This window comes from Salvelinus namaycush, chromosome 20 (assembly GCF_016432855.1).
Source record: "Salvelinus namaycush isolate Seneca chromosome 20, SaNama_1.0, whole genome shotgun sequence".
Classification (NCBI taxonomy): Eukaryota; Metazoa; Chordata; class Actinopteri; order Salmoniformes; family Salmonidae; genus Salvelinus; species Salvelinus namaycush.
Window position 1 is genome coordinate 129,863 of NC_052326.1, and position 140,138 is coordinate 270,000.

At 43.4% G+C, this 140,138-nt stretch overlaps 6 protein-coding genes and 1 pseudogene across 9 annotated transcripts in view; all 7 read right to left on the reverse strand.

The window, feature by feature from the left end:
* Positions 1–67,069: 67,069 nt before the first annotated feature.
* Positions 67,070–71,363, reverse strand: LOC120065624 (hyaluronidase-2-like). Its single transcript, XM_039016680.1, has 3 exons — positions 70,387–71,363; positions 69,225–69,314; positions 67,070–68,180 (listed from the first exon to the last, which is right to left on the reverse strand). The coding sequence occupies exons 1-3, from the start codon at positions 71,320–71,322 to the stop codon at positions 67,788–67,790; spliced, it is 1,419 nt and encodes a 472-aa protein (XP_038872608.1). The 5' UTR covers positions 71,323–71,363; the 3' UTR covers positions 67,070–67,787.
* A 4,465-nt stretch (positions 71,364–75,828) lies between these two features.
* LOC120064932 (tumor suppressor candidate 2-like) lies at positions 75,829–77,683 on the reverse strand. Of its 2 annotated transcripts, none has more exons than XM_039015525.1 (4): positions 77,518–77,683; positions 76,856–77,097; positions 76,456–76,576; positions 75,829–76,342 (listed from the first exon to the last, which is right to left on the reverse strand). In XM_039015525.1, exons 2-4 carry the CDS (start codon positions 77,002–77,004, stop codon positions 76,277–76,279), a joined length of 336 nt encoding a protein of 111 aa, XP_038871453.1. In that variant the 5' UTR covers positions 77,005–77,097; positions 77,518–77,683; the 3' UTR covers positions 75,829–76,276. The 2 variants fall into 2 exon arrangements, with proteins under 2 accessions (XP_038871453.1, XP_038871452.1); XM_039015524.1 differs by having other exon boundaries at positions 77,496–77,682.
* A 140-nt stretch (positions 77,684–77,823) lies between these two features.
* LOC120064931 (ras association domain-containing protein 1-like) lies at positions 77,824–95,531 on the reverse strand. Of its 2 annotated transcripts, XM_039015522.1 has the most exons (6): positions 95,216–95,531; positions 89,688–89,812; positions 80,295–80,402; positions 79,816–80,107; positions 79,552–79,667; positions 77,824–79,451 (listed from the first exon to the last, which is right to left on the reverse strand). In XM_039015522.1, exons 1-6 carry the CDS (start codon positions 95,529–95,531, stop codon positions 79,287–79,289), a joined length of 1,122 nt encoding a protein of 373 aa, XP_038871450.1. In that variant the 3' UTR covers positions 77,824–79,286. The 2 variants fall into 2 exon arrangements, with proteins under 2 accessions (XP_038871450.1, XP_038871451.1); XM_039015523.1 differs by lacking the exons at positions 89,688–89,812; positions 95,216–95,531 and adding an exon at positions 87,173–87,852.
* A 1,757-nt stretch (positions 95,532–97,288) lies between these two features.
* On the reverse strand, positions 97,289–105,010 carry zmynd10 (zinc finger, MYND-type containing 10). Its single transcript, XM_039016681.1, has 12 exons — positions 104,919–105,010; positions 104,632–104,740; positions 104,368–104,484; positions 102,963–103,016; positions 102,689–102,841; positions 102,456–102,544; positions 102,244–102,338; positions 99,835–100,007; positions 98,440–98,565; positions 98,209–98,330; positions 97,932–98,057; positions 97,289–97,703 (listed from the first exon to the last, which is right to left on the reverse strand). Exons 1-12 carry the CDS (start codon positions 105,005–105,007, stop codon positions 97,568–97,570), a joined length of 1,389 nt encoding a protein of 462 aa, XP_038872609.1. The 5' UTR covers positions 105,008–105,010; the 3' UTR covers positions 97,289–97,567.
* A 290-nt stretch (positions 105,011–105,300) lies between these two features.
* LOC120065626 lies at positions 105,301–109,344 on the reverse strand (annotated as a pseudogene).
* Positions 109,345–129,416: 20,072 nt separating this feature from the next.
* On the reverse strand, positions 129,417–133,683 carry LOC120064933 (cytokine-inducible SH2-containing protein-like). 2 transcript variants are annotated; one of them, XM_039015526.1, is made up of 3 exons: positions 133,111–133,683; positions 130,573–130,733; positions 129,417–130,385 (listed from the first exon to the last, which is right to left on the reverse strand). In XM_039015526.1, exons 1-3 carry the CDS (start codon positions 133,128–133,130, stop codon positions 129,889–129,891), a joined length of 678 nt encoding a protein of 225 aa, XP_038871454.1. In that variant the 5' UTR covers positions 133,131–133,683; the 3' UTR covers positions 129,417–129,888. The 2 variants fall into 2 exon arrangements, with proteins under 2 accessions (XP_038871454.1, XP_038871455.1); XM_039015527.1 differs by lacking the exon at positions 133,111–133,683 and adding an exon at positions 131,852–132,147.
* A 3,588-nt stretch (positions 133,684–137,271) lies between these two features.
* Positions 137,272–140,138, reverse strand: part of LOC120064935 (twinfilin-2-like) — a 15,384-nt gene continuing 12,517 nt past the window's right edge. The window contains exons 8-9 of the mRNA XM_039015528.1: positions 137,621–137,742; positions 137,272–137,504 (exon numbers count right to left, since the gene is read on the reverse strand). Coding sequence (XP_038871456.1) covers positions 137,331–137,504; positions 137,621–137,742 — 296 coding nt within the window. The 3' untranslated portion in view covers positions 137,272–137,330. The remainder of the gene's footprint in view (positions 137,505–137,620; positions 137,743–140,138) is intronic.

Here is a 140,138-nt window from a genome sequence, read left to right on the forward strand (position 1 = left end):
GTGGTCCTGTCTGTGCCTCCTTTTTCGACGCTATCCGTACGCAGAGTGAAAAGCGTGTCAGGCTCAGAGGCTCTTACCCGCCCTTCCATCACATTAAAGAGCATCTTAATTAGCATTAAAAACCAGTGATAAGGGCTTAATGAAGGAATTAATAGATAAGACAAAGTCTGGAGCTTATTATTCAACACAGTCAGATTCAGACAGACACGCAAACACGCACAGACATGCACACACTGACATCATAGTACATTCAGAAGTCATGTGGGAAAAGCCTGATTAGAGGCAAATGTACAGATATACAAAAATGACTTGGAATGAGCTCATGCTGAATAAAAGGCAGATATAAACTGGAGGTTGGTACCCTTCTTTAGACGCTCTGCTCATAGCTTTAAACTCTCCAATCATTGTCGAATGATTTGCTGGTGGACATGGTAGCTATGTGTTTTATCCCACAGAAAAGTGATGTGCCTACAGGCTTTCGTGAGAGTCTCTCTCTGACACTGTGACAATGACACCCGGCATGCATCTTTCTCTTTCGCTCTGCAACCTAATCTCATAGTTTCAGTTCGGGATTTGACGTAATTGGATGAACAACGATTTTTGACCCGTTAATCAGGTGTGGTTACATGGTTCATTCCGTGTGGTTACAGGGTTGGAACGGGAACAACTCAAAGGGTTAAGTTTAGGTATTCATTCCGAGTGGTTAAGGTTAGGGCTATGGTTTGAAAAAGCATAAAACAAAATAATAGAAAAAGTATCTCCCTACTTGCTCTGCTAAAAAAATAAAAAAATAAAAAATAAAAAACACATCGAAATCGATGTGTGTTTCTCGTGACCAGCCTGCCCTCTCTCTCACACACACCTGTCTCTCGTTGAAATTAAAATGAGGGGTCTGTTTCAGACTGGCTGTATGCTCTCACTGAGTTGATCTCGCTCTCTCTCATCACCGGTTTGAGCTTTTTTCAAAGGAATGTGTAGGACAGACAGAGGAGGGCAGATGTTTTCCTGACCTCCCAGAGGAGCCTGTCACACACGGGGAGAGTGACTGTGCTGGTCACATTAAACACACCATGTGCATTGTGTGAGCGCGTGTGCGCAGTGATTTACAAATGTTTCTTTTTCTTCGTATACAAATCGACAACAAAATTGTATTTTATTAAAGTGTAGGAGCCTACATTTCGATAAAGAATCCCCCATTTTGCCAGGAGGTGCGCATTCATCATTTGGTCTTTACTGTGTGTCAGTCTGGACGTTTCAGCTCTCTGACTATGATACCATAGTTCCAGTTGTAATAACAATAGATCTTTCTGTTGATGGTGATTAATTATCTGTCAAACAGCCAGCAGTATGACAGGGTCTGCTGGACAAATGGAGCCATAAAATATAACGAAACCCAAGTGGAGATTGTGTGAGGCCACAATGCCCACCCCTTGACATATTGCACATTTTGTTGTGTTACAGCCTGAACTCAAAATTGATTAAAAAAAAGATTTGTTTTCTAACCCAAGACCCCATAAGTGAAAACATGTTGACAGTTTTTCGTGCAAATTTATTGAAAATTAAATACAGAAATATCTCATTTACATAAGTATTCACAACCCTGAATACATGTTAGAAGCACCTTTGGCGGCGATTACAGCTGTGAGTATTTCTGGGTAAGTCTCTAAGAGCTTTGCACACCTGGATTGTGCAACATTTGCCCATTATTCTTCACTGTCTTCTTAGTAAGCAACTCCAGTGTAGATTTGGCTTTGAGTTTTAGGTTATTGTCCTGCTGGAAGGGGAATTCATCTCCCAGTGTCTGGTGAAAAGCAGACTGAACCAGGTTTTCCTCAAAGGATTTTGCCTGTGCTTAGCTCTATTCCGTTTCTTTTGTATCCTGAAAAACTCCCCAGTCCTTAACGATTACATCAGTGGAGGCTGCTGAGGGGTGGATGGCTCATAATAATGGTCGGAATGGAGTGAATGGAATGGTATCAAACGGCCATTATTATGAGCCTTCCTCCCCTCAGCAGCCTCCACTGGATTATAAGCATACCCATAACATGATGCGGCCACTACTATGCTTGAAAATATGGAGAGGGGTACTCAGTGATGTGTTGTATTGGATTTGCCCCAAACATAACACTTTGTACTCAGGACAAAAAGTGAATTGCTTTGCCACATTCTTTGCAGCATTACTTTAGTTCCTTGCTGCAAACAGGATGTATGTTTTGAAATATTTTTATTCTGTACAGGCTTCCTTCTTTTCTCTCTGTCATTTAGGTTAGTATTGTGGAGTAACTACAATGTTGTTGTTGTTTAAATCTACCAATAGGTACCCGTCTTTTCCGAAACATTGGAAAACTTCTCTGGTCTTTGTGGTTGAATCTGTGTTTGAAATTCACTGCTCGACTATGGGACCTTACTGATAATTGTATGTGTGGGGTAAAAGAGATGAGGTAGTCATTCAAAAATCTCGTTAAACACTATTATTGCACACAGAGTCCATGCCAATTTCTACTCCTGAACTTATTTAGGCTTGCTATAACAAAGGGGTTGAATTGACTCAAGACATTTCAGCTCTTCATTTTTAATTAATTTGTCAAAAATTTGACAACATCATTTCACTTTGCCATTATGGGGTATTGTGAGTAGGCCAGTGACAAACAAAATCTACATTTAATCCATTTTAAATTCAGGCTGTAACACATCAAAATGTGGAAAAAGTCAAGGGGTGTGAATACCTTCTGAAGGCACTGTATATCGCCTGTGGTCCGTCTGATGTTTTCACAGGCCTGGTTGTCTCTCACTCTCCATAGACAGCTATGTGTGGACTGCAGGGCTGAGATAGTCAGTATGTATCAGTTTACAGTGCTTATCTCAATTAAGCTAATGGGCCTATAATGAAGGCATCTGCACCAGCACACATGTACTGGTCCCTGTTCATCTACTGAAAACATCAGGCCTTTTCATTTTTGGAAAAACATCCAATTCTGATTGCCCCCACCATTACACAGCCCACTATCTCAGAGATATCAAGCCTCAGTCAACCAAATGTCTTGTTCATCTTAACTGACCAATCATAGACTGCTGTACTGTATATTACTTAACTGGTTGGGAGGCGGGACTTCATTGCATAGATGCAGACTGGAGATTAAGACCTGAATCAAAAGCAGAATAAATTGTGTGTGTGTGTGTGTGTCTGGGGGGGGGGGGGGGGGGGGGGGGGGTATTTGTGTGTGTGTATACTACTATGTGATGTCAGACATTATGCATTATGTATGCACACTAGTAACCATATACTGCTGTAAAATCATCCAATCTAAAATCCACTCTCCTCCAGTGTTGTACACATAAACGCATACACACATAAACACATGTTTACCCACTTAATAAGACATGTTTTCATCAAGAAATTAAACGTTCACACACACACACACACCGGGGAGAAGAAATCCCACGCAAATAAGGCTTACATGTTTATTATGCCTGCTATAGCTCATAGTCTAACAGCCCCTCTGAAGTGACATTCAAGCATCTCGGTGAAGATGAATCAGCAGGTTCTGACAGACTGTGGTGTCAGAGGTGATCGTTTCAAGACAGACTTCCCACAACAATGAGAAGAAGGTGATTGTTGGGTAGCATCAGTCAGTCAGTGTGTTATCCCTGAGCAAGCCTCCTCCTGAGAGTGTGAATCCTTCTCACTTAGTTGAATTAGTGTGCCGACTCCGTATCCAAGACCAGCACTCCTAATCATCTCCCGCTGATCAGCACAGAGATATCGTCAGGGAAACCTCCCCCGCAACAACCAGAAACTATCCTGCCACCGAGATGGAGCAATAGAGCATAAACAAAGAATCCCACCCAAGATGCCTTGGATAATATTCACCTCAACTCCATTCACTTGTGGGTGAATTGTGATTGGAAGCGGAGAGCTTATCACAAAGCCCCCTGTCTGAACCTAAATCTGTGCCCAGGGCAACAATGAACTGACTCCCACAGGTTATATTGTATTGGGAGAACAGGAGCAAACTCAAAAGGAACCAGAGTCATGAGAGAATTTATTAAATTCAAATAAACATCCTGCAATTAAAAAATATTGTTGTACCTTGGGGAGAGCACACAGGCAAAAATGTAATCCGAATGTTACTGAAAGTGTTTAGACTAACATTGGGTAGATCATCATAGCAGAGTCGTTTATCATATGCCTCTTAGTTTTTCCTTTCTGGCACCTCTCTGGACATCCCACTAGTCCAACCAGCAGAACCCGCCAGTCTTTTAGTCTGTGCCCACTCACAGCAGCTGAAAGTGTTTTTCTTGTGGTACCTGCTGCTGTGTTTGGGTTGTTGCTAAGCTCCCTTTATCGCATGCACTGACCGTAGATCATTCTAGATAATAGCAAGAACAGTCCTAATGTCAAAGTGGCTGATGAATGGGCAGGATGTGGCTGCTGGGTGCAGATGTAGCTAAGATCGTATTGCTCAGGAGTGAGGGCCCCATCTTAGGCAGCATGGGAGAAAGGAAAGCATGAAATCATGATGAGAACTAAACCATGCTGAGTTAAAAATGGCTTGTCTTGTTCAGTGGGGTTGGGCATAGATTTTTTTCATATTAAGTATTCTGCTACAACAATAAAATGGGTCCATGAATGATAGAATGAATTAGAATGATATCTGTGTGTTGTATCTTCCTGCCTGTTAATGTTGTAAATATTCTGTTTCAGTACAATGTGGTGAGATTGCGGAGCACTATCACAAACCCGGGCATTCACACAAACACACTGACACCCTCCCATGTATAAAACAAGAGGAAAATGAAGACACATACAGACATTATCCCGCTGTTTTGTCCTTGACTTATCCTGGGGGGGAGGGGAGATTTCGCCCTTGTTTGTTACCCTATGGACGATGCACAACGACTAGCTGTGGCAACAGCAGAATGTAAATCAGTAAATAAGGAGGTAATGGGCTTTGAGCCCACTGTCATCTCCAGTGTAGTGTTCGCTATCACCCAGGATATTAGCAGATACATCTGAATGGCTTCCATCTGAAGGCAGCGCCACAATAGCTATTGATCACATACCCCTGGCCAGTGGGGGGAGAGGCGCAGAGTTTATTAATTAGGGATTGACAGCCAATTCCCTCCTCTTATTCAGAGACGGACAGCGACCTGAATCCTGATGAGGTATACCCTCTATGGTCTACTCGCCTGCCAACACTATCCAGGCCTGCAACAATACACCCACAGCCACAATGCAACCAAACACATTGAGTATTCAGCCCATGATGAGTCCTCTGTTCATAAACCTGCAGCGAAATCTGTCACTATAAAGTGTAAGTCGGCTAACTAAGCCCAACTTTTGTTGTTCACTCTTTTGCACTCTGATCATGATGTCTGATGTCTGGCCTATGTCCTTTATCTAGCTATTTATCTATGACTCGGGGACTTTTCTGAAGAGATGTGACTCCCTACAACGACACCTTTACCTCACTCTTTTCTCTCCATCTTTCTCTTCCTCCCCAGCAGCCTCCCTCTCCCTCTCCCTGTCCCCACACATCCCCTGTCCGCTCTAATGAGCATATGAATGACTTTATTGCCTTTCTCCAACAGCACTGCTCCTTCTCCCCAAACTTGACTCTATTAGGATACAGGGCCCTTCCATTGATTGGGTTACTAGAGAATAAAATTGGCTCTTAACTGTACCTCAGTGCTGAGCGAAGCCTAATCCAGCCACTCTGGGCTGCCAGGCTCTCCCCCACTCTCCCACACGCTCCGATACGGATCTGATCCCCAACGCAATTTCATGCCTGCTTTGCCCCTCTTCTCCTGCAGCAAAGCATCAATTACCCTAATAAAACAAATTCTGCCCCCTTCAAACTCCTTCCTCCAAACTCCAAGCTCCCCCCCACTCACACATCTCCACACAACTTTTCAACATCCAACACATTCTAAACTGAACTGTCGGCACAACTCCATGTCTTACACATGCACCGAGTGTACAAAACATCAGGAACACCTTCTCTTTCCATGACATACACTGACCAGGTGAATCCAGGTGAAAGCTATTGATGTCACCTGTTAAATCCACCTCAATCCGTGTAGATGAAGGGGAGGAGACAGATTAAAGGAGGATTTTTAAGCCTTGAGACAATTGAGACATGGATTGTGTTTGTGTGCCGTTCTTAGGGTGAATGTGCGAGACAAAAGATGTAAGTGCCTTTGAACGGGATATGGTAGTAGGTGCCGGGCGCACTGGTTTGAGTGTAAAAAGAACTACAATGCTGCTGTGTTTTTCATGCTCAACAGTTTCCCGTGTGAATCAAGAATGGTCCACCACCCAAAAGACATCCAGCCAACTTGACACAACTGTGGGAAGCATTGGAGTAAACATGGGCCAGCATCCCTGAATGCTTTCGACTACTTGTAGAGTCCATGCCCGACAAATTGAGACTGTTCTGAGGGCAAAAGGGGATCCAATTCAATATTAGGAAGAGGTTCCTAATGTTTCGTATTACTCCTATTTGCATATTAGCCTTTATAACATAATGTGCCTTTCCTAAAATGTCAACAAAATCCCTTCTAATCTCATGTGTCATATCAAATCTGAGCAATATCACAACCCTCACCTTCCCTCATCTTTACAGATATCTTTCTAAAAGCCTTTCTTGGCAAATACTCACAATAAGATACAGTATCAATCCAATCACACACATATTGAATCCTCACACACTCTCTCTCTCTCTGTCTCTCGCTCTCACACACGCTCACACACACACACACACACACACACACACACACACACACACACACACACACACACACACACACACACACACACACACACACACACACACACACACACACACACACACACACACACACACACACACACACACACAAAGGCCTTTTAGCCATTTCATAAAGATTACAGGGAACCATTAAGTTTCAATTTCAGGATTGCTAATACCATCTTCTTCTGGCTGGGTGGCTCTCCATCCCTCTGACCTCTGACCCCTAGCTCTGCCAGGCTAATCCCAGGTTAATGACTGGGCCAGATCACACCTCAAGATTACAGAACACTCCTCTGAAACACAAACGCACGCCAGACACATGCACACACACACACTCCACCTTGGTCTCAGATTGTACTTCTCTCTGCTCCTTCTTCTCCATTCCACACAAAGTTCCTTCCCTGGATTTGAGGAACCATGCTTGTTTAAAAAAAAAATCGAATTACATTAACAGCTTTTCTAAGTAATGAGTCTAAGGGGAGAGATGGAGCATATGGATAATACACAGCGTTCTTATCACGGCACTACAAAAAGGAGCAACGCTGCCAGACAGAGGACCTTTCCTGTGACCTACAGAGCCTCAGCAAGGAGGAAGAGAGTTGGGGCACTGAGGAAGAGAGGTGGGACACTGAGGAAGAGAGGTGGGACACTGAGGGAGGGACTGACCCGCTATAATTAACAATTTTGACTCAATAATAAATATAACCTTTGAGAATGGTAATTATGGGGACCAGTGGTTAGTGAGGGGTTCATGGATGCAAGTAATGGAGAGTAAGGTCTTTTTAAGAAAATTCCCGTAGAGTTATTAATTTAGCCTCATGCTGACGTATTTTAAAGAATGTATGTATGGCCATTTTTTTCTCCTTAATTGGATGGTAATGAATCTTTGAGAGGCTAGTTGAGTGGTTGATATGTCCTGATTTAGCCAAAGGCAGAAGTCATTTTCTATGTTAGCAATGTACTGTGTGTATCACGTTTAAGGTAAGACCCAGATTCAGACAACGTCAACGGAACAGCAGTTTAGTAAGCGAACAGGGGCAGGTAATTGTACCTTTATTTAACTAGGCAAGTCAGTTAAGAACAAATTCTTATTTTCAATGACAGTCTAGGAACAGTGGATTGTTCAGGGGCAGAACAACAGATTTTTTCCTTGTCAGCTCAGGGATTTGATCTTGCAACCTTTCAGTTACTAGTCCAACCGCTCTAACCACTAGGCTACCTGCCGCCCCAGTAATCCAGATAGGTGGGGCAAAAGTACAGGACGGCAAGTAGGCTCAGGGTCAGGGCAGGCAGAATTGTCAACACCGGGAAAACTAGGAAACAGGAAAAATCGAGAGACAAGAGCAGAGGGAAAAACGCTGGTATGCTTGACGAAACAAAACTAACTGGCAACAGACAAACAGAGAACACAGGTATAAATACACATGGGGTAATGAGGGAGATGGGCGACACCTGGAGGGGGGTTGAGACAATCACAAAGACAGGTGAAACAGATCAGGGTTTGAGAGTAAGTGTGTGTGTGTGTGTGTGTGTGTGTGTGTGTGTGTGTGTGTGTGTGTGTGTGTGTGTGTGTGTGTGTGTGTGTGTGTGTGTGTGTGTGTGTGTGTGTGTGTGTGTGTGTGTGTGTGTGTGTGTGTGTGTGTGTGTGTGTGTGTGTGTGTGTTTGCTCTCTTCTATCTTGTGATATGCTTAATCTGTTCACTCTCTCTTGAGAATTAATTACTGAGATATAACAAGTTAAATAATCAATTCCTTACGTATTTAGATTGGGATTCAATCAAAAGAGATAGCGCTTAGAAATGAACAAGAATGTATTTTCAAAAGAGTCATTTAGTTGACATTCACTTTCATAATGACTTATTGAATGCCTTCTCTCATCAGTTAATTAGAATTTGAATAGCAAAAGTCCCAACCTGTTTAGTAATGACCTAGTAATTGACAGGTCTTCAAGAAACAGTCATGTCCTTTTTGTTGAAGTCTGCAAGGATGCTCGGTATCCTTACTATGATTGTGTGATGTTGAAATAGTTAGGATGTGCGCTGTGTGTTAGAGTGTGAATTGTTAAACCTGAGTGTATTTATACTATGTGTGTGTGTGTGTGTGTGTGTGTGTGTGTGTGTGTGTGTGTGTGTGTGTGTGTGTGTGTGTGTGTGTGTGTGTGTGTGTGTGTGTGTGTGTGTGTGTGTGCGTGGCGTTTACCTTTGTGCGGTGTTGGCTTTATTTCCTCCCAGTCAAGCAGGCAGATGTCTAGAGGCAGGTGGACAGCATCTCTTGTGTACAGTCAGCCTCTGATTCAAAGGAAACAATAGAACGCAAGGCATTTCAATCAATATCCACACACACACATTCCCTCTCAGTGACAACCCCCCCCCCCCCCCCCCCCCAACCCACACACAAACACACACACGCACGCACATTCTGCCAGTGTTGGTAAAGCTATTCTGAAAATATAGTTTACCAAGCTACCAATTACTTCACGCTGGAAGGAGTTGAACTACGCTAAATATACCCTTAAGAAATATACAATTTACTGAACCAAAGTTACTTTGTAAAAGTAGTTCACCACATCCAAACATCTTCGTGATAAATGATCATCTCCCTGTAATGCGAAACCCCTGAAGTCAAACAAGACTATTTCAACACACAGATCGCATGTATAGCAGTGAGGTCTAAGGAGGGCCAACAGATCATGCACCTTCCATGATTGAAGACAAGTTGTTCCCTATAGGAAGAGATAAACAGGAAGCGTTTCCATAGTAGTTAAGCACCATGGTCTTATCAGCATGCACTCTGCATTATCTGCCCCAAATCCCAAGAACACTTGCTGGAAACGCCTCGAGATTTCAAAAGTTAATTACAGCTTCAAATTAAGTGCATGACAAGTGCCAACACGAGACCAGGGAAACGGTCTTTAATCCGTCCCTGCCCCCTGCTCCCCTCCTCTCAGCACCTCAAATGGCTGCACCACAGCCACTGTTTACCAAATAAAAAAATCCCAACTGTAGCAGGCAATCAACAAGCACATGGATTTACACAATTTCCTCCCCCTTGCTCGTTTGTTTGTGTATTGAAAGGGGGGGGCTCATGATTGAATTGAACAGAGGCCCTTTTGCAGTCAGTTTAAGGGAGAAATGTGATTGCCGTTTTAATTAACAAACATAGCGTGCTCTTTCATTGGCACTAAGGATTACAATTATGAATACAATGCAGCAGCATCCATGTGGTGATTTGGTAATTTGTGCTTGAGTGGAAGCTGTTCAGCTGGGCCTTTAAAAATGCTATTCGGGAGCAGTGTAAAGACGGCTGAGGTATGAATGAGGTGCTATCTGGACTGTGTGAAGAGATGGCTGTTGTGTATCTATAGGCTTTAAAGGTTGCTGGGATGTTCATGGGGATGGTTTGCAAAGCTGTATCATGTTTTTATTTGTTGTGGTTAAACCATGACATCAAATTGGGTCGTCCACCATTCTCTTTCACACCCACACCCAACATTCCAAGTTTGATTTTAAAATGAACTTCTTTTAAAATGAACTTTTTCCTGTTTGGATATTTCACCATCTAACATTGTTGACCTCTGACCTCTGATCAGTCATATAATTCATTTTAATTCTTCAAATTATTAGCCCACTGGATTATTTTAGAAAAAGAAGGAGCAGGATTGTAACAAACAGGTCTCAGAATATCTTTGTTTATCATCGTGAATATCTTTGTTTATCTTTGTCGTCAATGGTGAGAGGCCATCATAGGAAGGGACATGACAGGAATGGCCCTGTACAAAATCATAATGACGTCCTAAACCATCACCGCCTTCCTGTCCTGTTTAGCTGTGCCAGAAGTCTGCCTTTCATCAGTACACAGTCTGCTGGCTTGTTTGGCCATGTTTCTATCTGTCTCTGAGTCAGGCGAGAAAGGCTTGAATATCAACACAGGTGAACCAAATTAGCTCAGTCACACCACAGTCTCCTTCCTGAGCTATAGCCTTTGGAGGGGTTGGTTGGGCAGTTGAGCACTCACATCGCAGATGAAACCCACAGCAAGGATTCATGTTAACAAGCTTTCTCAACCTTTATCTTATCAGGCCCAAAGCTGACAATGAGCTCCCACCATAATTGAAAAGGCCAGCCATCCGTACTCACTCTCTTTCTAACCCCTGCACCCCCCCCCCCCCCCACTCTCTCTCTCTCTCTCTCTCTCTCTCTCTCTCACACTCTCTCTCGCTCTTCTCCTGCTTATCTTCAACGAAGAGAGGGAGTATGCTGTGATGACTTAAGAATAGAACTGGGTGGATAGTGGCCACTTACTTCTTAACAAGGTTCTTTATCTCATTATAATTCTATTGACTTGCTAGGATACGTTGAGAGTGCAATTACTCAAGTAAACACAACATAGCCAGATTGTGTTAGATACTGCAGTAGTGCTTCAGCTCAAATGGCCATTGTCAATATTCAGATAATACTGCTACAGCAGATGTACGGTACTGAACACTACGGTATAAAACGTTCACTTTAGTCACATTCACCCTCATTTCCTTGTGTACTAAACAGATACCTCGGTTATTTTTAGCTCTAGCCAGGGCAGTTAAACACGATTTTAAGAATCTCTTTGGTTGAGCAAAATAGCATCGCATAAATATATACAGTGCTCTCGGAAAGTATTCAGACCCCTTGACTTTTTCCCACATTTTGTTACGTTACGGCCTTATTCTGTTTTTATTTTTTTTAAATGTCCTCATCCATCTATACACAATACCTCAAAATGACAGAGCAGATAAACACGATTTTAAGAATCTCTTTGGTGGAACAAAATGGCGTAGCATAAATATCATTCATTACTGTTCGTTTTAGATGACTTATCACCACCATTCAACAGATGAGTCAGGAGTCCAATATAATATGAATTGTTATAAGCATATCATAATTGTTTTCGAGGAAGTTGCGCTTGAGCACACACACACACACACACACACACACACACACACAGAGGAAGGAGACTTAGAAGCTCACGCACACAAACACACAAACAACACACAAACAACACACAGACGTAGAGGACAAATGGTTTGTGTCAGCACACTGAGAGAACATCACCATGCTGCTTATTTTGGACCGGCACAGCACTGTGAGGAGTAAGCTAATGCATGCCACCCACCGAACACACGCAGGCACGCACTCACTCACACACACACACAGACACACACACACACACACAGGCACGCACACGCACACACACCAACACACACACACACACACACACACACACACACACACACACACACACACCATATACAATTAAACGTAACACTTCAGAGACAGAGGTTGATAGATAGAGGCAGCCAGAGGGTCAACAGAATTTAGCTACAGATAATGATAAGATTCAAGTCAGGTTGGAATTGCCACCAGAAGACAGTTCTCATCTCAAACAAACACACTGCCCGACACATAGTAAACAAGTACACACACAAATATGCACACAATAATGTCGTCTCCCGCACAGTCCCACAGCCAGTTGCACACTCCCTCTCCAGTTCTCTCTCTGTCTCTCTCCAACACACACTCATACAGCACAAGGCCCTGGTGACCATGTGGGTTTAATGGCATTACTGATGAGGTCAAAGAGAGGGGGGAGCCCGGGTTAATTGGGAGCTGCTGAGCAAATCTCAGGTTGAATTATGATTACAAATTCTCCGAATGTTAACAGGGAAAATATGATAAATATAGCTTCCAGCTGGGCTGAATGTGGAGCTGTGCAGGAGGAATCTTTTCCCCAGGAGAAAATAATGTGGTTATGATACCAGATAGAGGACAGGACAATTATCACATCTCCAAATCCAACAGGAGTTATAGGCACAGATAAGAGCCACTACAGCTTTGGCTTGAGTAAGCTGCTATGGCTTCCTCAGTTCTGACTCAGAGAATGTGTCCTGCTTATGCAACATGGTATCATAGGAAAACATCATCCTGTCATGTTTTAGCATATTAATGCTTATGTCAATTGGCCAAGCTCCCAGCAGGCTTAGCGGTTCCAATGAGAAAAGATTGACGCTTATGTGAATACATCACAGCCAATGGGAAAAGATGAGTGTCACAGACAGACAGACAGACAGACAGACAGACAGGCAGACAGGCAGACAGGCAGACAGGCAGACGGGCAGGCAGGCAGGCAGGCAGGCAGGCAGGCAGGCAGGCAGGCAGGCAGGCAGGCAGGACATCTCTCTCACTCTCTCTCTCTCATCTCCGCTTTCCACCTCTCTCTCTTATCTCTGTCCCTCCCTCCGTCTCTCTCCTTTCTCTTTGCCTCGCTCTGTCTCTCTCTACCTCCTCTACATCCCCCTTGGTCACACTTTATTTGGAGACCCCGGATGGTCCATCTGTAGATGTTCTACAGATGGTCATACTATCAACAAACGACCTGTTGATAAGCAACAGATGGTCATACTATCAACAAACGACCTGTTGATAAGCAACAGATGGTCATACTATCAACAAACGACCTGTTGATAAGCAACAGATGGTCATACTATCAACAAACGACCTGTTGATAAGCAACAGATGGTCATACTATCAACAAACGACCTGTTGATAAGCAACAGATGGTCATACTATCAACAAACGACCTGTTGATAAGCAACTGCTTGCTAAGGTTACGGTTAGGGTTAGGTTTAGAATAATGGTGAGAGTAAGGGCTAAGTTTAGGGTAAGGGTTAAGGTTAGGGCTAGGGTAAGGGTTAGGTTTAGGGATAGAATAAGGGTTAAGGGTTATGGTTAGGGCTAGGGTTAGTAAATAGTTAGTTGAAATGTTACTGATAGTCTGTAGATCGGGGATGGGTAACTCTTTTAAAGGCCTTCGGATCAATTATTTATTTTTATTTTTTTAGGAACTCAGTTGGGATCTCAACTTACTGTTGCAAGTTAGAATAGTAGAATACACAAGGTGCAATATCAACATTTGGTCGTGCATTAGCAGTTTTTCTCTTGTTATGTCAGTCACTGATAGTCAGTCAATTAGCCCATGCCAGCTAAAAGTTAGTTTAGCGGCCAGCTATCTAAACTTGTTATCACGGTCGAATTACCCGGCCGGGGGGCCCTCATTGACTTTGTTAGTCAGTCTCACTAAGATATCAGTGAGACTTGCAGACGTGTTGCTGTGCGTTTTGTTGCTAACCTTACTTTGCTACCTGACAACTTTACGGTTTTTACTTTTTAATTACCATTTATATTTTTAGTTTTTCCCTCACAATTTTTTTTTGCATTCAACTTTTTCACTCCGGACGCTTTATCTGGACACGGTTCGTCAGGACCTCCAACAGCCGAAGCTAAGTAGTAACATTAACATGATGCCTTCTAATTGCAGTCGCTGTACTCATAATATACAGGAGAACGATCGCCTTACGGCGAGGATAGCTGTGCTGCAAGCCCAGCTTCAGACGCAATCGTTAGGCAAGGGTAATTACAGTGTAGGAAAGGATAAAACAGCGTCTGTGCCACCAGTAAGTACAGATGGTAGTATAAATCCCCTCGCACAGTCCCCGCAGCCGGACAACTTTCTCATGGCTTCTGGTGGGAAATGCTGTAGGAATGCTCAACCGGTGTCGCTCATTCAGCCGACAGAAACTTTCAACCGGTTTTCCCCATTAAGCAGCGAGTTGGAGTCTGAGGCTGAGTCTTCTCTTGTCTCTACTCCTCCCGTTACGGGGTCTGAGACGCCGAAGCTTCCCACCATTAGCTCTGACAAATTGAAAACCCTAGTCATTGGCGACTCCATTACCCACAGTATTAGACATAAAACGAGTCATCCAGCGATCATACACTGTTTACCAGGGGGCAGGGCTACCGACGTTAAGGCTAATCTGAAGATGGTGCTGGCTAAAGCTAAAACTGGCGAGTGTAGAGAGTATAGAGATATTGTTATCCACGTCGGTACCAACGATGTTAGGATGAAACAGTCAGAGGTCACCAAGCGCAACATAGCTTCAGCATGTAAATCAGCTAGAAAGATGTGTCGGGCATCGAGTAATTGTCTCTGGCCCCCTCCCAGTTAGGGGGAGTGATGAGCTCTACAGCAGAGTCTCACAACTCAATCGCTGGTTGAAAACTGTTTTCTGCCCCTCCCAAAAGATAGAATTTGTAGATAATTGGCCCTCTTTCTGGGACTCACCCACAAACAGGACCAAGCCTGGCCTGCTGAGGAGTGACGGACTCCATCCTAGCTGGAGGGGTGCTCTCATCTTATCTACCAACATAGACAGGGCTCTAACTCCTCTAGCTCCACAATGAAATTGGGTGCAGGCCAGGCAGCAGGTTGTTAGCCAGCCTGCCAGCTTAGTGGAGTCTGCCACTAGCACAGTCAGTGTAGTCAGCTCAGCTATCCCCATTGAGACCGTGTCTGTGCCTCGACCTAGGTTGGGCAAAACTAAACATGGCGGTGTTCGCCTTAGCAATCTCACGAGGATAAAGACATCCTCCATTCCTGCCATTATTGAAAGAGATCGTGATACCTCACATCTCAAAATAGGGCTACTTAATGTTAGATCCCTCACTTCAAAGGCAGTTATAGTCAATGAACTAATCACTGATCATAATCTTGATGTGATTGGCCTGACTGAAACATGGCTTAAGCCTGATGAATTTACTGTGTTAAATGAGGCCTCACCTCCTGGTTACACTAGTGACCATATCCCCCGTGCATCCCGCAAAGGCGGAGGTGTTGCTAACATTTACGATAGCAAATTTCAATTTACAAAAAAAAAAAGCTTTTGAGCTTCTAGTCATGAAATCTATGCAGCCTATTCAATCACTTTTTATAGCTACTGTTTACAGGCCTCCTGGGCCATATACAGCGTTCCTCACTGAGTTCCATGAATTCCTATCGGACCTTGTAGTCATAGCAGATAATATTCACATATTTGGTGATTTTAATATTCACATGGAAAAGTCCACAGACCCACTCCAAAAGGCTTTCGGAGCCATCATCGACTCAGTGGGTTTTGTCCAACATGTCTCTGGACCTACTCACTGCCACAGTCATACTCTGGATCTCGTTTTGTCCCATGGAATAAATGTTGTAGATCTTAATGTTTTTCCTCATAATCCTGGACTATCGGACCACCATTTTATTACGTTTGCAATCGCAACAAATAATCTGCTCAGACCCCAACCAAGGAGCATCAAAAGTCGTGCTATAAATTCTCAGACAACACAAAGATTCCTTGATGCCCTTCCAGACTCCCTCTGCCTACCCAAGGACGTCAGAGGACAAAAATCAGTTAACCACCTAACTGAGGAACTCAATTTAACCTTGCGCAATACCCTAGATGCAGTTGCACCCCTAAAAACTAAAAACATTTGTCATAAGAAACTAGCTCCCTGGTATACAGAAAATACCCGAGCTCTGAAGCAAGCTTCCAGAAAATTGGAACGGAAATGGCGCCACACCAAACTGTAAGTCTTCCGACTAGCTTGGAAAGACAGTAGCGTGCAGTATCGAAGACCCCTCACTGCTGCTCGATCATCCTATTTTTCCAACTTAATTGAGGAAAATAAGAACAATCAGAAATTTATTTTTGATACTGTCACAAAGCTAACTAAAAAGCAGCATTCCCCAAGTGAGGATGGCTTTCACTTCAGTAGTAATAAATTCATGAACTTCTTCATGAACTTCTTTGCTTTCTAAGATCATGATCATTAGAAAGCAAATTACGGACTCCTCTTTAAATCTGCATATTCCTCCAAAGCTCAGCTGTCCTGAGTCTGCACAACTCTGCCAGGACCTAGGATCAAGAGAGACACTCAAGTGTTTTACTACTATATCTCTTGACACAATGATGAAAATAATCATGGCCTCTAAACCTTCAAGCTGCATACTGGACCCTATTCCAACTAAACCACTGAAAGAGCTGCTTCCTGTGCTTAGCCCTCCTATGTTGAACATAATAAACGGCTCTCTATCCACCGGATGTGTACCAAACTCACTAAAAGTGGCAGTAATAAAGCCTCTCTTGAAAAAGCCAAACCTTGACCCAGAAAATTAAAAAACTATCGGCCTATATCGAATCTTCCATTCCTCTCAAAAAAAAATGAAAATGCTGTATGTATACGAAATGCTTCAGTCTGGTTTTAGACACCATCATAGCACTGAGACTGCACTTGTGAAGTTGGTAAATGACCTTTTAATGGCGTCAGACCGAGGCTTTGCATCTGTCCTCGTGCTCCTAGACCTTAGTGCTGCCTTTGATACCATCGATCACCACATTCTTTTGGAGAGATTGGAAACCCAAATTGGTCTACACGGACAAGTTCTGGCCTGGTTTAGATCTTATCTGTCGGAAAGATATCAGTTTGTCTCTGTGAATGGTATGTCCTCTGACAAATCAACTGTACATTTCGGTGTTCCTCAAGGTTCCGTTTTAGGACCACTATTGTTTTCACTATATATTTTAACTCTTGGGGATGTCATTCGAAAACATAATGTTAACTTTCATTGCTATGTGGATGACACACAGCTGTACATTTCAATGAAACATGGTGAAGCCCCAAAATTGCCCTCGCTAGAAGCCTTTGTTTCAGACATAAGGAAGTGGATTGCTGAAAACTTTCTACTTTTAAACTCGGACAAAACAGAGATGCTTGTTCTAGGTCCCAAGAAACAAAGAGATCTTCTGTTGAATCTGACAATTAATCTTGATGGTTGTAAAGTCGTCTCAAATAAAACTGTGAAGGACCTCGGCGTTACTCTGGACTCTGATCTCTCTTTTGACGAACATATCAAGACTGTTTCAAGGACAGCTTTTTTCCATCTACGTAACATTGCAAAAATCAGAAACTTTCTGTCCAAAAATGATGCAGAAAAATGTATCCATGCTTTTGTTACTTCTAGGTTAGACTACTGCAATGCTCTAATTTCCGGCTACCCAGATAAAGCACTAAATAAACTTCAGTTAGTGCTAAATACGGCTGCTAGAATCCTGACTAGAACCAAACAATTTGATCATATTACTCCAGTGCTAGCCTCCCTACACTGGCTTCCTGTTAAGGCAAGGGCTGATTTCAAGGTTTTACTGCTAACCTACAAAGCATTACATGGGCTTGCTCCTACCTATCTTTCCGATTTGGTCCTGCCGTACATACCTACACGTACGCTACGGTCACAAGATGCAGGCCTCCTAATTGTCCCTAGAATTTCTAAGCAAACAGCTGGAGGCAGGGCTTTCTCCTATAAATCTAAATTTTTATGGAATGGTCTGCCTACCCATGTGAGAGACGCAGACTCGGTCTCAACTTTTAAGTCTTTACTGAAGACTCATCTCTTCAGTGGGTCATATGATTGAGTGTAGTCTGGCCCAGGAGTGTGAAGGTGAACGGAAAGGCTCTGGAGCAACGAACCGCCCTTGCTGTTTCTGCCTGGCTGGTTCCCCTCTCTCCACTGGGATTCACTGCCTCTAACCCTATTACAGGAGCTGAGTCACTGGCTTACTGGTGCTCTTTCATGCCGTCCCTAGGAGGGGTGCGTCACTTGTGTGGGTTGAGTCACTGACGTGATCTTCCTGTCTGGGTTGGCGCCCCCCCATTGGGTTGTGCCGTGGCGGAGATCTTTGTGGGCTATACTCGGCCTTGTCTCAGGATGGTAAGTTGGTGGTTGAAGATATCCCTCTAGTGGTGTGGGGGCTGTGCTTTGGCAAAGTGGGTGGGGTTATATCCTTCCTGTTTGGCCCTGTCCGGGGGTATCATCAGATGGGGCCACAGTGTCTCCTGACCCCTCCTGTCTCAGCCTCCAGTATTTATGCTGCAGTAGTTTGTGTCGGGAGGCTAGGGTCAGTTTGTTATATCTGGAGTACTTCTCCTGTCTTATCCGGTGTCCTGAGTGAATTTAAGTATGCTCTCTCTAATTCTCTCTTTCTCTCTTTCTTTCTCTCTCTCGGAGGACCTGAGCCCTAGGACCATGCCTCAGGACTACCTGGCATGATGACTCCTTGCTGTCACCAGTCCACCTGGCCGTGCTGCTGCTCCAGTTTCAACTGTTCTGCCTGCGGCTATGGAACCCTGACTTGTTCACCGGACGTGCTACCTGTCCCAGACCTGCTACCTGTCCCAGACCTGCTGTTTTCAACTCTCTAGAGACAGCAGGAGCGGTAGAGATACTCTTAATGATCGGCTATGAAAAGCCAACTGACATTTACTCCTGAGGTGCTGACTTGCTGCACCCTCGACAACTACTGTGATTAGTATTATTTGACCATGCTGGTCATTTATGAACATTTGAACATCTTGGCCATGTTCTGTTATAATCTCCACCCGGCACAGCCAGAAGAGGACTGGCCACCCCTCATAGCCTGGTTCCTCTCTAGGTTTCTTCCTAGGTTTTGGCCTTTCTAGGGAGTTTTTCCTAGCCACCGTGCTTCTACACTTGCATTGCTTGCTTATTGGGGTTTTAGGCTGGGTTTCTGTACAGCACTTTGAGATATCAGCTGATGTAAGAAGGGCTATATAAATACATTTGATTTGATTTGATATCATGTAAAAAACTGCAAACATTTCTCTCCACCCTATGGCAAATGTGTAGAATTGCAAGAAATGAAATCAAAAACCTCAGAAATTGTATCCCCTCATGATGAGTTTAGATTTTTTTGTGGCCCCCACCCCCATCAAAGTTGCCCATCCCTGCACTAGATGGTTGAAAGTAATTTTGTTGGATGAAAGCAATAAGTAAATTCACACTGTGATAAGTATAATCTTTTACTCTTTTTAATCTAGTTCAGGGGGATAAACTGATGGCTTTACCTGGGTCACAGATATGAGGACAGCTGGACAACAATACAGAGGATACCTGGGAGAGAGAGATAGACAGAGAGAGAGAACCATGATCATTAGAGGAATCATTATTTTATTTTGCAACAACAGAATATTCCAGTTCCCAGAGTGAAGTCCAGCCATGATGTAGAAGACTTACTTTCCCTCAGCCCTCTGGCAGTAATCTCTCATGGACAGACTATGAGAGTCTGACAAAATTCTCGCTCTAGATAAACCGAGATTACTCTGCCAGTAAACATAGGATGAACCTGTAGATAGTCTGTAGAGCATTTACAGATGGACTACCCAAATCAAGTGTTACCCTCTTTTTTCTCGCTCCCCTCCCTCCTCACTCTCCCCCTCCCTCCTTTAACCCCCCTCTCCTCTTATCAATTCAATTCAAGAAGCTTTACTGGCATGGGGAACATATGTTAACATTGCCAAAGCAAGTGAAGTAGATAATAAACAAAAGTGAAATAAACAATAAAAATGGATAGTAAACATTACACTCACAGAAGTTCCCCCCCAAAAAAGACATTTCAAATGTCATATTATGCATATTTACAGTGTTGTAAAGATGTGCAAATGGTTAAAGTACTAAACATAAAAAATAAATATACATAAATATGAGTTGTATTTATAATGGCGTTTGTTCTTCACTATTTGCCCTTTTCTTGTGGCAACAGGTCACAAATCTTGCTGCTGTGATGCACACTGTGGTATTTCACCCAGTAGATATGGGAGTTTATCAAAATTGGGTTTGTTTTCAAATTATTTGTGGATCTGTGTAATCTGAGGGAAATATGTGTCTCTAATATGGTCATACATTTGGCAGGTTAGGAAGTGCAGCTCAGTTTCCACCTCATTTTGTGGGCAGTGTGCACATAGCCTGTCTTCTCTTGAGAGCCAGGTCTGCCTACGGCGGCCTTTCTCAATAGCAAGTCTACGCTCACTGAGTCTGTACATAGTCAAAGCTTTCCTTAAGTTTGGGTCAGTCACAGTGGTCAAGTATTCCGCCACTGTGTACTCTCTGTTTAGGGCCAAAAAGCATTCTTGTTTGCTCTGTTATTTAGTGAATTCTTTCCAATGTGTCAAGTAATTATCTTTTTGTTTTCTCATGATTTGGTTGGGTCTAATTGTGTTGCTGTCCTGGGGCTCTGTGGGATCTGTTTGTGAACAGAGCCCCAGGACCAGCTTGCTTAGGGGACTCTTCTCCAGGTTAATCTCTCTGTAGGGGATGGCTTTGTTATGGAAGGTTTGGGAATCGCTTCCTTTTAGGTGGTTGTAGAATTTAATGGGTCTTTTCCGGATGTTGATCAGTAGCGGGTATTAGCCTTTCTCTCGCCCCTCTCTCCCTCTTCTCTTTCTCTCCCTCTTCTCTCCCTCCCCCCCCCTCCATTCTCTCTCCTTCCGTCCCCCCCTCCCCGTCTCACTCTCCCGCCTCTTTCTCTCTCCTCTCTCCCACCTCCACAGACAGGATATTGACGCATAAGTCAATACATTACATTCAATGTAAAAAAGTTGGTGATACAGCTGCAATGGCTAAATTGGTGAACACCTCAGACAGACAGACACTAGACAGGCAGGCATGCAGGCAGGCAAAAAGACAGGCAAACAGACACACAGACAGAAAGAAAGACACACAGACAGACAGAAAGACAGACAGACAGACAGACAGGCAGGCAGAGACAGGTTTAATTTTAAAGTCAATAAAAAATTACCAATATCTCTTCAGAATTCATTCTAATTAGGCTCTTAGCTTCTAGGACTGCAATACCATTGTGTCCAATTGAGGTGAAAAATGCTTTAGGATCAATTGACTTCAAAGTTTCAACCTTTTTAACCCTTTGAAACTGCCCATAAGACCCCAAATTAAGTAACTTCCTGTAATTGCAGGAAGCTGAAATTCTCTGTACAGTCTCCTGGGGACACTGCCCTGAGTTTCAAGTCTTTACGTTAAGAATTGAGCTTTCTACAGAGGATGAAAGACAGTGTTTTTGTGTAGCTGCAGGGAGAGAATGAAGCACCATGTTGAGGATGAATTAAGCCATTTCCCGTTGCCACAGTAAGCTGAACCTCAACATAGGGCATCCCTATAAGGTCACGATGGGTTGTGTCGAAGGATGGTTAGCTAGCTCAATTGCAGTCCACGGGTGCGTCTTGATTATGTGAGGGCTGTAGGTAATGGTTTTTGAACGAGCCCATGCCTGAATTTTGTTTCTAGCCTCAACTGTTCAAAAGCACATTAACTCTAGGTCAGGCTTCATGTGTGACCTACCTTTCTGCAATGTAGTGTTGGATGGGGCGAATTATACAGAAAAAATATATAAATGCAACATGCAACATTTTCAAAGATTTTACTGAGTTACAGTTCATATGAAATCAGTCAATTGAAATAAATGCATTAGTCCCTAATAATATGGATTTCACACTACTGGGAATACAGATATGCATCTGTTGGTCACAGATACATTTTTCAAAAATGGGCCTCACAATGGGCATCAGGATCTCGTCACAGTATTTCTGTGCCTTCAAATTGCCATCGATAAAAATGCAATTGTGTTCGTTGCCTGTAGCTTTATCCCTGCCTGCCCATAACCCCAGAGCCACCATGAGGCACTCTGTTCACAACGTTGACGTCAGCAAACCGCTCGCCTTCACGACGCCATAAACATGGTCTGCAGTTGTGAGGCCGGTTGGATGTACTGCCAAATTCTCTAAAATGATGTTGGAGGTGGCTTATGGTAGAGAAATGAACATGGGCCGTTCTTAGGGTATTCTCCCTGTACACCAACTCTTAAAATATTCAATGATGTCATTTCTCTAAAACAGGCTATAGGCTACATGTGCACCATGTCAGAACAGTACGCTAATTTATGAAAAGAATAGGGAACAAATTATTAGGCAGAAGGGCTACTAACAGCTTACTACACAACAAACACGTATTATTACCTTCTTAGCTATGGTATACATGTCTTCTGGCAAATTACATAATTTATGCAGCAGCATACAAGACATTTTTGGACTTGCCTTTTTGTGCTGTGCTCACTTGAACAGGATGGTGGCGCAGGGGTCCTTCGTGGGCAAATTTTGTCATCAAACTTTGTCTTCAAAGTCTGCCATTCTCTGGATTTATGGTTCGTTCAAGACAACTGGGAAAAAAACAAGGTCGAATCATGACGTCAGTGATCTTTAGGTCGCAGCTCTAGAAAGAGGCCCAAGTCCCCCACTTGGAATTCTGAGTTGGATTCAAAATGTACTTTCCCAGTCAAAGCTCGTTTTTTTTTTTGCAGAGTTCCCAGTTGTCTTGAACTCACTGAAGTCTGAGATTTTCCAGTTGTTTTGAAGATGGCAGAAGTCATGCTGGATTGACAGCATGGCCAATGTTGAATGTTGATCCTTTTAAGTTTGGGAAAGAGACACTTAAACCCAGACTTGGACCACACACCCACTGAATAGCAGGCTAGTGATTGCTTTGCAATGCTTGCAGTTAGCCACTGATTCCTTCCAAACCACTCATTGTTGAATTAGAGATTTACAACTTGTTGTGTAATGTTTAAATCCAATGGCACCGATACGTTTTTATCTGTAATTTCTCTTCATAATTTCTCTACATATGACAAGGATTGAAAAGGATTTACCAGTAGATTTTCAACTTGATTCATGGTGATGACTGCTAGCTTGCTAGCTAAGATTTTGAAAGTATGATGTTGACAGTCCAATCAATGCAGTGCATGCGTAAAGTATTCAGACCCCTTTCCTTTCTCCACATTTTGTCACGTTGCAGCCTTATTCTAAAATTGATTAATAACCTCTTGACGCTAGGGCTCAGATATTTTTTATTTTTTTTAAATAACGTTCCCAAGGTAAACGGACTATTTCTCAGGTCCAGATCGTAGAATATGCATATAATTTACAGATTAGGATAGAAAACACTCAAAAGTTTCCAAAACTGTCAAAATATTGTCTGTGAGTATAACAAAACTGATTCTGCAGGCGAAAACCTGAGAAAATCTAACCCGGAAGTGATTTTTCTTTTTTTTAATCTGTTTAATCTTTTTCTCTCTTATTGAATAGGTTACGGTCCGGTTGAAATATTATCGATTATGTTTGTTAAAAACAACCTGAGGATTGATTATAAAAAACATTTGACATGTTTCTACGACCATTACGGATACTTTTTGGAATTTTCGTCGAACGGAACGAGGCTTTGGTTTTCTGAACATAACGCGCAACCCAAATGGCGTTTTTTTGTTAAAAAAGTAATATTTATCAAACAAAAAGAACATTTGTTGTGTAACTGGGAGTCTCGTGAGTGCAAACATCCGAAGATTATCAAAGGTAAGCGATTAATTTTATTGCTTTTCTGACTTTCGTGACCAAGCTAACCAAGCTAATATAAGGCTAACTGTTCTAGCATTGATTGATACACTCACAAAAGCTTAGATTGCTTTCGTTGCAAAGCATATTTTCAAAATCTGACACGATAGGTGGATTAACAACAAGCTAAGCTGTGTTTTGGTATATTTCACTTGTGATTGCATGATTATAAATATTTTTAGTAATATTTTGCGCCCTGCAATTCAGCGGTTGTTTAGGAAAATGATCCCGTAAAAGGGATCCGTAGCGCAGAGAAGTTAAGTTAAGTCATCAATCTTCACACAACACCCCACAATGACAAAGCGAAAACAGGTTTGTAGAAATCTTAGTAAATGTATAAAAAATAAATAACAGAAATACCTTATTTACATAAATATTCAGACTATTTGCTATGAGACTTAAAATTGAGCTCAGGTGCTTCCTGTTTCCATTGATCATCCTTGAGATGTTTCTATAACTTGATTGGAGTCCACCTGTGGTCAATTCAATTGATGGACATGATTTGGAAAGACACACACCTGTCTATAAAAGGTCCCACAGTTGACAGTGCATGTCAGAGCAAAAACAAAGCATGAGATTGAAGAAATTGTCCGTAGAGCTCCGAGCCAGGATTGTGTCGAGGCACAGATGTGAGGAAGGGTACCAAAACATTTCTGCAGCATTGAAGGTCCCCAGGAACGCATTGGCCTCCATCATTCTAAAAATGGAAGAAGTTTGGAACCACCATGACTCTTCCTGGAGCAATCGGAGGAGAAGGGCCTTGGTCAGGGAGGAGACCAAGAACCATATGGTCATTCTGACAAAGCTCCAGAATTCCTCTATGGAGATGGGAGAACCTTTCAGAAGGACAACCATCTCTGCAGCACTCCACCAATCAGCCCATTATGGTAGAGTGGCCAGACGGAAGCCACTACTCAGTAAAAGGCACATGACAGCCCGCATGGAGTTTGCCAAAAGTCACCTAAAGGTCACCTAATGACACCAAGATTGAACTCTATGGCTTGAATGCCAAGAGTCATGTCTGGAGGAAACCTGTTACCATCCCTATGGTGAATCATGGGAGAGGCAGCATCATGCCGTGGGGATGTTTTTCAGCGGCAGGGACAGGGAGACAAGCCCAAATCGAGGGACAGATGAACGAATCAAAGTACAGAGAGATCTTTGATGAAAACCTGCTCCAGAGCGCTCAGGACCTCAGACTGGGGTGAAGGTTCACCTTCCAACAGGACAACGACCCTAAGCCCACAGCCAAGACAACGCAGGAGTGGCTTTGGGACAAGTCTCTGAATGTCCTTGAGTGGCCCAGCCAGAGCCCGGACTTAAACCCGATTGAACATCTCTGGAGAGACCTGAAAATAGCTTTGCAGCGACGCTCCCCATTCAACATGACAGAGCTTTATGGGACACCTATCCCATAGAGGATGAAACAAAAACAATGTTAAACACTATTCATGCACACAGAGTGTGTCCATGCAACTTATTATGCGACTTGTTAAGCAAATATTTACTCCTGAACTTATTTAGGCTTGACTGAAGACATTTCAACTTTTCATTTTTTATTAATTTCTTAAAATTCTATAAACATAATTTCACTGACACTATGGGGTATTGTGTATAACCAGTGTGTATATGACAGGTATTGTGTATAAACCATTTTTAATTCAGGCTGTAACACAACAGAATGTGGAATAAGTCCAGGGGGTTGTTAAATATTTATTTGTGGTACTACTTTGAAAAATTATTTTCTCAATTAAACTAATTTTTTTGTGGATTTCCTGGTGATTTTACAGTATTTTATGACCAAAAACTACAACAAAAAATACCTGTTGCCTCCCCCTGATGTAAACTAACCTAGGTGGCGTAAAACAAACGCCTAAGCGGGGTCCCCACATTCAGTTTTCAGGGGTGGTTGGTGAGAATTCATTGGCGAGTGAATAATCTGCCTTTACCATCCATCCTACTGGTGAACGTGCAATCACTGGAGAATAAACTGGATGAGCTCCGTCCGAGACTATCCTACCAACAGATCATTAAAAACTGCAATATATTATGTTTCACTGAGTCATGGCTGAACGAGGACATGGATAATATACAGTTTCGTGCATCGGCAAGACAGAACAGCAACCTCCGGTAAGACGAGGGGTGGTGGTCTGTGTCTATATGTCAACCACAGCTGGTGCGCAATCTCTAATATTAAGGAAATCTTGAGGTTTTGCTCACCTGAGGTAGAGTACCTCACGATAAGCTGTACACCACACTATTTACCTAGAGAGTTTTCATCTATATTTTTCGTAGTGGTCTATTTACCGCCACAAACTAATGCAGGCACTAAGATCGCACTCAACGAGCTGTATAAGGCCATAAAAAATCAAGAGAACGCTCACCCAGAAGCGGCACTCCTAGTGGCTGGGACTTTAATGCAGGAAAACTTAAATCAATTTTACCTCATTTCTACCCGCATGTCATGTGCAACCAGAGAAAAAAAAAACTCTAGACCACCTTTACTACACACACAGAGACATGTTCAAAGCCTCCATTTGTAAAATCTGGCCATAATTCTATCCTCCTGATTCCTGCTTACAAGCATAAACTCAAGCAGGAAGTAACAGTGACTCGCTCAATATGGAAGTGGTCTGATGAAGCGGGTTCTAAGCTACAGAACTGTTTTGCTAGCCTGGAAAATGTGTCTGTCTGTCTGCCTGCATATTTATGCGTCAGTATCATGTCTGTGGAGGTGGAAGAGAGGAGAAGAGAGAGAGGAGAGAGAGGGAGAGAGAGATGAGAACAGGGAGGGAGGGAAAGAAAGAAAGAGGGAGAGAGAGGAGGGGAAGAGTAAAGTAGGGGGAGAGAGAAAGGAAGAGAGAAAGGGAGAGTGTGAAGGAGGGAGGAGGGAGAAAGAGAGAGATGCGAGGAGAGGAGAGGAGGAGGGATGGGAGAGAGAAAGGGAGAGAATGAGGGAGAGAGAAAGGGGAGAGGGTGAAAGAAGGGGGAGGGAGAGAGAACAGAATGGGGGGATAAAGAGAAGGTAAAGAGAAAGAGACAGAGGGAGGCAAAGAGAAGGAAAGAGGAGGGAGGGAGAGAGACAGAGATGAGGAGAGGGGCGATTAGAGATGACTGTGACTGTGATGTATTGACAACAAGTGTCAATTGGTTGGCATTCAACTTTTCCCATTGAATGCAATGTATTGACATAATCTTCAACAGGTGACACTAATCTTTTCCCATTAAATGCAATGGATTGACACAAGTGTCAACCCTGTGGCAATCATCTTATCTCATTGAATGCAATGTATTGACATAATCATCAACTGGTTGACACTTATCTTTTCCCATTGATTGTGATGTATTGACATATGAATTAACCTGGTGACACTCATCTTTTACCATTGATTGCAATGTATTAGCATAAGGGTAAATTGGTTGACACTCATTTTTTCCCCCTGAATGCAATTTATTGACAAAAGGGTCATTTGTTTGACGCTTTTCTTTTCCCATTGACTGCAATGTATTGACATAAGCTTCAACCATGTGACACTCATCTTTACCCATTGACTGCAATTTATTGACGTAAGCATCAATTGGTTGACGCTCATCTTTTCTCATTGACACTGCAAAGCCTGCTGAGAGCATGACCAGTTGACATAAGCGTCAATTGGTTGAAGCTTACCCTTTTGCAAAAACATGACAATGTGACGTTTTGATGCTCATAATGTTCTGGGTTAAAAGGTTAAAAAGTGTACTAAGGAATGAGTATAGACACACACATGCAGACACACACACACACACAATACTGATGAGCGGAACAGATACAGTAGACATTTAAATGAAACATATTGAAATGAAAGACCTTCTCCTTATATCAGCTGAATCCACTGACTGCTTCTGCAATTTAGCAAAATCATCCATATGATATTTTTCAACCTCCCTCTTCTCCTCCTGTGTGGATCTCTCTCTGCTGTGGTTCCGACATCAGAGAAACATCCAGAGGAAATGTGTGCAGAGCGCCCCAGTAGAGGCCTTATCAGTGAGAGGTGTTTGTGTGACAGCACTCGCTGGCAGGCACAAGGTTCCTCCGAGTCACTCTTTCTGGGACAAACAGAGAGAAGAAGAGAGAATTTAAAAAACAGAGGACAGGAGGACAGGGAATAGAGAACTTAAATAGAGTTTTGGGTGTGATCACACAGCGAGCTACCTCTGTGATTTTACAGGGGTTTTCTTTTCTGCTACTAACTCATAGACTGACAGAGGCCTGCCACACAAACCACACAAACCAATCATACTTTCAACCAAACAACATATCCATGTACTTATGTGCTGGAAAGAACCTGTGGAATCCCCTCAGAACACTGCTCCTCTAATTTTTCTCTGCCATTGCACACACACACGCACGCACGCACGCACGCACGCACGCACGCACGCACGCACGCACGCACGCACGCACGCACACACACACACACACACACACACACACACACACACACACACACACACACAAATGTTAGAATTTGGAAAATAACCCCCCTCCTTTCCCTCCACTCTGAGATAGCAGGACATGTATAATTGCATTGTGCAACAGTGCGCACCTTAGAGGAAATAATTATCTACACAAAAAGAGCAATTACTAACCTGGCAGAGAGTTGTAGCGGATTTTAATGTGTCTGCCTGTAATATCTGCTCATACACTCCTCTTTGTTTATTTGTCTGGCTGATGGTCTCTTTTGAAGGATACATAACCATAGGAGAGAGGGGGATAAGTTGAGCCATTTTTTACATTCGCCATCACTCTGTCAAGGGAAATATAGTATTCGTTCTAACAAAGATAGTTACATATATTTCAGGATGTTGTGTATCTCTGTAAATAACCCGAATTCAGGTAAACATTACAGTTTTGAAAACACAGCTTGTCCAAAAAAAGTGATCTCCTGGCACAACCGCGGGTATGGCGTAAGTTGAGCTGCGAGACACTGAACTACTGAACTAAATATGACCTTTTTAAAACCATGTGTATCTTTATTTCCTAAACACAATACAACACAATCACAATCGCTTTTTTGCATTTGAATCATTTTACGAATCTTTTAACAGAGGCTTAACACGTAACACTTTGTACTTTTTAAAACACTTTTAACATTGGCCAGGCCCTGTTGTTACCTCAGATCCCAGCGGTAATGCTCAGCTTGCCATTGTCTCAACCATTGGCTCAACTTACCCCAAGGCAAACATTTTGACTACAGTATATCAGCACACACAGCTACAAGGATGCACTTTCATGTTAGGTTTAGGACCTCAAGCTTATAAAGACCCCAACTAATGTATAGAACAATCATAAATGACCTACTTTGGTTTAGATACAAGCATCATGGAACCTTGAAGACAATAAATTAATTTGACATGGTGAATATAATTTTGGGGGATTTAACTTGCTTACCACTTTTTCCATGTGGATTCATTCTTCACAATGATACATTTTGTGTATGGTTTCCTAGAAGCAAGGGTGGCTCAACTTACCCCACTCTCCCCTTGTCACGTTCCTGACCTGTTTTCTCTTGTTTTGTATGTGTTTATTGGTCAGGGCGTGAGTTTTGGGTGGGCAGTCTATGTTTTCTGTTTCTATGTTGGTTTTGGGTTGCCTGGTATGGCTCTCAATCAGAGGCAGGTGTTTGACGTTTCCTCTGATTGAGAGTCATATTAAGGTAGGTTGTTCTCACTGTTTGTTTGTGGGTGGTTGTCTCCTGTGTCTGTATGTATGTTCGTGCCACACGGGACTGTAGCGTTGGTTTGTAGTCTGTACCTGTTTCGTGCGTTCTTCGTTATATGTAAGTTCACATGTTTTAGGTCAGTCTACGTTCGTTTGTTGTTTTGTAATTATCAAGTGTTCTTCGTGTGTTTAGTTTCGTCTTGTAAATAAATCATTATGTCATCCTACCTCGCTGCAAATTGGTCTTCCGATCCCTCTCTCCTCTCCTCGTCCGAGGAGGAGGAGGAATTAGAGTTCCGTTACACCCCTACTTACAAATATCAACCTTTATTATGTCCATATGTAATGGGGTGGTTCAGTGAACCACATTTATGTGTTGAGTAACCTTCACTGATACCTGGGGACTAACACCGTCTTAGAACCTGGTGAACACCGTCTTTGACCCTTTGAACCTGGTAAATCAGGGTCAATTCCAATCAGTCAGTAACAAACACTTAAAGACATACGACATACTGGCATAAGTCTACAGCAACAGAGTAACTGCTGCAAACATTCATGATGAAAGGGATTGAATTAAAAACTATTGTATGAAATAGTGTTAGAGCACAATATTGGAGTGAATGTATGGTGTTCCTAACCTTACACAAAAGCTTTATTATAATTCACAAATGACAGACGTCTGCTTCCTTTCAGTAGCTAATCTGCATTTTCTAATAGGTGATGTCATTTCAGTTCATTGAAGAGCTTGTGAATAAACGCTCTCCGATGTAATTCATTTTCATCTGAAACGTCATGAAAAAAGAATCATTTGAACGATATGGACGCGAGAGTCAATGGTTTTGTCATTTGCATTACAAGCGGTGGGTTCTGTGTCACGAGAAAATGAAAAGATGCATTAAGGTTCTTCGGGGTGTAAACTGTATCCAAGTCTTTGCCGATTCCGGGACATTGCTCTGTCAGAGAATTAATCACAATCTGCTCCATCCCTCCTTTTGAGAATATAGCCATCTATCAAAGCCTTCACTCATCCTGATCTCTCTCATATCACTCACTATTCGCGCTCACCACTGTGCTACTCTCCTTTAAAACTTCAAAAATGTGAATTTGCTTGATTGTGTGGGGAAATGATTGAAGATCATACTTTTCCATATTCTTTGTGGATATTTACAGGGCACTGTCCAACCTATCCAGTCTAAGCAACAATGAGGAGGATGACAACTTCTTAGAACTGTCAATGTTGCCTGTGCCTCATATACAAGGAGTTCTATGAATTTAGTTTTTCCCCTCTCTGTATCACTCTCAGTTCCACGTAGTACATAGGCTAAAGGGGAATGGGAACAATACAGGCGGCATGGAAGAAGCCACTAAACCAGCGAGATCACACCAGATAGACTTCAGCATTCAACGTTTGTCCGGGTCCCCAGGACGTCGGGAGATGCCTTCAATACAGTCCACTAGAGGCAACTTGAGCATGTATTACCATCTAGTAGGCTCGAGGCTTGCTAGGGCATTTCGGCTCCGAGGATCGTGGGTTCAATCCCAGTGCTAGGCACTCATTAAAAATGTTTTCTGTTTTAACCTGATCCCTTACCTTAACTAGTCAGACTTAATGCCTAAACTCAACCGTCAAGCTTTTTATGCTTAACTGTCAAGTTTTGTCTGTTTTAACAACCTTACCCCTTACCTACTTTCACTTCCCCCATAGACGTTTATCCCCCTGGACAAATGTTGAATTCTGAAGTGACACTGTGAAATCCTGTTGACTAAACAGGCATCTGCCTGCAGCAACGCCAACAACTGGTGCGTGCGTGGAACTGTCCATGTGGCCTTGGTGCTGAATCGTATTCCGATCTTGCGGTGCTGTCCATGGTGCTGAATTGTTGTGTAGTGCACGCATGTGTTCCTAGTGCTGAATTGTGGTCCGACCTTCATATATATCACTGTGCATTGCTGTCAATGGTGCTGAAATGTTTATTGAATTTGGAGAACCTACAGGTTAGTGATAGCAACACATTGGCTACACGGAACAGCAGGCTAAGTCATGTTTCAAGACCTTGATGATTCATGGCCTGTGAAATGAAGATGAAATTTTTTTATGATCTCATATTAACAGACTTGGAGTACAGTCATCCAAAAAGAACACAACAGCTGACCTCCTCTCTGTATGTCAATGTCTTTAATGCTCTGGGTTAGGTAGGGTCAATTATGTAATATGTTAGCATTGGATCATGAAATAGTCATGGATACATTGCACATGTTAAGTTTACATGTAACTCTTATCATTATCATTATTATTATTTATGATGTGAACTGGTACTTCACTAAATGATGTTGAGTGCAGTGGCAGTCAGTGCCGTTTAAGATCAGGGAGGACGATCATTTTTTTATGAGCTTGGCCTTATTTCTATTACAGCATATTGGATGACTCTCATTCATATTCCATTCACTCAGCTTAATGTCACATTGATAGGTTTAGGCTACTACATGATACTCAAACTTTCCCTGTATCCACCATGAGGTTGCTACAACCTAGCCTATGAATGAAAGTTTACAACGTAGGTGCACAGGACGAGAGAAAAATATGAGTATTCAAGGTGAAAGACAGTGACATATTCAGAACTGCCTTGCACGCTCCTGCCTGCATCTAGCTGATCTAGGGTGTAATCATAAGTCCAACAGTAGCAAACGAGAGTTTCTATTGGACAAATTCAGGTATGTTCATCCCCATTTTGTTACGTTTGTTTCCGTTTAAGATTTGTTTTTCAACAGAATCAGCGGAATGAATACACCCCTGTCACACCCAACATAGTTCACTTTCACAGCAGCCACATACAAACAGCATGATCATTTTGCTCATTGTAGAATTCTTTCTCTCATCTACGCCCTCTCCTCCTCTTACCTTTTCCCTTCGCTTGTGGACTTCAGTGCACAACACATCAGCTGACTGTGACCATGCAAAAAAACCTTTCCAAGCCAAATCTTCATATCATAACCTCTAACGGCTACACACAGCCTACATTGCTGTCACCATATTAGCTAATGTCATAGTCAACATTGCTACTATGACTAACACGTTAGTAAACCCGCTACAATCGTGCAGTACAGTGTACAGTCAGCAAGCAGTTTAGTAGTTACACCGGCAGGCCCCCGATGCCAATAAACTAATAAAACATTCGCTAGCTAAGTGAAAGTGAAAGAGCAAAAAAATACAATGAAATATAGCTAGCTCTCTCTCTCTCTATCTATCTCTCTCTTGCTTCTCCGTAATTTGTACAGAAATGAATTTGCTCAAAACTGTTCAACTATTGTCTTTCTCTCTCTTTGAGTCAACTACTCACCACATGTTATGTGCTGCAGTGCTAGCTAGCTGTAGCTTAAGCTTTCAGTACTAGATTCATTCTCTGATTCTTTGATTGGGTGGACAACATGTCAGTTCATGCTGCAAGAGCTCTGATAGGTTGGAGGACGTCCTCCGGAAGTTTTGATAATTACTGTGTAAGTCTATGGAAGGGGACTGGAACCATGAGCCTCCTAGGTTTTGTATTGAAGTCCCAGAAGAGGATGGAAACTAGCTGTCCTCCGGCAACACCTTGGCGCTACCCTACAGAGTGCTGTTGAAGCTACGGTAGACCTTCATTTCAGAACAGTGTGTTTTAATCAATTATTTGGTGACGTGAATATATTTAGTAAAGTCTTACTTAAAAAGGATACATTTTTTGTCTCACTATTTTTATTTTTATGAAATTCACTGAGGAGGATGGTCCTCCCCTTCCTCGGAGGAGGAGCCTTCACTGGTTGAGTACCACGTACATCCATCGCATTAAAAGTTTGACCTTTTAACAATGAAAAGCTGACTGTTTTATAGGTAATTTTTTCCATCTGAGCTATGTTCATTTCCAGACATCATTAACCAAAATATGATTTTATCCAAAATAGATATCCCAAAATCTGATTTGTTGATTGCTGAGTACATGTATGCACTGTCTGAGTGCAAATGCTATACGCCTGAGTTATTGTGTCTGTGTGTATGCCTCCATGCCTGCTCCTTCCTAACTGGGTTTGCAGAGGTAAATTGAGTGTATGACTGCATATAATTTACTCGGAGAACAGACCCATTTCCCTCTGCCTGCCTGCTTGGTCAAACTAATTCAATGCAACAGTAGCAGCACAAAATCCATACCAGTACATTTCACCTCAAGAAGGAAACTGGTTGCCTGGTAACCCAACACAGTTGGTTACCCCAACACACCTTAACCACATAACTAACCCCAACATGACTGTGGAGTCTAAGTCAAAATAACAACCAGGCTGGATAACACATAGCCAATGTGGCTAATGCCTGGGATAGCCATCTCATTTGGCCGGTAATGGCAGGACGACACACTGGCTGTCGCTGTGATGAATTCTGCTTATTTGATGTGAATCTCCAGCAGGGTCAGAGTTCACCGTTAGATCAGCCACAGCAGTTAGACCTCAATACTCTGATATGATCCATGCACCATTTCCAAAAGTAACAACCTGGCTTTAATACATAACAATCCCTTCACACACCATTAAACGGGCCTCAGTGTTCATGTCATTATCGATTCTCAAAGGCTACATGGGCTGTGAACGTTCCAGATGCCCTTCAGAGATAACAGTCCACATCAGTCTTATTATGGGCTGTGATGCTTAGAGAAGGCTTTCCTCTGTACAATGGTAAATCAACCATAATCATATTCATCTCATCCTACGTTTAGACTAACCAAAACGGAGTTTTAGCAATGACATACTTGTCATGTGACAACCTTCACAGCTAGTTGCTTAGGTTAGGTTTCAGTTGAGTTTATTCATGCTGTACATAATGGCAGCTAAGCACCGAATTGCTGTGCACAGTACTACCGTAATGTTTTAGCTAATACAGAGATGTAATTACACTATCCTTTAGATGGGACATCAGCCAAAGATTCTGTTGAAAAAACATTGGAGATCTAAGTAGTGAGGTACTTAAAGCTTAGTGCTCCGATTCGTCCTTCCCAGATCTGGTTTGGCGTTATTTCAGTATGGCATTAAAAGAGCTGTATATTTCAGCTTGGCCTTAAGAGCAGTATCAAGGTGCACATCAGGAGAGGGGAAGTGACAGAAATGCTGTGATCCTCATTAAAATTCACTGAAGAGACTAAGGTTTAGCAAAACATTATCACTGCTGATGAACTGCGGGTCACAGCAAGGCTGGGGATTTTCCATGCGTTTTGGTCCCGTGTTTGATTTTACAAGCATGTTAACTCTAGATATGGTGTCTCGCTGAGGCAGTAATTATTGGTAATGAGTCTAATTGTGCGGAGTGAGGCTAATGGTTGTGTCTGACTCTACCATATCCTAACAACACTCCCCTGAACCAGTACCATAGTATTATGGTGGTGTAGCAGATGGCTAAGTTACCATCGTTACTGACTTCCTGAGACATGAAGTAGTGCTGCCCCTGATCGCTAACACATTGGCTTGTAAAGTATGTTCTGGCGTGGTGTGGGTTCGAATCCCAGGTCCGCGGGGGCTGGGTTGGACCGTATTATACATAAATACATAAAGCCATAAGAGTTCCCTATAGGGTTATCTGATTCAAGGCCACTATAACAGGATTGCCCTCTGATAAGAGGGCTGTTGTTTCAGACCATATCAGTATCTTTGAGACATCAACAAACATCTTGGGGTCAGAGACATATACAGTTGAAGTCAGAAGTTTACATACACCTTAGCCAAATACATTTAAACTCAGTTTTTCACAATTCCTGACATTTAATCCTAGTAAAAAATTCCCTGTCTTAGGTCAGTTAGGATCACCACTTTATTTTAAGAATGTGAAATGTCAGAATAATTGTAGAGAGAATGATTTACTTCAGCTTTTATTTCTTTCATCACATTCCCAGTGGGTTAGAAGTTTACATACACTAAATTAGTATTGGGTAGCATTGCCTTCAAATTGTTTAACTTGTGTCAAACGTTTTGGGTAGCCTTCCACAAGCTTCCCACAATAAGTTGGGTGAATTTTGGCCCATTCCTCCTGACAGAGCTGGTGTAACTGAGTTAGATTTGTAGGCCTCCTTGCTCGCATATGCTTTTTCAGTTCTGCCCACAAATGTTGTATAGGATTGAGGTCAGAGCTTCGTGATGGCCACTCCAATACCTTGACTTCGTTGTCCTTAAGCCATTTTGTCACAACTTTGGAAGTATGCTTGGGGTCATTGTCCATTTGGAAGACCCACTTGCGACCAAGCTTTAAGTTCATGACTGATGTCTTGAGATGTTGCTTCAATATGTCCACACAATTTTCCTTTCTCGTGATGCCATCTATTTTGTGAAGTGCACCAGTCCCTCCTGCAGCAAAGCACCCCCACAACATGATGCTGCCACCCCCATGCTTCACGGTTGGGATGGTGTTCTTCGGCTTGCAAGCATTCCCCTTTTCCCTCCAAACACAACAATGGCCATTATGGCCAAACAGTTCTATTTTTGTTTCATCAGACCAGAGAACATTTCTCCAGAAAGTACGATCTTTGTCCCCATGTGCAGTTGCAAACCGTAGTCTGGCTTTTTTATGGCGGTTTTGGAGCAGTGGCTTCTTCCTTGCTGAGTGGCCTTTCAGGTTATGTCGATATGGGTCTTGTTTTACTGTGGATATAGATACTTTGTATCTGTTTCCTCCAGCATCTTCACAAGGTCCTTTGCTGTTGTTCTGGGATTGATTTGCACTTTTCGCACCAAAGTACGCTCATCTCTAGGAGACAGAACGTGTCTCCTTCTTGAGTGGTATGATGGCTGCGTGGTCCCTTGGTGTTTATAGTTGTGTACAATTGTATGTACAGATGAACGTGGTACTTTCAGGCGTTTGGAAATTGCTCCCAAGGATGAACCAGACTTGTGGATGTCTAAAATTTTGGCTGATTTCTTTTGATTTTCCCAGGATGTCAAGCAAAGAGGCACTGAGTTTGAAGGTAGGCCTTGAAATACATCCACAGGTACACCTCCAATTTACTCAAATTATGTCAGTTAGCATATCAGAAACTTCTAAAGCCATGACATCATTTTCTGGAAATGTCCAAGCTGTTCAAAGGCACAGTCAACTTAGTGCATGTACTTTTGACCCACTGAAATGATGATACAGTGAATTATAAATGAAATAATCTGTCTGTAAACAATTGTTGGAAAAATTATTTGTGTCACGGACAAAGTAGATGTCCTAACCGAGTTGCAAAACTATAGTTTGTTAACAAGAAATTTTTGGAGTAGTTGAAAAACGAGTTTTAATGACTCCAACCTAAGTGTATGTAAACTTCCGACTTCAACTGTAGATATGTTATTATATGGCTCTACATGGGGTGTGTCAAGTTCAAAGCATGAAACGCTTGATAGATGTGGCTGGTTAAAGATTCCAGAATTGGGCCTGGTCGCTAATCGACCAATAAACAGCATAAAGGGAGACGCTCCAGCCTCTAACTAATGTTTTTCTCCTGTTCCACTGAACAGAGTGATGCTCTGTTTGCCCTCATCACGCCTCAGCTCAAGTCCTGCCTGCCCATCGACATTATGGACAATTTCCCTTATAGATGTCCCACATTACTCTTGTGGGCAATGAGCCAACTAATAGTCAATGAAGGCATGTCATACAGATAATGGCCTCTCAGGGTATCACCAATAGGCTATTAGATAATACTAATATTACCTAGAACTACAAGACAAATGTCTGCAGATAGCTTCCAAAAGCTGGCGTTTGAGTCACAGCTAGGGCCAAAAGGAATTGTAGTTCAGTCAGTCAATACACTTCTAAGTCGATGGTGTGTATGTGTGTGTGTGTGTGTGTGTGTGTGTGTGTGTGTGTGTGTGTGTGTGTGTGTGTGTGTGTGTGTGTGTGTGTGTGTGTGTGTGTGTGTGTGTGTGTGTGTGTGTGTGTGTGTGTGTGTGTGTGTGTGTGTGTGTGTGATGTAGCAAATTGTCCATTTGCGGTATATCCGATGGGCTCAGGGATATCATTAGTCACAGCGTGCTCCCTCTCATTAAATGGCCCAGTCGCCATGGCAGCCTCACAAAGGCCAGCCCCTCCCCCCAGCGCATGGAGAGTGACAGGCCAATTAGAGCAGGGCGCAGTGACATGCAGTCTGCCGTGATTACAGCTCTAAGGAGAGGAGAGCCACGCAGAGGAAAACCACGCACCAGCATGCCTCTCTACAGATCCCTCTGTCTCCCTCCAAACAAGCACAGTGACTGTCGGTGTGCCGGCCAGACCCTGGAGGCTGGAGGTTATGTCTGCTGAGAGAGTAAGCAGGGCACCCTCATCCTTCTATTAACACTCCCCACCTGTCTGCTGCCATCAGGAGAGTTTAGCTAGGTTTCCTGCAGAGAGAGGGAGAGCAGTAATTAACTACAGTACTCAAAACACGCTGTGAAGCAGATCCTGTAGGTAAGTGGGTAACTGTCAAATTTTGGGAGAATTGTGGCTTTTGACGATAGAGGCACCAAATTTCACACACAGATAGGGAAAGTCCTTAGAAGTGTTTTAGCTATAGAGGCATGGCAGATTGTTAATATTACCCCCCTGGTGGCCATTTTTCTTTTTCTTTTTAAGGACTTCAGGAGATGTTCCCAGTGGTTCTGTGTTTCACCTGTGAGGTGGCCATTTTGTTGTGTCCATGGAGACAGACGAGGAGAGTGAAAAGACCCCTCGAATCAGACCAATGAGGAGATGATCACAGAGAATATTTCACATAGTCATTCATACTCATGCAGATTTTTCCTCTCACACACTGGACACTATAAAAACCGAAAACAGACACACCTACGCACTGACACGCCCACACATACACAGACAGCAGAGCAGAGGGCAGCTCCTCCGGGGCTATTCTGAAGCAAGCAGCAGAGTTAAACGGCACTTTAAGTTTTTTTTGGTGGGCCACAAAAGAGAAACGAGGAGAAAAGAAAAGAACATTCTGTCTGAGTAGATGGAGCCATTGGTCTCTCTCTCTGCGTACATCTTTGTGTTTCTGGGTAAACGGATCACTGCTTTTTGATAATAAAAGACACAGAAAAATATATATCATTTTCTCCAGGCGATGCTCTGCTCACACTGACCCCAACACAAAGAAGGATGCCGGACAAAAAGCTGGGAATTCATCTTACATTTGTACTGAGTGTTCCTTAAGAATAAAGCTGCATCCATTTGCCAATTCTTCTCTGTTACTTATAAGTAAAGAGGGGTATTATTTTCCCTTTACCCTGAGGACATGGGGGAGGGAGGGGAGATATGGAATGCAGTAACTGAGTAATGAGTTAATAGCTGGTAAATTATCTGTGCGGAGGGAGAGGGAGAAAAGAAACGGAAGTAAAGCTATAAGCAGTGTATTTATTTTCTGATAGTTATCTTTAGTCACACAACATTAACCCCAAAGAATGGGGGGGGGGGCGCGTAAAAAATAATACACATAAACACTGCACACACTTGCAAATAGAAACACACTTAACCACACACACAAGCGCAAACACATCAACATAAAACAATCTGATACCAGACACAATGGCACCTGTGCTGCTTGTTGTAATTTCTGTCATGACTTGAGGAAAAACATCTTTCTCTCTTTCTCCCCCTCTGTTTGCATCTCTCTCTCTCTCTCTCTCTACCTCTGTATCTCTTTCGCTCTACCTCTGTAGCTCTCTCTCTGCATCTCTCTTCCTGTCTCTCTCTCGCTCTCTCTACCTCTGTATCTCTTTCGCTCTACCTCTGTAGCTCTCTCTCTGCATCTCTCTTCCTGTCTCTCTCTCTCTCTCTCTTTCGCCGCCTCTCTCTCTGGGCTCTATTTTAACAAAACTAACGCAATTGTAAATATTAGAGCTGGCGGTAGAGTTATAGGTTCAGGGGTGTGTCAGATTTTTTTTCCTATTTTCACAACAGAAATTGTGGGAGCAGTAGCTGGCAGTGGCGCGAAAGGGCTGGGTTTTGAAGAATAAACAAGTTGGGGGTGTGTCGACTGTTGGCCCCCCATTGGCCAATCAGAACCTGCTCCATGGTTAAATATGTGGTTGCTTCAAGTTGTGTATTTACAGTCTTTTGTGTATTGCATTGTCATCAACTCCAACTCGAATGTTAGTCCGTTATAGCCTAGTTCGTTAAATAGCCTGCCCCATATTTGCTAAATACTGTATATTGAACAGTGTTCTAATTGAAAGAGAGAGGAGAAAGAGTGGGTTGAAGGGTAAGGGGTGAAGTTATGACTGTATCAAAGCCACAAGAGCAGCAGAGAAAAGCTGTTAGCGGGAGCGCACTGTGCCTTAATCGATTGTGAACCGTGCTGCAGAGCACAACCAATCACAAGGGATCCCAGAGACTTCTCTGGGTTAAAGCACTTACACGCTGTCTGCCGCCCGATCAGGGAAAGGAGAGAAGGAGAAGAGTGAAAGAGACAGAGGCAGAAAAAACAAAGAGATGGAGAGAAAGAGGGCGAAGGAGAAGATTTAGGCTCAGCTATTCTATTTGAGTGACCTTGACTTGAGAGAGTTGGTTTGGGTTCCAAGCTCAGATTGTGTGTGTGTGTGTGTGTGTGTGTGTGTGTGTGTGTGTGTGTGTGTGTGTGTGTGTGTGTGTGTGTGTGTGTGTGTGCGTGCGTGCGTGCGTGCGTGCGTGCGTGCGTGCGTGCGTGCGTGCGTGTGCATGTGTGCGTGAGTGTGTGGGGGTTTTGTGCAGTCAGCATCAGAATAGTCCAACTCAGAGATTACCTCTGAGAAACCTCATGTCACACTGTGTCACGTTCCTGACCTGTTTTCTGTTAGTTTTGTATGTGTTAGTTGGTCAGGACGTGAGTTTGGGTGGGCAGTCTATGTTTTGTGTTTCTATGTTGGTTTAATGGGTACCTGATATGGTTCTCAATTAGAGGCAGGTGGTTTTCATCTCCTCTGATTGAGAATCATATTAAGGTAGGTGGTGTCACATTGTTTGTTTGTGGGTGGTTGTCTCCTGTGTCAGTGTCTGTATGTTACGCCACACGGGACTGTTTCGGTATCGTTCGTTCGTTCGTTTTGTATGTAGTCTGTTTCCTGTTCATGCGTTCTTCACGTTATATGTAAGTTCGTGTCCAGGTCTGTCTACATCGTTTATTTGTTTTGTAGTTTATCAAGTGTATTTCGTTTCGTCTTTGTCTTGTTTAATAAATCATTATGTCACATAACCACGCTGCATTTTGGTCGAATCACTACTCTTCATACGAAGAGGAGGAGGAATATCGTTACAGAACCACCCACCAACAAACGATCAAGCAGCGGTGTAACGGGAGAGAGAGACAGCGCAGGAAGCAGGATTTCTGGTCTTGGGAGGAAATCATGGAAGGAAAAGGACCATGGGCTAAAGTTGGAGTGAATCGCCGCCCATGGGAACAGCTGGAGGCAGCTCGGAGAGCGGAGGAAACCGGAGAGAGGAACCGGCGTTATGAGGGGACGCGTCTAGCACGGAAGCCCGAAAAGCCCGTGAGTACTACCCAAAAATTTCTTGGGGGGGGGGCTAAGAGGTAGTGGGCCAAGGGCAGGTAGGAGACCTGCGCCCACTTCCCAGGCTAACCGTGGAGAGCGGGAGTACGGGCAGACACCGTGTTACGCAGTAGAGCGCACGGTGTCTCCTGTACGTGTTCATAGCCCGGTGCGGGTTATTCCACCTCCCCGCACTGGTAGGGCTAGATTGAGCGTTGAGCCGGATGTCATGAAGCCGGCCCTACATATCTGGCCACCAGTACGTCTCCTCGGGCCGGCTTACATGGCACCAGCCTTACGCATGGTGTCCCCGGTTCGCCTACATAGCCCGGTGCGGGTTATTCCACCTCCCCGCACTGGTCGGGCGACGGGGAGCATTCAACCAGGTAAGGTTGGGCAGGCTCAATGCTCAAGGGAGCCAGTACGCCTGCACGGTCCGGTATTTCCGGCGCCACCTCCCCACCCCAGCCCAGTACCACCAGTGCCTACGCCACGCACCAGGCTTCCAGTGCGTTTCCAGAGCCCTGTTCCTCCTCCACACACTCTCCCTATGGTGCGTGTCTCCAGCCCAGTGCCTCCAGTTCCGGCACCACGCACTAAGCCACCTGTGCGTCTCCAGAGCCCTGTACGCACTGTTTCTTCTCCCCGCACTCGCCCTGAGGTGCGTGCCCTTAGCCCGGTACCACCAGTGCCGGTACCACGCACCAGGCCTATAGTGCGCTTCGAGAGGTCAGTGTGCCCTGTCCCTGCTCCCCGCACTAGCCTGAAGGTGCGTGTCCTTAGCCCGGTGCCTCCAGTTCCGGCACCACGCACCAGGCCTACAGTGCGCCTCATCCGGCCTGAGCCATCCGTCTCCCCAGTGCCATCTGAGCCATCCGTCTCCCCAGCGCCATCTGAGCCATCCGTCTCCCCAGCGCCATCTGAGCCATCCGTCTCCCCAGCGCCATCTGAGCCATCTGTCTCCCCAGCGCCATCTGAGCCATCCGTCTGCCCAGCGCCGTCTGAGCCATCCGTCTGTCCCGAGCCATTAGAGCCGCCCGTCTGTCCCGAGCCGTCAGAGCCGTTAGTCAGTCAGGAGCCGCTAGAGCCATTCGTCAGTCAGGATCTGCCAGAGCCGCCAACCAGACAGGATCTGCCAGAGCCGCCAACCAGACAGGATCTGCCAGAGCCGCCAACCAGACAGGATCTGCCAGAGCCGCCAACCAGACAGGATCTGCCAGAGCCGCCAACCAGACAGGATCTGCCAGAGCCGCCAACCAGACAGGATCTGCCAGAGCCGTCAGCGAGCCATGAGCGTCCAGAGCCGTCAGCTAGCCATGAGCGTCCAGAGCCGTCAGCGAGCCATGAGCGTCCAGAGCCGTCAGCGAGCCATGAGCGTCCAGAGCCGTCAGCCAGCCATGAGCGTCCAGAGCCGTCAGCTAGCCATGAGCGTCTAGAGCCGTCAGCGAGCCATGAGCGTCCAGAGCCGTCAGCCAGCCATGAGCGTCCAGAGCCGTCAGCCAGCCATGAGCGTCCAGAGCCGTCAGCCAGCCATGAGCGTCCAGAGCCGTCAGCCAGCCATGAGCGTCCAGAGCCGTCAGCCAGCCATGAGCTGCCCCTCAGCCCAGAGCTGCCATTAATCCTGAACTGCCCCTCAGTCCAGAGCTGTCTCTCTGTCCGGAGCTGCCCTTCAGCCCGGAGTTGCCCCTCTATCCTGAGCTACCTCTCTATCCTGACCTACCTCTCTGTCCTGAGCTACCTTATCCCGGTGCTGCCCCTTGTCCCGGTGCTGCCCCTTATTTTGATGTTATCCTGTAAATTAAGTGGGTGTAATAGGAGGGTGGTCAGTCGGAGGGGGAGACGTAAGCTGGGATTGACGATGGTGGGGTGGGGACCTCGCCCAGAGCCTGAGCCACCACCGTGGTCAGATGCCCACCCAGACCCTCCCCTAGACTTTGTGCTGGTGCGCCCGGAGTTCGCACCTTAAGGGGGGGGTTATGTCACGTTCCTGACCTGTTTTCTGTTAGTTTTGTATGTGTTAGTTGGTCAGGACGTGAGTTTGGGTGGGCAGTCTATGTTTTGTGTTTCTATGTTGGTTTAATGGGTACCTGATATGGTTCTCAATTAGAGGCAGGTGGTTTTCATCTCCTCTGATTGAGAATCATATTAAGGTAGGTGGTGTCACATTGTTTGTTTGTGGGTGGTTGTCTCCTGTGTCAGTGTCTGTATGTTACGCCACACGGGACTGTTTCGGTATCGTTCGTTCGTTCGTTTTGTATGTAGTCTGTTTCCTGTTCATGCGTTCTTCACGTTATATGTAAGTTCGTGTCCAGGTCTGTCTACATCGTTTATTTGTTTTGTAGTTTATCAAGTGTATTTCGTTTCGTCTTCGTCTTGTTTAATAAATCATTATGTCACATAACCACGCTGCATTTTGGTCGAATCACTACTCCTCCTCTTCGTATGAAGAGGAGGAGGAATATCGTTACACACTGTCTAAAACCGAACCGGCTCATGAAAGTTCATTACATTGAATTCTAAACATGAAATAAGATAAAGGAGCGATCTGAAACCTACTGAGGCTATTTCTGGGTTGACAACCAATAGGCTATTAATGACAAGCAGCCAGCCTAAGAGCCAGACAGACAGCACTCAAACACAGCTGCAGAGCAGCGCCTTCAAAAACAAGACACTATCTTCTTCTGACACATGCCATTTACATTTCTCTGTCTCTTCCTCTCTATCCTGCTCCTTTCTAGTTGTAAAACCCAACATGGAGGTGGTTCTTCCTGACGGAGTAAAGTTGTGACACTGATGGGAGAAATCCCATTAGTCTTGCTCGACTGGGTTCACCTTTTAGAACCAGCCCAGTGTTGTTATGAGCGGGAAAGAAAAGATGGGATGCCAGATTAACACATCAGGCTCTGTGTTGATATTAGGAGAGAAGGCAAAGAGAGAGAGAGAGCTCCATAGGGAGATAGAAGAGGGTTTGAATATCCCCCAATGGCAATGTGATATTCCTGTCATCTCAGAGAGGGTGTAGATTTCAACAAGTAATACCATGTATTGGTATACTGTCACGCACTTAAACAAACATGATTCCTGGTGAATGTAAAAAGCAATAGAGCCACAATAGGCATCTACCATCAATCATGGAGCACACTCAGACAAGTTGGTTGATGCCAACTTGACGATAACACAGGGATAACCCTACCTCTTTGGCGAAGTATGCAGGGTATTTTTTACATGGAATGCCATGCTACGCTGCACCTTCCACAAGGATCTGAAGTGTCATAAAAAAGGGCCTAATCACAGCTTCAAGTGTGAGTGTGGTTCTGGTCAAGGGTATGCGGTCAATAAGCAGAACTGCCCATTTAAAATGGTTGTCGGTTGTCTAGGAAACAGGTGCAGAAATCAAGGATCTGTATGGTGGCTGGGTAGAGCAGCCTGTGAGGGAGCATTTAGCAGCAGCCCTTTAGAACAACAGCAAGGAGACAGAATGTTACATAGTCAAACACAGGAGCCCCCAACATAACAGTCTCTAGCAGAACCACTGCAGCACTGGTAACAAAATCAGACCGTTATAGAGATGTTTATGCTCCACATAAGAGACAGCAGTGGGGTCAAACTGTAGAATGCAGTTCCTACATTTAAATATATATATCTTTTTTCAAACAAAACTACACTACATTTTATCTCTGGGACCCTGAAGATGACAAATCAGAGCAAGATTACTGAATGTAAGTACATTATTTACCTTCAGAGGTGAATGTATCAAACCAGTTGCCGTGATAAAAGTGTTTTGTTGTTGTGCACTATTCTTAAACAATGGCTTGGTATTTTTGTTGTTGTAATCGCTAGGGTTCGGGACACCGATCCCATAGATGTTAAAAAAAATTGATTTTAAAAGTACATTGAAAACTAGATCTCTATTGAAATTATGAGGATAACAGTTCCAGGCTAAAACCTCTTTCTACCAATTCATCTGGTATATACTTCACAACATATAGTACGAGTAACATATGGCTGATCTTTGCTTTTGGGTATTAACATCCGTTTTTGCTATGGGGCCATCAACAATTGTTTTTTAAATTGGAGTCTCAACTTACTGTTGAGAGTTAGAATAGTAGAATTCATGGGTTGCATGTTTCTTCACAATATTGTTTTTTATACGTTCGTTTTGGACTGATGCCCAATTGAGCATTCTGCTCAATGCATCGTCAATGAGCGCTGATGAAGATTTCATCAAAAGTGCATTACAGTGGCTTGGAAATACTATGACATTCAAAAGGAGGCAAATAATTAGTACGGAAACCTTTTGTCATCATTTTGATGTTGCCAGATTGACTTTAGATGCAGTATAATGTTAGCTAGCTAGCTAAGATTGAGGGGAGGCCACCGTATTTTAGCTAGCTAACGTTAGCATTGCTAGCTACTGTATTTCTGGCGAACTTTGCTAGCTAATGACAGCGTTGCCATCTGTCCAAATCTCGCTTAGGGCCCCCAAAAAGCTAGGGCTGGCCCTAACAGGATGAGCATCAATACTAATGCTCCGACATTGCTTATCCTAATATTTCTTTGTTTCTTAATTCCACTCTTTTACCTTTAGATTTGTGTGTATTGTTAGATACTACTGCACTGTTGGAGCTAGGAACACAAGCATTTCATTACACCCGCAATAACATCTGCTAAATATGTGTACGCGACCAATAACATTTGATTTGACTTGGAAGAAGAGGAAGAATACTTTATTGTACATCTTCTTAGAAGTACAAAGACGTTTTCGGAAGTGCTTTGATCGGTCGCATAAGAAGCCTTTCTGGAGGCTGTCCATTTGGACTGGCATCCATTTTGACACTTTTGACATGATGACAAAGCCAACATTTCACGGTATTTTCTGCACAATCCACAATACAAAATAGACTCAAAAACTATATCTGAGCTCTAAATATATGAACTAAATAAAATGTATAGCAATCTTGATCCATGCGATAACATGTTGATGTATTGTGGGTATTTGAAAGACGAGGCGGCTAATAAATCACACAGCCATGACTGGCAACTAAAATGGCTGGAATAAATGTAAGTATGGACCTCGCCCAGGCAGCACTACTGAGAGAGACTATCCACCTGCAGGAAACATCAGCACCCAGTTCCACCTGTTGGGTTACATTAACTACTACTGCCCTCTGGTGTGCAAATAGGAGTGGACTGAGATGTGTACCTGCTGGGATGGTGAACCTCAAGTAAGAATATGGAGAGAGAAAAAACTTTTCAAAGTCATAAGCATCATGTAAATTAAATAGAATGATAATCTCAGTCGTCACTGATAAATTGACAGCGCTCAATATTTTTTTATGTTGAAGAATTACACATAAATACTGTAGCACCAATTCTCCGTCATTAAATTGGAGCTTGAAGCTTCAACTGAATACTAATGAAAGAACAGTTACAACAGAGCAATATTTTCATCCATCAATCACAACTTTCTGGCAGGGCTTTTGAGAGATGTTTTTTGGTTTTATTCTGACACTCACTTTCCTTCTTTAGACATATTGGCTTCAATGGGGAGACACACGTTCACGATAACGTTTTAGAAACGATAACGTTTAAATCTAAAACATGAATGTTTTATGACCCCCTAACTCGTTCATGGGAAAATAGAAAATGGCTGCTCACCCAGGAGGAACTTACATGATATTTACTGTACAGCTGAACTAACAGTTCTTCTATCTGGAAAAGGCTGACATTCCCCTGAGTTTCATGTCCCTGTAGTGACAGGGAGACATGTCAGCACTTCCAGAAATTACCCTGCTGCCTACTCCATCCTCCCCATCCTCTCCCAACCCCGCTCTCACTCACACAGGTCAGCTATCATGAGGACGACAGTGAAACATCCATACTCAGGCCATTGCTAAGACTGTGGCAACGTCCCAGAACAATGTGTACATTTCCGCCGACAACCTGGTCCCTCAACCTTCAAGATGACTCTTTTAACAATCTATCACTGGGAAAGAAGTAGGCTTCTGAGAAGCCTCTAGCATTCAACCTGTCTGAGGCTACATCTACTGCTAAGACCAGGATGTGTTAGCTAGGATTTATAGTAACACTAATTGCATCCTTGTAGGCTAATGTCTCCCCCTCCTTCTCTCTCACACACACAGACGTACATGAATTGGGTCTTATATTCTCAAGGCAGCAACAGTAGATGAATTGAGTGCTGACGCTGTGCGAGAGATGCAGATGCACTGGGTCCGATCAGATCCTTGTAACTTTACAGAGTGGCGTGTGGTGTGGACGGCTTGCCGTAGCGCTGGTGTTGCTGATCTGTGAAAGGGAGATAGCCCATGGGCATGACATCGACGGGCACGTTTCAAATCCAATTGTGTCGCCATGATCCCGTCCCAGCCTGGCCTCGCTATCAGAGCAGATAACGTGCTCTAGTAAAGGTTACAATGTAACCGTGACATTTCTGTTGAGACTGAACAATAAGCATTCCTGGGATTCCTGGACTAATACTAAATGTATATAAGGATGTGTGTTCATGTGTGTATTGTGTGTGTGCAAGTGTGTGTGTTGAATTAAATTAAATAGTACATTTTGTACAATGTAAAATGTGTGTGTCAATGGTTACTGTACTCCATAAAAGTCATAATTACTATACAAGACATGTGGGGAATAGTCCATGAAAACCTAAACGGCTGTGCTCTCTGCTACTACAAAATAAAGCTTATTTGTTCTCTAAAAATTGATTTTTCTCTCAGAGTCATGTTTGGAGGGTCTTCAAGTTAATTAAAAGCACAAGGCCAGCTGAATCTCCAAGAAGGAAATCAGAAATATGATAAGACAGACAAAAGTTGACTGAATTGTGTATAGAAGAGGATAGGTATAGAATGATGCAAATATGTTTTTTCTAATCTCTCTCATCTTCTCTCTTCCTCTCTGTCCCTGGTTGGAGCTGGATCCGCTTGTGGGTTGAGATCAATGAGTTCTTTAAAAGACAGAGCATACGTATTATAGGAAGCAGTAGGGTTGCTACAGAGCTGTTTACATGTTGGAAGCACATTTGGCAGCGATTATAGCTGTGAGTCCTTCTGGGTAAGCCTCTAAGAACTTTGCACACCTGGATTGTACAATATTTTCCCATTATTTTTTTCAACATTCTTCAAGCTCTGTCAAATTGGTTGTTGAACATTGCTAGACAACCATTTTCAAGTCTTGCCATAGATTTTCAAGCTGATGTAAGCCAAAACTGTAACTCGGCCACTCAGGAACATCCACTGTTTTCTTGGTAAGCAACTCCAGGGTAGATTTGGCCTTGTATTTTTGGTTATTGTCCTGCTGAAAGATGAATTCATCTGTCTGGTGGAAAGCAGTCTGAACCAGGTTTTCCTCTCTGTGCTTAGCTCCATTCCATTTCTTTTTTATCCTGAAAAACGTCCCAGTCCTTAACAATTACAAGAATACCCATAACATGATGCAGCCACCACTATGCTTGAAAATATGGGGAGTGGTACTCAGTAATGTGTTGTATTAGATTTGCCCCAAACATAACACTTTGCATTCAAGACAAAAAGTGAATTGCTTTGCCACATTTTTTGCATTGTTACTTTAGTGCTTAATTTAGTGACTTGTTTCAAACAGGATGCATGTTTTGGAATATTTTTTATTCTGTACAGGCTTCCTTCTTTTCACTCTGTCAATTAGGTTAGTATTGTAGAGTAACTACAATGTTGTTGATCCATCCTCAGTTTTCTCCTATCACAGCCATTAAACTCTGTAACTGTTTTAAAGTCACCATTGGCCTCATGGTGAAATCCCTGAGCGGTTTCCTTCCTCTCCGGCAACTGAGTTAGGAAGGACGCCTGTATCTTTGTAGTGACTGGGTGTATTGATACACCATCCAACGTGTAATAACTTCACCATGCTCAAAGGGATTTCAGTGTCTGCCTTTTAATTTTTGTATGGTTGTGAGGTATTGTTTGTTTTTGACTGCCTACCTGTGTTTGACCTTCTCCTGCGACCACGATTCATGCCTTCTGTGAAGGCGAAATAAACATCTGCAGCGCTCTAGGTGTGAATCTACACCTTGTTCTCCCAGAAACATATTTTTTATAGTTTCTATGTGGAATTTAACACAGTTTCAAAGTATACATAGTTTGTGATTATGTTGAAATTAGATTGATGTAACAACCTGTTAGTCAGGTTACGTCATTTTATTTAAGTTTAACCTGATGACTTTTTGCTAATCTAAATGTGTTTTCCACGTAGATTCTACGTCACAATAGGTTGACAAATTATGTGGAAACAACATTTATTCAACCAGTGTGTGCCCAGTGGGGTAGATATTGCCATCTGAATGCTCCCAAAATGTGTCAGGTTGATAATAACGTTCAGAGACTGTTTTGAAAAAGAAACACAAAACACTTGGCAATGTCAGTCATCTGACAATTGTTTACATACATGGCATTTTCAGGCCTATGTGACTGGATAGTGATGGTAAGATATCCACCACTCTATGCTCTTCCAACTTTGTAGTAAATCACAAGCCATTATTATTATTCTTCACTGGCTCCCATCTAAAATCCAATCAGCATTTCCTTATGGTGAGATGACCAGCATGTCAGTCGTTTATATTGTGCCGCCTCCTCTCTTTACAAAAGCATTTCTCTTCTGAGATCCACTACATTACCCAGACTAATATGGAGAAAAATGTTTATTCAAATGAGCTTAGATCAAAATGCAGCAGAAAAATGATCTGCTTACAAAAATAAATTACATTTAAATTAATTACAAAATAAACGACTCTTTGGCTGAACGGCCAAAGGGTTAAACGAAGGCTTAAACTGGAGTTATATTTTAAAATCATTTATTTACTTATATATGTATTTATTCACGCCATCCATTACTCACCTAGTGTCATCTGTTTGTGTCCATGGAAACCGTGTAATTACATTTTATGGAGAGCAACATTATAATGAGACCTTGTGTGAGCGATTGATTGGTGGTTGCTAAGAAGAGATGGCACATTGTGATCACTTGATTGGCCACTGCTAAGAGGAAAAGCTTTCTATTAGCAATTGATTGGCTGTTGTAATTTTCCACCTGAAGGAGTACCAGCCAGACACCGTAATTGTGTGACTTTAGTTGAAGCCACCTGTGTGTGTGTGTTTCTACAGATTGACATGGACTATTGACTATGAAATAGCTGGTTCCAATCCCTATCACCTCCTCCCTCCCCGAACTAATTGATAAAGACGCTCCAGAACTAGACACAAAAGGAAATGGACACTTACCTTCAAGGCGCCGTTCGACCGTGAACCTCTGCACGGACGGACATCTGACTCCTCGCTGCTCCTCGACCGCTGTCCCTCTCTGCTGATTGCCTGTGGGAAAACTACTCTGTTACATTGCTCTCTATAGCACTACTAAAGGAGCGTGCTTATTTCTAATGTGTGAGTGTGATTCCAAGTTGTAGAGCAGTACATGCTTTAATTGTATGTTTGTTGTCCTCCGCGTCTACAGAGGACATGGCCGACGCAGCTGTGAACAGCTATCTACGCTACAACTTGGACTCCCGGCATGGAATCAAATTAAGTCAAATCAAATGTTACTTGTGCGGAATGCAACTGGTGTAGACTTAACCTTGACATGCTTGCAAGCCCTTCCCAACTATGCAGAGTTTAAAAATAAAATGGCAACACGAGAAATAAAATAAAATACACAAGAATGGAGCTACAGTATATACAGGCAGTACCAGTACCAGATCAATGTGCAGCGGTACGAGGTCATTTGAGATAGATATGTACATGAAGGCAGGGTTAAAGTGACTAGGCATCCAGATAAATAATGATAAGAGTAAAATAAAGAACAGAATAGCAGCAGCAAATGATGAGTGGAAAAGTGTGTGTAACGTGTTTGTTTTGTGTGTGTGTGCATACGTTGTGTGTATGTTTGGCGTGGGCGTGTCAATATAGTGTGTTTGAGTGTGTATATGGTGTGCATATTTAGTCTATTGAGTGTGCGTAGGGTCAGTGCAAGAGAGTCAGTGCAGATAATCGGGTACCATGCATTTACTATTTAGCAGTCTTATGGCTTGGGGTAGCTCTCGGAGCCTGTTGGTCCGAGAGCCGATACTTCGGTACCATTTGCTGGAAGGTAGCAGAGTGAACAGTTTATGGCTTGGGTGGCTGGGGTCATTGGCAATTTTTCAGGCCTGGATGGCAGGGAGCTCGGCCCCAGTGATGTACTGGGCTGTCCGCACCACCCTCTGTAGCGCTTTGCAGTCAAGTGTGGTGCATCACCAAGCGGTGATGAAGCCAGTCAAGATCCTCTTGATGGTGCAGCTGTAGAACTTTTTGAGGATCCGAGGGCCAATGCCAAATCTTTTCAGCCTCCTGAGGGGGAAGAGGCACTGCCGTGCCCTCATCACGACTCTGCGGGGGGGGGGGGGGGGGGGGGGGGCTATGTTAAGTCCTTAGTGATGTGGACACCAAGGTACTTGAAGTTCTTGACCTACGCCATCAGCCCTGTCGATGTGGATGGGGGCGTGCTCTCCCCTCTTTCTCCTATAGTCCACGATCAGCTACTTGGTCTCACTGACATTAAGGGAGAGGTTGCTGTCCTGGCACCACACTGCTAAGTCTCTGATCTCCTCTCTGTAGGCTGTCTCATCGCCGTCTGTGATCAAGCCTACTACATCATGTCGTCAACAAAACTTGATGATGGTGTTGGAATCGTGCATGGCCACATAGTCGTGGGTGAACAGGGAGTACAGGAGGGGACTAAGCACACACCCCTGAGGAGCCTCCGTGTTGACGGTCAGCGTGGCGGAGTTCTTGTTGACTACCCTCACCACCTGGGGCCGGCTTGGTGATGAGCTTGGAGGGGACTGTTATTGAACGCGGGCGGAGCTGTAGTCTGCATTCTCACATAGTTATTTCTCCTCTTGTCCAGGTGGGGAGGGCAGTGTGAAGTGCAATTGAGATTGCATTATCTGTGGATCTGTTGGGGCGGTAAGTGAATTGGAGTGGGTCCAGGGTGTCTGGGATGAAGGTGTTGATGTGAGTCATGACCAGCCTTTCAAAGCACTTCATAATTACAGATGTGTGTGCTACAGGGCGATAGTCATTTAGGCAGGTTACCTTGGAGCTCTTGGGAACAGGGACAATGGTGGTCAACTTGAAACATGTTGGGATTACAGACTGGGACAAGGAGAGATTGAAAATGTCTGTGAATACAATTCTCAGCCACATACGATGAGCGTCAGGGTCGGTGTAATACGGCCCAGTACATCACTGGGGCCAAGCTTCCTGCCATCCAGGATCTCTATACTAGGCGGTGTCAGAGGAAGGCCCAAAATATTGTCAAAGACTCCAGCCACCCACGTCATAGACTGCTTTCTCTTCTACCGCACGGCAAGCGGTACAGGAGTGCCAAGTCTAGGTCCAAAAGGCTCCTTAACAGCTTCTACCCCCAAGCCATAAGACTGCTGAACAATGAATCAAATGGCTACCCGGACAATTTTAATTAATTTGAATAGGATTCCACCTTCCTCCTAAATTGTCCTTTCGCATGTTCGATGTGTCGTCGGAGGTTGTAGCGGGCTTTTTTGTATCCGTCCATGTCTGTGTCACTTTCCTCGTAAGCGGTAGCATTAGCCCGGCGCGGATATTCATGGTTTTTGGTTTAGATATGTTCTTAGTCACTGGGGGGATAACATTTATGCACTTATTGATGAAGCCTGTGACTGTTGTGGTAAACTCCTTAGTGCTATCAAATGAATCCTGGAACATATCCCAGTCTGTACTAAGAAAACAGTCCTGTAGACTTGCGTCTGCTTCGTCCGACCACTTGCATATTGAGCGCGTCACTGGTACTTCCTGTTTGAGCTTTTGTTTCTAAACAGGAAGCAGGAGAATGGAGTCATGGTCAGGTTTGCCAAAGGGAGGATGAGGGAGGGCCTTGTATGTGTTTTTGTGGGTAGAATAAAAGTGGTTGAGAGTTTTAGTGCCCCTAGTGGCGCAGGAGACGTGTTTGTAGAAGTGAGGTAGGACTGTTTTAAGTCTCCCCGCGTTAAAGTCTTCACCCACCAGAAACGCAGATTCTGGGTGGGCAGTTTCTTGCTTGTTTATGGCGCTATACAGTTCATTGAGTGCCAAAGTGGTGTTGGCTTGTGGAAGGATGTAGACATCAGTAATAATTACGGATGAGAACTCTGTTGGTAGATAAAAGGGTCTGCAGCTTACCATGAGATATTCTATATCAGATGAGCAAAAGCTTGAGATTTTCTTCACTGCAAAGCAGCAAACCAGTTGTTATTTATAAAAAAATAACAACTTGGGTTGAGCCGAGTGGGGACAGTAGAGCCCATCCATTGACTGCCAAATTAGCCATTGAGTACCATACCAGCCAGTGACTAACGAATCCCTGCTCAGGAAGTAGAGCCATATGAACCCTGCTTGGGTAGAGCTGAACGAATGAACGAACATCAACCAACGCTCTGTGAGTGAACTAACTGTTGTGTTAGTCTTTTCCTGTGCTCATAGTATAGCTTATGGTCCTAACTCATAGTCTCCTTAAACAGTTCTAACTGGGCACTTAATAGTTTTAAAACCCTTTCCTGCAGGCGAATGACCAAAGCACCCTCTGGTGGCCTCATGGGTGGAATGTTATTCTTTATAATTTCATAATCAACTTTTTCATTTTTTACACAGAAAATCCAGTGTTTCTATGTCAAAAGGTTTTGCTATATTTCAGTCTTCTGTAATGTATATAAAGTGTAATATTGGGATGCAAAATAAAAAAAATAAAAAAGTCAACTCTATATCTGACATGGTACAGTTGTCGTCTTTTTATTAAAGCCCATAACCGTGTGTGAGGAGTGTAATTTTGTTTCAAAGTAGATTTGTTTAAGACTACCAAGAAACTCTGTGTGACGCTGATTTAGCCCACTGCAGTAAAAGGTTAGACAGAACTAATCAAACAAATGCTTTTTAAGATATTGTCACTATTGTACAATCTGAACTTGTTATAAAGAACCTTTGATTGTACTTTCTCTGTCTCTGTGGTTGTTTGCCGTGGGATCTTAAAATTCTGCTTTTGACATTTTGGCGTAGTCGGCAGGATCCCACCTGCAAACACACTGCTTGGACATTTGGAACAATCAAAAGTCAGTGACACCCCCAGGCTGTAGATAGCCATATTTATACTACACAACCATGCCATGGTTCATGGTAGCCACGTGGGTCCCCAAGTTTGGAGACGAGCAAAAATTGTGGTTTGCGGGCTCAGGTGGAGGTAATGTTGCAAACACAAAGGCTTACATTACAGCACAGCAGCAGGTAGACTTTATTTGTACTGTCACGCCCTGACCTTAGAGATCCTTTTTATGTCTCTATTTTGGTTTGGTCAGGGCGTGAGTTGGGGTGGGCATTCTATGTTTTGTGTTCTATGTTTTCTATTTCTGTGTGTTTGGCCGGGTGTGGTTCTCAATCAGAGGCAGCTGTCTATCGTTGTCTCTGATTGAGAACCATACTTAGGTAGCCTTTTCCCACCTGTGTTTTGTGGGTAGTTGTTTTCTGTTTTGTGTCTGCACCAGACAGAACTGTTTTGGTTTCGTTCGTTCTCGTTGTTGTTTTTGTTGTTCAGTGTTCAGTTTTATGAATAAATCATGAACACTTACCACGCTGCGCTTTGGTCCACTTCTTCATGCAACGATGGCCGTTACAGAACTACCCACCACCAAAGGACCAAGCAGCGTGGCCAGGAGAGGCTTCCCCAATATGTTTTTTGGGGTGGGGGCACACGGGACGGTCGCCGGAGCCAAGGATGGAACCAGAGCCAGTCGGGGTGAAATTGGAGGTGAGCGAGGGGAGCGAAGCAGAGACAGTGAAGGAGTTGATGGGGAGATTGGAGGACAGAGCTATGAGAGAGCTGCTGTGTTGGTGCATGAGGCACGACATTCGCCCTCGAGTTGATGTCACCTGAGTCAGCTCTCCATACTCGTCCTGAGGTGCGTGCTAGCCGTCTGGTGAAGACTGTGCCAGCCCCACGCACCAGGCCTCCTGTGCTCCTCCCCAGCCCTGCACGTCTTGTGTCAGCTTGGCGCTCCAGACCTCCAGTGCGCTGCCACAGCCAGGTGAGTCCTGCGCGGGCTCTAGGCACAGTTTCCCCAGTTCGCCAGGAGAACCCAGTGCGGCCTGTTCCTGCTCACCGCACGTGCCGGGCTAAGGTGGGCATGCAGCCAAGAGGAGCGGTGCAAGTGCTAAGCACCAGAGCTCCAGTGCTCCCCTACAGCCCAGTTCGACCTGTGCCTGCGCTCTGGAGGTGCCGGGCTAGAGTGGGCATTCAGCCTGGAAGAGTGGTGCCAAGGCTAAGCACCAGATCTCCAGTGCTCCCCCACAGCCCAGTGTATCCGGTGCCTCAGCCAGGGAAGAGGCCTCCTGTATGTCTCCCCAGCCTGGTGAGTCCAGCGTCGCCCTCCAGTCCGGAGCCTCCAGCGTCGCCCTCCAGTCCGGAGCCTCCAGCGTCGCCCTCCAGCCCGGAGCCTCCAGCGTCGGCCTCCAGCCCGGAGCCTCCAGAGACGGCCTCCAGCCCGGAGCCTCCAGCGACGCCCTCCAGTCCGGAGCCTCCAGAGACGGCCTCCTGTCCGGAGCTGCCAGAGTCGCCCTCCTGTCCGGAGCTGGCAGAGTCGCCCTCCTGTCCGGAGCTGGCAGAGTCGCCCTCCTGTCCGGAGCTGCCAGAGTCGCCCTCCTATCCGGAGCTGCCAGAGACACTTAAAATCGTGGTCGGGACCATATTTCAAGGGGGGGTGGGGTCACAAATGACACTGACTCTTGCTAAAGTAGACTGTCATTCTGCCTTATATTTATAGCAGGTTTATTATATTACTTATCAGCATGTATTATTTCACCATCAACCCCTAATTTACAAGTGCCTTTCACTCATGTGTGCTGTGTTATGCGATTGCCTTCACTTAACTCCTTACATTCTCACGTGTGAAATTCAATTGAATTGCATGAACTATTTGCTCATTTTGGACGGTGTGCTGTGATTCTACAGATTGCCATGGACTTTGGACCATGAGCTGTTGCCAATCCCTATTACCTCCTCCCTCCCCGAACTAATTGCTAAACACGCTCCAGAACTAGACACAAAAGGAAATGGACACTTACCTTCAAGGGCGCCGTTAGACCGGGAACCTCTGCAGAGACAGACATCTGACTCCTCGCTGCGCCTCGACCCCTGTCTCTCTCCGCTGATCGCCTGTGGGAAAAAGACTCCATTACAACGCTCTCTATAGAACTCTAAAAGGAAAGTGCTCATTTCAAACGTGTGCTTGTGACTTCCATTGTAGATCAGTACATACTGTAATTGTATGTTTGTTGTCCCCCATGGCTACAGACATGGGGGACACGCCCAACGCAGCTGCGAGAGGCTATCTCCGATACAACACAGCCGGCACGGCTTGGAGTGGGGGAGAAGAGAGCTCAGCAGCTTACCATGGACTACCAAACTAGTCATGGACTACCGTACCAGCCAGAGGTTGTTAACAAATCCCAGCTCGGGAAGAAGAGCCAAATTAACCCTCCTCGGGTAGAGCCAAATGAATGAACGAACCCTGCTGGGGTAGAGCAAAACGAACAAACATCAACCAACTCTCTGTGAGTGAAGCAGCTGCTGTGTTAGTTTTGCCCTGTGTCATAGTGTATGGTCCTAACTCCTAGTCTCCTTAAACATTTCTAACTAGGTACTTAGTAGTTTTAAACAGAACCAATCAAACAAATCATTTTAAAGATATTGTCACTATTGTAAAATCTGAACTTGTAATAAAGAGCTTTGTACTTTGCCTGTCTCTGTGGTTGCTGTGGGATCTTGGAATTCTGCTTTTGACGTGTGTGTGTGTGTGTGTGTGCGTGCGTGCGTGCGTGCGTGCGTGCGTGCGTGCGTGCGTGCGTGCGTGCGTGCATGCGTGCGTGTGTGTGTGGTTTTCACTGTGCTCTAATGGGGTCTGGCAGGGTGGAGGGGTTGAACAGAGCTGCTCATCGGAGGATAAGTCACATGTGACAGTCTGTCAGGACACCTCTCATCAGGACACATACTGCAGAGACAGCAAATCCTCAACACACACACACACACACACACACACACACACACACACACACACACACACACACACACATATATATATATATATATATATATATATACACAACTACATACACAGACAGGCACACACACAAACCCATATGCACACACCTGCACGCAAAGAGATACACAGACGCATCTCACATCAAACCCCAAAGAGGGCATTCATTTATCTTCATGAATAAAGAAAATTAATATCTTCAAACAGTCTGCATTTAGCCGTTGGGTTGATATGACATGCATAACAGCCGGATAGGATTTGTCTGCCATTCAGAGGGAGTCAGCTGTTAGAGTAACAGCTTTAGTGAAGGGAGCCCCATCTCAAAGAAATAGGACATTGTGACCTGTCCCACAACGCTCCCCCCCCCCCTTTCACTGTCTCTCTCGCTCTCTAGCTCTCTGTTCTGATGTCATTTACTTACATTTCATGGATATATGAGATTGGAGTGTCTGTCAGAGAACATGTTGTGTGACAGTCTCCACAACTACCTCAGCCTGTGTCAAGGAAACGTGTACTATATCAGTGTACATAGGAACAGGAGTGCTCATAGGTTTTGATTTTATAAAACAATCACAAATAGTGCATAAGCCTACTGTGCAAATATAGTATCATTTTGAATGACATTCGCACAGATCATTGGAGCCAGTGTGGTCACAGTTGGTATACAGTGCAACCACATCAGACAGCTTCTGATTTCCCCTGCCCGCCCATGATGAAAATCAACGATCAATGGACAAAAACATAGACTTGCTCACTTATATATGGGACAACAAATCTTTGCAGCGATATAGAGGAACACCAGATATCTATGGAGCCTGATCAGAGTCTTGATTCTTTTGAAGGACACGGACAAAGAGTGTGACAAACCGCTTATTATACCAAGAGCCCCCGAGACAATCTCTAGACCAAGCGGCAGTGGAGGGGAGAGGAGGAAAGGGGAGATGTGACCACAGAGAGGTGACAGAGCGAGACACCAAAATGAGCAAACGTGGAGATGAGAGGGTAGAGAGATGGAGAGAAAGGGCCCGGCTCACTGGAACGGGCAGACGGGTTAGTCAGTGGAAGAGAGAGGGCCACTTGTTTGGGGAGCTGTTTGCAGCAGGAACCAGATAAATGTTCACAGTGGCCAGTCATTATAGCTTATCTCCCTATGGGCTGCTCTATTCAGTCTTGGAGGAAGACATGATGAGAAAATATAACAGCCGCAAGTTGCATTGGCATTGTCATTATGACTGTTATAACATGAAGTAGTTCTCGTCTGTTTACCTATTTTTGTGTAATTACACAATATAATGTGTGTTTAAAGTCAGTGGTGTCTAAAACCACAGTCCTGACGATTCTAAAGGTTCCTAGTTCAGCACAGTATCCATATATGGGAAAGAGATTGTGTGGAATCGGCAGCCTTTGTTTATCTCTCTCCTACTTTGATAAAATACCTCATATCTGTTCCTCATTTCCCCCAATCCAGTCGGCTGTGATAAAGAGGGAAGTGGGACACAGTGGGCCTGATGGGAGTCTGTTTCTCCACTCCGCCCATCCTCCAGGGAGCAAGCCGAATTACAGCCACACCGCTTTGGAGCAGCAGCTATCCGATGAGAATGTCTTACATGTTGCGTGAAAATCAACCAAGGTCATCAGGGTCGTCACATGTTCCTAAAATGAGACTCAGACTGTGGCTGTCGGTGTCGGTGTCGGTGTCGGTTAGTTCAATACAGTGGATAAGCACAAACACGTAGCACTTTAAAACTGAGGCATGAAATTACCCATACATTGTTGTGGGCCAATTATCTTTAGTAAAGAGCCACTTAACCCACTCTGTGCTATAGTGACCAGTACTAGCTGCAGTACATGTAAAGCCTTGTAAACTCTTGTTTTAGTTGGATTATTCCATACCACCACCTTGTGGTCACAGACCTGCAATAGAATACCCAGAGAATCCTGTCAGGACTCAACCAAACACCTCCTTTGTTAACAGCTCACATGCTGTGTTAAATGAGAATACAAATAACAATGTTTTTCTAAATGAGAGTGTAGGCACAAGGTATCCAAAATAGATCCACTGTGATGAGAGATTGGGGTGTTACAAGCAGCTGTGCTGAAATGTTTTCAGGCCACATTCTATGGTGGTTTACATTTTAAAATATTGTACAGATATGCATTACCACGAGAAGATGTTTTAATTGGGGGTGCACTGGGTGTGGGAAGGGGGAGGATTGGGGTGCTGAGGAGTATTTTTCTTCGCTCATACATGAGTAATACATTTCCTAGTTTGTAAATTAAAAAATAAAACAAATTTGGTTTATTTGTTCAAATACACTGCCGGTCAAAAGTTTTAGAACACCTACTCATTCAAGGGTTTTTCTTCATTTTTACTATTTTCTACGTTGTAGAATAATAGTGAAGACATATGAAAACTATGAAATAACACATATGGAATCATGTAGTAACCAAAAAAGTGTTAAACAAATCAAAATACATTTTATATTTGAGATTCTTCAAATAATCACCCTTTGCCTTGATGACAGCTTTGCACACTCTTGGCATTCTCTCAACCAGCTTCATGAGGTAGTCACCTGGAATGCATTTCAATTAACAGGTGTGCCTTGTTAAAAGTTAATTTGTGGAATTTCTTTCCTTCTTAATGCATTTGAGCCAATCAGTTGTGTTGTTACAAGGTAGGGGGGGTATACAGAAGGCCAAGTCCATATTATGGCAAGAACAGCTCAAATAAGCAAAGAGAAACGACAGTCCATCATTACTTTAAGACATGAAGGTCAGTCAATAAGGAACATTTCAAGAACTTTGAAAGTTTATTCAAGTGCAGTGATGAAACTGGCTCTCATGAGGACCGCCACAGGAGTGGAAGACCCAGAGTTACCTCTGCTGCATAGGATAAGTTCACTTGAGTTACCAGACTCAGAAATTGCAGAGGAGACTGTGTGAATCAGGCCTTAACGATCAAATTGCTGCAAAGAAACCACTACTAAAGGACAACAATAAGAAGAAGAGACTTGCTTGGGCCAAGAAACATGGGCAATGGACATTAGACCGGTGGAAATCTGTCCTTTGGTCTGACGAGTCCAAATTGGAGATTTTTGGTTCCAACCGCTGTGTCTTTGTGAGACGCAGAGTAGGTGAACGGATGATCTCTGCATGTGTGGTTCCCACCGTGAAGCATGGAGGAGGAGGTGTGATGGTGTGGGGGAACTTTGCAGGTGACACAGTCATCCCATCTGGTTTGCGCTTAGTGGGACTATCATTTGTTTTTCAACAGGACAATGACCCAACACACCTTCCGGCTGTGTAAGGGCTCTTAGTAGTGGTTTCTTTGCACCAAGGCAATCATGAAGGCCTGATTCCCGCAGTCTCCTCTGAACGGTTGATGTTGAGATGTGTCTGTTACTTGTGTCCAAACTTTTGACTGGTACTGCATATATATTTTTTTCGATTTATCAGGAAATGCTGCAGCACCCCTACTTCCTGCGGCTCAGCAGATGTGGCAGTTCACTGAAAATATGCATACATCTTTTATTTAACATAAAAAACATCAACAATGAGGTTAAAGTATCTGGTAGACAATACATTCACCCATAGAGTATCAATCATGAGTACATTGCATCACATTTGAGTCACGTACTGTAGACACTCACAGGGCTCTGGTAAATTGCTGAGTATAATTGTGGCACTCAACAATCACTTTGCCATTAGCTAACAGCTGAAATTGGCAGTCACTTCTCCAGTTGGTGCGGCTCTCCTTAGTTCTAATAGGCTTAAAAACTTAAAGCCCCGAAATGAAGCATTATTTTAAGTTTATACACTGATTTTCTGTGAAATGTTTGAAACCAGTATGAATAATCCCAGGTCAAAAGCTGTAATTTAACGAAATGACATATCTACTTTTGTAAAATGGCTGGAAACTATTTTCTAAACAGTCGTGTTGCTTATGCTATCAGTCCCGAGACTCCAGCAACATTTTTATTTTCATTGACCTGGCTTTCATTTATCTGAATAAACAGCCCTTATATTTATCCTCACAATGAAGTGTTTTACCATTTTACTTTCAAGACAACCTGGGCTACAAGTAGAACACCAAACAATTTGACATAAACATTTGCATTCATGAGTTTTATTGACAAAAGTCTGCAGCAGCAAAAAAAAAAAAATTGATATAAATAAATGGATACGAATGCTGTAAGGATAGAAATGGTTTGCACAGGGGGAAATCAATACCCAACTAGTCAGTGTCAACTGTGTGGAATTTGCTGTGAGCTTTTTACAGTATTATAGACACTATGTCCTGGGATTTCCTATGATATTCTATGTAGAAGAACCCCTTACCTTCTATCGACTCTTGTGTAGCTTGTGAGTGTCATAGAGCAAACCATGTTACCTGTGCGTGTTCGTAATAGCTTTTAACTGTTTCAAACCATTCGGAGTCCACAGACGTTTTTGTAAAAAGACCCGGCCCGGGCACCTTTGGGAATGCGCCCTTGTCTCACAAACACTGCTCTAGCTCAGCCCCCGTTAATCACACAGACTAACGGTGCAGAAGAAATAGATTCATCCAATGGTTAAACTCAGAAGTCTGTAGCTCAAACACAGCGGACTCATTGGGTTAAATGTCAAGGTCAACTGTGAATTATGTCTGGCTTTCACAATGATATACAAATAAACTGTTCATAATATCATATAACAATATCTCATGACCATTTGTCCAAGTTATAATAGTAAGTACTATTATCCCCCCCGGAGGACACAGGTACGGAAGTATCTATATCCACAGTAAAACGAGTCCAATATCAACTTAACCTGAAGGGCCGCTCAGCAAGGAAGAAGCCACTGCTCCAAAACCGCCATAAAAAAGCCAGACTACGGTTTGCAACTGCACATGGGAACAAAGATCGTACTTTTTGGAGAAATGTCCTCTGGTCTGATGAAACAAACATAGAACTGTTTGGCTATAATGACCATCGTTATGTTAGGAGGAAAAAGGGGGAGGCTTGCAAGCCGAAGAACACCATCCCAACCATGAAGCACGGGGGTGGCAGCATCATGTTGTAGCGGTGCTTTGCTGCAGGAGGGACTGGTACACTTCACAAAATAGATGGCATCATGAGGTAGGAAAATGATGTGGATATATTGAAGCAACATCTCAAGACATCAGTCAGGAACTTAAAGCTTGGTCGCAAATGGGTCTTCCAAATGGACAATGAACACAAGCATACTTCCAAAGTTGTGGCAAAATGGCTTAAGGACAACAAAGTCAAGGCATTGGAGTGGCTCTGACCTCAATCCCATAGAACATTTGTGGGCAGAACTGAAAAAGCGTGTGCGAGCAAGGAGGCCTACAAACCTGACTCAGTTACACCAGCTCTGTCTGGAGGAATGGGCCAAAATTCACCCAACTTATTGTGGGAAGCTTGTGGAAGGCTACCCGAAACGTTTGACCCAAGTTAAACAATTTAAAGGCAATGCTACCAAATACTAATTGAGTGTATGTAAACTTCTGACCCACTGGGAATGTGATGAAAGAAATAAAAGCTGAAATAAATCATTCTCTCTACTATTATTCTGACATTTCACATTCTTAAAATAAAGTGGTGATCCTAACTGACCTAAGACAGGGAATTTTTACTAGGATTAAATGTCAGGAATTGTTAAAAACTGAGTTTAAACGCATTTGGCTAAGGTGTATGTAAACTTCCGACTTCAACTGTAGTATGTCTTACATAGCACGCTCCATCCTTACCTAACAGCAGGGTCTCTCCGCGTCAGGTGGGTTAGGGGACTCCGTGCTATGGAGGTGGGAGGGTGCACATAAATAGTCAGCAAATTATGCAAATCATCAAGATATTGGCAGTCTCTTTTTATGTATCCTGCTGGGTCTATGTGATGTCATTCTGTCAGGTGTTGCCTGTACCTGGTCATGTGGTCAGATGTCATGGAACCATAGAAGTTAGAATATCCTGGTAGAAATCTGGGTAGAGGAGACGTTCCACAGCCAGAACAGAGCATCGTTCCTCCTCAACTCTATCTGGGGACACTCCACTGTTGTGTTTTTGTAGTCGTTATCGCAGGAGGGGAAACCATAAAATAGCCGCATCCCTTTGGGCCTCTCCTGGGCCCTTGGAAGTCTCTGCCGGGCATGTAGGTCTGGAGGATCTCAGCGGCAGACCTGAAATGCTCCAGCAGGTTGGCATTCTGTGGCACCCCACCGTTAACTGCCTCTGCTTGGTTGTATCCAGTTTAGTCTTGTAGAAGATGGTGATGTTGTCCCCCATGAAGCTCTGGTTCTAATTCTTCCCTATGCTGAACACTCACAGGTCCAGGTCCACTGCCCATAGCGGGTCTTACACTGGGCTGTAGGCGCATTCCACACAGTGAGGAAGGGCACCTGGGCCAGTGTGGGGAGTGCTTCTGCTTCATGCTCCCTGCCAAGAACAATACTGGCCACAATCACGCATAGAAGAAGCGCCCCCCAGGTAAAATGCACTTTATACCTTCAGAAAAAGAGAACACAACATGTAATATAGTATTTTGGCAAATTGACATTGTCAGAACATAATATTCCTGATTCTGGATAGGTTCTTTACTACTCTACTTTTTTTTTTATTGTGAAGTCATAGGACTTTGAGTGTGCTCCTCAAAAAGAGGACGACAAATGTATCTCGGAATCACCTTTGCGAATCAAATGGCTAGTGTGAAATGTCAAGCCTAGGAAAGCAAAGTTTCCTGTAGCCTAGTTACCTAGTGTAAATGAGGGGAGGGGCTGTGTATTATATAAATTACTATTCCTATTCCTCTCAGAATGGGTCTATACTTTCTAGAATAAATTCATTAATTAGATAATTAAAATATGCAGGCTGCAGCCATGAATTTACTTTTAAGCAGACCTGGCTATCTGCAATGTGTCTGAACACATATAACACTTAGGAACTATTGCTGTAGACTTCAAAGGATCACAAATCATTTTGCCTCAAGGCAACCTATAATTATGGAAAGGAGGGCCATTAAAGTTTTATTTGACCCCAAAGCCTATAGCCCACCAATTTGGATGTAAAAACTCAAAACAGTTTTTCAAAAGATAAATACAGTGCATTCGGAAAGTATTCAAACCCCTTGACTTTTCCACATTTTGTTATGTTACAGCCTTATTCTTAAATTGATTTAAAAAAGTATAATTCTCATCAATACACACAATACCCCATTATGACAAAGCAAAAACTGTTTTTTATTTATTACAAATAAAAAACAAAAATACCTTAAATTGAATTCAGGTGCATCCTCTTTCCATTGATCATCCTTCAAATGTTTCTACAACTGGAGTCCACCTGTGGTAAATTCAATTGACTGGACATGATTTCGAAAGGCACGTACCTGTCTATATAAGTTCCCTACAGTTGACAGTACATTTCAGAGCAAAAACCAAGCCATGAGGTCGAAGGAATTGTCCGTAGAGCTCCGAGACAGGATTGTGTGGAGGCACAGATCTGGGGAAGGGTACCAAACAATTTCTGCAGCATCGAAGGTCTCTAAGAACACAGTGACCTCCATCATTCTTATAAGGAAGAAGTTTGGAACCACCAAGACTCTTCCTAGAGCTGGCCGCCCGGCCAAACTGAGCAGGGGAGATGACCAAGAACCCGATGGTCACTCTGCAGAGCTCCAGAGCTTCCTCTGTGGAGATGGGAGAGGCCTTTATGGCCAGATGGATGCCACTCCTCAGTAAAAGGCACACGACAGCCCACTTGGAGTTTTCCAAAAGTCACCTAAAGGACTCTCAGACCCTGAGAAACAAGATTCTCTGGTCTGATGAAACCAAGATTAAACTCTTTGGCCTGAATGCCAATCGTTACGTCTAGAGGAAACCTGACACCATCCCTATTGTGAAGCATGGTGGTGGCATCATCATGCTGTGGTGATGTTTTTCAGCAGCAGCAACTGGGAGACTAGTCAGGATCGGGGGAAAGATGAACGGAGCAAAGTACAGAGAGATCCATGATGAAAACCTGCTCCAGAGCGCTCAAGACCTCAGACTGGGGAGAAGGTTCACCTTCCAACAGGACAATGACTTTAAGTACACAGCCAAGACAACGCATGAGTGGCTTTGGGACAAGTCTCTGAATGTCCTAGAGTGGCCCAGCCAGAGTCCGGACTTGAACCCGATCGAACATCTCTGGGGAGACCTGAAAATAGCTGTGCAGCAACGCTCCCCATCCAACCTGACAGCGCTTGAGAGGATCTGCAGAGAAGAATGGGAGAAACTCCCCAAATACAGGTGTGCCAAACTTAGCGTCATACCCAAGAAGGCGTGAGGCTGTAATCACTGCCAAAGGTGCTTCAACAAAGTACTGAGTAAAGGGTCTGAATACTTATGTAAATGTGATATTTCATTTTTTTTTTGCTTTGTCATTATGGGGTATCGTGTGTAGATAGTTTTTTTTCTTCATCAATTTAATACATTTTAGAATAAGGCTGTAACATAACAAAATGTGGAAAAAGTCAAGGGGTCTGAATACGTTCCCGAATGCACTGTACATCTGTGGAGATTTGCCCTGAGAGAGTTCTATGAGGATGCACCGTCTTTCTACAATGTTAGGTAATGTGTCTGCTTCCTGGAAACTTGTATTGCTGAAAACTTGAAATAACCTTTGGCTGGCAGCACCCAACAATTATAGGGGGGAAGGGGTAGTCCTTAAGAAACATTTTCTACCAGACAAACCTCTTAAAAGCAGCCACTCTCAAAACTCTCGGCCCACTGCCACTATGTGTACATTGTGATTGTTGAATCGATCAGGAACCGAGAAGAGACAGATAATTGTATAATTAATACAAACACTGATACACAAGTGATCATCACACTGAGAAATCCATTTGTGGACACTGTACTGTGATAGTATTGGATGATGTTATACAACCGATGGGTCTAATCCTGGATGCTGATTGGTTAAAACCACATTCCAGCCGGTGTCTATTCGACAAGTTACCACTGGTTAAATCTATGATGTTGAAATGTCTCGTTGTTCCATCTCACTGCGCAAACCACTGTCTCGTCAACTCAGCCAGGCAATTTACATACTAGGTCTACATCTACACACTATCTCCCATTTCCTTCACACTAGCATTTGGTTTTCAACAACAGAGATTTGTAGTAAACTTGCTGTCGGTCTCCGACATTTGCAACATTATTGAAATTCGATCTCCAGCTGTCCTATGGTAATTAACGTGTCGATAGTCGGGACGAGACAGGCTGGCAGCTTTTCTCAGCCAGTCGAAATCATGAATCAGCATCATTTTTATGGATATATACAAAGAAATGTCAATAGAAAAACAGGAAATACAGCTAGTTTGCTGTCATTCCAGCTTCAGTTTATCGTGATTGTGTTAGCTGTGTAGTTGGCTATCTCTTCTGAACAGTGGCCTGGTGAGAGAGCAAATGTCCTATGCCAGGCGAAATCGCACATAATTAGTTCATTGCTATGGATGTATCCCCCCAACAATCATTAGAAAACAGCTTTAACAAACGTAAATGCAGCCACTTTGCTGATATTCTGGCTACACTGTTTGACGTGACTGTTAGCCAAAGTTGGCTAGCAAGGGATAAGAATGATGCCAGAAAGAACGAACGACCAGGCGGCTTGGGAAGCAACCATAGATTTGTGTCGGGACTATATCTCGTGGAAGGATGAAATAGTATGAATAAATTTATCTAAATAACGTTTTTAATTAAAATATGTCAATCATTATTTGAATATGTTGGTAACCCGTTGTATAAAAGTGATAATGTGCTCGAAGCTGGTGTTTGGAGGATATATTGGCACGGTTTGCAGGCCCTTGATGAAACAACACCTGTGCCAATATATCCTCCAAACACCGGCTTCTCTGGCAGTATCACTTAATTACAGCTTTGATTTATTTTGAGTGATTGAAACATTGTACACAGTAAGAGAGACGCACAATTTTGGAACGAAAATAGTAGTCTTGTTTTTGCCATAAAATAACAAAAGCTTTTTAACAAACGTGAAAATACATTAATATAAATATTGAAACCTAAAGATAAAAATGTCAGTCAGGCAATAAGAACTATTTTGTGCTATTCCAAGAATCAAGTGCATCGGCCCCATTTTGGCTCACACATAACACAAAACCGTACATACATCAGAAGCACATCTTGAAAACAACACACATTTCCACACAAAAACATAAACTTTGGGATCATGAGAAAATGACACCTTGAAAGAGGGAGGAAGGGTTGAGAGAGATAAATTGTGGGAAGGAGACTGAGAAAGAGATCAATGTAAACAAAGTTATTTCCAGCGAGCCCTCCAATGTATGGGAAACAAATCAACACACAAACAACCACATAACTCAGTTCCACATAGATCCACCAACCTTACAGCAATCTGGACCACAGTGAATACATTTGCCCCAAAGTGTATTTATATAATGTTTGCGCATGTGTGTAGATAATGTCATGTGTATACCAGTACACGTTCAATTATTTGAATGTAGCTGTATGCCTGTGTATGTACTGTTTGCACTCAGAGCAGGAGTGTGATGAGTAGCAGGAGCAAACAGTGCACCCATGATGCCATGATTGGAGCTGCGATGCCTCGTTGTTGTTGGGGGTCTCTCTGGCCACAGCCCTCTCCCTGGTAGCCACTATAGCACTGGCACTGGAACTCCCTCTGAAAGCCCAATATGTCGTCTTCCCCAAGCTGACCTTGAACCTTGAGTTTTCCATTTGCCAGGGCCTCTATTCTGTGGGTGCGGGTGCTGAGGTGCAGGTAGGCATCAGTGTCAGGGTGTTTACGCAAGCAGCGTCCAAGGGAATCGCACAGCGTCTGGCTGCATAGCTCTGCTGCCGTGGTAACGTTGAGCAGGTACCGGCCCAGCGGACCCCGCAGGTACTCATTCAGACTAGAGCAACTGGCCTGGAGGGACACACACACACACACAGAGTTTAAAGGGTGGCTGAACTTCCTGTTTTGGTCTCGTTTCAGATTTAGTTCATTAAGAAATGACTGAATTCAAACGTGAGTTGGTTTCGAGGTGTGGTTTGATGTGGGTGTCTCTTGTGTGTGTTCGCAGGTGGGAAGAGTTAGCCCAATTATTTAGCCAATTAACTTCAGCCAGCTGGTGTGCAACCGTGGCAATTATGGTTTGACTTTGGATAGCCTATCTCCGGAGCTAGCTAGGGACAATATTTGAGACAATATAAATGAGACAATATTTTCATGTTGCACACCTTTTAGTTTTCTCATGAAATGCTTTCAATATTTGAATATGAATTTCTACAATTTATAGTTGTTTTGAGGTTCTGGACCTACTGGAATTTTTACATATTGTCCCATGTAAATTGTGTAATTTACCAATGGTTCCTAACTAGCCCCATAGGGATATCCAAAGTCAACCCAAATTCACCACAGGCATTACGATCGGGTCGCATGCAGCTGCACTCCAAATTGATGATTACTTATGTACTACCAGCTGTGGGCAGGATTGAAACAAACCCAACCTTAATTTACGTTGTGATGCAGTCATGACCACAAGTCTCACAAAACTGTTTTGGACGAGACTGACTTTATGACCAAAATTTTCCTATTTACCCTTTGTAGTCAATTTTGACAGTGGAATAAATGTTTCTGACTCATATCGATGCCACATAGGCTGTTTTCTAAATGAGAAGTCGTTTTTTTGGGGCAGTTGCTCTTTAAAGGTAGATTTACATCAATGTCATTCCTGCGTCTCCTCAATTTAAATTAAGCTTAAGATCCACTACAAACACTTTCAAATCATAATAACAAATGGGATATGAAGAGGGGCTGCTACAAAAACACAACGGATAATCAAGTGAATGAATGAGTGTGACTGACTATGACTCCGTGACGTGCAGTGAGATCCTGTGAGTTGGTCATTCAGTGATCACGTGATTTGTTGTGATTTTATGAGACTTGTGTAATTGCGCGGACACTTGCCTTGCTGCTGGCATAAGCGTGGTCTCCCCAGAGGATGATGCCTGCGGCCCCAAGAGCCACACTCTCCCCGATGGTGGAGACCAGGTCCGTCTGCAGGGAGAATCATTCAAAATCTTGACCAAAGAAGACGTACAGATTCATCACAAAGCACACAGAGTGCACAGTCAGCACAAATCGGCCAATGAAAATACAACCAAAATGACACCATGTACAATTGTTCAGTGTTGTTCAATTGTTGTGTGTGAGTGGGGGGGGGGGGGGGCACTGGACTATATAGACTTTGTGTATGTGACCACCTCTTATCTGCTCACGCCCTCGTAAGGAAATGCACTATGGGGTGTTAGCGGGTAACATGACCAACACCCATCCTGCTCACACATATACACACAAAAGAGAGGGAGTATTTGGGGTATGTGCTGATTAGAGCAGGAAAGGGCTGCAGCCACAGATAAGGACAGAGGGTCATGGTCATGGGTAGAGAGATTGAGCTTGATCTGTGAATCAGGGTCTATCAACACAGCACACACAAACACACACAGACAGAAAAAAAGAGTGGTTATAAAACACACCCATTGATTAAACAGAGATTATTGCACTCTGATATAGAGCATTATTCTCCTAGAAATAATTCATAGAAATCTCAAAACATTAAGTGAATTGAAATCATCATTCACATCTTGATGAAGATTGTATTAGGGTAGGTTTATAGTCTAGATATCTTTCACATCAATTATTCTTACAACTCCCAGACGTCTTTGCACCATTTTCTTGTTTTAAAAATGGACGGATAGCCAGAGGCACACTCCAATACTCACACATTGTTTACAAAAGATGTATTTGTGTTTAGTGAGTCCGCATGACCATAGGCAGTAGGGATGACCACGTGTTCTCTTGGTAAGTGCATGAATTTCACAATTTTCCTGTACTTTGAGTTGTCAGATAAAATGTATGGAGTAAAAAGTACAATATTTTCTTCAGGAATGTAGTGAAGTAAAAGTAGAAGTTGTCAAAATGTAAATAGTAAGGTAAAGTACAGATACCTCAAAAAACGACTTAAGTAGTACTTTAAAGTATTTTCACTTTAGTACTTTACACCACTGTCAAATGGTCTATAAGTTCTCCTGGTTAGTACTATGTGACGGTAAGAGAAATGTCCCTTCACCTCTGTCAGCAGCTCCAGTACGTTGGCATAGGTGGGCCGGGCGTACACAAAGACAGGACGTGCCAGCCCGTCTCCCCCTGACGCCAGACGCATCCCCTCCTTCACCCGGTTCCGGACAAACTGGCGCCCCGAGGGCGAAGAGCGCAGCACCATGCCCATGTAGACCGAAGGGAAGAGGGCTGTGCTCTCCATCCACAGCCATTTGAGCATTTCATTCCGGGCCACCTCCACGTCAGGGCAGCGGCCCGTGTAGTTCTCCAGAGTGTTCTTGTAGTCGTGGTTGTAGCAGTCTGGGAACAAGTAGAACCCCCACAGCTGGTTGGGCCGCAGGCTCTTGGCCAGCCTCAGGGTCTCCAGCATGAACTTCCGGGCTGACATCTCAAACTCCTGCTGGGCCACCTTAGCCACACGCTCTGCGGGCCAGGCTGGGTTCTTCTGGGCCACCAGCTGCCTTGACTGGTTGCGGTACACATTCTTGACGTCCCAGTTGCGGATCCACAGTGGTCTCCACTCCTCCCAGTCAATAACTGCCAGTCCCTTGGCCCCTGCTTCGCGTATGTAATACTGAATACCCTCCGGCATCTTCTCCAGGTGCTGAGTGAGACTGGCAACCTGCGGGAGCCCACCGTTCATGACAGTACCATCATGCTCATTATAATAGGGGTACAACCCCAAGCGGTCCTTGTAAAAGATGGTGAGGTTTTGGCGGACAAAGCCCTTGCTGGGCGATGCCACAATCTGGAACTGCTCCAGCTGAAAGTGAATACCGTGCCGTGGGCTGCAGTCCTCTGTCGGAGCATTCCAGGCCATTACCAGAGGCTTTTGGAGATACAGTGGCCATCTCGTGGGCTTCAGTTCCTCAGCACAGAGGTAGTCCCATAGAAGAGTCACCAACAGCAATACTTTCCAATCAGGCAGTACAGTCCAGGACAACATGACTTTTGTGGTGAATTAATGTATTTTTACACTCTGCTCTCCTGTCCTGTAAAGAGAATTGAGCGAACATCAACATGAATATTTTGATTTCTAATCAATAGATTCAGATATGACAGTATGACAGATATGACAGTACTCTGGTACTACACCTCTATGACCAGAAAAGTTTCAATATAGGGCGGGCTCACTTTCACCAAACAGGTTCCAGACATACAATAGGTTTATGAACAGTTCAGCTGGTTTAATTCATTCTATCCAGCATGAAAGCCTCTATGAAAAATGCATTAAGATCAAGCATCCTACTCTATATGACAACCCTAGAAACAATACCACTTCTCATGAAGATGATCAACTTAATATTGAGTTCAAGTTATAGGCTACTGAAAGTAATGAGTTTAGTGGGGAAACAGTTTTAGCAGCAGTATACTTGAAGCAGTAGAAGCTTGTGTTGGCACGTTTGATGTGTGTGTGTATAACACCCACCTTTTGCCCATGAGTAAGTTTTCATTCGTGGAAAAGGAAATATAAAAACATATCTTACCTTGTACAGCAGAATGAGGAAGCATACCCAAATACTAGAAACCCCTATATTCCAATTAAGCCACGTTTGTCTTTCAAGATGGAGAAAGGTGATTGAAACAAACTTCTCCCAATAACTACCTGGTTAAGTGATCCCTGCAACAATAGGTAAAAACACTGGTACTTCATTTGTCACTGGAATGTATTATTACTGTACTTTACAACTTGAACCGACAGTGAATGTACCGTACCCCCTGTACTGGTGTCAGTTCAGTTGCACCCAACGCCTATTCCTACCCTAGTGGGTTAATTATTTAAAAAAATCCTCCCTAGTGCGAGTCGGGACTACTTCAGGATGTTCCATTCAACATAAAAAAAAGGGGGGAGTGGCGAAATAAACTGTACCTTGTAGGCGCGTCAAAGTGGTTCTCAATATTGTATTACACCTAAATTATTGTATGAATCTTCGGCTATAGACTAAATATTTAAAATGTTGTTTATTTTCTGTTTTAACTGAATATGCAGTAGTCTGTTTAATTTGTCAGTTATACACTTAGAATGAGTCCGTCCAAAAAGTTTGCTACTAGTCATTGAAAACAGATGAATGTTGCAATATCTAGATGTAGGAGCCGCTGACAGCATAGGGGCAACATACATACTGGGAAATGAAAGGGGATACCTAGTCAGTTGTGCAACTGAATGCATTCAACTGAAACGTGTCTTCCGCAATTAACCCAACCCCTCTGAATCAGAGAGGTGCGGGGGTCTGCCTATCGACATGAGCATGCCATGACATGCCCATCCTAAAAAGAAAAGAAAAAACAGTATAAATGAACGTTGTCTTGTCTTCTGTAGTTCAGATTATTACGATTTTTTTTGCAAGCAGTTAAATGACAAGCACAACATTTCAACCAATGTGTTAGGCATATAACTGTTGAATGCATATTTATAAACTATCTATAGACTAATAATGAACAGTTGAAACCCCTTTATAAATAATTTTAAGTAGGCTCCACCATAATGTCAAGTGTTAACAAATAGCCTATAGTTTAACTCCATGTAAGCATGGTATATCTAGGACCAGTAGCATTTCAACTTTGTCCAGACAAAGGCATCTGGCATGCAGACTTCACTGCTCAAGGTACATGATGGCAGCCATTGGCACTGGCACAATGACCCAAACAAGTACCACATGGTGTCATGTTGCCAACGTCATGGATAGATTCAGAGCATGCTGTAGTTGAAAGCTTTGAAATGAATAGTTGGAAGCAAAGGCCAACAAAACATAAGCCTAAAGGGTGCATGTGACGTGGAGGATCTGAGAGCACATAATACACAAAAATCCCTGGAAGTGAGGCCTCATCCTGTGAGGGTCACTCAGTTGACTCTGTTCTGCTGTTCGTTCTCCGAGCTCTACTGACTCACCTGCGTGTGTCTGAATGAGACAGAGATTGTGAATTCCAAGCCACCACCTCGCCCCTGCCAAATCACTCGGAGAGCCCTCCGTTATACATGTTGCTGACAAAATTCCGAAGGTGACTTCTAGAGTGGAGATGGGATCAATAAGCCCATCAACTTTGGGACACACTCCTGAAATGAATGATGCAATTCATGTTCCACTTTTAAAACTGCAATGTGTGAGTTATGTGATTTATAGATCTGTAATTCTCATTGAAAGCAATCTAAGAAGTGGTAGATCTGTTCAATGTGCGCAATTTCTATGCTTCCCCTTGTTACGTTTCGTTTTTGCGCCTTCCACTTTAGTTTTTTACACCAGCTTCAGACAGCTAAAAATACAATATTTTTGGTTATTGAAAATATATTTCACATCGGTTTAGATGGTACACTGATTCTCTACGACAAAATGAAATTAGGGGAACTATTAGAATTTTTGCAACCTTTAAATAATAAAACGAGCATGTAATTCAAACGAACAAATCCCACTGTCGTTTTACAATATATAAACCCCAGTAACTGTTAAACATTTAATTTGGGAGGTATTTCATGTTACATTTGTCAAGTCTCGACATCAGACATAAACAAATGCACGTGTCATATAATTAGGCATGCTCTCCATTCTTTTGTATGAAATTGTGCAAATTCCAAACATATCGCAGTGCGTGTTGGGATAGCACTTCGCTCTGACTCCTGCAGCCTTGGTCGAAGTGGCTGTGGGTCTAATTAGCTCCCTACAACGTCAATAATTTTCACTCCCTCAGTTTCGAGACACGTGCAAATCGAGGGCTGAGCGAAATTGGGTGATTCAGCCAGAGTGAGGGAAGAGATGTGTGGTTTCCCTCCATCTTGTGTGCTTCCCTTTGACCCATATATCTTGGACATTACATCATTAACCTTCAGGCACCACTAGGAAACGATAACAATGTGGGGAACTGGAAACACACACCATCACCTCAATCACAATCACTTTAGAAGAGGGACCATAGGGATGTACTGTATAATTGTATCTAACCCACACAGGCTACAATTTGAATTGCAGATCGTGAGAAATTGCTTTATAAAATGATATTTAATTTCTGAGATGTATGAAAATCTATTTTTACTCAAACAAACCCATTCATTCACATACTTCACACAAACTGCCTATAGCAGTCCAAAGTGTGCCAGATCAAGGTCTCACTTGGGAAAGCATTCTTCTGAACTCAATAGGACTTCCTGGTTAAATAAAATGTAATGATGTAACAGCGCATATTATATGTACATATTTACATCCACACCCATATGTACACCCTCACACCTTTTTCCATCACACATTGTACAATACTTACAGTTCTATATTCTGCTCTAATACTTCCCTATTTTGTTATGCACGCTTATCTCCCTCACTAGCTTTAAGCACCAGCTGTCAGAGCAGCTCAGATTACTGCACCTGTACATAGCCCATCTATAATTTAGCCCAAACAACTACCTCTTCCCCTACTGTATTTATTTATTTTGCTCCTTTGCACCCCATTATTTCTATTTCTACTTTGCACATTCTTCCACTGCAAATCTACCATTCCAGTGTTTTGCTATACTTTACCTTGCCACCATGGCCTTTTTTTGCCTTTACCTCCCTTATCTCACTTCATTTGCTCACATTGTGTATAGACTTATTTTTCTACTGTATTATTGACTGTATGTTTTGTTTATTCCATGTGTAACTCTGTGTTGTTGTATGTGTCGAATTGCTATGCTTCATCTTGGCCAGGTCGCAGTTGCAAATGAGAACTTGTTCTCAACTAGCCTACCTGGTTAAATAAAGGTAAAATTTTTAAAAAATCGGTGAAGCTTAAACACAAAAACACACCGTATGCATTTATGGTCATATACAAGCCTCACCCATTTTAGAGTAACTTATCTTCAGATGAAGTCGCTCAGCAGAACAAAGGAAGCAAGGAGGAAATACATAAAAAGTGTCTGACCTCTAGCCCAGAAACACATCAAACCACATCCCACACAATTACAGGGGCCAGACATGCCTGTTGCCTACCGTATGCTATTGGAGAGCAATAACACAACACTGAAACTGACCATATAATCATGCTCGTGGACCATTAGATACTGTCCAAATGGATTACCATTAGAACATTGTCCCTGGACCTTCAAAATATGTCTATAAATAAATGACTGGATCATAAAAAAACTAGACATGTCATAAGTCATGTCATAATGATTCAAAGTAAATTGGCAACATTGATGATTGACCCAAAAACATTAAGAGAATCAAACATATAAGACCCACATGTACAAGAGCATTGCACCCTGGTGATAAAACAGAGGTACAGCAGAAAAACACGATTCACCAAAAACAGCTTCCCAGGATTGTGATAACTACAAATGGAAAAAGGCTTTTGAATGGACCAGTAAATGATGTTAGTCTGAGTCATGAAAACCTCATTACTGTGACCACATTGTTATGGAACAACACTCTTCATCAGAATGTGAAACATATGTGGACTGGATAATAAAGGGGAATGCCTCAATACAGTCTTTCAGCCTGGTAAACCATTTATTCAAGTATTTCCAACTCAGACAGCTTTTGTATAATTATTATTATTTTTTTACATTAAAAAAGTTGACTAGTGCAGGTCTGGCCTCCAATCATAGAGGCAGACTTAGATATGATAACATTACAACATGAAAATGGTCAACATATACAGTACAGTGGGAATTCCTAAACCTTCCCCTGATCTTGCTACCTTTCTTTCACACACACACTTCTCTACATCACAGAAGGCAGAACGTTTAACTCTATCTACTCCTCCCTTCCCTTTCGTCCGCAACATAGCTCCGGTGGTCTGTCCACAGCTTCTGAGCGTAGTCAGACATCCCACCCATTTTCTCAGAGGAACACTAGCGTTCAGGATGGAGCAGTTGTAGTGATGGTCAGACTGACATGTGTCTTTTCCACGTTGGACCACCCCCCCAGTGGGATTCACACCTCAAAGAGGATGACAGGAAAATCTACATGGATCCGGGGGTGGTTTAGCTTCACAATTCCCTGCAAACAGATAACAATATCCACTCAATTATAAACAACACCCATGGGTAACTGGAAACATTTCCAACACTGTCAGTCTGAGACTTTCACAAGTGTACATCCAATCAGCTCACCTGAGGTATGAGGTTCTTCTGAATCCTCTTCAGCTTGGACCTCTTCCGGCCATTTTTTGTCACTACAGTCTCTTCATAGAACTCATGAGCCAGGTCCCCATCCTCATCATAGTAGAGAGAGCTATCAACACAAATAAAAAATGAGCGGAATGGAAAGCATTTGACTCATTTAAGGATCTACACACATATTTTACCTTTATTTAACTAGGCAAGTCAGTTAAGAACAAATTCTTATTTTCAATGACGGTCTAGGAACAGTGGGTTAACTGCCTTGTTCGGGGGCAGAACGACAGATGTTTACCTTGTCGGCTCGGGGATTCGATCTTGCAAACATTCGGTAACTAGTCCAACGCTCTAACCACTAGGCGTACATTTTATTGCATTTACCACACATTATTACCTCCTCCTTGTGAAAATAAATGGGGTTTTTCTGGTCCCTTTGAGTCGGGCAACAGAGTGATCTTCTTGCCCCTCACTGCCTGAATCCCCTCCAGCTCCCGAACCAGCAAATGGCCAAGCACCTTTCACCTTGGATCCACTGCCTCCCATCTTCAGTGGTGGGACATTATCCCTTGTCACAGAAAACTCCTAGGCAACGATTATATGAGCTGGCCAACCAGTCAGTTTTCTACTGGTTTGGATCTGAAAGCAAGAAGCCATAGGTACTGTTGCTTTAGCTAACCTAATAACGCTACCATACTGACCAAACGTTACAAACAATATCTAGTTACTAAGCAAGCTAAATAGATAGGTTACCTAGCTAGCTCCAAAAGGTAACTTAGCTAACTACGTTAGCAAACGAGGTTGCCCTAGATGGCTAACGTCAAGTAGCTTGCTAGCTAACACTGTTCACTGCAGTTAGCCAGTTTGATAAATATTGCAAATATATTTAGTAGAGCTTTCAAACTGTTAACGTTATCAACCACAGCTAGCTAGCTGTCCCTAGTCCACTGGCTGTTAGCTAAACTTCGCGCGCATAATAAACTGTTAGCTAGCAAGCTAAACTAGCTTACGTTAGCTAGCTCAATTTTCCAGCTAACCATTTATAGTGACAGCATTTACAGAAACAGATTTCTTCTTTTAGCGACGTGACTTCTATCCAGGATTCAGTGCTCACTTGGATTCCTCCCTCCTTTGCGTAACGTTACGGTAGTGTTTTATCAAATATAGCCAATATGTCTAGCTAGCTAGCCACAGACCCCAAACAACAAGTACACACTGTGACTCTGGTCCGAAAGAACGGAAACGGTTGGTCAGCTCACCTTGCACATGAGTCACAGCAATAATGTAGCTAGCAGTACAGAGAGGAATATGATGTAGCTAGTTGTTTGCTTGACCGAGCATAGGTATTTCTGTCTTTCACACAGCATCCTTTACTGCACACCACTGTGATTTTTATATATATATATATATGTATCAGTAGCACACCATCCCAAGGACATTAATAGGGACTTTCTCTGTGTTAACTCCTCCTATCCACAGTGCTTGACTTGGACTGAAATAGGTGCCTGCATCCATTTTGGGTGCCGGTACTTTTTACATTTAAGTGCAGGAGCACCACAATACTTTTGAGCTAATATTCTAAAAGAGGAACAGGAGCTCAAGTAGGAGAACATTTTAGATGCTGGTACTCAGCTCCAGTCAGCTCCTGCCCAAGTCATTCACTCCCCATCCATAACTGCCAAGTGGGGAAATAATTCCCATAAATATCATTGTTTAGCTAATGAATATCATCCCAATAGCATACCCCCACTATCAAGAGACATACTTTTGTGAAGGAACTTGTTTAATGTTGACAGTGCAAATCTATTATTATTTAAACAAATATTTGACACTGGACATATGTAACATAAAAATGTTGAAATTGAAAAGGGGATATTCAAGGACAGTCAAATTATTATTTCAAGAGATAGACATATGCTGATAATATTTAACAAATTCTCAGTTGTATTATTTTGTTGTTTTAACAGAGTTTCAGAACATCACAAAGAACATACAAATATAGACAATACAAACATTCCATAAAAAGCAACAGCTTCCTGTTCAAAGTGTTCAAAGTTTCAGGACAATTCCCCTATCAATTAAATCGACCTGGGGATTGTCCTCTCAATTGACAATCACAGTGCTCCCAACACACGGGGCACTCCCACTCAGCCTCATAAAGGGAAAGCAAAAAAGAGTAACATCCATCATAGTATGGATGTGCAGGAGGTATATGGCAGACATTGGGGTCAAATGGAAACCTGGAGTACCTGGCCCATAATGTCCATCACTTATTATTCTGACTAGCATTAAGGCCTGGAGATACTGAAGCAGACGGTATCTGAATTTGTTCAACATTTGCCTGAGCTAATAGGTTGACTTCCCTTGTATTGCTTGGCAGTAAGGGAGAGAAACAGGCCTATTGATTTGTTACCCAAAAGCTATAAATAATAGAATCTATGGACCCCGCTGCCAGAAAGAATAACAGGTGATGAACATTACGAGTCAGGTAGCTTACCCAGGATAGTCAAATGGCACCTCCATAATGAGAGGAAGTACTGGACAAAGCCAGTTTCTCATCAGCCACAGTTTCACATACTCTCTCTCAACTCTCATTCTCTCTCAGGCACAACAGACTCTCTCCAGTTGTATGGCACTTCTGATTCTCTCACACTCACACGCGCTTGCCGCTCGCTCTCATGCGCCCGCTCGCTCTCATTCGCTCTTTCATTCTCCTCCTTTGAGGGAGGTGTCGAGTTGTGTTCTCTGGGATCTTTGGATGCAGTGACTGGTCATCTTCTGATGATTGTCAGTCAGAGGTGCAGGTAGTCCCGTAGGGAAGCAGTTTCTCAGCCAGGGGTGGAACCACCAGGGGTGGGACTAGCAGCTTGGGCCTCCTGCATTCTGGTGCGGGCTAGTGCGTAGCGCTGCACTATCTGCTTGACATGCTCCTCCTCCTCACGCTGTAACATGCGAACAAAGTTCTTGAGCTCTGGCATAGAGAAGGCATCCCACTGGACAGAGAGAGGAGGGAGATGGAACATTAGTGTAAGCTGCACAATGTGAAATGACCATGTTGGTTTGAGAATGAATGCCCGATGAATGCTCACTCACGTTGACCTCTCCAGTCTCATTCTCTTTCAAGACCAAACTGAGGGCTTTGTCATTGGGTCCAGCACACAGACGCAGGTGGAGTGGACGCTCATCGTCAGGCAGCTTACGCAGGAATACTGAAATACAGGAAGAGGAAGGGAGACACTGGAATTAAAACAACAGTATGGCACCTCTTAATATTTATCAATGAGATGTCAGTGCAGAAAAAGATAACAGTCGTGCTGCTGCAAAACCACAGACAAGAGGTTACAGAGGCGGGCTTACCTTGGTCATGGCGCTTTGTGCGCTCAAACAAAGCAAACTTTCCAGGGTTGTCCACCACGGTGAACTTCTTCAACAAGGCTTCGATGACCTCACGAGCACATGTGCGGGAGCTGATATGTAGGTGTTTGGACGTATCCTTGGGCAGGTAAAAAGAGGTGCGACGCTTAACTCCCCCAGTCTTCTTGCCTGCACCATCCTGTGTTGCAGTACCCTTTCTTGGTGGGGGAACTGACACGGGTCGTAGCAGCTTGAACTGGACCTTTATGAAGCCAGTGTAGGAGCCATCTTTGTTCTGTTGAAAAGAATGAAAACATTTAGGAATTCATACTCACAAAACGTATTCACATTAACACAATTCAACATGTTGAATTGTGCAGTTATGGAGTTGAACAATAACAACATGGTAATGCAGACAGTGTTAGAGTAATTGCAATGTTACTACTTACTGCAATGGTATAAGAGCAATTGTTACTACTCACCAGGTTCATGAACAAGTTGCTGTTGATTTGAGCATTGTACTCCTTCACCTTCTGCTGGATCTCTGTGACTGACAGATCCTGCTGCTTCCCCCATTCAACCTGTTCATCCTGACCAGAGAGAAGGGAGTCAATATTTCAATTAGCCACTCATTGTTTACTCATTCGTCTTCTTAAGCTGACAGTGCAAGACAAAAAAGGGAAACATTGGTGTTCTACCACCGTGTGTCAGCAGAGAGCCAAGGTTTAACGTTTTGCATGTCAAATTATGACTGTAAGAAATGTGTGATGTGGGCCTATCTAAACAAACAATCCACAACATTTTGGGTCACGGAGGGGAAATTAGATATCAGGAGTCTTGGGGAGTCAGGTTCACAGGGGTCAGAGTTCAATAGAGCAGAGGACTAGATTGGGTTTGGTGAGAAAAGGAAGCACTAGACTGGTGTAAATCAAAATTGTCTTGAATGAGAAACAGCATTCCTACTTGTTGCTGCTTATAATAAATGTGCTAAAAATAAATTACTTATATTATTTTGCAGACTGTAGCAGCCTATGCTTCACAGTGCTAACTTCCTGTAAGCTCCACCCCTTCTTTCACAAAGTTATCGCTGGTTGCATCAGATTCCAAACTTCCTGTCAACGTAGCCATAGCCTATGATAGGGAAGCAGTGGACCACAATGATGTCAGCACTGACCAATCCCAGTTCCTCAATTCCTCCTATCTCTGTAGAGGGAGGCATCATGGGTGAACTTGCAGCTGTTTGTAATGTCTGCAAAGGCTTTGGACTGCATTCCTTAAAGCTGTGTTCATGTAAAAATAGCTGCCCCCCTCAGGCAACACCCCCCCCCCCCGAGAGTCAGACACAAAGCCTTCCCCTGTTTTACAGGCATATCCTGTGGAGTCAGCTGCCTAATCCTCACAGAATCTCAGTCATCTTTTAGCAATTCACATTTGGCCTCCAGCATCTACAAGATATTTAAATGTCTCCTATGGACACAGTAACCACCACAACTATGCGCTTCCTGTGTCTAATGGTCTGTCCTCGCTTCCTGTGTGAGAATGTCATTCAAGACATGATGCACATAACTCTTCTTGCTGTATCAATTAGAGGACCAGCTAGCCCAAAATTGTCCTGTTGAGAGTAGCTGCTTTTCAAATCAAATCCAATTTTATTGGTCACATACACATGGTTAGCAGATGTTATTGCGAATTTAGCGAAATGCTTGTCGTGGGGGGGAAGGATCCATAGATCAATACTCATAAATCCTCCTGGCAGGCATTAGCATCAGCACCAACATGATCTGTCCTCTGGGACAAAGTCTCAAACTCTCATTCTACCCACAACTACATAAATCAATGTTAAGTTGTGCAAAATCAGATCAATAACCTGGATCCCAATGCAGATAGAAAGGGTGTTAAAGAGATTCTCCTGTACTTTTGTATACTTTTTAGTCCGCAGTTCTGAAAGTAGTGCTCACAGACCAAAAGTGGTCTCCAAAAATTGCGTACTACGTCACGTGCAGATACTGTATGTGCACCACGTCATCGCTCTTTCTCTGCTGTGTGTGCATGATGTGCCTCTTGCTAGCTGTCACTCATATGGTTGAACTTGCTAGGGGGCTGGCCCATGTAGGGGACATTCGAGGGAAAATGGCACAGCACAGCCAGGCACATCAGTTGGGTATGCGCAAGCCCAAAAATGTGAAAGTGGGCTAAAATAATTACAATCCCGATTAAAATGCCACAGCTGTTTAGCATACTGGTTGGCTGACTTTAGAACCATGCAGAGCATCACTTCAGAGAGAGAAGCTGCCAGCCTGAACACCTTTCTCTCAGAGAGCAGAAACAGTGCCAGACCGTTCATATTATACACTATATACAAAAGTATGTGGACAGCCCTTCAAATTAGTGGATTCGGCTATTTCAGCCACACCCGTTACTAACAGGTGTATAAAATCGAGCACACAGCCATGCAATCTCCATAGACAAACATTGTCAGTAGAATGGCCTTACTGAAGAACTCAGTGACTTTCAATGTGGCACCGTGATGGGATGCCACCTTTCCAACAAGTCAGTTCGGCAAATTTCTGCCCTGATAAAGCTGCCCTGGTCAACTGTAAGTGCCGTTATTGTGAAGTGGAAACGTCTAGGAGCAACAATGGCTCAGCCACGAAGTGGTAGACCACACAAGCTAACAGAATGGGACTGACGAGTGCTGAAGCGCATAGTGCGTAAAAATCGTCTGTCTTCAGATGCAACACTCACTACGGAGTTCCATACTGCCTTTGGAAGCAATATCAGCACAATAACTGTTCGTCGGGAGCTACTTGAAATGGGTTTCCATGGCCGAGCAGCCAAACACGAGCCTAAGATCACCATGCACAATGCCAAGCATCGGCAGAGTGGTATAAAGCTCGCCGCCATTGGACTCTGGAGCAGTGGAAACGCGTTTTCTGGAGTGATAAATCACGCTTCACCATCTGGCAGTCCGCCGATTTGGTGAATGCCAGTAGAACGCTACCTGCCTGAATGCATAGTGCCAACTGTAAAGTTTGGTGGAGGAGAAATAATTGGACAATCAAAAGCTTCCCCCTAAAGTAAATTTAATACAATTTGCCAAAATGTGCTTTATAATTACTCATGCCTATACATAAATAAATACAAATCATTCAAAACACTACACCAGAGAGCATGATTTGGCCAGAGAGGATCGTTAGCTTCTTTTAAAAATGTGCTGTGGATTGTTTGAAGCGCGCAATTAGGTCAGCACGCGGCGAATAGACTACCAGATAGCTGACTGTTGAGTTGCATCGGTTAGTGAAAAGCAGTTAAATAGGCCTATCGCAATATTTCAAAATACAATTGTAGGAAAAACATAGTTTAGAACGCGAATGACTATTGCGGAAAAGATAAGACAAAGAAAAGATTGATCTGTCTCTAGTCTATTCTCAACTCCCAATGGAGCGAACAGTAGCCTATCTTATTGGCACCCGTGGAGAACATCCCCATATTCCCGGTGAGTGCGCACATATTCACTGGCTTTATCATTGGATCAGTACCACTGGAAAGTTTTTTGGGGATAAGTAATTTGATTATAAAAGGCCACATTTTTACAGTGAAAAGAAAGGATTAGGCCTACTCTGTCACTACACACTCAGTACTGTGCATTGTTCAGTACTGTCTGTTTTGCTAACAGTGATTGAGTTATATTATTAGCCTAAATTATGACTATGCAATCTATTTGTCACAGGAATTTTAGCCTCTTTTACATTAGTCTGCAGAGTTGTGGACTTGAGTCACATGACTTAAGTTACAAACTTGATGACTTGAAACTCAACTTGATAGAAAATAAAATAACTTGAGATTTGACTTTGACTTGAGACTGATGACTTTAAATTATCTGGCCATGTTTTGTAACGTTTTGTCACTCATTTTGTGGCGCCGAGTCCATTGTATTACTCTCCACGCAGCCAGCGACAGTAGCCGCAACATCGTGCCTTGCAACAACTAGTGAAACGTACACTCGGCCCTCTGATTGGACCAGCAAACCTACAATCAACACTACAATCAACACAGGTCGGGTGAGCTAACGAACAGTTTGCTGATTTTCTTTACAGCTATAGGATCGGGTGCAGCGCAAATGTCAAATTCTAGGGAGAGTGGATTGCCATAACAAGTAAATATGCAGCTCCAAATAACAGTGGAGATCAAGAATATTAACTGTTTACTTAGCAAGCTCACCGGCAATGGGGCATCAAGGAAAATTAGCATAGGCCTACTGGTCTTTTGGTATGTCAAAATTGCTTGAAATTTATAATTTACTTATGAGGTTTGCATTTGGAATTTGTTTTAAAAAGATTATTATTACTGTGGCGAAAACCCACCAGAGGCGTGTCTCTCCACTTGTACTCGCCATACTCCCGACAGTGGAGAGAGCTTGTTCTCTTGTTGAAATTCTCTTGTTGCTTTCTTTCACACATTTAAATGCACATGTGGTAAATCTATATTCCATCTAACGCTACAATAATTGCTAACGTTTCATCATTCCATCCCCGTAATGTTATTTCAACATAAGATACATTTTCATTTAGCCTACCATTTCTTAACCTCGGAGTGGGCGCGATGTTTATTGTGCACATAAACGTTCAAGACTCACGAGGTAGAAGTACTGTTCGTTTAATTCAATGTATGGTTTGCATTGTTCATATTTCCCGGGTTATGTCGGAGTTCCGTGTGTCTGTGTCCAATGTCTCTGTCTGTCTTGTGCGTATTAGGAGCTTGCAAGCTTCAGTATGCACAGAAATAGGCTATGTGGCTTACACGCCACGCTTTTGAGTCAGTACGTCGAATAAGAGAAAATGATTGTTCCATGTACGAATGGTGATGAAATATCATTAAGTGTAATTAAGACAAATGTATGTACCAATGTAACAATGGATGTGGAAATTGCCTTTTACATTGTAGAACCAGTTTATTGGTTCAGGGTTCGTACAGACAGTTGCAAAATTCAGGGACTTAAGTACTTTTCCCAAGCACTAATATTTATTTTCAAGGACCGTCAATTTGTAATAGTTCATATTATGCAATTGTTTCTAGTTGCCACCGGATGGCAGTATATCACCACAACCCCGTGAAAAAAAAACAAGGCAAATCCAGGGGAGCAGGCGGACATAACAAGCATACATGAATCATTCATGCTTCCACTTGTTCGCAGAAGTAAGCACGATTAGAACTCAGATCAAGAAGCCTTCAGAGTGTTGATCAACGCTGGGAACGCAATAATAAGTGGGTAAAATATAATTCATCAAATAAAAAGGTGCGCAAACAGCATTTACCCTCTACTACATACCCGGTTGGGTCTGGCAAAACCCATTCATAAACATCAATATGCTGCCAGGCAGTATTGGATCTACATTTGCCCAGCATTTTAGCTATCGATGTGACATTTGGCGGCGCCTAATCAGTCAGTTCTGTACCTGCCTGGCTGAGTGGCAGTGTGGGTGGAATGAGCGAGCTAGCCTGGCAACCAGAGCGTGAGACACGTGAGGAAATAAAACTCGGTAGTCTGCCTGGAAATTAATTTGCATGACCAATACATTTTTCAAGTATTTTTCATATTAACATATTTGATCATTTTCTGTTCTCCTCTCTTTTGAAGTACCAACTTGAGAAAATGTCAGACTTTCAAGGTATTCCAGTAGTTGAATTTCAGAGCGCCAAATTCAAGTACTTTAAGCACCTTGTGCGAACCCTGTTGGTTGTAATTGCCAATTGGGTAATCGTATGGTCCTGGGTGGGGCCGAGTGCTTACATGTACCAGTTTGAGGTCCTGTTAGACAGATTTCATTTGGTTTCTCAAGGGGAGGCTGTGCAGTCTTGCCATCTACCTGTGTCCATTCAGATAGGACATGTTAAGCTTAATAAAGTGGCTATTTCTTTTGGCCAATTGCCCGTGTACATTTGGTAAATGTTATATGATATGGCAATTTCAACATTGAATCACAAAGACCAGTAAATAAATCTACACTGAGCACATCAACCTGCCTTGTCTTCTGCTGATGTCATGCCCTTACCACTGCTACAAGGTCCCTATTTTACAATGGCATCATCAAAATGTGTTGTAGACAAAATAATGAAAGGGGTTGTCTGGTCGCCTCAATAAACAGACAAAGATTTGTAGTTGAACAAGTCATTGTATGTATAGATTTTACTTAATTTGAGACTTAACTTGAAAAAACATGCGACTCGACTTGCTCTTAGAATGCACAACTTGGACTTATTTCGAGACTCGGACCTTGTGACTTGCTTGTGATTGGAATAATAGTGACTTGGTCCCACCTCTGTTAGTCTGCAAATGCGAAGCATTATAAAAAGGTGCAATACAATTTTTTTTTAATTCTTCCCCAAACTTGAAACTCCACACGCCTATGGATATCAGCCATGTTGTGACTTAATAGCGTGTATTATGCATCCTTCCACACCCCCTTTAGGTTTAACTGAACTCATACCACAGCTTCCAGAAAAACAATTGCTTTCAAACTGGGATTTCGTGGCTAATTGAGGTTAAACAAGAATTATTCTGCTCATAGATTATGCATGTATGAACTACACATTGACACATCCAGCCCAAAGCGGGAGGTTTGAAAAACGTAGTATTCGCCAACGTTCCAGAGCATCTAATGTCCTGCAACTAGTAAATAGGCAATCACAAAATGGAAGCCAGAACAGTCAACTAAGGAGTCACCCATTTTTTACTGTGCTGTTATTACCGTTTTTACTCAACTGTGTATAACATTATCTAATGTATTCATTCAAGATGCTGTAGAAATATGAGTTAATGAAACAGGATCAAATGTTGCCATTCCCCTTATGTCTAGTAGGCTACTCATTCAAACCCTCCAGAGATGTCTGTGCAGGCTTGTGTGTGCAAGCTTTGCAAGTGTGAAGCAATGTGAGTGAAGTAATTTGTTTCTGAATGGTCCAGAGAAGATGACTTGTGTGAGTTGTGAAACTTGAGGGGTTATCGTGGGTGTGTCACTAAACTCTTGAGCGGTTCTCAGCATCGGGATATATGAGTCATCATTGTAATATGAGAAACACAGTAGATTCCAATTAACGTTTTAATACGAGTGGTCATCATAGTTACTACTACATCAAATATGACAACTTCAGATGACAATTTTCGTGGATATGTTATTTGAAATACTCTAGTTTATGCCTATATCACGTCATAACTACTAGAACGTATAATATAAAGGAAGCTACACACAAGATAGTCTAACCTATTATGCATGAACATCAGTGAAGGCGAAGGAATGAATAGCCAACATCTTATTCAATAACTCTTATTCAACTGCTTGACAAATTGTTCTCCTCTCACCTTCTCCTTCTTGGGTTTGTGAAGTAATGATGTGCGAGCAGTGAAGTACTGCTCGAACTCTGAATCGGAGTCCCCACTGTAGTATCCGCTGCTAGTCGAGCTGCCCCACGTCTTCTCGAAGGACAGGCTTTTATCCGAACCGCTGACCGTGTCTGTCATTATCAAACTGTTACAATGTAACCAACCGTCTAGAGCGATGTTGTGTTTAAAATTCGCCAAAATGTGTCAGGTTTTTATCTAATTCGGCTTGGATATGAGCGCGGATAGGTGTCGTTTCCTGTTTAATAAGACAAGTTCTATCTACAATTGTAGTATCCCACTGCAATCAACGTGTAACTACAGAAACGTTAAAACAGATAGAGTGTAAAGTAATAAGGACTGCTAGTATAGTTAGTATATCTCTGTAAACTTCGACAATGTTGTTCTAAAGCGCGTTTCTGTCGGTTTCCTGTTCAATCTGGCCACGTTTCGGCTTCTCACAACTAGCTGAGAACTGGATGATGGACCAGCCCCCGCGTTTCCATCTCTCTCCTGGTTTTGACTAGATGGGATACAGTTTTTGTCAAATTTCACTTTTCGTAGCAGGCTAGGACAATTTACGCAGCAGGTTATGATAATTTACGCAGCAGGTTAGGATAATTAGGTTAAGGTTGGAAAATGGGTTGGGTTATTGGGTTAGCTAAAATGCTAAAAACAACAACTTTTGACATAAATTTGACAAAAACTGTATCCCTTCTAGCCCCTACCTTCCCTCCCCCGGCCCGCAGAGGCTCCACCCAGGCGGTTGAGATTAGAAAATACACAAAACCAGCGCAACAGGCTATGATTGGGCGCTGAGGGGAAATTCCAACTCCCTAATGACATCATACCACTCCCTACCCTGTCTGCCAACAATAAAGCGATTTGAGAAGATGAAAATCATGTGAGGATTCACATGTTAACAGAGCGTAGAGTACTCATATGATAACAGAGTTTAGAATATTCACATGGCAAATGCATGACATAAGTAGACATGTAGGCTCAGGGGTTTACAAAGAACCGCACCACTTTGAAAAAAATATATACACTACCCTATGTATTTCATTGGACCATGTTGCTAACACTTTTTATTTGGCTCTATACTCCAGCATTTTTGAATTTGAGATCAAATGTTTCATATGAGGCGACAGACAGTAAAGAACGTCAACTTCTATTTGAGGGTATTTTCATAGATATCTGTAAGGTGTATTTGGAGAAATACACTTAAATGTGTAGTAAAGTAGTCAAATGTTTAGTATTTGGTCCCATATTCTTAGCACGCAATGACTACATCAAGGTTTTGACTTTACAAATTTATTGGATGCATTTGCAGTTTGTCTTGGTTGTGTTTCAGATTACATTGTGCCCAATAGAAATGACTGGTAGATTTTATATTGTGTAATTTGGAGTCACTTTTACTGTAAACAAGAATATAATATCTTTTCTGAACACTCCTGCATTAATATGGATGCTACCATGATTACAGATAATCATGAATAATGATAAGTGAGAAAGTTACCGAGGCATAAAATCATACCCACAACACATGCTAACTTCTCACCAGTACCAATAAAAGGGGAGGTTAGCATTTTTGGGGGGGTATGATCTTTATGCCTCCAACTTTCTTACTCATCATTATTCAAGATTCATTCATTAGCCATAATCATGGCAGCATTCACATTAATGTAGAAGTGTTCAGAAACATCTACTCTTATTTACAATAAAAGTGACTCCAAAATGACACAATACATTATTCACCATTCAGTTCCTATTGGGCAAAACATAATCCGAAACACAATCAAAACAAACTGCAATTGCACAATCTTGATGTAGTCATTGTGTGCTAGGAATATGGGGCCAAATACTAAACTTTTGACTACTTTAATACACCATATGGGAATTTGTCCAAATACTTATGAAAAATGAACTTTTTCAAAATGGGTGGACAAGATAAAGTGCTTTAACAATAAAACATACCCTCAAATAAAAGGTGATATTCTGTACTGTCTCATACACAACATTTGATCGCAAATCCAAAATGCTGGAGAATAGGGACAAATTGACTCATTTTAGCATCACTGTCCAAATAAATACGGAGGGTAGTGTAGATCCAACAAGAACAACTAAAAGTGATGCCCATGCTACTGTATCTAAAGGAAATGGTGAGAGAGGACCTGAACTGAAAGGACCTAATGCATTATTTCCAGGGGGATGTGATAGAAAGGAAGAGGCGTGTTTACAAGTGAGTATGTAGACACCATGTCACCACAGTGTGGCCTAGAAGATAGTAGATAGATAGTGGTCATGACACATGACATGGCCGGTGAATTATTTTTTTATATTTTTTTTAGGCCGTCATTGTAAATAAGAATTTGTTCTTAACTGACTTGCCTAGTTAAATAAAGGTGAAATAAAATGGCCGGTGAATGAGGGTTTGAGTACAGAGAACACATAATGACATGCATATACAGTCTGTATCAGATCATGAGGTTCTTACCACATTTGTATCGGTCTCCATAGTGTGTTCCATAACACATGTTTGTCCAACTATGGAGCTACCATCCAAACGGCAATCTAATTGGATAAGAGCTCGACATCTGTAGTGACACGTGAATCTGCAATCTGTGAGAAAAGAGAGGTGAATGAAAAACAGGAATTAATAGAATAGATCATGGGTTGCAATTAAAGCTGGGCCTCGTCCACCAGGGCTCTACGTTTTGTAAGGCCACGGTCTACGAATAGATCAGCCATGATGACACACAGATGTAAGGAAAGATTGACTATTAAAAAAAGTGTCACCCACTGGCTCAGAAACCTCCATTTCGTAGTTTTGGGTCATCCCTCCCGTTCCATCCTCCACCTTTGGATTTCTAAATTGTCTGCTGTCCTCCACTGGCCAGAGTGAGTCATTACACGTTTGTCAGAGAACAAAACTTGTCACTGACGTATTTGACTTCAATTTGGTCACTAACAGGACATTATTAGAAAAGTATTGCTAGAACGTAGAGTGATTATTGTACAAATAAAACAGCTGTATATTAATGTAAGGAGATTCATGTAAAGGAGAGATTTTACCAGCATATTCCAATACGCTTCAGACATTTATCTCCCCACAAATCTAATGGTCACACATTACAATACAAAGGATGGAGGACTGGTTGTGATGAAATGCCTGGTAGTGAAGCATTGACATCCTGCCTGAATGTAATTGGTGTCATATAGCCAACTGCAGGTGTGAGTTGTTGCCCAAGGGCTCTTACAGCTTAGCTCTAGTTAGATCCCTGTATGGCCAGAGGAAAGGAAGCTCATAGTGAAACTTTGAAGACTATGCAAGAGGAAAGCGGTGCAGGATACCAACAAACCGACAGCACCTATACAAAAAGACAACAAACCACTAGAACCATCTCAACGTCCTCATAAATAGACTGCCGCCAACTGCTGATTGAATCTGGGAGTCTTGTTTTGACAAATACCCCAGAGCTAAAACTGGGTCTGGGATTTCCAGACAAGCGCTTTGGTTCTCAGCTGGTTCTTTGCTGCTGGAAATGGTAATGTACCTATTTGCAATGACTCCTCATTAAAGCCTATTCAGGTCTAATTAATACTGTGTCCTGTGAATGGAGCCAGTCTCACAAAAAGCCCATTTAGTTCAGCTGAGAAACAATGAACCAAAGCTATACAGCCTGGCACATACATAAACAAACACAAATATGGCCTATGCACAAACAGGCTATATAATACCTTGAAAGACATTCTCATAGCCCTAGTTAAACCTTACAACACTCACACACATACACTTTCAGAAAAAAAGGGTACGGTTAGGGTTGTTCCCTGCATTACACAAATATCAAAATACACATTATATACCTTCAGAGGTATACATTGGATCTCACATGGTACTGTTTGGTACCTTTTAGGGTAAATGTGCAGATAATCTAGTATAATGGTAAACATTTTTACATAATATTTGGAAATAAAGGTACGATCATAAGCTTAGTGGGGGCATAACATTCAGTTAGTTGTTTTTGGCCACCCGTGAGTTGAAGTTTTGTACCAGTTTAAGTGAGCTGTGGTTATGTTAGTTAAAGGTTGAGTATGTCCATTGCCACTTCTAAAGTCTTAATAAAAGGCTTACATAAGAGCATGTGACAATAAAGATCTGTAATTAATATTTTAGCAATCTTAAAGATACATTCCGGAGTATCGAAAACAACCTCCTTATTTTCTTAAACGTCCCATTTTGGACTCGACGAGTCAGTGTATGGCTCATACATGCATAGTAAACCATCTGCAGTTGTTACATTCTAACCTGCCATTATCTAGTCCACAAGATACGTGCTCGTTCATGTCATGTAGTGAGTGCACGATCTGAAGCGAGTAGGATTGCCTGGCTACTTATGAAAATAACTCATGGTAAGGTCTAAGGTAAAATACATAGAATACATCAATCAAATCCTTGCATCCTAAATTAGAAAACATTTAAAAATAGATATATTAGATGCCGGTTGTAGTTTCATTTCTCTTTTTCAATAACCTACATTTCTCTGGAAGTAAGCAGAAAATGATGTGCGCTAAAGATGGCTTTGTAACCAGACAAATACATTAGAAGGCAATTGTCTACCTGATCAGAAACTCTATGCTCACCACATGAATCTCCTAAATTATATCCCTGGTGTATTTTCTTAGTCTTTTGAGCGATATATAAAAACGTTCTAAGGTTTTAACCAGGCGCGAATCACGGACACAACACACAGTTTATGCGCTAGAGAAATGTATACGGAAACTTTCACCCATTTCCTTTTTAGTTAAGAAAATGTAGCCCAGGGCCTCCCGGGTGGCGCAGTGGTCTAGGGCACTGCATCGCAGTGCTAACTGCGCCACCAGAGTCTCTGGGTTCGCGCCCAGGCTCTGTCGCAGCCGGCCGCGACCGGGAGGTCCGTGGGGCGACGCACAATTGGGCTAGCGTCGTCCGGGTTAGGGTGGGTTTGGCCGGTAGGGATATCCTTGTCTCATCGCGCTCCAGCGACTCCTGTGGCGGGCCGGGCGCAGTGCGTGCTAACCAAGGGGGCCAGGTGCACGGTGTTTCCTCCGACACATTGGTGCGGCTGGCTTCCGGGTTGGAGGCGCGCTGTGTTAAAGAAGCAGTGCGGCTTGGTTGGGTTGTGCTTCGGAGGACGCATGGCTTTCGACCTTCGTCTCTCCCGAGCCCGTACGGGAGTTGTAGCGATGAGACAAGATAGTAATTATTAGCGATTGGATACCACGAAAATTGGGGAGAAAAGGGGATAAAATTTTAAAAAAGAAAGAAAAGAAAATGTAGCCCGACCTTTCTGTTGTTTCAACCATCCATCCCAATCAAATAGTTTCATATGTTTGTCCACCGTTTGTCCTTATATGTGCACACAGCAGGTATTCCATGATATGGGGTAAATCTAAAACTGCAGTTGATTGCCAGCTATCATTATTCATCACGTAGACAAATACTGGCTTATATATAATCATTACATGACTTTAAAGGTGTAGGTCATTTGATGCAAACATATGCTGTAAGTAGGTTATAACTTTTCCATTGTATAAATTACATTATCACAATCGCTTGCTTGTCATACTAGTTTGTACAATAACGGGAATTAGCCACAGCCAAGCTCGAGGGACAATGTTGATTGGCAGGTGGAATTATGTCCAATGAGGTTTAAAGTGGGATGTGGGATCAGATCGGCACAGCATTGTGCAATGAGGTTGTGGGGTGAGGCCAAGAATGTGCACAGCTCCTGAACACCCATAGTTGTTTTTTTAAATTCTCTTTGTGCATGCTACAGAGGCTCGAGGACAATGACGTGGTAATGAAGTATACAACTTTCGGGGACCAATTTTGGCTTGTGAGCGCTAATTTCAGAACTACTGGCTAAAAAGTATACAAAAGTATCGGAGAATATCTTTAACCCAACACTGAGCGGCCTTGTCAAGAAGTGCGGACCTCTTGACGTAATGGTTAAGGCGTTGGCTTGACAGTTACTGGACCCAGGTTCAAGACTTGGTTGGGGCTACCCCCAAATTTGCTACATTGGTGTCAGAAGTGGGAATGGCGGAGAGAAGTGAACACATGAGGCACTTGGTATAGAGAAGAGGTACATTTTGGCCACTTAAAAGGAACAAATGGCTTTGTCACTGTGGTGGTACCCTAAAAAAAGTGTATGTTTACCTTTTGGCTCCTTTAAAGGTACAAACTGCAACTGTACAATTATGTACCTATAACTAATGGTACAATCAATGGACGTACCTTACAGGGTGCCACTACATTGACAAGAGTTTGTACCCCTTTAAGTACAATTCTGTACCTTTATTCCGAGAGTATAGGCCTACAGACATGTATGCAGACATGCAACTGTAAAGCACATCAAGTTGCTTGCTTAGTGAGTACCACTTTCTCCCGATTCGGTCCATACCTGGTGTGAACTCGAGACATCTGCCTCATAAACACACGTGACCGTCCTCCCTCAAACGTCTTAGCCGATCGTGCCACCTCAAAAGCTAGCTAATGAGTCGAGCAGATTAAGGCTGAGGAGTACAGTAAATTGCACGTGCTACACAATCACAATCACGACATGCACTCACACATACATACATGTCAGTGGAGGCTCCTCAGAGGAGGAAGGGGAGGACCATCCTTCTCAGTGAATTTCATAAAAATAGTCAACAATTAAAAAACGTTATCCTTTTTAGATAAAACTATACTAAATATATTCACGTCACCATATAATTGATTAAAACACACTGTTTTGCAATGAAGGTCTACAGTAGCCTCAACATCACTCTGTAGGGTAGCGCCAAGGTGTTGCCGGAGGACAGCTAGCTTCTGTCCTCCTCTGGGTACATTGACTTCAATACAAAACCTTGGAGGCTCATGGTTCTCACCCCCTTCCATAGAATTACAAAGTAATTATGACAACTTCCGGAGAGCGTCCTCCAACCTATCAGAGCTCTTGCAGCATGAACTGACATGTTGTCCACCCAATCAAAATATCAGAGAATTAATCTAGTACTGAATGCATAAACTACAGCTAGCTAGCACTGCAGTGCATAAAATGTGGTGAGTAGTTGACTCAGAGAGAGAGAAACACAATAGTTGAACGGTTTTGAACAAATTAATTTCTTCCAAAATTAAGGAGAAGCAAGAGAGATAGTTATATATTTTTTACTTTCACTTAGCTAGCAAATGCAGCTAGCTAGTTTAGCCTACTCAAACACCTGGCTCAAACAGAGAGGGATGCTATGTTAGCTAGCTGGCTATGGCTAACACTGAAACTCTTCCAAGTCAAGGTAAGCTTTTCGTATAAATTTATTGCCACCGGGGCCGCCGGTGTAACTGCTAAACTGCTGTACACTGTATTGTATGACTGTAGCGGGTTTACAAATGCGTTAGTTCTAGTAGCTATGTTGACTATGACGTGAAAACGACGTAGGCTGTGTGTAGTGGTTAGCGGTCATGATATGAAGGTTTGGCTTGGAAAGTTTTTTTTTGCCTGGTCACAGACAGCTGTTGTGTTGTGCACTAGCGCAGGGAAAAGGTGAGAGGAGCAGAGCGCGTAGATAGTTGCGAGAAGGAATTATTTATACAACGAGCAAAGTGATCATGCTGTTTTTATGTGGCTGCTATGAAAGTTAACTGTGTTTGCATGTGATCAGGGGTGTTTTCATTCCACCAATTCTGATTACACCCTAGATCAGCTAGATGTTGTAAACGTTCATTCATAGGCTAGGTTGTAGCAACCTCATGAGGGGAACAGGGGCACAGGGGAACATTTTAGTATCATGTAGTAGCCTAAACCTAAATCGATGTTACATTGAGCTGGGTGAATGGAATATGAATGGCAGTCATCCAATACTCTGTAATAGAAATAAGGCCATGCTCATTAAACAAATTATCCTCCTCCCTCATCTTAGAAGTCACCGACCGCCACTAATACATGCAATCATAATCATGCACTCACACACAAGTAAATCCTGTGCAGCAGGCAGACTCACTGGCACAGCGCAGGCTCTGTTTGTACAGTCCCCAGATGAAGTCTCCACACAGGTCACACCAGGTGGGCTGGGCATGGCTGCAGGGCTGGAAGTCATGTCCCTTTCCCCTCTTATCTGTGAGCAGTGGGTCCAGGCTATCCCCCACCAGTCTGATGATGCCCACCCGGCTGAGCAGCTCTGGGACCTTCCCTGTGCTGATCCGCAGAGCATTGGCCCGCTCCAGGCGAGGTGGTGAGCGAGGCACCTCGCAGCTGGTCAGCTCTATCGGGTCATGTAGCCTCAGCTCACGGAGCTCAATGAACTCACCCCAAGACATTCTGTCAGTCACAGCTTCAGTTCCTTCTTCACACAAAGGCAATCACACCTGCGACCAAAACATTGTTTTAACCTTTATTTAACCAGGTAGGCCAGTGGAGAACAAGTTCTCATTTACAACTGCGACCTGGCCAAGATAAAGCAACGCAGTGCGACACAAACTACACAGAGTTACACATGGGATAAACAAACGTACAGTCAATAACACAATAGAAAAGTCTATATACAGTGTGTGCAAAAGTAGTAAGATTAGGGAGGTAAGGCAATTAATAGGCCATAGTGGCGAAATGCACAACCTCAATCCAAGATCACCCATAATGAAGCACCAACTCAAGGACATAGGCCTACACTACAGTACAGTTTTATCCGTAAATTGTGGAGAGAACTTCCCATACAGCTATGTATTCCTTCACTATTATTAAAACCATGGTTTGAACAAAATACTTTAGCTTATTGTGTACTGAGTATGAATGAATGAAGTCTGTTTCTCGACATCAATTGTCAGTTTTCCTCAAAATACACCAATAAAGTGGTCTACTCGGCAATAAAAATAGAACTTTGAGTTTATTAAACCAATCTGTGCTTCAGAATAAATGTGTTTCCTTCATTTTCTAAACGGGACGTTTTTTTGTTTGTTGAAGAAGCCCCTTTGCCATTTACTATCTCCAAGGCAATTAAAAATAAACTTTCATCCCATCAAATGTAAAATTACATGGTTTTAAAGTCTATGATTGGAATAAGTCACCAACATTCAAGGCTTTAAACATATCGTAAATAATAATTGCAAACTGCAGGCAGGTTGTTGAGCATCCCAGAATGATTGATGACGCGAGTTAACATAGAAACACGAGAATTGCACCGACTCGAGCCTATTTCATAATTATGACTGGTTAAGTTTATGTTAATAATAATTCGATAAAAAGTGCTATATGTTATTTTGAAAGTATAACAACTTACCAAAACATGGATCCACCCCTGCAGCAGCCGATGCTTCATCTCCAACGTTCTTCTATTTTACAACATTTCCATAGAAGTTATTACAAATAACGGAGCGGAGGTGTACAGCTTCGCATCTGGAAACAATGCATCATCGGCTACATAACGGAAATACCACTCTTCCGAAAAACACGACTTTCAGCAGCATGTTTACTTTGTAACCATCCCGTCACCCAATTCTGACACTCCAACATACGATGCAGCAGTAACAATTTAATAACAGAAAGAAAAGAAAGTGAAGAGCAGCCCACTGTTCTTGACATGCGGAATTTTTTCACATAGGGGGTGCTTCTGAGTCTTGAACAGTAGAGCAGGAGTGATGGGTGTGTGAAAGCCCCACCCCAGTGACATTCAAATAAAAACGACCTTATGGATATTAATTTGCTAATCAGCCATTGACAGCTTATGTAATTAACGGTTTGTGAACTTCGTGAACAACAGTATGAGTTAAAGACATGGCAGGCACACCTTTTTAAAAGTGGTGTGCAAAGTCTAAACAATCTAGTGGATAAAGTTACTTTGAAACACAACCCTGTGAAATGGATACCTTGCTGTTACCCGGACAATAGGCAGATTCTGATCCCAGGATCACTGACCAAGATGATGAGACAAAACACCCGCAGCCAAAAACTTGTACTTACACATTTTTTCTCTCAATATAACAGAAGCATATACCTATTTAATTGTTATAACTGTCAAAAAAAAAAAAAAAGCTACAACAGAGGAGAGCTGATTATTAAAAGTCTTGAGTTCTGCTCCCTCCCAAATTCAACCTGTGAGTTCCACTCAGTATCAGGTCTGAGATCAAAGGGATAGCAAAGGCTTAGCAGTTCATTACCTAAATTAACCCTTCTAATCACGAGTTAGATTATCATTGTAATTCATCAAATCTAGAAGTTGGAATTGAATCTAGACAAATCTCAAAAGGTTGACATTAAACAGTCCAAAAACAACTGCATTCGAATCCCATCCCAAATGGCATTTAGGTAGAGAACTGTCCATTGACTTGTCACCTTGTTAGCCCTTTCTCTCTCCCGTCACTCAGTCCAATATGTCAGTTATGTCTGCCTCTCTCTCTGTAGGCGTTACGGCCAGGTCCTTCTGGAGCTTCTCTGTGCCTTCGGCCATCAGCTGGCAGGCAACCTTGTGTTTGGACCAATGCTTCACCTGGCATTCCCTACAAGGACAGAGCAACAACACGTATAATCTCATTCAGCTGTACAATGTAGAACCTCCTGAACCAAGGGGTGCTAATAAAACCAATGGCTTTTTCATTGTCTTTGGAGTACATCTTTTGTTGCAAGACTAGTAAGAGATTCACAATAAAAGTGGCAGCACCATTCTCTTGATATTTATTTAAGGAGGTGCATTTCCCTGTATAGTGTTTCACTGTAACCAGTCTTACCTCTGGCAGTACCATTCTCTCTGGCAGCGGGAGCATCTCTTCGAAGCCTCGGCCCCACAGGCTCCACACTTGGGCTTCTCAGGGATCAAACTCTCCATCACATCCAGGTTATAGGTCTGGGCCAGTCTAGACAAAGATGATTCAAAAACAGTATAGATTGTAACAGAGACAGAAAGGTCCACATTTGTACGTCTCAACCCCATCCAATGTTAAATTCTCCCTTAAAGACTTTGGTCTCATTCAGTCTCTTTACTAATAACACCAGGCTGAGTATTACCTGAGTGCTTGCTGTCTCAGGTCCTTCTCCGAGGGGTTGAACGTTTCCTTCACTTGGTACTTGGCAATGGCCTTCCACTTCCCCGTATTGTCCCGCATAATGTTGTTCCACATCTCTGGAATCTACCAGTAAAAGGACGGTATTTATTTGTATGACAGTAATTCATTGTGTTCCCGTATGCACATGTTCCTGTGTGTGCGCGTGCGTGTTCCTTGTGTGTGTGTTCCTCACCTGTTCCAAGATGAGGTCTTTCTTTGGAGGGGCAGGGTCTGTGACAGTGAGGTGACTGAGGAAGCGCTGGAGCTCCACCAGGTTGGGCAGCTGGTCAATTAACACCTCCGTCAGGAAACCTCGTAACTACACACAAAATATAATGGGTGATTTTCTGACATTTCATAGTTTAAGTTTCAGTTTGAGTTGGACTTTTATTGTACTCGGGTCTGCATGGTGTTCTGCTTGATAGACCACCTACGCTATCCTGCACAGAGTTCTCAGAGATCACAATGCTATCCTCACATACAGTCAAGGAGATACAATCATGGTAATAACAGTAATAGGAAACACCTGAGTCAAAACAGCAGCTGGATACCTCATCTATCTCCTAATCGGAGGGGAGATCAGATACGATTTGAGTCACTGACGTGATCTTCCTGTCCGGGTTGGCGCTCCCATTGGGTTCGTGCCGTGGGGGAGATCTTCATGGGCTATACTCAGCCTTGTCTCAGGGTTGTAAGTTGGTGGTCTGTTGATATCCCTCTAGTGGTGTGGGGGCTGTGCTTTGGCAAAGGGTTATATCCTGCCTGGTTGGCCCTGTCCGGGGGTATCGTTGGACGGAGCCACAGTGTCTTCCGACCCCTCCTGTCTCAGCCTCCAGTATTTATGCTGCAATAGTTTGTGTCAGGGGGCTAGGGTCAGTCTGTTATATCTGGAGTATTTCTCCTGTCTTATCCGGTGTCCTGTGTGAATTTAAGCATGCTCCCTCTAATTCTCTCCCTTTCCCTCTCCCTCCCAGAGGACCTGAGCCCTGGGACCATGCTTCAGGACTACTTGGCCTGATGACTCCTTGTTGTCCCCAGTCCACCTGGTCGTGCTGCTGCTCCAGTTTCAACTGTTCTGCCTGCTGCTATGGAACTCTCACTCTCTCTACTGCAACGGCTGTCTCTAACTCTGAATGTTCGGCTATGAAAAGCCAACTGACATTTACTCCTGAGGTGCTGACCTGTTGAACCCTCTACAACCACTGTGATTATTATTATTTGACCCTGCTGGTCATCTATGAACGTTTGAACATCTTGGCCATGTACTGTTATAATCTCCATCCGGCACAGTCAGAAGAGGACTGGCCAGCCCTCAGAGCCGGGTTCCTGTCTAGGTTTCTTCCTAGGTTCCTGCCTTTCTAGGGAGTTTTTCCTAGCCACTGTGCTTCTACATCTGGATTGCTTGCTATTTGAGGTTTTAGGCTGGGTTTCTGTATAGCACTTGGCTGATGTAAAAAGGGCTTTATAAATACATTTGATTAATTGATAATGATCTGGCACAGATATTTTTCCTGAGCTATAGATTTGACCATTAGGTTTTAGAAGCCACTATAGTCAGAAGTGCCAGTACTGGCTGAGGCTACTGTACCTTTAAGAGCTGGTTCTTGTTGAAGTTATTGAAGTCATATTTCCTTTGGCAGTCTTCCTTCAGCACCAGGTTGTACAGAGCAATCCAGACTTGGCCGTCCAATTTAGTCATCTTTAGACGGTCTTCAGATGGAACTTTCTGCCATTTTCCATTCATGTACTTCTCCATCGCGCCTGTAGAGGGAGACAAAGGACAGGTAATGAGGGATAGGTTGGGCTACTTACTACATTTTACATTTTAGTAGACACTCTTATCCAGACCAACTTACAGTAGTGAGTGCATACAGTTTCATACTTTTTCGTACTGGTCACCAGTGGGAATCGAACACACAACCCTGGCATTGCAAGCGCCATGCTCTACCAACTGAGCCACACAGGACCTAGCAATGGTCATCATAGTGGTTAAAAGGTTTTATTTTTTTATTTTTTTATGCAACAGTTGGACAATGAATGAAGACATTCCAAACGTTTAAAATGTTTATAATCCGCAGATATTGACTGAATTATAGCGCATAAAACATTATACTGGCACGGACAAATAATGAAATGGAGTTCAGTGATTTTGGTGGGAATTATTTCTTAGAATGCACTCATATACACAGTACCAATGAGTAGGTGTGTCCAAACTTTTGACTGGTACTGTACATTTAATTATTGTATTAGGTATTTTTTACCCTACCAGCACTCACCTGCTCTGTCTACCCTACCAGCACTCACCTGCTCCGTCTACCCTACCAGCACTCACCTGCTCTGTCTACCCTACCAGCACTCACCTGCTCCGTCTACCCTACCAGCACTCACCTGCTCCGTCTACCCTACCAGCACTCACCTGCTCCGTCTACCCTACCAGCACTCACCTGCTCCGTCTACCCTACCAGCACTCACCTGCTCCGTCTACCCTACCAGCACTCACCTGCTCCGTCTACCCTACCAGCACTCACCTGCTCCGTCTACCCTACCCTACCAGCACTCACCTGCTCCGTCTACCCTACCAGCACAGCACTCACCTGCTCTGTCTACCCTACCAGCACAGCACTCACCTGCTCTGTCTACCCTACCAGCACAGCACTCACCTGCTCTGTCTACCCTACCAGCACAACACTCACCTGCTCTGTCTACCCTACCAGCACAGCACTCACCTGCTCTGTCTACCCTACCAGCACAGCACTCACCTGCTCTGTCTACCCTACCAGCACTCACCTGCTCTGTCTACCCTACCAGCACTCACCTGCTCTGTCTACCCTTCCCGGGCACTCACCTGCTCTGTCTACCCTACCAGCACTCACCTGCTCTGTCTACCCTTCCCGGGCACTCACCTGCTCTGTCTACCCTTCCAGCACTCACCCGCTCCGTCTACCCTACCAGCACTCACCTGCTCTGTCTACCCTACCAGCACTCACCTGCTCTGTCTACCCTTCCCGGGCACTCACCTGCTCTGTCTACCCTACCAGCACTCACCTGCTCTGTCTACCCTACCAGCACTCACCTGCTCTGTCTACCCTACCCTACCAGCACTCACCTGCTCTGTCTACCCTTCCAGCACTCACCTGCTCCGTCTACCCTACCAGCACTCACCTGCTCTGTCTACCCTACCAGCACTCACCTGCTCTGTCTACCCTACCAGCACTCACCTGATCTGTCTACCCTACCAGCACTCACCTGCTCTGTCTACCCTACCAGCACTCACCTGCTCTGTCTACCCTACCAGCACTCACCTGATCTGTCTACTCTACCAGCACTCACCTGCACTGTCTAGACTGCTTCATTGTTGTCAAGTTCTCTTGCATAATTCAACAAGTGTGTCAATAGCAAAATACACTCAAGATTAAAAATCAACATACTTGGCTCTAGATTATACAAAACATACACTATTTGCGAAATCAGACATAATATCACTATAATCCAAGTGTTCATTTTCTGAAGTTGCTTTCATTTCAACGCATCTATTTTGTAAAAATGTCAACTGTATTCAATTATTATTCAACTCCACAAAAAATGAACACTCATCAAAATAAAGTGATCTTTCTTCTCTTTCTTGTGATGTAAGTGTGGAGACGGTGTGTTAAAACCCAGACTAAGCTTTAGCCTTCTTATAGATTCAACAGAAATCCAATGTCTCCCATTGAGCCCATTTCAGCCATTACCAGGGTGTGCTTGACAGGTCTTTACAAACATTTAAGAGACAAGTGGATTTTGCACCCCTCAAACACAGGAAATATATGGCTGAAAAATACAGATCCTCAGGTGGGCGTGGCACGTACATTACTACTACTACACTGTAACAACTAGGCTATGTAGGTAAAAAGATGGCCATTGTTTTGATATAATCATATTATCCCATAGAGGGGGTTACGTGGAAATTGTATGATCCATTTTGTCAATTTGCATGAATACACATTCAGTGACCAACCTGCAGAATAGCGACTCCAGGGACTGTGCTGTACCAGCTGTACCAGCACGCAGGGCAGGTTATGGGTGCACAGCATCCTATTGATCACACTGATACTGTGTGTGAGAGAGAAATCACAAACAATACATTTCACCACATGACAGAATTGCTTATTTTTTTTTGATAGCATGTAAGGTATTTGAAAAATGATATGTGAATGCTAAATTTCCCACCTGTCAGTATGGTCAGTGATGTAGCGCAGGACAGACAGAGCCTTGAGGGAAATTTCAAACTCTAATGCTGCATTCTGACCCTGCAAATCCTGCATCAGACACACAGCACAACAGAACATTTACAATCCACACCACTGACCAAAGTAAATCCACCATCCTGACTTGCAATGGCCTGACTCTAATGTTGTAGCTGGAACCCAGACAGCTCCTGTAAAGAGGAATCCACCCTGTACCTGTATAGAGGATGAGTCTCCACTCTCTGTGTGACTGAGTCGGTCCTGGGTTGGGGTGTCATCCCTGGATGCTCTGCTGGCCAGAAGGGTTAGTTTGCGGTGGCAGTAGTCCACCAGGTCCAGGACTGAGTCGTCTGCTGCCTCACAGGAGTCCTGTAACCAACACATACAGACACTAAATGTATTTAGGACATACTGTAGCCTATGTGATGTCTGAAATAGACATTGCATACATTGTGCTGGTACTGAGGCAAGTGTTCAAATAAGTTCTCACCTTGTGAAACATAATTGTCTCAAGCAGGTTGATGATTGTAGCCTCATGGTGAATCTGTAGATGAGAAGGGAGAGGCTGAAATGAGATGGAAACTTCTAGGGGGTGTACAGTAGGGTGACCATTGTGCAGGACAGTCCCATATTTTGGCCCTTTGCCCCGCGACCAAACAAATATGTCCCACATTTTATTAACAACTTAAAACACCACTAAATTCATCCCGTATTTCAGTCAGACTTCCTATTCATTTGATGAGAATTGACACGTCTTTTGCAGTCACATTGTAAAACAGTTAGGAAGGGAGATTTATCTCAGGATTGTTTGAAGCAGCAGTGAAAATGTTGAATGAGCAACTAATGAGCATGGAGTCTCATAATTTTAATGAAATGACCTTATATATTTCAGTCTAATAAGGCTATTTACTTACTTTTGTAAGACTTCGTTAGAAGCACCCTTTTTGTAAGTAGTTGAACTTGAAGAAGAGGACAGTTAGCTGGAATTTAGCCAGAAAGAATGACAAATGTGATTGGTTGAGGATATAACATTGGCCTACATCAAGATATAGGCTATGTGATGTGGTAAACACTTCTCCAATGGTTGTTGAGATCTGATATTCTTCACAGCTCAAGATGAGACGTAGGCCAATGTCATATCGTCAACCAATCACATGTCAAATCCTTTCGGCCAAAATTCTAGCTAAACTTGAAGAGACCGCTCGGTGCAGTGGGATTTTGGTGCTGCACATTTTTTTTATTCTTCTAGGTTACACTGTTCTGCAAAATCCTCCCATTGTCCAGATTTGGGTATTTTAAATATGGTCACCCTTGTGTATATGCACTGCTGTTGTACCTTGTACATGTTGTACCTGTACAGTGCATTCGGAAAGTATTCAGATCCCTTGACTTTTTCCACATTTTGTTACGTTACAGCCTTATTCTAAAATTGATTAAATAATTTTCCCCCTCATCAATCTAGACACAATACCCCATAATGACAAAGGGAAAACAGGTTATTAGGCATTATTACAAATTTATAAAAAATAAATAAAAAAACAGAAACACCTTACTTACATAAGTATTCAGACCATTTACTCAGTACTTTGTTGAAAAATCTTTGGCAGTAATGGGGTCTGAATATTTTTGTCAGAGCGGATGGTCGGGGGACGGAACATAATTATAATAATTTGTACACTGAAAATTGACCACAACTAAGTCCAAACAGATTGTATTTTAAAATAAATAATTTCATACCTTATTTACTGTACATTGAGGCACGATCACATCTCTTTTTTATTCGTGGGAATACTTTAGAACAGATTTCCTATTCCTGGACATTTTTGTATTATTATTTTTTTTAACCCAAAACGAAATATCTCCCCTCTTACATCCCCCATGGTATTTGCACTCACCACCATGTACAGAGGAAAGGTGCTCTTCGGATTGAAGTCTTGGAGTTGACAGAAAATAGGAAACACCTTCTGTTTCCAAAGCTCTACTAGAATCATCTCATGGACCAGGGTGGGAATCTAGGGTGAAAAAAGGTGTTCAATCAATTACCTGTTTACATGTTCAGTAACCTGTGCAGTATCTTTTGGTCCATAAAAAAAACAGAGACGACATAACACACCTGTACAGGTGACATCTAACCTAGCATTATAGAAGACGGTTATAACCTTTCCCAGTGACACAAGGAGCTCCTTGACGTACTCGTCCTGAGTGGCTGAAGCGTTCAATATCGCCTGCATGTTGAGTTTCTCTATGTACTCATGTTGTCTGAACCACCTGGCAATGAAATAAAAAGCAATGAATGGAATACCGCAGCCACGAATCTGAAAAAGCGCGAGATAGACTGCAACTTTTGTCTAGCTGGCATTATCATCAGAGATGGTCTTTGCTATTAGCTAGCTAGCTAGTACAGTAAGTTATCTAACGTAGCTCCTACTAGTAAGACATACTGCACCTTGGAGAGCCAATGTCCCTGAGTGAGAATGTTTCCAGATTTTGGACATATCCTTCTGCCTCTCCGGGAAAAATAACAGAGGTTTCCATATCCTCGACAATAAATGTTTGTACCAAAAAAAGGCTGAGTTGAGAGAAAGTGTGGAGACTGAGGCAGTTTGACGCGCTAACTCACTTTACATGCCGATACCAAAAGGTTGGCATGGTTACTGGATACATACGCATGCGCATTACAGACAACATGACCACAACAGACAGAGCGGTACAAAAAGATCCCCGAAGTAAGCCTAGGCAGAGAGGAAGAGGCGAAGGTGGGCAATAATAATCTTTAGACTAGGTGGTAAGGTGTGCAAGATAAACAGTCAGACAGTGGGTGACGACGAAATTGCATCTTTATTATTGCAAGGAGTGGGTATATACAGTAGTTTTTGCACAATTAATAAATAAGTATACTGTTCTTCGTTTTGTGGTCTTTATAACTTCTTCCATTCATTGTTCTGAATGAAACTATCCCACAACAATGATTGCTTCAAGAGTCTGGATGGAAAAACCTGAAGATAAGTGAGCTTGGTGACATACTGGTAGTATAAAAATATCTACATGTCTTAGCCTTTGAATACACATATATTTTCCAGAAGATTTCCAGTGATAGGAAGAAGTCACTTTATGGCATCTTTGGCCGCGGTTGCTTCACTTGGTCTCTCCTGGACAGCAGCCTTTCGTGTCCATCAGATGGGAGACGAGCAAGAGGCTCATGTTTTCGTACAATGGGACCTCATGTGGCTCTGTCTGTCTTTGTTTGAGAGGGGGCTTGCTCTATCTGCATCAAAGTCTGTGTAGTTGGGTATCACTTCCAGCACACAATGATGTTTGGGTCATTCTCCAAACGCTCGTCCAGCTCTTTGTAGCTCATTCCTGCAGAGACAGTAAAGGGTACTGCCATGAGAGACCACTGAGTATAGACATATTTATCAAAATACTTATCCAGTCCCCTGTAATGATTCATCCTCCTAGACACACTCGTCATCACTATAAAACCATTCATCTTGTGTCCAGCCATCAGAAATGCCTTCAAAATGTACCTGTCTTGCAGCAGATTTCATCGTAACTATGGCAACCAGTGTAAAGGCGTGGTGGGCGGCTCCTTTCGTCTCGGGTCACCTTAACAGGATACTTCTGCAGCCGGCGAATTAGAGCCCTCATCACATGATATCAACAACAACACTATTCTGTGCACTTCTCTGCATAAATATGCATACAATACTTCGTGGTCCATGTCACCCACATAAACATCATGAGATAACATGGAGGATTGATGGCTCACCACTCATCTACCCTCTGCACCTGCTGCGAGTAGCGGGGGCAAAGATCGCGAACTGTGGTGCATGGAGTCAGACCGCAGTACAGCTGGAACACATCCCTTAAACAGGCTCTCTTCTGTCCTGAAACATAAACAGCATAAGTTATCATACACTGACTGTAACAAATTCAAACTCTTTCTGACTACAACTTCCCAAACTGATTGTTACCTTGCTTGGTGACATAGCTGAGACACTCCGCCTGAATGGACCTGTCATCTATCAGGCTCTGGACTTAGGGGTTGTGCAGTACACGTTGGAGTACTGGAAAGAAAGCATACTATGAGTCAACAGGACTGTACACACAAACACATTTCACATGAAGAAGACACATTATGTAAAGAAGGTATCATTGCTGAGGGTTTTAATACCTGAAATATTGACACCAAGGTTACAACACCATAATACCTGTAAAAAGAAAACTTGTAGAATCTATTCCATGGTTTCATCTATTCCATGGTTTCATAAGGAAATGTTTCATTTTCTGTTGCATCATATTACCAGTTTCAAACTACTCACAGTAAATTCTGTACGGCGAACCGGACTAGATTAAGTTCAACATCCGCTTCTGCAGATATCATCTGGATATGCCTGAACCTACCAACGTAGGCCAGGATCAACAATAAAATTCAACACATTTTTAACCAAATCTTCATCTGTGCTTTAATCGGAGACAGTTTCATGATGACATTACACGAAGTATAGACAGACCATTGTTTCTCTGAAACCCTTGATGTGATGTCAGCCACACTCGTTACTGTAGGTATGCTCTCAGGTTAGACCATGACTCTCAGTTCCATTACATTACACATAAAAGTTATTGGACGAAGGCGTCGACTGTAGGGGGGAGTTTTGTTAAGAGCGCGATGCTCGGTCTGAACATTAGCATAAGCATGAGGGCCTTATCTTTCATATCAGCGTGAAATAATTGTAAAATAACAAAATGTTAAATTGATACACACCTTTATAAGGAAAGGGTTCCCACACGGCCATATTTTCATTTTACAGCCCTTGTTTACGGAAAAAAAGCGGAAGAAAGAGTAGACTACCTGTGCTAATTAGCCATCTGGATCTCCTAACACCTGTGTGTAAACGGAAAACAGACGCCGCAAACATGATGTCACTGAAAAATACTGTTGGCTACAAATGTGTTAAAAACGGTTAAAACAGTGTACAGTAAGTGTGTATTTTGCATTTGTGAAATTATTTAGAAGTGATATGAAAGTTGACACAGTACAAAAAAAGTATGAATGTATGTACTTGTAAGTCGCTCTGGATAAGAGCGTCTGCTAAATGACTTAAATGTAAATGTAAATGTAAAGTAGAGCGATTTATGTTTCTTGAACAGTACCTCAATTGAGAATGGATTCACGTTTTGATGGATTATTTGGCTGTTTTGGCTTCCAGAGCCAATTCGCCCTTCAAACAGAGCCTGTAAGGTCCTTGGACTAAGAAGTAACGTTAGGCTCCTTTAGTCCAACATTGGGCTAGCTTTCACTATGGATGCGTGTATCTGTGTGAGCTGCTATCAGTGTGCTGGTAGGCCTACCTGTTGAGTGGTGAGATCCCACTGTGATTTGATGAAGTGGTCTTTGCACTGAGTGAAGACAGGCACATCGTACCCCTGCACGATCAGAGGGTCCCTGCGCTGCTCAATCAGCTTCAGGTTGATTGTATTGGACTCACCTGAATAAGAGGGAGGGAAGAAGCATGTGTGAGACTGAGATTTCGGGGTTTGACCTTTAAACGATTGTCTCACAAATTGCAAATGCAAACACATACCGATGGGTAAGGTGTAGGCTCCGGTAGCATTGAGCTCCTCTAACAACGTGGACAAAATGGGTAGCAGTTTCTGTTAGCTCTCCTCATTCGATATGAACCCACTCTCCAGCTGCAAAATAAATAGAAACATCAATACTTTGTTCTGTATATATCCTATATGACACTCAGACCTAATAATGTTTTAGAAAATAGCACTAGCCTCCCGGGAGACACTAACCTCCAGTGTTGTGAGGTACCCAGAGAGCTTCTTGACAATCGGCTCAAGGTCACAGGTCTTGGTCCGTGCGTCACACACAAGTCCGAGGTTAAAGAGTAGAGCATTGCGGCTGTACTTCTTGTGCTCAATGCACACTGGACAACCAATTAACTTCTCCATGGCTGTTCTACACCAATCAACGAGGAGAGATAAGAGACCTTAATCATAAAAGTGCAGTGCAGGAATAACAAGCATATAAATAGAAACATCAATACTTTGTTCTGTATATATCCTATATGACACTCAGACCTAATAATGTTTTAGAAAATAGCACTAGCCTCCCGGGAGACACTAACCTCCAGTGTTGTGAGGTACCCAGAGAGCTTCTTGACAATCGGCTCAAGGGCACAGGTCTTGGTCCGTGCGTCACACACAAGTCCGAGGTTAAAGAGGAGAGATAAGAGACCTTAATCATAAAAGTGCAGTTCTGCAGTTCTGGTTTGGTAATGATGTACACCTGTTCTGTGTCAAAGTACTCCTCTGGAACCTGGGGAGGATAGAACACAGCACAAAGATGTGACTGAGGTCAAAGTGGCTGGACACTCATTGCAAAACCTGTCCACAAAACATACTGTACAGTGTACACCCACCCACCTGGTAGGTAATCTTTGGTCCCAGTGTCGGGTGAAACTCACAAAAAAATATACAATCTATTCGACTCATCCCCATGAAGACGTGGTTGCTAACAGCACTTTAAACTTTAGCTATCTAGCTGCAGTAGTAAACAAAGAAGGAAAGCAACTCCAACTGCTTGAATCTCTCGGGAAACCCGGAACATGTGAATGCTCAAGTGAAGATAAGGGTTGTTGTTGTTTACAGTCTACAGTACTCTAGCCAGCTATCTCTAGCTGACTTAACACTTGATGAAATGTAAAGCCTACAACTGAGTCATCTTGTATTTCCTTGCAAATGACGACCCATCTGTTCAAATGTCATTCCAAAAATATATCAACGCGTAGAAAGTACCAACTACATATAATTGAACAAATGGTATGCTAGCTATGTGGCTAGTCGGAACTAGGAAACTCGGAAATGTCTGACTTGGTAACAACAACCTTAACCAGAGAGGACGAGAGAGACTGAACTCGATGGAAAATCTGTCTCTCTCCAGCAGGTGGCGTTTTTTCCGTTGTTTCAACCACCAAGCAAGGAGTTTTTGTATTTTATTAACAACAAATCAATACAGAAAATACATGGGGGAATAAGTATATGTAAATAATATACAAAGGACAATTGGGCTAGGGGATACAATATCACATTACACAAGGACCTTAAGGGACATACATACACGTATAATTCCAACAGCTTTTTTGTTAGTAAAGTATTTTATTGTCTTAAAATATAGTTCAATTTCTTTTTGTAAGGTAAGAACGTGGTGTTTTGTTTGTAAATTTACATTTGTGAATATGAAATTTGGCCAAAAGAATAATGAAATTAATTACATAAAATTGTTTCAACTTATTTCTATCATAGGTAAAGAATCCAAGCAGTACATCTCTCCACAATAGTGTAAAATCTTCATAAATGTGTTAAATTATAAATCTACCACTGTTTCCTTACATGAATGCAATGCCAAAAAATATGCAACACCGTTTCTAGGTGGTCATTGCAAAAGGTACAATTTGAGTTTGTTTTTCTTAAACTTCTTCATATAGTGGTTCCAGGATAATATTTATGAATAATTTTAAAGGAAACTTCCTTAATTTTGTTAACAAGTAGGTATGTGTATGGCAACATTCAAACTTTTTTCCAACAGATATTATCAATAAAACCGTTCCAATAAGGCATGAAATAAGGTTTGTATCGCTCAGTTGTTGAATGGACCAAAAGAGAAACAAATCTTTCCTACTGATGAGTCAACATGGTTAATGGAAGGTAGGTTCTGAGGGTCAGGTCTTTACACGTTCCTGAATAATAAAGCAACACCTGAGGGAATGGCATCTAAAACAATTGCAAAATCTTTAGGTGTTACAGGGATCTTGTAAAGTGATAATGATTCCTTATAACTAAGTAAAAAACCCTCTGCATTTACAAGTTGGCTCCCCAAAAGGATATTATTTCGGAACCAATATTCTAAAAACAAAAAAGTATTCTTATACAATATATCCCGATTATTCCATATATAATATCTGTGTGGAGAAAAATTATGCTTATAAATTAAGGACCATGACAAGAAAACCTGCCGATGAAAAGCAGAGTTTCACTGGAACTTTGTCAATATTATAATTGCAAACCAACATGAAGTAAAGGCCACCAAAAGTAGAGAAGACATGATGAGGAATAAAATTCCACATAGAAGTGGGTCTTCTTAGGAATTGTTTTATCAAATTGATCATAAAAGTATTATTTAAGGTAGTAAAGTCCAGAAAATTCAGCCCACCATACTCATAAGTGTTCATTACTATAACGTTTCAGGTAAGACCCAAATGCAGACTGTGTTGAAGTAACAATGTTTTTTACAGCAACAGGGGCAGGCAAATGACAGGTCAAGGCAGGCAGGGGTCGATAATCCAGAGTGGTGGGGCAAAGGTACAGGACGGCAGGCAGGCTCAGGGTCAGGTCAGGCAGAGGTCGGTAATCCAGAGTAGGGGCAAAGTAACAGGACGGAAGGCAGGCACAGGGTCAGGGGCAAGCAGAGTGGTCAGGCAGGCGGGCTCAGAGTCGGGACAGGCAAGGGTCAAAACCAGGGGGGGCGAGAAAAAGAGAGACTAGGGAAAAGCAGGAGCTGAGACAAAACGCTGATTGACTTGACAAATAAGACGAACTTGCAACAAACAGAGAACACAGGTATAAATACACAGGGGATAATGGGGAAGATGGGCGACACCTGGAGGGAGGTGAAGACAATCCCAAGGACAGGTGAAACAGATCAGGGCGTGACAATTACAACAGTTTTCCTAATGTAATGGGTACGGTTTCTCAACAGAAAGTTGAAAAGCATCTGGTCTATCTGCTTGCATATTTTACCGTCAAAATTAAAAGATTGAGCACCATATATTAGTCAAGAGATACATTTAGCCTTAGTTATTAGGACTCTTCCTTTTAAAGATAAGTCCCTCTGTAGCCATTGATTTAGCTTCTTCTGGGGTTTTTTAATAAGAGGGTTAATTGAATAAGCCTCTAGACTTCTGATCCTTAGTAATGGTTATACCTAAATATGTTAAGTCCTTCTTTCACTGGAATACCATAATATGAAGGTGTCACACAATCTTTGACAGCCATGAGTTCACATTTATTCATGTTAAGATATAGACCAGATGCTTTGGAAAAGGATTGTATCACATTGATTGATATGGGACTTTGGTTAACGTCTTTCAGAAAAAGTGTAGTATTGTCAGCCAGCTGGCTTATAATAATTTCTTTACCAACTATGGAAATACCTTGTACAAGACAATTATTTAAATAATTTGTAAGAAGTTGGGTGATTAATAAAAACAGATACGGAGAGATAGGACGACCTTGCCTAATTCCTCTCTTTAACTCAAATGTAGGTGAGGTGCCATGTTTCAGTTTGATAGAGTTGTTACCATTTGTATAGAGAGTCTTAATAGCCGTACAGAAAAAAATCCCCAAAGCCAAATTTCTCAAGGGGGTGGAAGAGGAACTGATGCTAAACTGTTTCAAATGCTTTATAAAAATCAAAAAAATTTAATTACGCTCTCCTCGGTTATTAGGTCTGAGTAGTCAAGTATGTCTAATACTAGTCTGATATTGTTAGAAATATGTTTGTTCCACATAAAGCCAAACTGTGTTTCATCAACAGTTCATCAACAGCTCTTCAACCAATCGCTGCCCGCACCCGCCCGCCTGACTAGCGTCACTACTCTGGATGGTTCTGACTTAGAATATGTGTACAAGTACAAATACCTAGGTGTCTGGTTAGACTGTAAACTCTCCTTCCAGACTCACATTAAGCATCTCCAATCCAAAATTAAATCTAGAATCGGCTTCCTATTTCACAACAAAGCCTCCTTCACTCATGCTGCCAAACATACCCTCGTAAAACTGACTATCCTACTGATCCTTGACTTCGGCGATGTCATTTACAAAATAGCCTCCAACACTCTACTCAGCAAATTGGATGTAGTCTATCACAGTGCCATCCGATTTGTCACTAAAGCTCCATATACTACCCACCACTGCGACCTGTATGCTCTCGTTGGCTGGCCCTTGCTACATATCCGTCGCCAAACCCACTGGCTCCAGGTCATCTATAAGTCTTTCCTAAGTAAATCCCCGTCTTGTCTCAGCTCACTGGTCACCATAGCAACACCCACCCGTAGCACGCGCTCCAGCAGGTATATTTCACTGGTCATCCCCAAAGCCAACACCTCTTTTGGCCGCCTTTCCTTCCAGTTCTCTGCTGCCAATGACTGGAACAAACTGCAAAAGTCACTAAAGCTGGAGACATATCTCCCTCACTATCTATAAGCATCAGCTGTCAGAGCAGCTTACCGATCACAGCCCATCTGTAAATAGCCCACTAAACTACCTCATCCCCATATTGTTATTTTTTCGCTCTTTTGCACCCCAGTATCTCTACTTGTACATCATCATCTGCACATCTATCACTCCAGAGTTAATGCTAAATTGTAATTATTTCACCACTATGGCCTATTTATTGCCTTACCTCCCTAATCTTACTACATTTGCACACACTGTATATATATTTTTCTATTGTGTTATTGACTGTATGTTTTTGTATCCCTGTAAGGGGTGCATACTGGCGGCAGAGAAGTCAGACGCAGGAGAGCAAAAACGGTGTTTCCAACGGCGCAGTTCAATACTAAAAACCACCGGAAAACAGAACAATCAATAAATGGGTACATAACCCGACACACACCAGAACTAACGTGCACAAGCACTTACAATAAACAATACCGGACAAGGACATTGGGGGAACAGAGGGTTAAATACACAACATATAATTGATGGAATTGAAACCAGGTGTGTGGGAAGATGGCTAGAAGACCGGTGACATCGACCGCTGAACGTCTCCCGAATAAGGAGAGGGACCGACTTCGGAGGAAGTCGTGACAATCCCATGTGTAACTCTGTGTTGTTGTTTTTGTCACACTGCTTTGCTTTATCTTGGCCAGGTCGCAGTTGTAAATGAAAACTTGTTCTCAACTGGCCTACCTAGTTAAAAAAAATGTTTTTAAATATATATATTTCACCTTTATTTAACCAGGTAGGCTAGTTGAGAACAAGTTCTCATTTACAACTGTGACTTGGCCAAGATAAAGCAAAGCAGTGTGACACAGACAACAACACAGAGTTACACATGTAATAAACAATAAACAAGCCAATAACACAATAAACAAGTCAATGACACAGTAGAAAAAAAAGAAAGTCTTTATACAGTGTGTGCCAAAGGCATAAGGTAGGCAATAAATAGGCCATGGTGGCGAATAATTACAATTTAGCAGATTAACACTGGAGTGATAAATGAGCAGATGATGATGTGCAAGTAGAGATACTGGTGTGCAAAAGAGCAGAAAAGTAAATAAAAACAGTATGGGGATGAGGTAGGTAGATTGGGTGGGCTATTTACAGATGGACTATGTACAGCTGCAGCGATTGGTTAGCTGCTCAGATAGCTGATGTTTAAAGTTGGTGAGGGAAATATGCTACGGGTGGGTGTTGTTATCGTGACCAGTGAGCTGAGATAAGGCGGAGCTTTACCTAGCATAGATTTATAGATAACCTGGAGCCAGTGGGTCTGGCGACGAATATGTAGCGAGGGCCAGCCGACTAGAGCGTACAAGTCGCAGTGGTGGGTGGTATAAGATGATTTGGTAACAAAACGGATGGCACTGTGATAGACTGCATCCAGTTTGCTGAGTAGAGTTTTGGAAGCTATTTTGTAGATGACATCGTCGAAGTCGAGGATCGGTAGGATAGTCAATTTTACTAGGGTAAGTTTGGCGGCGTGAGTGAAGGAGGCTTTGTTGCGAAATAGAAAGCCGATTCAAGATTTGATTTTGGATTGGAGATGTTTAATATGAGTCTGGAAGGAGAGTTTACAGTCTAGCCAGACACCTAGGTATTTATAGTTGTCCACATATTCTAGGTCGGAACCGTCCAGGGTGGTGATGCTAGTCGGGCGGGCGGGTGCGGGCAGCGAACGGTTGAAAAGCATGCATTTGGTTTTACTAGGGTTTAAGAGCAGATGGAGGCCACGGAAGGAGTGTTGTATGGCATTGAAGCTCGTTTGGAGGTTAGTTAGCACAGTGTCCAAAGAGGGGCCAGAAGTATACAGAATGGTGTCGTCTGCGTAGAGGTGGATCAGGGAATCTCCCGCAGCAAGAGCGACATCATTGATATATACAGAGAAAAGAGTCGGCCCGAGAATTGAACCCTGTGGTACCTCCATAGAGACTTCCAGAGGTCCGGACAACATGCCCTCCGATTTGACACACTGAACTCTGTCTGCAAAGTAGTTGGTGAACCAGGCGAGGCAGTCATTAGAGAAACCAAGGCTATTGAATCTGTCGATAAGAATACGGTGATTGACAGAGTCGAAAGCCTTGGCCAGGTCGATGAAGACGGCTGCACAGTGCTGTCTTTAATCGATGGCAGTTAGGATATCGTTTAGGACCTTGAGCGTGGCTGAGGTGCACCCGTGACCGGCTCGGAAACCGGATTGCACAGCGGAGAAGGTACGGTGGGATTCGAAATGGTCAGTGATCTGTTCATTAACCTCTTGACGCTAGAGGTCAGATGATTTTTTTTTTTCAGATATTCTACGATCAGGTCCAGATCGTAGAATATGCATATAATTTACAGATTAGGATAGAAAACACTCCAAAGTTTCCAAAACTGTCAAAATATTGTCTGTGAGTATAAACAAAACTGATTCTGCAGGCGAAAACCTGAGGAAATCTAACCCGGAAGTTATTTTTTTATTTTTTTTTATCTGTGTTTCCTTGCCGTCTTTCTTCCATTTAAAGGGGTATCAACCAGATTCCTTTTCCAATGGCTTCCTTCCTGCGCGCGAGAAGGGTAGCTCTCCATTTTCTTTCTCTCTTTTATTGAATAGGTTACGGTCCGGTTGAAATATCGATTATGTTTGTTAAAAACAACCTGAGGATTGATTATAAAAAACATTTGACATGTTTCTACAAACATTACGGATACTTTTTGGAATTTTTGTCGAACGGAACGAGGCTTTGGTTTTCTGAACATATCGCGCAACCCAAATGGCGTTTTTTTGTTATAAAAGTAATATTTATCGAACAAAAATAACATTTATTGTGTAACTGGGAGTCTCGTGAGTGCAAACATCCGAAGATTATCAAAGGTAAGCGATTAATTTGATTGCTTTTCTGACTTTCGTGACCATGCTAATTTTGGGCTAGCTGTTCTAGCATTGATTGATACACTCACAAAAGCTTGGATTGCTTTCGCTGCAAAGCATATTTTCAAAATCTGACACGATAGGTGGATTAACAACAAGCTAAGCTGTGTTTTGATATATTTCACTTGTGATTGCATGATTATAAATATTTTTAGTAATATTTTGCGCCCTGCAATTCAGCGGTTGTTTAGGAAAATGATCCCGCTAAAGGGATCCGTAGCGCAGAGAAGTTAACTTGGCTTTCGAAGATTTTAGATAGGCAGGGCAGGATGGATATAGGTCTGTAACAGTTTGGGTCTAGGGTGTCACCCCCTTTGAAGAGGGGGATGACCGCGGCAGCTTTCCAATCTTTAGGGATCTCGGACGATACGAAAGAGAGGTTGAACAGGCTGGTAATAGGGGTTGCAACAATGGCGGCGGATAGTTTTAGAAAGAGAGGGTCCAGACTGTCTAGCCCAGCTGATCTGTACGGGTCCAGGTTTTGCAGCTCTTTCAGAACATCTGCTGGGGAGGCTCGGGCGAGTAGCTGCGGGGGGGGGGGGGGGGGGGGGGCTACCTAAGTATGGTTCCCAATCAACGATAGACAGCTGTCCCTGATTGGGAACCATACCCGGCCAAAACATAGAAACACAAAATCATAGAAAACAAAACATAGAATGCCCACCCCACATCACACCCTGACCTAACCAAATAGAGAAATAAAACGGCTCTCTAAGGTCAGGGCGTGACAGTTCTAGTGTTCTGATTTAATAAAATATCATGAACACGTACGACGCTGAGCTTTGGTCCACTTCTTCTTCATCAGAAGAGTGTGACAGAACTACCCACCACAAATGGACCAAGCAGTGTGGTAAGGAGGAGCAGCGTTTTTTGGACTCATGGACTTGGGAGGAAATCCTGGACGGTAAGGGACCCTGGAGGCAGGCTGGGGAATATCGCCGTCCTAAGGAGGAATTAAATGCAGCGAAGGACGAGCGGCGACGGTATGAGGAGGCAAGTCATCAAAGCAGGCACGTGAGGCAGCCCCCCCAAAACAGGCACACGGGGAGATAGGCGGAGTCAGGTTATAGACCTGAGCCAACTCCCCGTGCTTACCGCGGGGAGCGAGTGACCGGGCAGGCACCGTGTTATGTGGGAAAGCGCACAGTTTCTCCGGTGCGCATGCACAGCCCGGTGCGCTCGGAGCCAGCTCTCCGTAAGTACCACGCTAGAGTGGGCATCCAGCCAGGGCGGATTGTGCCAGCTCAGCGCTCTTGGTCTCCGGTGCGCCGTTTTGGCCCAGGGTATCCTGCGCCATCTCTGCTCACTGTGTCTCCGGTGCGCTGTGACTGCTCAGTGCGTCCTATGCCTGCGCTCCGCCCGTGCCGGGCTAAAGTGGGCATTCAGCCAAGAGGAGAGGTGCAAGTGGTTAGCACCAGATCTCCAGTGCTCCCCCACAGCCCGGTTCGACCTGTGCCTGCGCTCTGGAGGTGCCGGGCTAAAGTGGGCATTCAGCTGGGAAGAGTGGTGCCAGGGATACGCACCAGATCTCCAGTGCTTCCCTACAGCCAGGTCCGTCCAGTGCCTCCTCCAAGGACCAATACGCTCCAAAATGTGGTGTGGTTCAATGATAACCCTGACATTTTGCGAAGGCGGAGCTGAATCAAATCAAATGTTATTTGTCACATGCGGCGAATACAACAAGTGTGGACCTTACAGTGAAATGCTTACTTACAAGCCCTTAACCAACAATGCAGTTTAGAGAAAAATACCTAAAAAATAAATAAATAAAAGAAACAAATAATTAAAGAGCAGCAGTAAAATAACAATATACAATGGGTACCGGTACAGAGTCATTGTACCCGTCAGGATGCTCTCGATGGTGCAGCTGTAGAACCTTTTGAGGATCTGAGGACCTATGCCAAATCTATTCAGTCTCCTGAGGGGGAATAGGTTTTGTCGTGCCCTCTTCACGACTGTCTTGGTGTGCTTGCACCATGTTAGTTTGTTGGTGATGTGGACGCCAAGGAACTTGAAGCTCTCAACCTGCTCGACTACAGCCCCATCTATGAGGATGGGGGCGTGCTCGGTCCTCCTTTTCCTGTAGTCCACAATCATTTCCTTTGTCTTGATCACATTGAGGGAGAGGTTGTTATCCTTGCACCACATGGTCAGGTCTCTGACCTCTTCCCTATAGGCTGTCTTGTCGTAGTTGGTGATCAGGCCTACCACTGTTGTGTCATCAGCAAACTTAATGATGGTGTTGGAAGAAAACTTAATGTCGTGCCTGGCCGTGCAGTCATGAGTGAACAGGGAGTACAGGAGGGGACTGAGCATGCACCCCTGAGGTTCCCCCGTGTTGAGGATCAGCGTGGCGGATGTGTTGTTACCTACCCTTACCACCTGGGAGCGGCCCGTCAGAAAGTCCAGGATCCATTTGCAGAGGAAGGTGTTTAGTCCCAGGGTCCTTAGCTAAGTGATGAGCTTTGAGGGCACTATGGTGTTGAACACTGAGCTTTTGTCACGAATATCACCGAAGGTGGCTCCCATTCCCGTTCGGGTCTACTAGCTGCCACCGATCCCTCTTTTCCCTTTTCGTTTGGTTTTGTCTAATTGTTTTCACCTGTTCCTTGTTGGGGTTTTTGGGTTGGGGTTATTTAAGTTAGGTTAGCCCGCTTGTGTTTGTGTGGGCTTGTTAATGTTTATGTTAGAGGTGTACTCTGATTATTGTTGGGTTTTCGCTGTCCTGATTTACCAGTTGCACTTGGGTTTGGTATGTTACGCCTGTATTCGGCGTCACCCATTGTACGTGTTCCTGTTTTGGACATTAAAGCGTTTTTTCCCAGATACTTCTGCTCTCTGCGCCTGACTCCACACCCATCCTCTTCGAGCGTTACAGCTTTGTCAATGAATAGCATTCTCACATAGGTGTTCCTTTTGTCCAGGTGTGAAAGTGCAGTGTGGAGTGCAATAGTGATTGAATCATCTGTGGATCTGTTGGGCGGTATGCAAATTAGAGTGGATCTAGGGTTTCTGGGATAATGGTGTTGATGTGAGCCATGACAAAGCCTTTCAAAGCACTTCATGGCTACAGACGTGAGTGCTACGGGTCGATAGTCATTTAGGCAGGTTACCTTAGTGTTCTTGAGTGGCCGAGACTGATACAGGCGCGAACAGCTGTGTTGGCTATGCATCAATTCAGGTTACTAGACTTTTCAGGTCATAACACTTTTTGATGTTTCATAAGTGATGTCTCTTTGCATTTAACAAATGACACTGTTAGGATGCCGGAATTGTTTTAGTAGTAGTTGGAAAAGGAATAGTAACTGAAGTCTGGACACTGACTATAGGTCTCACATGTAGCCTATTATAATAATAACTCTGAATTGTGTTCCTCGCAGTAAAATTATAGACCAATTGTTAATTTTGTCTTGGGAACAGGAGTGGAGAAATATTATGCCTTTCTTTCAGTATTTTGAGAATGCGATTGTGTGCTTTTTGTCCTGTTGTGTAGCATAAACGTGCAATTTCTTTCAAGCTGAGAGTATTCCATTTTCAACCAGAAAATATGCATCCAACACCAACTGAAATACCATCAGAAACATGTTGGATCGTTTTCACAGCTTTTCATTTCCTTTAAACCAGTCACTGATATCATTTGGAAATCTCCCTGGTCCTTAAACGTCCTCGCTCCATGAGAGAAGCAGAAATGAAAGAGAAAACTTTACCGATGTCAACTAGATTGTTGATGATGCGTTGATCATTCTATCGATTTATGACATATTCTGGTGAGCAAGGCTTTACTTAGTGTTCAAGGCGAACATCAAGTAATGACAAAAGAGAAGCTGCATGCATCTAATTATAGACAAGTTTTCTAACAAATAGCCAACCAAATGTCGGAAATAATAAGCAGAGAAATATCTAAATGAGGCTTAAAACTTTTACCATACCCCCTGTCGTTGAGCCGGCCTTGAGTATTGTGTGCAGGTAGCCTACATGAGGCTTTTGAAGTAATTGTTTGGAAGCATCATCATGACTGATTGTGTTTATACCCCATTGAAAGGTAGACCCACACATAAATCAAATCAAACTTTATTTGTCACATGCGCCGAATGGAATAAATGGGAGGTCCTACACGTGGAATAAATTACATCTACTTTGACCACTGGTTATGGTTAAGGTGAGGGCAAAGGTTAAGGGTTTAAATGGAATGGAATGGAGTCAAACATGTGGTTTCCATTTTTGAGTTTGACACCGTTCCATGAATTCCATTCCAGCCATTACAATGAGCCCATCCTCCTATACCTCCTCCCACCAGCCTCCTGTGGGTTGGAGAGCAACCGTACTGTCGGTTTTCACTATACCCTAATCTAGCACACCAGATTCTAATAATTAGCTGGTTGATAAATTGAATCAGGTTAGTTACAACTGGGGTTGGAGCGAAAACCTAAAGGAGGGTAGTTCTCCAGGAACAGGGTTGGCAACCCATGCTTTAGCCTTACTGCAAATGTCCCCATTGAAATGAGCAGGATGCAAGACAGCCAAATACAGTATCTACGCATGTGCACAGGTTTGGTTCATGCTGTTCACAGTGTGGTAACCAGGGCACCAAAACAGTGGAGAAGTTGAGCCTCGTGCTTCAATGCACTTAGTTGCAGTGGAAATTGACCCAACATGCTTACGTTCTGCATCTACGTCATATCGCTGACCAGTGGCACCTGTTTTGCATGTTATTTTAGCATTAATACGTGTCACATATCAGTTTGCAAACAATGTAAAAACAAATATTAAATCGTTGAGTTAATAAAGCTGCATGCATTGTTCTCTTTTTTGCTTTCTTGAGAAAGGCTTCTCCAAAATGTAGGTGTTTCAGCCTAGCCACAGATAAAATGACATCAAATCATGCTATATATACAGTAGCTTTGATTGGACTGATCATGTCAATATCATACTTTCAAAATCTTATCTAGCACGCTAGCAGTCATCAACATGAATTAAGTAGACAATCTACTGGCAAATCCTTTTCAATCCTTGTCATATGAAGAGAAATAATGAAGAGAAATTATAAATAAAACATTACACAACAAGTTGCAAATTCAACAATGAGTGATTTGGAAGAAATCAGTGGCTAACTGCAAGCATTGCAAAGTAATCATCTTGGCCATGTTCTGTTATAATCTCCACCCGGCACAGCCAGAAGAGGACTGGCCACCCCTCATAGCCTGGTTCCTCTCTAGGTTTCTTCCTAGGTTTTGGCCTTTCTAGGGAGTTCTTCCAAGCCACCGTGCTTCTACACCTGCATTGCTTGCTGTTTGGGGTTTTAGGCTGGGTTTCTGTACAGCACTTTGAGATATCAGCTGATGTAAGAAGGGCTATATAAATAAATTTGATTTGATTTGATTAATCACTAGCCTGCTATTCAGTGGAGTGGGTGTGTGGTCCCAAGTCTGGGTTTAAGGGTCTCTTTTCCTAGCTTAAAAGGAAAAACATTCAACATTGGCCATGCTGTCAATCCAGCATGACTTCTGCCACGCTCAAAACAACTGGAAACTCTGAACTGGCAAATCTGACTTCAGTGAATGCAAGACAACTGGGAACTCTGAAAAAAACGAGCTCCGACTGGGAAAATGCGTTTTGAAAGGTCATCCAACTCGGAATTGCACGTCAGGAACTCAGGCCTCTTTCTAGAGCTCTGACGTGAAGATCACTGATATCATCATGATTCGACCTTGTTTGTCTTGAAAGCACCATACATCCAGAGGATGCCAGACTTTGATGACAAAGTTTGATGACAGAATTTGCACACGAAGGAACGCCGTGCCACCTTCCTGTCCAAGTGAGCACAGCACAACAAGGGGAGTCCAAAAATGTCCTCTATGCTGCTGCATAAATTATGCAATATGCCAGGAAGATATGTATACTGTCTGCAGCTAAGAAAGTAATATTAAGTGTATGTTGTGTAGTAAGCTGTTAGTAGCCCATGTGCCTCACCCTATAATTTGGTCACATTTCACCTCATAATTTCATCTACTGTTCTGACTTGGTGGTGCACATGTAGGGTGCACATGTAGCCTGTAGCCTGTTTTAGAGAAATGTAATCATTGAATGTTGTAAGAGCTTTCATTGTCTGCTTATATGCCCTTTTTATTTATCCTATGGTTCTGGCTTGGTTTACAGAGAGAACACTGTAAGAATTCAGTATTCGTGTTCTGAATTCTGTCGCTGTACATTTCAAAAGTGCTGAACAAATAGTTATATTGATTACGTCCGTCCTAGCTCGCTCATTAATGTCTTAATCGAAATTACGGATTGCCTCTTATCCGCTTGTCCCTCCCTTATGCCATAGTTTGTACATCTCAATTGTCAGTAGAAACCACATTTGTTTAAGCAAGTCAGCCATGTCAGCTATGTTTTTTAAAATGCAGTAAATGAGGTTGAATGAACTGTTTCGCTGTCAGACAAGGCTCCGCTGTCACGTTCTGACCTTAGTTCCTTTTTTATGTCTTTGTGTTAGACTACCCACCCCAACTCACGCCCCGACCAAACCTATGTTCTTTTTTCTATGTTGTTATATTTCTGTGTTTGGCCTGGTATGGTTCTCAATCAGAGGCAGCAGTCGATCGTTGTCTCTGATTGAGAATCATACTTAGGTAGCCTGTTTTCCCCATTTTGGTTGTGGGTGTTTATTTTCTGTGTAGTGTCCGTTCACCTTGCAGAACTGTTTCGTTTTCTCCTCGTTGTTATTTTGTGTAGTGTTCAGTTTTCAATTAAATTATGACGAACACTTACCACGCTGCATTTTGGTCCTCTTCTCCTTCACCAGACGAGAATCGTTACATCCGCTGATATCCAGGTGTAGCAGTGGTAAATTATTGGGACTGCTGTTGAGACTCTGCTGTTGGGACAGCTTTATGTAGGCCCTAACAGTTTGTGGGCACCCTTTGTCACCGTTATATTGCAATTCATGTATTGTTTGGTGTTGTGGTGTGTTGTGTAGTGGCTTTTCAATTTTCTGGGGAGTTTGCCCCACCAAGATCTACATGCTGAAATCGCCACTGTCACCCGACTCTACCTTTAAAGTTGTTGTTCTTTTGTACAGTCAAAACTTAGTTAGCCAATATTTATCTGGTTCCACACAAATATTATAGACAATAGCTACATTTTTAACCTTCCTTATGTCAACTGCTGCACGTGTTGATCTTGTGTCAAGTGGAATATCATGTAGATGAGGTTAAGAATATGCCTATTGAATGGGGTTTATAACTGTTTTGACCCACTAAAATACCGGTTTATTTGACACAAGGTAAATTAAGATTAGCCTAGAAAGTGTCGCACGTGGATTGCAGGGGAGAGGTAGTTGTTTATAACTGGTGATGGGAAACCGAGGCTTTCTGAAGCCTCCCATACAAAAAAAGATTTCAGTTTTGAAACTGCAATAAAAGGGCAGTAACTGCAGTCGACTGTGTTATTTTGGACGCAGTAATTGCAGAATAACTGCAGTGCACTGCAGTTGAACTGCAGTTATACTGCACTGTAACTGCAGTTACACTGTAAAAGTACTACAGTAAAAAGACAGTGTTATTTTGGACACAGTATTTGTAGCGTACTGCAGTTATACTGCACTCTAACTACAGTTATTCTGCACTCTGACTGCAATATTTTTTCGTAAGGGCTTTGGGGATTTCCCCAATTTGTGCTCAAAGTGGTTCATTATTCAGAGCTTTTAACACAATACACATCAGTAACATCTGCTGGTCAGCAATAGAAATCTCAGCGGTTACTCGTGGGCGGTAGTAATGCTTTGAAAACTGTATTGGAGCTCCGGTATCAATCGGCCCGTCACTATTTATAACCATGACTATAATGAATGAAGGGTATTGAATAACAATAATATAACCTGTTAATATTCACTGATTTCAATATGAGTGTTTATTTTATGAAGTGTCTCTCACTCAATTCAATTCAAAGCGCTTTATTGACATGGGAAACATATGTTCACATTGCCAGTGAATAATAGCAAGTGAATATTAAACTCACAAAAGTTTCAAAGGAATGGAGACATTTAAAATGTTATATTATGGCTATATATAGTGTTGTAATGACGTGTAAATAGTTCAAATAAAAAAGGGAAAATAAATATATAAATATGGGTTGTTTGTTCTTCACTGGTTGCCCTTTTCTTGTGGCAACAGGTCTCTCTCTCTCTCCCTCTCATCACTCTCTCTCTCATCAGGGGCTGTGCACAACAGAAAACACACTTCTTTGAACAGGGAAATCATAACGAGTAAATAGGACACGCATGAGCGTCGTTCATGTCTCTAGGACGGTGTCTGCCACCCTCTGGTGACAGGTGAAACCATGACAGTATCCCCCCTTCTAGGAGCGGCTCCAGCCGCGGAGCCAGGGCGACCACCACATAGTTGGTTGAAGTCCCAAACTAGTTCTGGATCCAGGATGTCGGAGGAGCTGAAGAGGCCTTCGGTGCCAGTTTGCCTGGTGTTGGTGTCGGGCAGAGGAGCGGAGCAAGGAGGATCGCACTCTGAGCCAGGTGCGGCGACATCGTCAAATGAACGCCTCGGCTGATGGCACCCCCGCTTCGGCCTCTTGTTCAGCAAACGAGGGGGGAACCCAAACTGATACTCCAACTGCCCAGACGAGGAACTATCTCCAGTTGCTGGCCTGGGTGGAGACAAAACAGTGGAGGAATTTCTCCAGCTCCTGGTTGGCCCTCTCCGTTTGCCCATTTTACTGTGGGTGGAACCCCAAGGAGAGACTCACCAACACCCCCAACAGGGAGCAGAAGACTTTCCAATACCGTATGACAAACTGGGGCCCACGATCCGAGACAGTGTCCTGGGGAAGTCCGTGTCGTCGAAAGACATGGGTAATCATGAGATCAGCGGTCTCCTTCGCAGAGGGCAACTTGGGTAAGGCTATGGAATGGGCTGCCTTGGAAAACCAATTGGCGACCACCAGGATAGTGGTAAGCCCTTGGGATGGGGGTAACCCTGTGATAAAGTCTATGGACAGGTGGGACCAGGGCCGGCTGGGGATGGGCAGAGGTTGGAGCAACCCAGCCGGTCGTTGTCATGAGGACTTGCTTTGGGCAGAGGTGGAGCAGGCCGTAATGAAGGATCTCACATCCTCAATCATGTTGGGCCACCAGAATTTCTCGCCTCAGGAACTCCAGTGTCCGATTAACCCCTGGATGCCCAGTTAATTTAGAGGAGTGTCCCCATTGTAGAACTCGGGAATGGGCTGATCGCGGAACATAAAGTCTGTTAGTGGGACCCACACCGGGGTCAGGTTCTCAGGTCTGGGCTTGTCGGACCTCGGTCTCAATACTCCATATCACAGGGGCCACAATGTGGGAGCTGGGGATGATGGTCTCGGAATCCCTCTGCTTGGTAGAGACATTGTGTTGGCAGGACAAGGCATCTGCTTTCTGATTCTTGAATCCTGGGCGATAGGCTAGTGTGAAGTTGAATCTGTTAAAGAACAGAGCCCACCTAGCCTGGCGAGCGTTCAAACACTTGGCTTCTTGAATGGAGACCAAGTTCTAATTGTCTGTCCAGATCACGAAAGGATTAGGTGCCCCCTCCAACCAGTGTCTCCACCCCTCAAGGGCCCACTTAACTGCTCCCAGTTGCCTGTAACGTAGTTGTGGCAAGAACCGCATGGAGAAGAAGGCACATGGGTGCAGTTTCTTGTTCTCCTCGTTCCGCTGTGAAAGGACCAGAGGTGAAACATCCCTTGAGCTCCCCGAATGCCCTGTCAGCCTCGGCGGCCCAGCAAAAACGGTTCTGGGACTTGCGAGTTAGGGTCGTGAGAGGCGCTGCCACCGCAACAAAATTGCATTTAAAACGCCTGTAAATATTGGCAAACCCGAGGAACCACTGGACTTGTTTGAGTAAGGCCGGACGGGGCCAGTCGGTGACCACCCTCACATTTACGGGGTCCATTTGGATGCCAGAGGTAGAGATCATGTGGCCCGGGAAAGAAACTTGGGATACATGAAACTCACACTTTTCTGTCTTGATGTATAGTTGACTCTGCAGGAGGCGTCTCAGGACACGGCGGACGTGCAGGATGTTTTTCTGGAAGGGTCTTGGAGAAGATCAGGATGTCATCGAGGTAAACAAAGACGAACCGATTCAACATATCCCTAAGCGTGTCCTTGACCAATGCTTGGAAGGCTGCCGGTGAGTTCGATAATTCGAAGGGCATGACTAAATGTTCATATTGTAAACGTTGCGGAGGTCCAGTTTGGTGAAGACTTGGGCCTTATGGTCAAACTCCAAGGTGGCGGACATCAAGGTTAGGAGGTAATGATTCTTAATCGAAATCCTGTTCAGCCCTCTGTAATCGATGCAGGGACGCAGACCTCCGCTCTTCTTTCCCACAAAGGAGAAGTCTGCACCAGCTGGGGATGTAGAAGAGTGAATGAAACCTGCCTCCAGCGATTCCCGGATGTAATTGTCCATGACTGCTGCTTCAGGGGTCGAGAGGGAGTACAGACGACCACGGGGAGGGATGGAGCCGGGTCGCAGTTCTATGGCACATTCGTATGGACGATGAGGAGGGAGGGTGGCGGATTGCCTCTTACTGAAGGCCTCCCGGAGGTCGACGTCCTCGGGAGGGAGAGCGGAAAAGTCTTGGTCTTCAATGGATGCCAGGTAACACAGCGAGGCTCTTGATGGGGGTCTTAGACATTTAGTCTGGCAGTTCTTACCCCAGTCTAGTAGGTGTCCCGTAGATCAGGAGAATAGTGACTTATGTAGCACTAGCCAGGGGTACCCTAGGATAAGGGGGTTCTCGGGAGCAGTGATCAAAAGAAAACTAAGAGTCTCTGAGTGGTTCACCCCAACCTGCAGTAGAATGGGCTTGGTCTGATATTACACCTGACCGGAGCCGATGGGGCGTCGATCGAGGGCTTGAATCTGCAGAGGGATGGGACATTTCACGTAGGGGATTTGTAATTCTCTGGCGAAGTCTTGGTCAATGAAATTATCCACGGGCCCGGAGTCCACGAAGGGTTGAATGTGGTGCTGATGGTTGTCCCAATGTAGTGGCAGACGGTGACCGGGTAGATGGAGTGTAACTGCTCGGCTCGTCAGGGTCTCCCCTTGTCCTAGCGAGTCCCGGCGTTTCCCGTCAACTCTGGGCAGGTAGAACGGAGATGGCCGAGACCTCCGCAGTAGAGGCAGCAGCCGTCGCGCATGCGCCTGTCACGTTCCTGTGGGCTCAGACGTGTGCTTCCCAGCTGACTGGGCTCCTCAATGCTGGGCTTGGATTCCCGGTGTAGGTTCCCTGGAGGAACTACGGCAACGCCGAAAAGACTTGGGCATGGGCTCCTCCTGGGTTAGGTATGGGCCGTGGTTGAAAGGAATCAGTAAGTGCCCGGAGGGTCTCTGATATCCCCAGCATTGCTCCTTTTTGGGTTATAGTATTCTGGATCTGGGTGATCTCTGCTGGGTCCATGTTGAGGCAGAAGCTTGCTGTGATGTGCTGAGGTTGGACCCAAGTGCAGAGAAGCCCCACCTGCCCTGAATGGCGGGTCGCCACTAGGGTTAGTGTTCTCACACGGCCATATCTCCATGTTAGAGCGTTTGTTTACAGAAGACAGACTGCAGCCAGAGGCGACCATCGGTGCTAATTAGCCATCTAGTGTGCTCAAACACCTGTGTGTAAGCGTAACCTGTGTGTACGCGTGTAGGTGAAGTGGAGCTCGTCGGCTGCAGGCACACAGCCGTATGGATCTGTGCAAACCTTCTACGGGAAGTGTATCTTTTTTATTTGAAATATTCTTTCTCGCTGATATGAAAGAGAAGTTCCATATGTTTCGAAAACCGTATCGCAAGTGATGATTATTGAAGTTTCTGGGTTGTAATACACATGGTCCCTCCGGCAAGCAGTGCTTATAGCTGAGAACATTTGGGATAAGGCAGAATGCATTGTTAAGGCCTTGGGTTCTCGAGAGCAATCTGTGTCCCACAGAGGGAATTGTCCTTCCATCTCACTCTCAACCTCTCTCCTCCAAATTAGAGAGATTTGGATAGGACAGGCTGGCTGACTGAATTCCTGACACTTGAACAGAGACAGCCAACATGGAAGCTCTGTACCAGACATCTTACCAGGTACACATGTTAGGCTTAACATGATACTGTCAGTAAAGGTGCACTTGACCTGTTCTTCTGTCTCTGTGGAAGGCTACGAATTCCATTGCATAACGTAGCCTACATTGTGTGAACATCTGAAATGTGCTGTGTGTTCAGAATGCCAGTGCAGCATGTTATTGAAGAGTGGAATATCAGAGATCTGACATTGAAGATGTCCCCCAGCCTGAAACTGAGGTGCGGGAGAATAAACACAGACACACACACACATTCTTTCATTCTGTGACATCAGAATTCCCAGTTCAGGGACATGACGTTGTATCAAGCTATGATTGCACGTCTGTCTGTGCAGGAGCTGGTTGGCTTAGTGCTTACAGATCTCCTGGAGTAAGTGAGGATACCCATTTCTGTGGTATTGGATCCCACAGAAATTGGGGAGAAAAAGGGGTAAAAAAAAAAGAGCAAGGCAGTTAACTCCTAACACCTGTTCCCCAGGCGCCGATGACGTCGATTAAGGCAGCCCCCCGGCACCTCTCTGATTCAGAGGGGTGGGGTTAAATGCAGAAGACACATTTCGATTGAATGCATTCAGTTGTGCAACTGACTAGGTACCTCCCCTTTCCCTTTCATCCAGCAGTGGGTAGAGGGAAGTGTAGAAGGGTTACACCATGTGCACATGCATCATGACACCACCAACAGTTCAGGAGTAAATCAAAGACTGCTATATCTTTGTTAGATACCTCCATTTACAAAATCTGGATCGAGGAACGTATTCACATGAAATCCCCGATTCATATTCTCTCTGGTACCTTACAGGCCTCGTTTCTGCATTTTTCAAAAAAGGGAGTGCGACAAAGATAAAGACCGGGACCAGCGTCCTGTTCCACTGGCCTCAGGCCAGGCTGCTACAGCCTTAACAACCCCCCCACGTCCACCACGCCACGTACTCACACACTAAACCCCACAAAAGTTCAAATTCACCAACCCTCCCAAATACATATCATAGATACATACATTTATACCTGGGACACTAATACCTGAGACACTAATGTGGGTACTAATGTGTGTTTGCATGGCGAGTGAGTGTGATAGTCAGAGTGAGCAGTAGGCTGAAGGCAATTACTGAGAGGCTTTTCTTAGAACCCTCCCTCTCAGAATTTCACCCTCCCAGGAAGCATGCAATAGTTCTAGGAATTAAGTGATTCCCATTCTCCTCCCTCGCTGACTCGCCCACTGACTCAGATTCAGTCTGACACGTTCAATCCAGCCAGCCTGTTCTGCCTCGGAGATCGGCTGGGTACACACCAGTGGAGGAGCTATAGGAGGACGGGCTCATTGTAATGGCTGGAACGGATTAAATGGAACGGTGTCAAACACATCAAATCACGTTTGACTCCGTTCCACTGATTCCATTCCAGCGAATACACTGAGCCCGTCCTCCTATAGCTCCTCCCACCAGCCTCCTCTGGTACGCACTTTAACCGGGGGGGGGGGGGGGTGTAAGTCGCTTTCTGTTATAAAGGTAACTTTAGACGTTGATGTTGCGTAACAAACAAGATTTTTTTCTGTGGATGTAGGCCTATAAAGCTCCTTGTGGCCATTGACCCACCAAAAGAGAACAGGACATTGAAGACAGAAGCAGTATGACTCATGTTGAATATTATTTTTTATAGAAAAGGGGATATGTACAGATATGTAAAAAAGGACCAAAATAAAACATTGAAAATGCATCTCACTGGAAAACAATTCACTGCCACAGCACGAGGGTGGGGAGCATATCCCCCACAGCACGAGGGTGGGGAGCATATCCCCCATAGCACGGGGATACACTACAGTTCGCACCACGTTTTGTTTTCCAGTGAATCTCATGCGGCGGGGTTCGCAGAACTCCACTTCCCCCTCTGAGAAATACAAAAACGAGACACCATTTTCTGAAAGGTTCTTTCCCAGACATGGTCTCATGACCAACCATTTGTCCGATGTGGCTTTATTACTGACCAGTGCAGTAATGTGGTTTCCAGCTGCCAGGGACCAATTTCTGACAGCGCTCCTAGAGATTTAGTTGAACGGTTTAGTTTAATTCAGCTCTGCCCTCCATAGGGGTGTAGATCACAGGACCCTCATACCTGGAAGGGGTAGTCCTGCAGGAAGCGCACCAGTGGGCGTGGCAGCGGCAGTTGGTCAGGACAGTCTGTGCTGCAGTTGATGGTGAGGCGTGCAAGGTGCTGTAGGGAGGGGAAGGCCTGGGGCTTGTGCAGGGCCCGCTTGAGCTTCAGCAGTACTGTGCTCTCCTGAAGTGTCCTCTGGGCAGGCTTGCCACCATGAGTTTCCTCTACCTTCCCCTGCTGAACCTTCCTCCCTGGTCCCACATAATACTGCACCATGCTAGGCACATCAGGGAAGGACAGAAGGCTGGGTCGGGCTGGCGAGCTGGAGTCTAGCAGAAACCGGGCTCCACTGTACTGGATGCGTATACTGGTAGGGCCACGGGCAGTCCTAACAGACAGGGTCAGCATGTACAGGGGATGGCTGCTGTCTCGAATCAGAAAGGCCCCTTCTGACGCTGCCTGCAGAGCTGCATGGGCCTGACCTGCTGTGATGGCTCCCCAGTACCAGCCTGCAGAGATGGGTCAAAGGTTATTCACTTATTCAATGGTTTAGATTTGAGTGATAAGCCTGTAGTAAACAGTTGGCTGGATGAATTGAAACGCAATTATGAAAAACATTAAAACAAGAAACAATGATGGGGTTTCAGAGAGCCTGTTGGACTGAGTTCACATTTTGAATATTGCATTTCGCATTACCTGAGGTATCAAGGTAGAATGTGTTGTTGGTGATGGTGCGCAGGTCTTTTGTGGGGTCCCACTGCGGAGAGGTGCTGTGAATGCAGTGAGGGGAGGAGACGCTCCCTGTCCGCATTCCTAGGTGGCCCTCTGTGGGTGTACCAGACAGCAGTGGTCTAGGGCTGTAAACAAGAGACCACAATAATAAGCACGGGACAAGTGTAGGAAACAGTAGGGGGACACTAGTATATCTATCACGTTTAACCTTCCCTTACATTTCCCACTACTCTGTTATAGGATAGTCCTAACACGAGGATAGTCCTAACACGAGGATAGTCCTAACACTAAATGTTTGTTTTTGTATCGCTTTTGCACGCACCAAGTTCATCATTTGGGAATGGTGGCTTTGGAAAACCTCAATTCTCTACATTAAATCTCAGACAGCTGCCTGCCTCCCTCCCTTGAACATTGGCCAGACAAAGAGCCCACACATCAAGCAGTCACAGACTGTGAGTATGAATTGATTGAGATGCTCCGTAACAGGTGTTAAGACTGTTAAAATTGGTAGTATTATAATATGAATCCCCATATGTACATTTTCAAGCCTACATAAAACAACTTCAAATGAGAATACCACAAATAGCCATGCACACTTTCTAGATGGGTAGTTCTTGAAATGTGGTGGCATTTGCGTCCCTTTGCAACCATAATATATAATATATGCCATTTAGCAGACGCTTTAATCCAAAGCGACTTACAGTCGTGTGCATACATTTTACATATGGGTGGCACAGGGAATCAACCCACAACTCTGGCCTTGCCAACGCCATGCTCTACCAACTGAGCCACACAGGAAAAACACTTTATATTGTTTATATTGAACTGTTTATCAATGATAAAACATATTGCAAATCCTTAATACTGCAAAACCTTATGTTTATGCATTGTTTAAAGTACTTAGGGTTGGCAAATTGGCTTGTCCCAGTAGTGATGTGTAGAGTTGTAGTGACATGTTTTGGGGATTTCGAGATATCTATCTATTATTTTGAATGCTAGACAGTGAACGGGAGTATTTCATATATTCTACAGATCAATAAAAACAAAGAAGGCTATAAAAATAACAAACAAAAAAATGTATTTACTAGTACAATGTCTGTCCCTCAATATTATGTCATTGGTGTTAGCGCCTTGAACATCACTGATTACCAAGATATACAAGGACCTTGAGCATTCTCTCTAGTGGCAAACTTTTATCCGGGGAGGAGTTTTAGTCCAGTCTCCTTTTCAGCTAATTTATCACCTGATTTACTTAACAAAAGACAGATCTCAATAGGCAGTCCAGGTGTCCTCTGACATGGCACAAGTGGGAGTGGGGGGAAAGGCCGATGACATCAGAAGGCACCTCTTTGTATCTCTTTGAACGGCCTACTCCATGAAGTTTGCAGTTGTGCCTAAAAAAAAACACTATTTTGCTGAAAACACATTTGTTTACCCTTAAGTGTGTGTACATTACTGTATTTGTACATGAGACATTGTTTTTCAACAGGAAAATAATCCAAAAAAGCTTTAATGAAAATATTAGCTCTCACATCCTTTGAGCAGGCCTATGTCATACGTTTGAGGATTTCATAAGTGCTGGTGGGTCTAAATCTAATGTGTTACATGGTGTTCGTCAATTAAATGAAGGGAACTAACATTGTGAGCAAAGTTATTACTAAGATCACTTTAGTAAATGATTTGTAAAGGATTGATAACCTTAGATTTGAGCATTTGAGGCGTCTATTTCAGAAAATCCTAATGAATCTAAAATGTTTAATTTGTTCTCATGAGGTTTCCATACAATTGGAAACACATTTTCATGTGAATATTCTAAAATGCGCATAAAGAAAAGATGCGCATTTTCCCACCAGTGGTGTGTTTCCACCCGAATTCCCGACCCTACAAGGTCGAAAATCTGTCCATGTGTAACCCTAATTGCTTCTGTAAATCGCTCTTGATAAGAGCGTCTGCTAAATGACTCAAATGTAAAAAGCGTTTCTACCGACATTTCTCGCATAATTAATTTTACAAACAGAAAAGATCCCACCATGTCAAGCGTATTTTGTTTTGTCGACATTTGGAAAGTTCACCGACACATTTTCTGTTTCCATCTGGCCTATCGTGACATTTGTTATCCAACATGTAGACTACTTTACGCGCATAAAAAGGTTGGATGGAAACATAGTTAGTGTTACCATCATTGGTGTTAATACTCCTACTGTTAAAACAATATTTGAAAACACTAAGCTAACATATTTACAATATTAGTTTATTGAGAATGGGAAAAAGTACCCTACCCAAATATTTTGTTTCTTCAAAAATGCCACCATAATTGAAGAACGACCCACATGAATCTTATTCGACTATATTCTGTATGTCTTCTGTTTTCTAGCCATAAATTATTTTAGATCATATTATGTCGAAAATAAACACTTTTGCCTTTGCCTTTTGGTTTTGAATATCAACATCTAAGCATGGTGTAATTTTCCATCAAACCGGGACAAAATAATGTGAACTTACCCCTGAACACAAAGAATCATGATGGTGAGTCTTCAATATCCCATACTAGTCTAATTCCACAGCGGTTTAACGAAAATAAGCCGGTCGAAACAAAGGAATGTGTTCATTTTGTTCTGAATGTCCCACGCATCTGTTCAGTGAATAGAGAAGTTGCGTCCGAATATCCCATATGTTAATAGACTGTCTGTAATTAACTAATTCAAAAGCAACATAATAAATGTATAATTTAGACAAAGAGAATACAGAGCAGCAGTGCGATGAGTGTTGCCACTAGAATGGGTTCTGCGCGTGTGAAGGAAAGACTGCGGGCTTGGCTTTTAAAATTCGCCAATTCCAAGAATTGTATTCTGAGAACTGTTCAGCACACCCGCGCCTCTGACGTCATGCGGAGCTGCCACCGACCCTGTTATAGTTTGTAAACTCCAGTCCAAACCTTCACATTTAATTTTTTGAAATATGTTACAGTGAATGCCAGTGTAAAAAAACAAACAAATTGATCATTCCTAGTGACGAGTCTAAATTCCCCATAGTCATGTCATAGCCTTGCGGTATTGCTGCGCTTGTTGCTCTGCTCTCCCAGGAATCAGACTGCACCTTCCCCCTACTTTCCAAGAATCATGGTGCGCTTATCTCCGCCCACTAGGCCTGCTGCAGCCTGCCCTCTACTCATTCTGAGAATTGAGTAATGGGTATGCGGAACTATTGGGCTATTTCAAATAATATACACGGAACAAAAATATAAACGCAACATGCAACAATTTCAATTATTTTACAGATCATATAAGGAAATCAGTCAATTGAAATACATTTATTAAACCCTAATCTATGAATTTCACATGACTGGGAATACAGATATGCATCTGTTGGTCACAGATGCCTTAAAAAATGGAATAACTGGGACCTTTCCAGCCTCCAGGAATTGTGTACCGATCCTTGCGACATGGGGCTGTGCATTATCATGCTGAAACATGAGGTGATGGTGGCGGATGAATGGCACGACAATGGGCCTCAGGATCTCGTCAAGGTATCTCTGTGCATTTAAATTGCCATCGATAAAATGCAATTGTATTCGTTGCCCGTAACTTACGCCTGCCCATACCATAACCCCACCTCCACCATGGGGCACTCTGTTCACAACGTTGACATCAGCAAACCGCTCTGCCCAGTATAGTTGAAACCGGCATTCATCCATCTATCAATCAATCAGTCAAATGTATTTATATAGCCCTTCTTACATCAGCTGATGTCACAAAGTGCTGTACAGAAACCCAGCCTAAAACCCCAAACAGCAAGCAATGCAGGTGTAGAAGCACGGTGGCTAGGAAAAACTCCCTAGAAAGGCCAGAACCTAGGAAGAAACCTAGAGAGGAACCAGGCTATGAGGGGTGGCCAGTCCTCTTCTGGCTATGCTGGGTGGAGATTATAACAGAACAAATGTTCATAGATGACCAGCAGGGTCAAATAATAATAATCACAGTGGTCGTCAAGGGTGCAACAGGTCAGCACCTCAGGAGTAAATGTCAGTTGGATTTTCATAGCCGATCATTCAGAGTATCTCTACCGCTCCTGCTGTCTCTATCCATGAAGAGCACACTTCTCTAGCATGTCAGTGGCCATCAAAGGTGAGCATTTGCCCACTGAAGTCGGTTACAACGCCGAACTGCAGTCAGATCAAGACCCTGGTGAGGACGACGAGCACACAGATGAGCTTCCATGAGACGGTTTCTGACAGCTTGTGCAGAAATTCTTCGGTTGTGCAAATCCACAATTTCATCAGCTGTCCAGGTGGCTGGTCTCAGATGTCCCGCAGGTGAAGAAGCCGGATGTGGAGGTCCTGGGCTGGCGTGGTTACACGTGGTCTGCGGTTGTGAGGCCGTTTGGACTTACTTCCAAATTCTCCAAAATGACATTGAAGGCAGCTTATGGTAGAACAATTAACATTCAATTCTCTGGCAACAGCTCTGGTGGACATTCCTGCAGTCAGCATGCCAATTGCACGCTCCCTCAAAACCTAGGACATTCTGTGGCATTGTGTTGTGTGACAAAAACTGCACATTTTAGAGTGGCCTTTTATTGTCCCCAGCACAAGGTGCACCTGTGTAATGATCATGCTGTTTAATCAGCTTCTTGATATGCCACACCTGTTAGGTGGATGGATTATCTTGGCAAAGGAGAAATTCTCGCTAACAGGGATGTAAACAAATTTCTGGGATCTTTTATTTCAGCTCATGAAACATGGGACTAACACTGAACATGTGTTTCTATTTTTGTTCAGTGTAGATCAGGGATGGGCAACATTGATGGAGGTGGGGGCCACAAGAAATATGAACTCATCACGAGGGGCCACAGTGGCTCGTGGGTCTGCATACCCACAGCCGGACCTGATGCACAACCAGATTTTGAAATTGCACCTTGTGTATTCTACTATTTTAACTCTCAACAGCAAGTTGAGACCTCGACTGAGTTCCAAAAAGGTGCCCATCGTCTGCTGGAAATACAAGAACAAAAACAAAAAACAAATGTGATTTTAGGTTTGCCCTGACATTAATTTGCCACAGTGATTTGGTTGGTTATTTGCTCGGTAGAGTAAGCTTTGAAACAAACTGTTGTAAACGGTCATTGAGTTTTTCTTCCTGCCTGGTCTTACCTAAGGCTTACTAATTGAATCAGGTGTGTTAGAACTGAACTGGAAATGCGTGTCCCCAGGACCAGTGAAGAACAAGGATGTAATGTTAACCAACACTGACGTACGTGCCATGTGTAATCGGTCAATATGTCATCATGTGATATATAGATGTTTGAGTTGCCTTTACTAAACTTGACCTAGTGTAAATGTATAAACAGAGGCTATCAGCAGGTCTTTTCATTTGCGTGCTCTCAAAGGCATGTGTAGCCTACTAATAGGCTACTTGCTAATTCAATTAAGAAGGAATTCATAATAACAGGGAATCTGCTCTGTGGTAATTATGCATGACTGCCTGCACATGTTGATCGCCTGTGCTTATGTTAAAGGATGGCCATTCGCTGCCCCAACAGGCCGGACTAGTGCTGCGGCCTGCAATAGTCTTGTCGGAACACTGCTAGAGACGTGTCCTCCCTGTCCCCTCTGCGTGGCCGTAGATGCAACAAGAGACTATAATGCATCATCGGGCCCATGCAATTTGTGCTGTGTTTTTTTATGACACAACATACAGAAAAAAAACTATATTTTATTTGGAATTCCTCTCATTAGTATCATCTGTTTATAAAAACGTGTTTGATACAAAACATTTAGTGGCAACAGGCAAGGTATGGACAATACATTAGAGAGACAGGCTTCTCCTGTATGTGACATTAGCAATAGAGAAACTTGGCTGCGGTATCTGTAAGACCACCCACTGGTCTTTAATTTCTGTCAGTCCATCTGTCAGTCCATCTGTCAGTCCATCTGTGTGTATGTGTAGGATGTTGTGTTTAAGAGTGACACGGAAAGATATTGAGAAAAATCAAGTGAAATCCTTAGTTTTATCCTATAGTTTAGGGTTTTCCAAACTTTTTTACTGGGGAACACCCCCCCCCCTTCCCCACGCACAAGCAAGCCACATCTATTTCTATGGGCACAAGCAATGTTCATGAAATTTTGTAGGTTTAAAGCTTATTTCCCATAATTCTATACATTTTGTTATGGGGTGCAGAGAAAATGTTGCCATTTTAAAACAAATTCCCTGCAATTCTACACATTCTGCCATTTCTTATGTGTGTTCATGTGATAGTTGAGTGCTTCAAAACATTACAACAAAATCAACAGGCTAGAAAAAACCCAGATAAAAAAAACGTTTGCTGACATGGCCTAGTTGATCTAAGCACTTCTAACAAGGTATACAGTATATCATATGAAAGGTCTGCAAACTGCTGATGCAATATAGAAATTGCACAGTAAGTTTGGAGTAAGTTGAAAGCCGGAGTGAGTTCCCCCTGACGACCCCTCTTCTTCCCCATGCTGACCTTTCGCTCCCCCACAGTTTGGGAGCCACTGCTATAGCTGATGTTCATGAAGAGCACGTACATTATTGACACATTGTTAAAACACAAGCAAAGGCAGGGGGAAATAAAAATGACAGAAATCCCTCCATGTTCTTCTCCTTTTCCTTCTTCGTGGCCAAACAAGCTGCCAGAGGACGTGGCAACAGGAGGAGGATTCAGGGAAGGGCTGCCGAGACGACCAAGCTCTGTCCCTCTCTCTAGCTTTCCGGCCTGCTCTCCCTAGTCGCTGGGCCCTTGATGAGACGTTTGTTGCCTCTCTTCCCTGCTGGGCCACGAGGCTTGGCGAAGGCCTGCTTGAAGGCCTGCTGCTTAGGATGGACCTCATCATACAGGAACTCCTCTGTCAACTCACCCCCACTGTCAATCTCCATCTGTAAACAGACATAATAACACAGAGTAAATGCACACTTCCACACACACACAGAGCAGTATTGTAAGAACACAAAGACCCTGTTGTGTGTACAATATGTGCATTTCAGCTGATTACCTTCTTGGCCACCTCCAGATGGTAATCCTTCTCCACCTCATCCAGCAGTCGACTCTTACAACTGGAGTACAGCATCCGCTCCTTAATGCTACAGCTGTACCCTGGCATGGAGTAGATGAACACTGAGAGGAAGAGAAAGAAGGCAAAGAAAAGATGGGTCCTTCCACCTCAAAAAGCACAAGAAACAGAGTTGACACCCAATTGTTCTGCTCAGAACGAAATGATAGGAAAATAATTTGGGTTCTAAACCCTGGTTTCAAATGCTAATTATTTTTCTAATTTGTGTCACAAATTCAATGCAAGATGTCACATATATTATAATTTTCACACATTTCCAAATCATGATGTTACTTATAGATTGTTTGGACATGAAGCGCGAAAATGCTATTATAGATACCATTCACTTGCATTGGATTTGTGCCACGAATACTAAAAAGTTTGGATCCCCATTAGCTTTTGCAGCTACTCTCCCTGGGATCCACAAAAAACACAAAACAAAAGACTGATACACTGATAGACAAGGACATTCACACAAGGTAAACAAAACCAAAAACATGGGTTGCTGTCATACCTTGTCTATAGACTGCTTACAGGGTAAGGAACCCAATATGTAATCTTGTAATTTGGGTGAACTATCCCTTTAATACCTAATTGCAGGAACAGCACCACCTAGTGGTCAGAACCTGGTAATATCAGGATGTACGATGGAACATACACCTAACAACTTCAATGTCTAATTTCTCTAAACAGGGGAAAAAAAAGCATTACAAAATTCACTGAGAATACATTACATAGGATGGAAAAACAGTACTGCAAGCCGCAGCTGCATACTACTTGTCAGACATATAGAACTGATACTATATACTAAACTCAGCAAAAAAAGAAACGTCCTCTCACTGTCAACTGCGTTTATTTTCAGCAAACTTAACATGTGTAAATATTTGTCTGAACATAACAAAATTCAACAACTGAGACATAAACTGAACAAGTTCCACAGACATGTGACTAACAGAAATGGAATAATGTGTCCCTGAACAAAGGGGGGATCAAAATCAAAAGTAACAGTCAGTATCTGGTGTGGCCACCAGCTGCATAAGTACTGCAGTGCATCTCCTCCTCATGCACCTGCAAGTTCCCTGACATTTATGGGGGGAATTGCCCTAGCCCTAGCCCTCACCCTCCAATCCAACAGGTCCCAGACGTGCTCAATGGGATTGAGATCCGGGCTCTTCGCTGGCCATGGCAGAACACTGACATTCCTGTCTTGCAGGAAATCATGCACAGAATGAGCAGTATGGCTGGTGGCATTGTCATGCTGGAGGGTCATGTCAAGATGAGCCTGCAGGAAGGGTACCACATGAGGGAGGAGGATGTCTTCCCTGTAACGCACAGCGTTGAGATTGCCTGCAATGACAACAAGCTCAGTCCGATGATGCTGTGACACGCCGCCCCAGACCATGATAGACCCTCCACCTCCAAATCGATCCCGCTCCAGAGTACAGGCCTCGGTGTAACGCTCATTCCTTCAACGATAAACGCGAATCCGACCATCACCCCTGGTGAGACAAAACCGCGACTTGTCAGTGAAGAGCATCTTTTGCCAATCCTGTCTGGTCCAGCGACGGTGGGTTTGTGCCCATAGGCGACGTTGTTGCCGGTGATATCTGGTGAGGACCTGCCTTACAACAGGCCTACAAACCCTCAGTCCAGCCTCTCTCAGCCTATTGCGGACAGTCTGAGCACTGATGGAGGGATTGTGCGTTCCTGGTGTAACTCGGGCAGTTATTGTTGCCATCCTGTACCTGTCCCGCAGGTGTGATGTTCGGATGTACCGATCCTGTGCAGGTGTTGTTACACGTGGTCTGCCACTGTGAGGACGATCAGCTGTCCGTCCTGTCTCAGGCGTCTCACAGTATGTACATTGCAATTTATTGCCCTGGCCACATCTGCAGTCCTCATGCCTCCTTGCAGCCTGCCGAAGGCACGTTCACGCAGATGAGCAGGGACCCTGGGCATCTTTGTTTTGGTATTTTTCAGAATCAGAAGAAAGGCCTCTTTAGTGTCTTAAGTTTTCATAACTGGGACCTCAATCGCCTAACGTCTGTAAGCTGTCAGTGTCTTAACGACCGTTCTACAGGTGCATGTTCATTAATTGTTTATGGTTCATTGAACGAGCATTGGAAACAGTGTTTAAACCCTTTACAATGAAGATCTGTGAAGTTATTTTGGATTTTTACGAATTATCTTTGAAAGACAGGGTCTTGAAAAAGGGATGTGAGTTTAATTGTTGGGGTGGGATTGTCTTGGGGTGTGGTGGGTCTATGGGTGGCTTTTGACCACATCTTTGGATTCCTCATGTCTAACTCATTGTTAGAAAAATGTTGGGTCCAAATCGGATGTTAGGTACTATATTTATTGAATATGATATGAATCTTATGAATTAAAATTGCCAATTTGGGTGCAATCAATTACCTTAATTTCTCAAAGAACAAACTATATTTCAACAAAATAATGTTGC

What these genes read in the sequence shown, in the direction of transcription:
- LOC120065624 (XM_039016680.1), bottom strand. Translation starts at nt 71,322, where the DNA reads ATGTTGTCCTGGACTGTACTGCCTGATTGGAAAGTATTGCTGTTGGTG. An exon ending in TACTGGAGCTGCTGACAGAG is followed by an intron (nt 69,315 to 70,386) that starts GTGAAGGGACAT and finishes TTCTCCCTGCAG; the next exon opens with ACGGACCTGGTCTCCACCAT. An exon ending in ACGCTTATGCCAGCAGCAAG is followed by an intron (nt 68,181 to 69,224) that starts GCAAGTGTCCGC and finishes GTGTCCCTCCAG; the next exon opens with GCCAGTTGCTCTAGTCTGAA.
- LOC120064932 (XM_039015525.1), bottom strand. Translation starts at nt 77,004, where the DNA reads ATGGGAGGCAGTGGATCCAAGGTGAAAGGTGCTTGGCCATTTGCTGGT. An exon ending in TTTATTTTCACAAGGAGGAG is followed by an intron (nt 76,577 to 76,855) that starts GTAATAATGTGT and finishes TTGTGTTGATAG; the next exon opens with CTCTCTCTACTATGATGAGG. An exon ending in AGAAGAACCTCATACCTCAG is followed by an intron (nt 76,343 to 76,455) that starts GTGAGCTGATTG and finishes ATCTGTTTGCAG; the next exon opens with GGAATTGTGAAGCTAAACCA.
- LOC120064931 (XM_039015522.1), bottom strand. Translation starts at nt 95,531, where the DNA reads ATGTCTTGGGGTGAGTTCATTGAGCTCCGTGAGCTGAGGCTACATGAC. An exon ending in TGGAGACCGATACAAATGTG is followed by an intron (nt 80,403 to 89,687) that starts GTAAGAACCTCA and finishes CTCTCTGGTCAG; the next exon opens with GATGAACAGGTTGAATGGGG. An exon ending in GCAACTTGTTCATGAACCTG is followed by an intron (nt 80,108 to 80,294) that starts GTGAGTAGTAAC and finishes TCTTTTCAACAG; the next exon opens with AACAAAGATGGCTCCTACAC.
- zmynd10 (XM_039016681.1), bottom strand. Translation starts at nt 105,007, where the DNA reads ATGGAAACCTCTGTTATTTTTCCCGGAGAGGCAGAAGGATATGTCCAA. An exon ending in ATCACTGACCATACTGACAG is followed by an intron (nt 102,339 to 102,455) that starts GTGGGAAATTTA and finishes TCTCACACACAG; the next exon opens with TATCAGTGTGATCAATAGGA. An exon ending in CTGAGACAGCAAGCACTCAG is followed by an intron (nt 98,058 to 98,208) that starts GTAATACTCAGC and finishes ATCTTTGTCTAG; the next exon opens with ACTGGCCCAGACCTATAACC.
- LOC120064933 (XM_039015526.1), bottom strand. Translation starts at nt 133,130, where the DNA reads ATGATTCTTTGTGTTCAGGG. An exon ending in ATGATTCTTTGTGTTCAGGG is followed by an intron (nt 130,734 to 133,110) that starts GTAAGTTCACAT and finishes TCTTGTTTACAG; the next exon opens with CCCTAGACCACTGCTGTCTG. An exon ending in ATTCTACCTTGATACCTCAG is followed by an intron (nt 130,386 to 130,572) that starts GTAATGCGAAAT and finishes CCATCTCTGCAG; the next exon opens with GCTGGTACTGGGGAGCCATC.